This window comes from Ahaetulla prasina, chromosome 9, assembly GCF_028640845.1.
Source record: "Ahaetulla prasina isolate Xishuangbanna chromosome 9, ASM2864084v1, whole genome shotgun sequence".
NCBI lineage: Eukaryota > Metazoa > Chordata > Lepidosauria > Squamata > Colubridae > Ahaetulla > Ahaetulla prasina.
The window spans coordinates 4248913-4392664 of record NC_080547.1 but is presented as its reverse complement, the minus strand read 5'-3'; the positions used below and the strand labels follow the sequence as shown (position 1 = coordinate 4392664).

The 143752-nt window shown below is 43.9% G+C and overlaps 4 protein-coding genes across 5 annotated transcripts in view; 3 read left to right on the top strand and 1 right to left on the bottom strand.

The window, feature by feature from the left end:
• The window catches only part of LOC131203917 (outer mitochondrial transmembrane helix translocase-like), a 15930-nt gene extending 5401 nt beyond the window's left edge, over positions 1–10529 (top strand). Inside the window, exons 3-10 of the mRNA XM_058194644.1 lie at positions 914–1012; positions 2281–2401; positions 4470–4670; positions 5216–5322; positions 7157–7246; positions 8240–8290; positions 9461–9636; positions 10260–10529. Of these exons, the coding sequence (XP_058050627.1) occupies positions 914–1012; positions 2281–2401; positions 4470–4670; positions 5216–5322; positions 7157–7246; positions 8240–8290; positions 9461–9636; positions 10260–10380 (966 nt within the window). The 3' untranslated portion in view covers positions 10381–10529. The remainder of the gene's footprint in view (positions 1–913; positions 1013–2280; positions 2402–4469; positions 4671–5215; positions 5323–7156; positions 7247–8239; positions 8291–9460; positions 9637–10259) is intronic.
• A 4764-nt stretch (positions 10530–15293) lies between these two features.
• Positions 15294–15731, top strand: LOC131203916 (profilin-2-like). The gene has a single exon (XM_058194643.1). It carries the CDS (start codon positions 15294–15296, stop codon positions 15729–15731), a length of 438 nt encoding a protein of 145 aa, XP_058050626.1.
• Positions 15732–19269: 3538 nt separating this feature from the next.
• POLR3D (RNA polymerase III subunit D) lies at positions 19270–36800 on the bottom strand. Its single transcript, XM_058194853.1, has 9 exons — positions 36650–36800; positions 35877–36042; positions 32803–32846; positions 30525–30676; positions 28180–28304; positions 25020–25191; positions 23735–23997; positions 22556–22708; positions 19270–19916 (listed from the first exon to the last, which is right to left on the bottom strand). Exons 2-9 carry the CDS (start codon positions 36030–36032, stop codon positions 19794–19796), a joined length of 1188 nt encoding a protein of 395 aa, XP_058050836.1. The 5' UTR covers positions 36033–36042; positions 36650–36800; the 3' UTR covers positions 19270–19793.
• A 21380-nt stretch (positions 36801–58180) lies between these two features.
• PHYHIP (phytanoyl-CoA 2-hydroxylase interacting protein) lies at positions 58181–139813 on the top strand. Of its 2 annotated transcripts, XR_009156519.1 has the most exons (7): positions 58183–58613; positions 111807–111990; positions 123017–123191; positions 127174–127291; positions 130331–132682; positions 132811–138928; positions 139071–139813. XR_009156519.1 is itself a non-coding variant. In XM_058194855.1 (6 exons), exons 3-6 carry the CDS (start codon positions 111826–111828, stop codon positions 130863–130865), a joined length of 993 nt encoding a protein of 330 aa, XP_058050838.1. In that variant the 5' UTR covers positions 58181–58613; positions 104478–104568; positions 111807–111825; the 3' UTR covers positions 130866–131679. The 2 variants fall into 2 exon arrangements, 1 of the variants encoding a protein (XP_058050838.1); XM_058194855.1 differs by lacking the exons at positions 132811–138928; positions 139071–139813 and adding an exon at positions 104478–104568 and having other exon boundaries at positions 58181–58613; positions 130331–131679.
• Positions 139814–143752: the final 3939 nt, after the last annotated feature.

The window sequence follows — 143752 nt, the reverse complement described above, 5'->3', positions numbered from 1 at the left end:
AGGACCTCCGGGGGGGTGGGGAAGGCCGTTTTCACTCTCCTCAGACTCCTAGAAAGGCTCTGGAGCCAGGTGAGAGAGAAAAATGGGCCTTCCCCACCCCCCCCCCTACCCCCGAGGCCCCTCCGGGGCAGGGAACAACCTGTTTCCCTACTTCTGTAAGAAATAAAATAGGAAAAGAAAGAAAAATTAAACAAGAGGCTTCTGATTTTTTAGCAGCGGTTATGAGTACTATAAGTGGGATAATCTCAAAGTAATTGTGCTTGGATCTTATTGCCCGCTTGATGCTGCTTGAAAAAAGCCACTTGCTTCTCAGTGACCATGTAGAATTGATTAGACCAGTTTTAATTACTTCTGTTTGTACGCATTATTATGAAGACCCACAATCATTTTCTGTACCTGTACTGGGCACCTGTGCTAAATTTAGTAATAGTAAAAGGTAAAGGTTCCCCTCGCACATACATGCTAGTGGTTCCCAACTCTAGGGGGTGGTGCTCATCTCCGTTTCAAAGCCGAAGAGCCAGCGCTGTCTGAAGACATCTCCGTGCTCATGTAGCCGGTATGACTCAACACCAAAGGCGCAGAGAACACTGTTCCCTTCCCACCAAAGATGGTCCCTATTTGTCTACTTGCATTTTTTACCTGCTTTCAAACTGCTAGGTTGTCAGAAGCTGGGACAAGTCACAGGAGCTCACCCCGTTACGCGGCGCTAGGGATTCGAACCGCTGAACTGCTGACCTTTGGATCGACAAGCTCAGCATCTTACCCACTAAGCCCTTCAATAGTAATAGTAACAGTCAGCAATTCTAGCTCATTAAAATGAAAGTGCCCCGTCAAGCTAAACAGAAAGGTTTCAACCTTGAAATTATACCTGAATTTAGTCCACCCCCCCTTTTTTTTTAATCTCCTCGGACAGGCAGAAGACCTGATGAAGCAGATTGGAATAGAGAAGCTGAAGCTAACAGAGCACGAGATGAACATTGTTGCTCATTTGGTGGTTCCCAGGGACATAAAGGTAAGAGGGGGGAACCGCTGCTTCCTTTGTCCCAGCATCAACTGTGACTTGCGATTCTCTCTGCAGGTAGCTGGACAACAAGAAAGAGTTGCCAAATTTGGCCCTTGATTGGCTGCTCAGCAAACTTAAAAGAGATGGTGGCAACAGCATGAAAAATTGGCTTAAAATCAGTGGTGAAGTCCAATTTTTTTTACTACCGGTTCTGTGGGCGTGGCTTATTGGGCATGGCAGGGGAAGGATACTGCAAAATAAGGGCATGGTGGCTCAGGCTGTAAGGAGCCTGTTATTAAAACACAGTAGCCTGCAATTACTGCAGGTTCAAGCCCCACCAGGCCCAAGGTTGACTCAGCCTTCCATCCTTTATAAGGTAGGTAAAATGAGGACCCAGATTGTTGGGGGGGCAATAAGTTGACTTTGTAAATATACAAATTGAATGAGACTATTGCCTTACACACTGTAAGCCGCCCTGAGTCTTCGGAGAAGGGCGGGATATAAATGTAAAAACAAACAAACAAACAAACAAACAAAAACAAAATCTCCATTCCCACCCCACTCCTGGGGGAAGAATATTGCAAAATCTCCATTCCCTCCCCACTCCTGGGGGAAGGATATTGCAAAATCTCCATTCCCACCCCACTCCAGGAGAAGGATAGTGCAAAATTCCCATTCCCTCCCAACTCCTGGGGGAAGGATATTGCAAAATCCCCATTCCCACCCCACTCCAGGGGAAGCATAGTACAAAATCTCCATTCCCATCCCACTCCTGGGGGAAGGATACTGCAAAATCTCCATTCCCACCCCACTCCTGGGGGAAGGATACTGCAAAATCCCCATTCCCTCCCAACTCCAGGGGGAAGGATATTGCAAAATCCCCATTCCCACCCCACTCCAGGGGAAGGATAGTGCAAAATCCCCATTCCCTCCCACTCCTGGGGGAAGGATACTGCAAAATCTCCATTCCCTCCCCACTCCTGGGGGAAGGATACTGCAAAATCTCCATTCCCTCCCCACTCCTGGGGGAAGGATATTGCAAAATCCCCATTCCCTCCCCACTCCTGGGGCCAGCCAGAGGTGGTATTTGCCAGTTCTCCGAACTACTCAAAATTTCCGCTATCGGTTCTCCAGAACCTGTCAGAACCTGCTGGATTTCATCCGTGAGCCCACCCCTGGATTTGGCCCAGTGTGGAAACCAGCTGCTCTTACTAAATGGTTCAGAAAAGCACTTTCTCATTTTAGCCCTCCAACAAACAATCTTGTCCCATTTTCAGGTCACTTGGAAGGATATTGCAGGCTTAGATGAGCTGGTCGGCGAACTTCGAGACGCCGTGATCTTACCTTTGCAACAGACACGCCTGTTCGGGCACTCCAAGCTCTGCCAGCCCCCAAAAGGTATCTTCATTTTAGAGTCCTTCATAGGCAAATGAGACATTTCAGGCCCCGCCCTCCAGCTTCTCCTCAGTTCATCCCATGTCAATGTAATTTTTATTTTGTTCTCTATTGATGTCAATAGGCAAACCAAGGATACTGCAAAACCTCCATTCTCACCCACTCCTGGGGGAAGGATATTGCAAAATCCCCATTCCCTCCCTACTCCTGGGAGAAGGATATTGCAAAAACTCCATTCCCACTCCTCTCTAGAAGGATACCGCAAAATCCCCATTCCCACCCCACACCTAGGGGAAGGATATTGCAAACTCTCCATTCCCTCCCCAGTCCTGGGGGAAGGATATTGCAAACTCTCCATTCCCACCCCACTCTGGGGCCAGCCAGAGGTGGTATTTGCCTGTTTTCCAAACAACTCAAAATTTTCGCTACCGGTTCTCCAGAACCTGTCAGAACCTGCTGGATTTCACCCCTGGATTAGATCTCTCCTTGTTAAGCTTCCGTTCCTTCTTGTCCTAGTGGATTTCAGCTCCCAAAATTCTCTAGACAGCATGCAGGTGGTAGTAGAATCCATGCATCTTAAAGTTGCTGAGAATGAGAAAGCAAATGAGAATTAGTCTAGATTATACAGTAGGGGGTTAGATTTGCTTATTTAAAAGAGAGAAAGACAGACAGATGTCCTCAGGTGCTTTGGAGAATAACCTGACTCCTTCTTCTCTGTGACTTCTTCAAGTACTGGAAGGCTGCTATCAAGTCATCCCTAGTCCTTTTTTTCATTTGACCATTTCAAATGAAAATATCCAAATATCAAGTTTAGGACAATTGTTGCCCTGGACCAGGAAAATCTAAAGGCAGGGTCACACTTGTTGTGGTCCGTCAGCAGCCTACGGAGCTGGCAACGGAGTCGGACAGCGATGAGGCTGAGGTGAGGCCAGGGCCATCGGGGAGTGAGGTGCGGACTCCAGAGCCTCCAGAGACTGATAGTAGTGAGGCAGAGGAACAGGAGGAGCCTGTTCCTAATGCATGCATGAGAAGAGCTGCCAGAAGGCAAGAGCAGCTCAAGCAGAGAGGACAACTCGGGAGTAGGGCCAAGAGATGATTGGCCCCTCCCATAAGGCTTAAAACAGACCAGCACTGGTGTTTCAGCTTTGCTGGAAAACAACGTTGTAGCTGCGTCTTCTGCTTCGTGTACATCTTTGTTTTTGTGGCTTCTGGATGTTTGCCAGGAAGGGCCTTTGGCAGTTGCCTAATTCGACTAAGGTTTGTGAGACAACTGAGGAATTTGTGTTGGGAGGCATTTGTTTTACTTTGAGTTGAATGATTACTTCATTCCCAGCTGTTCGAATAAAGTTTGTTTTTCCATGGACTAAGTTTATTACTACCTACTTGGGCTTGGCTAACAACAACACTCTTTTCCAGAATCAGAATAAGTGCTCTTACCTTTAATTCATTAGGAGGTGGGTGGTAGGAATACCACCTCAATATGGGCTTATCACTTTCCACTTTTAGAATAGAATTTTTTATTGGCCCAGTGTGATTGGACACACAAGGAATTTGTCTTGGTGCATAGGCTCTCAGTGTGCATAAAAGAAAAGATACCTTCATCAAGGTACAACATTTACAACACAATTGATGGTCAATATATCAATATAAATCATAAGGATTGCCAGCAACAAGTTATAGTCATACAGTCATAAGTGGAAAGAGATTGGTGATGGGAACTATGAAACGATTAATAGTAGTGCAGATTCAGTAAATAGTCTGACAGTGTTGAGGGAATTATTTGTTTAGCAGAGTGATGGCCTTCGGGAATAAACTGTTCTTGTGTCTAGTTGTTCTGGTGTGCAGTGCTCTATAGCGTCGTTTTGAGGGTAGGAGTTGAAACAGTTTATGTCCTGGATGTGAAGGATCTGCAAATATTTTCACGGCCCTCTTCTTGATTCGTGCAGTATACAGGTCCTCAATGGAAGGCAGGTTGGTAGCAATTATTTTTTCTGCAGTTCTAATTATCCTCTGAAGTCTTTGTTTTTCTTGTTGGGTTAGGGTTAGGGTTTTATTTATTTATTTTATTTAGGTGTCCTATTGTATGGACCTCCGGGATGTGGCAAGACCCTTCTTGCCAAAGCAATGGCCCAGGCATCCAACTGCAGGTTCATCAACCTTCAAGCGCCCACCTTGATGGACAAATGGTACGGCGAGTCACAGAAACTCACCGCGGCCGTTTTTTCTCTGGCAATCAAAATCCAACCCTGCATCATTTTCATCGATGAAATAGGTAAGTTCCCCGTGTGTGTGGTTCTAGTGTATCACCTACTGCAGGAGTCTGCAAACTTGGCTCTTTTTTAAGACTTGTGGACTTCAACTCCCAGAGTTCCTCAGCCAGCTTCACTAACCCTAACCCTAACTATTTAGAGCAGGGGTCTCCAACCTTGGTAACTTTTAAGACTTGTGGATTTTGCTGGCTTTGCTGGCTGAGGAACTCTGGGAGTTGAAGTCCACAAGTCTTAAAGTTGCCAAGGTTGGAGACCCCTGCTCTAAAAGGATGCAAATGACCAGCTGTCTTCCATTCCCCACCATCCTGTCAGAGCTGAAGAAGCTTCTTGGATGAGAAGCGAAATGCCTTCAAATTAAAAAACAAGAAAGTCCAGTTGCCTCCTGAAAAAAGCATCTTTGGGACTAATTTCCCCTGCCTGTTGCTATTGATTTAGAATGAGACGAAAGAGAAAGCATGTTGCTAAACGAAACAGGCCAATAGCTGGAGAAAAGCAGTCATTCGACTTTGTCGAATGGTTATTTTAATGTTCTACCCATTTCTGGCAGATGCCTTCCTGAGGAACCGCTCTAGAACTGACCACGAAGCCACAGCTATGATGAAAGCAGAATTCATGAGCCTTTGGGATGGGCTGCAGACGGCGTCCGACTGCCAGGTGAGGCTTGGCGCTTGGATCCGTGAATGCAAATCGAGTCCAAGCCGGCCTTAAAAATATGGACCGTTCGTTCCTCCACCAGAGCCATAGTTCTGTGCATTTCCCTGGTTTGCACGTTATGCTCAACCAACATACTGAAAAAAGAAAATGTTAAAACGTCACAAATAAATTAAAACTACGTATAGTATATGAAAGGGGACACGGTGGCTCAGGGGCTATGACGCTGAGCTTGTTGATCGAAAGGTCAGCAGTTCAGCGGTTCGAATCCCTAGCGCCGCGTAACTTGTCCTGTGACTTGTCCCAGCTTCTGCCAACCTAGCAGTTCGAAAGCACGTAAGAAAGGCAAGTAGAAAAATAGGGACCACCTTTGGTGGGAAGGTTCTGTGCGCTTTTGGCGTTGAGTCATACCGGCCACATGACCACAGAGACGACTTTGGACAGCGCCGGCTCTTTGGCTTTGAAACGGAGATGAGCACCGCCCCCTAGAGTCGGGAACGACTAGCATGTATGTGCGAGGGGAACCTTTACCTTTACCTTATAGTATGTGAGGGAAATGACAAGAAAGAAATAGAAATCCAGATGTTGCCAGAATAAATAGAAAAGGCGGTTGGGGGAGGAAAGGAAAGAAGATTATAAATATAAATGTACAGTTATGAAATGATAGATTGGGTTAAAATGGAAAAGAAACAGGGGAAAAAAGAAAGTATATAATATTAGAAAATTGGAGTTGCTCGGTTACCAAACAAGGGAAATATTACACAACAAAGAAGAAAAAAAGAAGAGAGGGATGGAAGGAAGGGGAAGGAGAGGAGGATAGGATAGGGGATAAGAGCAGGGGAGAAGGTAAGAAAGGAAGGAAAGGAGAGAAGAGTGGGGGAAAGGGGAAGTAGGAAAGAGGAAGGAGAGGAGAAGGAAGAAGGTAGGAAAGGTGATGAGGAAGGGAGGGAAAAGAGAAGAAGGTTTGTTGTGAAACGAAGGGAAAGAAAGGGTAGAAGAGCAACCCCAAACAGAATTAAAGTGTTTTATTTTTGTGCTTTCTTTAGAAAAAATAGGTATGATTATGTATGGATAAGAGAATGTACATTAACAATATGTATATAAGAAGAGACAAAATAAAAAACTTAAAAAAAATAAAATAAATTAAAACTACGTGGTCACTTGACATTTAACACACACTGATGTGGTGACCAGTTTTGGTCACCACGCTATAAAAAAGATGTTGAGATTCTAGAGAGAGTGCAGAGAAGAGCAACCAAGAGGATTAGGGGACTGCAGGCTAAAACATACAATGAATAGCTGCAGGAACTGGGCATGGCTAGCCTAGTGAAGAGGACCAGGGGAGACAGGATAGCAACCTTCCAATATTTGAGGGGCTGCCACAGAGAGGAGGAAGGGGGTCAAGCTATTTTCCAAAGCACCTGAAGGCCAGACAAGGAACAATGGATGGAAACTGATCAAGGAGAGATTCAACCTGGAAATAAGGAGGGATTTTCTGACAGTGAGAGCAATCAACCCATGGAACTGAGGTTGCCTTCGGAAGTTGTGGGAGCTTCATCCCTGGAAGCTTTCAAAAAGAGCCTGGACTGCCATCTGTCAGAAATGGTGTAGGGTCTCCTGCTTGGGTGGGGGGTTGGACTAGATGACCTACAAAGGTCCCTTCCATGCTTATTCTGTTAAGCACCTTTAGCACTAGGAAGCTAGCCCAGCCCACAGATGATGAATTATCCTCCTGTCCTTGGATCCGTAACCTACTTTTCCTGGCCAACATAACGGACATTCTCCTTGGCTCAGGGTCCCTTCCAACTCTGTTATTGTCTTAATCTACCTGTTTCAGGTAATGGTGCTGGGAGCCACCAACAGGCCTCAAGATGTGGACCCAGCCATCCTGAGGAGAATGCCAACAACTTTTCATATTGCACTACCTGTGAGTAGACATGACTTCTCTTCCGACAAACCCTCTTCCCCACCCACCCATATTGCTGGAGAAGTAAGACCTCACATCCAATATGGACTTTGCAAGATCCAGTCAGTCAAACCATGGGTGAAATGCTCCCAGTTCGGACCAGATCGGCCAATCCGGTAGCAATGGCGGCGGGTGGTTCGGAGAACCGGTAGCAAAAATCCCTCCCCTCCCCCACCCAATCGCCCGGTCGCCCACTTGGTGCATCTTTTAAAAAATGCTTTTAAAAGGTTTTTATAAAAAGTCTCCGACGATCACAGCTGAGCCGCGCGATCGTCAGAGCCTTTTTTTTTTTACTTTTAAAAGCATTTTTTAACAACCTACTTGGCTGAATAGGTTGTTAAAAAAATGCTTTTAAAAGTTAAAAAAAAAAGATTGCATGTTACAGCCGATTAGCCCCCCCCCCACCGCGTACTGTTCTACTTATTCCATGCCTCCTTTTGGTGTGCAGTGTGCACACGCACATTGCATTTGGTGCATGGTGCGCAGTGCACATGCGCAGCTAGCGAACCGGTAGTAAACTGGTTCAGATTTCACCACTGAGTCAAGCCATTAGGTTCTTCGGGGAGAACGTACCGGAAATTAGAAAATTTGTGCAGGGAGGCCTAAATGGCCTCAAAAATAATTGCAGAAACGCAGAAAGCAACATATAGAACACTTCATATTTAAATGCCTCCAACGGAGATAGGAAGGGAGGAAAAAGAGGGAGGGAGGCATCCAGGTTAGCGCAGTGGTGGTTAGGCAACAAAGCCAGCTGGCTGACCTTGAGCCAGTAACTCTGTCTCAGCCCTAGGAAGGAGGTAACGGCAAATCACTTCTGAAATATTGCTAAGAAAACTGCAGGGATCTATCCAGTCAGTTACCAAGAGTCAAGACTGATTCAAAAGCATCATTTTTTCCCCTCTCTCTCTCTCATTTTTGGTATCATGTTTTCAATCCCATTCTCTGCTCCGACAGACCCAAAGGCAAAGACAAGATATCCTGAAGCTAATTCTTGCTGGAGAAAATGTAAGTTTCCTGCTTTCTTCCCATGTTTTCAACTTACCGTATTTTTCGGAGTATAAGACGCACCCTTTCCCCCCCCCCAAAAGAGGCTGAAAATTTGGGTGCGTCTTATACTCTGTATGTAGCTTTTTCAAACGAGGCGCTAACGAGGCAGTCTTCCGAGCTTTGCCTGCTTTCTGGACTCTCTGCTGTGCTTTAAAAGAAGCGCGAGCGAGTGAAGCGATCTCCCTGTGCTTTGCCTGCTTTTCTCTGCTTCCTATCATTCTGGCTCTGGACCAGGGGTGAAATGCTCCTGGTTGGAGCAGCTCTCCAAGCCTGATAAACGTCTGTAGTTGTGAAATCTCTTGCAAGATTGTTGGCTGGGGCTTTGCTGGAGAGGAATTCCCTTTAAATGAACTTTATTGGACTGAGGAGTCGGCTTTGTGCTTTTGGGAAGCCTAGGTCAGAACAGTTATTGCCAATCCATTGCAAGCAGAAGCCTAGACTGCCTGACGGGGAGGGGGCAGAGCAGGGGTGAAATGCTCCCGTTTCGGACTGGATTGTATGATCCGGTAGCGATGGGAGCGGGTAGTTCAGAGAACTGGTAGCAAAAATCCCCCCCACCACCGCTCATGCCTTGTTGTTCTTCTTCTCTGTCCCTGAAGCTCTTGGTTGCAAACGGCCTTAAATGACTGCCGCGGCACTTCAAAGGGCCGCACTACAGCTGATCAGCGCTGTAGGCGGCTAGTAGACCGGTGCCTCTATGTTTAAAGAAGGTAGACCAGTGCGCTCCCAGAAAAGACAATTAGTAGACCGGTGCCTCTATTTTTAAAGAAGGAAGACCAGTGCCTCCCAAAATAAGGCAATTAGTAGACCAGTGCCTCTATTTTTAAAGAAGGTAGACCGGTGCGCTCCCAAGTTTTGTATACTTTGTTTATTATTTTTATTATTTATTATTATTGGCCATGCCCATTCAGTCACCTGACCACCAAGCCACACCCACCAATTAAGCCACGCCCACAGAACCAGTAGGGAAAATTTTTAGATTTCACCCCTGGGGCAGAGGTAGAACATCCCACCAGGCAGTGCCCTCTCTTCAAGCAGAGCCATCTGTGGAGTTGCCCGAGGTGACAACGGGGACAAAATCGTTGAACAAACCCAGGTTTTCATTAACTGGGGATTTTTTTTCCTCAGATGAGCAACGCCGTTAGCTTGAAGGAGCTGGCAGAGAAAACACGTGGTTACTCGGGCAGTGACCTGTGGGAACTGTGCCGGGACGCAGCCACGTATCGCGTGCGTGATTATGTCCGAAAACAACAAATGAGACAGATCGCCCACTTGCTGCACCGCAGAGGGAGTGTGGAGGAGACGTAAGTCATCTTTTATTTCTGCCCCTTCGCCCCCGACTCTTCCTGGGTTTGGTTGCCGGAAGATGCTGCCTTCCAGCAACGTTAGAACATGTTATAGAACAGGGAACTGCAGCCTTGGCAACTTTAAGCCTGGCGGACTTCAACTCCCAGAATTCCCCAGCCAGCTTTGCTCTGCCCACTGTCAGCAGTTTGATCCTAGCTCAAGGTTGACTCAGCCTTCCATCCTTCCGAGGTGGGTAAAACGAGGAGCCAGATTGTTGGGCGGCAATACACTGACTCTGTAAACCGCTTAGAGAGGGCTGCAAAGCACTATGAAGTGGTATATAAGTCTAAATGCTATTGATATTGGTTGACTAGGGTGGTATTGCTGGATGGAGGGAGACTTTGCATCTATACACCTAACAGCTTGCTCTCGTCCTTCTTGGGGGGGAGAAGAAACAAACTTAATTTCATGCAACTGCCTGGTGTTTTTTTTTTAATCATCCCAACTCAGAACAAACTTGGTTAAGGAGTAAGAACAGTTTGACAGTTATGAATTAACGTTCAGGCATTGCAACGGGAACGAAGAGCAAAGCAGTTCTAGAGGCAAAGAAGTAACAGAACTTCCTTTCCTTCATGCCCAGGGACCTGGAAGAAAATCCTTTGAGGCCGCTTACTCAGCTTGACTTGCTGCTCGCCCTGGAAAAAATGAAGGAGTCCAGAGGAGCCACTTCGGCAACGCGGACGGAGCCAGCTTTGGACTGAGTTGGACGGGATTCCTCACCTGGAGAAGGAAGATTAACCTCACTGCAATTGCTCTACTGCAGGGGGTGTGCAACCTTGGCAACTTTTAAGACTTGTGGACTTCAACTCCCAGAATGCCTCAGCCAGCCATGGCTGGCTGGGGAATTCCGGGAGTTGAAGTCCACAGGTCTTACAAGTTGCCACGGTTGTTGGAGACCCCTGCTCTATTTTAATGTTAAAGAGAAAGCTAAAAAGAACGGGTAGAAATGAAGACAAGTGGTGGGATGGTTCAATAGGGGGGGTGGAAAATGAACATTATGCATGAAGGGTAGATTTTCACTACCTGAAGCAGTGGTGGGATTCAGCCAGTTCGCACGACTTCGGGAAAACCGGTTGTTAACTTTCTGAGCAGTTTGGTGAACTGGTTGTCGGAAGAAATCATTAGGGCAGAGAATCGGTTGTTAAATTACTTGAATCCCACCACTGACTTGCAGGGCACGCCAAAAGTGCTGGGGGTAGAAACTTCCAACATCTGGTGATGCTCCCTGAGAATTACGGGAGTTATTGGGGTGATGCCAAATTTTTTTTGTTTTGTTTACATTTATATCCCGCCCTTCTCCGAAGACTCAGGGCGGCTTACAGTGTGTAAGGCAATAGTCTCATTCTATTTGTATATTTACAAAGTCAACTTATTGCCCCCCCCAATAATCTGGGTCCTCATTTTACCTACCTTATAAAGGATGGAAGGCTGAGTCAACCTTGGACCTGGTGGGGCTTGAACCTGCAGTAATTGCAGGCAGCTGTGTTTAATAACAGGCTTCTTACAGCCTGAGCCACACCGCGGCCCAGTGAGGAACATCCCTATAAAGAAAGAAGTCATACGAATCAAGAGAGCCAAGAGTATCACTCATACAAAATATCAACCCATTATGTTGAGATGTTATAGTCCGATTGGCAAAGGCATTCTTTATGAAGCAGTGGAGCTACCAATTAAAGGTAGGGTTACAATGGGAATAAACAAGCTGGTTTGTTTTTAATCTAATCCCTTCCCCATTTTCTCTGCCTTTCCTCCAACAAAAGACCATGCAACAAAGCAAATTATGTCTCACAGCTGTCCCAACCACCCATTCAAGGTTTTGCACCAATGTAGAAGTAAAACATTTAAGAACTGAAAATATATCCTAGTTTTTTTTTTTAATTGGTTGTTATTTTATCTGTTTGCTCAATCTGTTACTTGAGAGGGCTTTTAAATTATTCCTGAAAAAAAATATTCTTGTTCTAGATCCCCGCATCTGAGAGATGGTATTCAGCTGGTTTAGACCGGTTCGCCCGAACTGGTAGCGGAAATCACTCCCACTTGCCCCGGTTCTATGCGATCCTATTTAGGCATGTTTTTGAGGCTTGGCGCATGCGCGGAAGGCAGGCGCGCGCAGCGAACTGGTAGTAACATAATTCGAAACCCACCGCTACCGAGAACCCATATTTAGTAGTAACTTGGTACTCAACTACTTTGAAACTTGTCGAATTTGGTACTCGACGCATTTGGATGCGAAAATTATGTCCTGGTATTCATTGTTTGGTACTAGACACACAAGCTGGAACCTGTTGGTGTCGGCTGCCTTGTGATTCACTGCATTATTCCTTATTTGTTAGGAATAATTATTCCTAAAATTTGTTTGGTTTTCATTGTTTCTAGTAGTCAGCATGCCTTCCAGGACCATTTAACAATGAATACCAATGTGCTACTTATCCGAATTTTATCTGGCAGCTTCTAAACTCAGTTCTATATTTCCTGAAGTTGCTCCTTAAAAATAAATAAATATGCTTCAAGTGTGTGGCCCCAAACTCAGGCAGTTCTAGGCCACACATTCAAAACACATTTATCATTTTCAGGCATAAAATAGATTTTATTTATTAAATTACTATCATCTGTCCTCTACAAGGTGACTCTGAATTAACTGGGTAATGGACTGGCAAACAGCGATACTGAAAGACTAAGATATAATAGAAACAGCAGGGGAGATAAATCCACTGGGAGGTTTTCTGATTTCTTCATATAAAAGCACTTGGAAAGTTCATAATTTTTTCTCCTCTTTTATGCTGGTATAAATCTTAGCACATTGTATTGTTTCCATACACCAATGTTTGTATAACGTGTGTAAAATTATTACATCTATTAAATAGCTTAGAGTGTTGAGGGCAAAAAGAAGAAAGAAAAATATATTCTCTCAATGTTAATTACAATTTAGGATAGAAATGTTACGAATGTATTTTTTTAAACTTAATCTGTAGTTGGGTGCAACATTAAAAAAGGACTGCTACAACTCACATCGAAATAATTAGAGGTTTTACTCTTAAGCTGATTACTTATTAAAGTTTCGTTCATCCTGTGACTTTGCGTGTACTTGTGTATGGGTACAAGGTTAATAATTTCAATTAGTCTTAGTTTTTTACAGTATTTTCTTATAGAATACCTCTTAAGTTTTGGACAGTCCACTAAGCCTCAGTTAAAAGTTCCAATCACTGTTTCTGCTTTTTTTCCAACCAGAATTCAACATAGTCAAAGTTCGTTTGTTTTTCTAAATTTGGAGAGTACATCTTACAATACAGTATTTGAAGATTTTTCCACTTCAAAATGCAGGAAATCAGGTGAAGGACTTTCTTAAAGAGTGGTCAGAGATGGCTCTGGAGAGCCCAGCCAAGAGGTTAAGTGGCGGGGCTGGTAACTTACTTCTTCTCAAGTGGGAGAAAATGAGAAGTTGTGGACACAAGGACGATGATAAGCCAGTTTTTCTTCCTTTCCTAAGTACTGGGTTTCAGCTTCGTTGGTTGTTATTTGCTGCCACCTCATGGTCAGAGGGCTTCTGATGTTTTTTAATTTAATTTTTAAAATTATTTTATATACAAGTAACACAGAAGATACGAACATAGGCATACACATCTAAATACAAAAAAAGAAAAAAAAATACAAATAATGCAGTGCACCCCCACCCCTGGAGACTATTCCTCCACCCCCCTTTATATTTCTTCTTCTTCTCAAACTGCCCAAGGAGCTGCTGATCTAGTTCTACAAAGGAATGATTGAGTCTGTCATCTGTACCTCTGTAACTGTCTGGTTTGGTTCTGCAACCCAACAAGACAGACACAGACTTCAGAGGATCATTAGAACGGCAGAAAAAACAATGGCTACCAACCTGCCTTCGATTGAGGACCTGTATACTGCACAAGTCAAAAAGAGGACTGTGAAAATATTTACAGACCCCTCACATCCTGGACATAAACTGTTTCAACTCCTACCCTCAAAACGATGCTACAGAGCACTGCACACCAGAACAACTAGACACAAGAACAGTTTTTCCCGAAGGCCATCACTCTGCTAAACAAATAATTCCCTCAATTCTGTCAAACTAGTTACTAAGTCTGCACTACTATTAATCTTCTCATCGTTCCCATCATCCATCTCCTTCCACTTATGACTATAACTGTTGCTTGTATCCTTACAATTTATACTGATAGTTTCCTGACTGCTTATTTGTACCCTATGAATATCATTAAGTGTTGTAAGTGTTGTACCTTGATGAAGGTATCTTTTCTTTTATGTACACTGAGAGCAGATGCACTAAGACAAATTCCTGTGTCTCCAATCACACTTGGCCAATAAAAAATTCTATTCTATTCTATTCTATTCTATTCTATTCTATTCTATTCTATTCTATTCTATTCTATTCTATTCTATTCTAGCTAAAAAATATACAATATATTCTAAATGTGCCCTTATCCCCTCCAAAACAGCATACATTCTCAAGTAGGTTTATTCCCTTTGCCTTCCACCAACACTGATTTTATAAAATCCCCCCATATTTCATTATAATTGTTTTGTTTTAATCATCCCTTTTTTAAATTTACTTTTTGTTGTCAATTTATCGTTTGTTGCCATGCTCCAAATTTCATTATACCATTCATTTCTTTGAATATCCCAATTTCGTCCCCAGTATTTAGCCATCACTAATCTAGCTGCCATTATCAAATTTACAATCATTTCTTTTTTGTTGTTGTTGTTTCATTTATATCTGACGTTGTAAGTGGAGTTCGGCCTGAACATTTGGGGGAAAAGGGGCTGCACAGTGCTGGCTCATATCTAAATGGTTGTCCACTAGGACTCCAAGATCCCTCTCAATAAATCAACTTCAGTTAAAATCTCAACAATAGCAATTAATAGGCAATTAGGAACCCAAGCGTATTTCATAGCCTTGTTGTGGGAACTGCAATAATCACGATTCCAATACCCATGTATTGTATTTTGAGGGACCCAGTCTTGATCCTAAGTCTTCTGATTCAAAAGGAGAATTTTGTTAACTTCTATACAGTATCAGCTGCAGACACAAAGACTAGGATTGTTAGTTAAAAGTATGATGGGATATGCACCCATCCGCATAAAACGAATTGAGCCGTTTTGATTCCTCCAGGAAAAGCTGCCCGATGATATCACAGGAAAACATAGGCAGCGCTGTCAGAATTCTAGAATGAACAGCTTGGAAGCCTGTAAAAGAACGCTAAATAGTTGTATCCAAGACAACACTGAGAAAGATCAAGTAACTGCTGAAAGGTTTGTGTCCTAAAACTTGACTGCAAGTTATTTTTGAGATCTGTCCATCAACAGTGCATGGAAGTAGCTTTCTGTGTCTACTAGAATACGGAACAAGCCATTATCTCGTTTTAGCCTCTAATATTTTGTCTTCTTAAGGCCAGGTATACTGAGTGACAAAGAGAAGTTTTTCAAACAACCAGCCAACCAATCAACCAACCAACCAACAAAACCTACCTTCAGGTTTCAGAAGAGCCAAATTGGCCTACTCTAAAAAGGAGAACTGGTGGTTGTTTTTTCCAAAGCAGCTACAAGGCGCCTTTCAACGCAACACTCCCCAAACCACCCAATGACTTCTTGGCAAGGGTGTATCAACAATTTCATGAGAGATGGGCTGTGCTGTGATGCTGCGGTTATCTCCGTAGCACAGCAGCAGGTCTTACGTGCCCACCAAGGTGGCATCCTGGCCAGAATGACCAAACCAGAAATCCAAGCGCTCCTTGGCAGGAACAGAAACACACTCCTCACTCAGGGTTTGACTCTGGGTGGCCACAAATGCCTGGTCATACGTGACAATTTGTATACCGATGCCCAACAGCATACAATGGACCTCCGGACCAAGGTCTACCACGAGGACAAGAAAGACAACTGCACCCATGCCATCGCTGTAGTCCTGGTTAATCCAATTTGCCTAATCCTCATTGGCATGCAGGGAATTCAGGGCGGGACCCTGAATCTGAAAGCTTTCCAGACAGCAAAGTACATCGAGGAGCATTTACGCCAATAAAAATGCAAACAAGCTTCTAATATCACGACGGCTGCAGGCTCCTTTTACCAGCCCAGCTTGCATTTTTCTTTCCATCCATTCCATGAAGAGCATGCAAAAGAGAGGTGGATCCTGGCAACTTCTAAGGAAGTCTAAGAAAGTGACTTGATGTTTCAGATCCGATGATCTAAAGCTTCATCTTTGAATGAGCCCTTCAGAATAAACTTCCATCTACAGTTCCTGGAGGCAGTCAGTAGCAGCTTCTCTGGAAGGTCCTACTCATGGCTGGTTCACATTTGAATCTTTCCAAGCATGTCTTGAATCTGCTCGCCTGTTATCCTCAGCAACCCCGTTTCCTAGAGGCCACCCTGGATTTACTCTTCTAGTAGTCCTACCCGTATACAGTACACGGAACACTTTTCAAATCCATTTCCTGACTTGCTTCCATTTCTATTTCTGTTGCCGGCAGCTGTTTGATTAGTAGGCTTTCTGAAAACATTTATAAAGAGATTTCCCCAAAAAATAACAGTTATTTTGCAGCCTGTAATCTCGCTTTGCAATTTGTTTACTTCTGTCTTGCTTTGTCATTTGTTTGCTTCCACTCTGGATATCTGCTAAGGCTTATTGATGATGGGCAATTTAAAATGCAATAAAATACCATATTTTTAGGAGTACGAGACGCACCCCCTAAAAGGGGGTAAAAATTTGGGAGCGTCTTATACACCAAATGTAGCCCCCACCCTTTGGCCTCTTGTCTCCCAGCAATTTACCTCCTTGCAGCAAGCAGCAAGAAGAAACAGCCCATTACAGCTTCAGCACAGCCTGATTAGCACAAGTTGATTGTCCCTCCCGACTCTCAGCTGTTTCAGGCTGCAGGGATTGCCATGGCCTATTGCTTGACGGGCCTCTGCTGCTTGCTGCAAGGAGGTAAATTGCTGGGAGCAGATTTTTTTTCTTGTGCTATCAAGCTACGCTGAAATCGCTGAAAACGAAAGTAAAGCAGGCTGTTTGCTGCAAAGAGGCAACATTGCTGGGAGGCAGATTTTTTTTCTTGTTTTGCTCACTAAAAAAGATAGGCGTGTCTTAGAGTCCGGAGTGTCTTATACTCCGAAAAATATGATAAATGGGACTTCATAAGGGGAAATGGCTTAATTCTACAACTATGCTGGCAGGAAAGCTCTTTATTGGATCGTTTCTCCTTGGTTTATAATAAAGCCAGTGTCCCTGGGCACTGACCCTTAAGGGGTCTTCGCTCAAGGAAACTTGGACAAAGTTCTCATTGCCAAATATCAGCAGAGGGGTAGAGGAACCCTGTAAAGGACATTGGTTTCTCCCTTAGCCATAATTGCTGAATTACCATACTTTTTGGATATAAGACGCACTTCTCCCCCCCCCCAGGGTGGAAATGTCAGTGGGTCTTATATACTGAATACAGCCATTTTTGGCCTCTCAAAACCCTGCCCCACCTGTCCCATTTTTCGCAAAAACAGGGCCTGCAGAGGGTTTGGGAAGCCTGCAGAGTGCTCCTGGGGCCCGGGGAGGGCAAAAATGTGACGCGTGGGGGATTTGGGAGGCCAAAAACAGGCCCATTTCCCCCCAAAACAGGGGCGTTTTTGCTCTCCCCAACCCCCAGGAGCATTCTGCAGGCCTCTCAAACTCTCTGCAGGCCCTGTTTTTGTCGCGTGCACATCCACAGGGGGAGTGTGGGGGACATGCACGCATGTGTGGGGAGGTCGCACGCACATGCGTGGGGGGGGGGTAGCACACACACAGGGACATTACATTATGGGTGTGGGTACACACGCACGCGACTCCCCCTCGCTCCCCCGGCTTTTGGCACACGACGGCAAAAAGGTTAGCCATAGCTGCAATAAACCTGTATACTCCTTTGAACTGCTTGAATCTCCTGATTTCCCAGATGCTTCTATCAAATCGTAGTGTCCTGCCTGGGTGTCCACTGACAGGTAAGATGAAAATGTCTTTCCTGTTTCCTTACCTCGTAGTGCTTCGAAGTGCAAACCTATTCAAATTCCTTGGACTGTAGACACAGAATCATTCTAGTCCACTTTTATTTACAGATATACAGATGATAAATAAATGCCAGCAACCTGACCACAAAGTTGTGGTCTAACCAAGAAGATCAAATAAAGGTACTCAGTGGGGAAAAAAAAAAGATGCCTCAACAGAGAACTGATCTTTGTAGTCAATGCTACCGTCAGCTTTCTCAGTTTTATGATTTCCCAATTGCTGTGAAGAACAAAAACCCAAGCAGCAGAAATACTTTTAGCTGCTGCTCTCTAAAAAATCTTTAAAGACTTAATGGTCCTGCTTAGCAAAGCATGATAGATAACAAAGGTAAGCAAACCACAGCTTTCTTGCCATCATGTCTGAAGTCCAAGGCAAGAGTGTGAAAGGAGAATCATTTTAAACCAGAGCACTGGATTCCTCAATAGGTTTGTGTGTGTGAGAGAGAGACAGAGACAGAGAGGGGAGAGAAGGAGGGAGGGAGAGGGGGGAGAGAGAGAGGGAGAGAGAGAGAGAAAGGGAGAGAGGAGAGAGGGGAAGGAGGAGAGAGGGAGAGGGGAGAGGGAGAGAAGGCAGGAGGGAGAGGAGAGAGAGAGAGAGAGAGAGGGAGGAGGGAGAGGAAGAGGGAGGGAGGGAGGGAGAGGAGAGGGAGAGAGGAGAGGAGAGAGAGGAGAGAAAGGGAGAAAGAGGAGGGGATAGAAGGAGGGAGAGGGAGGAGGGAGAGAGGAGAGAAGGCAGGAGGGAGAGGAGAGAGAGGGGAGAAAGAGAGAGGAGGAGGGAGAGGAAGAGGGAGGGAGAGGAGAGGAGAGGGAGAGGAGAGGAGAGAGAGGAGAGAGAGAGAAAGGGAGAAAGAGAGAGAGGAGAGAAGGAGGGAGGAGAGGAGAGAGAGAGGGGAGAAAGAGAGGAGGGAGGAGAGGGAGAGAGAGGAGAGGGAGGGAGAGAGAGGAGAGGAGAGAAAGGGAGGAGAGAGGAGAGAGAGAGGAGGGAGAGGAGAGAGGGAGGAGAGAGGAGAGAGAGAGAGAGAGAGAGAGACATGCAAGCTAGACCAAAGTGTGGGGAGAGAGATTTTGGCTATATGGTCAGAATATGCCATCCAGGACTTCCTGCCCCCTCTGCCACTGCAGGAATCTTTCACTGAGGACCATAGGTCTGGCGATGCTCGGCCGCTTCAAGTAGAGGGAAATGAAAGCCGGATTAAAAGCACGAGACGTTCCCTCTTTGCCGTCGCCATTGATAGAAGAAGCCCTGTTGCTGCTTTTGTCACAGCCCAGCATTATAAACACGAGAAACGGCAGAGCTTGCCAACTACATAATTTTTTTCCCACCCCTGGCTGTTCAGAGATGGGACGAAAGTAGCCTTAAGAAAAAAACCAAAAACCTCGCCAGGTTTCTGATGAGCTGGTCTAGACAACAAGAGATGTACGGGAGAAGACACAGTCTAATGCAGGGGTCTCCAACCTTGCCAACTTTAAGCCTGGTGGACTTCAACTCCCAGAACTTGAAGTCAGGAGTTGAAGTCCACCAGGCTTACCGCACTGGGTGGTAGTTAAGATCCAGAAGGCGAAAGAGAAAAGGCATCCCTGTATCACGATCTCCTGCAGGCGTTTGGAACGGTGACATCTTTGCTAAGCATCTGCGGGAAAACAGCTGGTTAAACAGGTAATCTCGGCTCCAGGGCTCACATCTTTCCAATCTCCCTTTGGGATAATATCACCGGGTAGTGCGCTCAATTAAGCCATTAAAAGTCGTTACAAGGGTGCAAGTCACATCCTGTATGGAACTGAGTGGAAGGATGCGGCAAGTCCTTGGCTTCGGACCCTTTCCCCTACCTCCAGAGATTCGACAGCTCCAGATAAAATCTCCGACCGCAAGATGTTTTTCAAGTCTCGTTCCCATGAAGGTTGCCACTTCTCTTCTAGCAGAGTCTTCCTGGAAACGCTTCTGTCTTCCTCAATTTAGGAAGAGGCACTTTGGGAGAGCCCAAATCATCGCTGTTTAGGCAGAACCACCAGCTACCCTGGCAAAAGAATGGGTTGTTGCTGTTGTTTTGCAGCAGTCCTATCGATGCTTGTACGCTAGCAAGGATTCAAAATCTGGAGCACAAACCAGCTTGTGCTTCACGTGGCCCAAGACGATCATCTCGCCGCTCCGATTGTCCCCAATGCTGACTGACACCAGCTCCTTTGCGAGACCGAGAGAAAAGAACGTCAGAGTTTGTTGCAGCACGCACAATCGGACACATAATTAAATAATGCTGCAGGATTCAACTACATAAGAAAATACTTTATGCGCAATACCATGGTAGGTTCTCCCACATTGTAGAGGAGAGAAATAGCCAGTACAAACACAGCACAAAATGGAAGCATAAAATGGAGAAGGCAAAAATGGAGGCGAGAGAAGCTAATGCTCTCAAGCTTACTGTTGTGGTCTGCCAGCAGCCTGCGGAGCTGGCAGCGGAGTCAGACAGTGAGGAGGCTGGGGAGGACAATGGTCAGTCTTGGAGTCAGAGGAAGGCCCAAACAAGAACTCTGCGTCAGAGGCAGAGATGGGGCCAGGGCCATCTGGGAGTGATGTGCGGACTCAGGAGCCTCCAGAAGCGGACAGCAGAGAGGCAGAGGAATAAGAGAAGCCTCTTCCTAGTGCACGCATGCGATGAGCTGCCAGAAGGCAAGAGCAGCTGAAGGAAAAAGGACGACTCAGGAGTAAGGCCAGGAGATGATTGGCCCCTCCCATAAGACTTAAAACAGCAGCAAAGGCTCTTGGACTTTTTGTAGGAAAGCAATGTTGCTACAATTGTTTCTTGTCTCCTGTTTCTGAACTTCGTGGGGCTTTGCCAAGAAAAACCCTTGGCAGGGTGCCAAAGACAAAGGTTTGGGATAAGGCCGAAGGACTTTTTCTGAAGGACTTTGTTTTGGAATTAATTTGGAGTAAGCTGAGAATGAAGTAATTCTCAGCTGTTCTAATAGAATAGGTTTGTTTAGGATTGATTGTGTCTGGGAATAACTACCTGGGCCTAGGTCACAATACTTATATACAGAACAGTTAAGCCACGCCCAGGCTCCAAACTGTCTCTTATGGCCCCATACAACAAATACTATGTTTCAGTTACCAAACAGACTTCATTGGCTGACCTGTTGTTATGCCCTATTCCAGTTCATGAATATACTGACAAAGAACAATTACTCCAAAGCTTCTCCAGAGTAAAAAAAAAAAAAGTAAGCAAGCATCAAGACCTAATCCAAGAAGCTTTGCAAGCCTGAGGAAGCAACGGATTTTGTGAAACAGTAGGAGGTCTCAGCCAGGTGCTCAATCTGCTTTAGAAATATAAACAATTTAAATTAGGCCAAAGCAAAATGAAAAAACAAAAACCTGCTCTATCCTGAAAGCTCGGGACTGATAATATCAGAGTATTTAGAAATAAATAAATAAACAAGACTACTTGTTTAACTCCTCACTCCTTTTCTGTGCCAGTTAAGACGTTACCGTAATTATTTCTCAACCTAGACCATCATCTCTCTATCTTGATTCTATTCTATTTTGATTCCTGGATGTTCCAGGAATTTTTTGCCGCTGATCCAAACCTAGTTTTGGCAACATGCTGACTTTGAGCAAGGAGCTGTCATCATTTTTCATCCTCAAGTACAGGGGTCAGCAACCTGCGGCTCTGGAGCCGCATGTGGCTCTTTCAGCCCTCTGCTGTGGCTCCCTGTCCAAAAAGACGAAGTCACAGAGAAGGCACCGAGATGTCACATGGAAGGAATGACTGATGCATTAAATGTTTGTTTGTGTATACAATAAAATAAAAATTTCAAAAAAAAAAAAGACGACGAATATTTCCAAATCACCTCAAGAAGCAGTTTGACTCAGTGGTGAAACTGTAAACTTTGGTGGTGTACAGTGGTGTAAAATTTGTTACTACCAGTTCTGCGGGCATGGCTTGATGGTGGGGGGGGAATGTGACTGGGTGGGCGTGGCTGATTTTTTTTTCTTTTAAAAGCGTTTTTTCTACAACCTCTTCGGCCGAAGAGGTTGTAGAAAAAACGCTTTTAAAAGGTTCTGACGATCCCAGCTGAGCCGGGCGATCATCAGAGGATTTTTTATTTATTTTTTTACTTTTAAAACCATTTTTTCGGTCAAAGAAAAAATGCTTTTAAAAGTAAAAAAAAAAAAAAAATCTCTGATGATCGTGCAGCTCAGCTGGGCATGGATGGGGGCAGGAATTTTTGCTACTGGTTCTCCGAACCACCCGCCACCATCATTACCGGATCGGGCGATTCGGTCTGAACCGGGAGCATTTCACCCTTGGTTTGACGGCAGCATTTTGGAGGAGGGGTCATATACCAACCCTTTCCAAGCTGTCTGTCAAGGTTCCAGAAAAACCTCCTCTGCATAAAGAAAAACCCAGAAGCCATTGTCCTCAAGAGATCCCCACTAGCGTGAGGAAACTGGCACACGATGAGTGAAATTCCAAAACTGAATTTCCGGATTCTTTTCCCCAGTTATACAAACCCCAAGAGTCCCACCCCCCTGACCCCTTTGATGGTCACATGGTCCCACGTTCTCCCAGTTCATTCGAATATCTTCTCGCCACTCTTCCTGCAGATGCGAACACCATCCGACCTTGACCGCTTGAAGAATGTTACCGTACCCCTCAGCCCCCCTTCCTCCCCTCAGGGGAAAAATGTGGCAGCGTCTGGAACCCTAAAGTCTAGTATGGTTTCCAGGCCTGACACTGTCTGTTTCCTGCAATTGCTATTCCCAGATACACAGCCTCTGAATGCTTCGCGTTTGAAATGGCGTCCCAGAAGAGCGAGGCGCACCTGAAGGAAGGAGCAGGGCGTTCCCGTGGTTATGTCTAGAGTCACCTGGCCGAGGACAAGTTGCACCTTTCCTGATTTCCGGATCAGCAGCTTCCCCACTTGCCCTTCAGAGAGGTCCCCCAGGGTGCAGGTATTCTCCGCTTCCTTGGTCTCCTGAAAAAAAGCAGAAGTGGACAAGTTGAGGGAGGAGCCAGGGAGAAACCAAGACTTAAGAAGATTTGGAAACTCCCTCTGTGCTCTCCCTTAAAACATAATTACAATCCTATTTTCTGTGCCTGGACAAGAGGAGTTGAATGCCAAGATGCCTATAGAAGCAAAACAGGAAAGTTCTTTTTTTTTTCTGGAACCTTCCTTACCTCCCACTATTAGAATAGTAATAGTAATAATAGTAATAGTAATAATAATAGTAATAATAATAAAAAAATAAAGTGGAAAAAGTTATAGAAAACGAGAATGTGAAGATCTTATGGGACTTTCGAATACAGATGGATTGTCATTTGGAACACAACACGCCAGATATCACAGTTGTCGAAAACCGAAACGTACAATTTATTGACATCGTGGTACCAGGAGATGCCAGAGTCAAAGAAATAGAACTGGAAAAAAAATCACAAAATAGAACTGCAAAAAACTGTGCTGCTTGGAACATGGTACATCTTAAGAAGGCACTTGGTTGATACCTAGGACACTGGCAGCAACCCGTATCAGCCACTAGCACCAGTCAATGGTATTTGTGATGCCTTTTTGAACGTTCAGTTGACTGAGTTCCATGTTTAATGAATAAAGATAATAATGTTATTATTAATAATAATGTGAATGTTCAGTTGACTGAGTTTCATGTCTGGTGAATAAAAGTTTATAATAATAATAATAATAATAAAAACAACAACTCCTGCCTGAAGGAGTGCTGAGGGGAGGATATTAAATCTGGCTCTTGGCCATTTGGCTAAGATCAAGCGTCATGTAAATTTTAGGATAATTATGCCAGTAAAACACTCAACTCTGGGAAAACATCTCGGTTCGAGCATTGCCATCCCATCTCAGAATACACATTTGTAACCAACGGTTAGACCGCCGTTGTTTTTCTACCAAAATGCCAACGTCCTGCCTTCCATCCGGCAGCTCTCTGTTTCCAGCCTACGTAAACGCCACCCGCGCTTGTTTCAGCAGGAGCAGTACCTGTGTTTTCTCCTGTTTTATCACCATCATCTGCCCATCCTCGTTCTGCACTTCTGTTTTGAGCGGCTTCGTGTCCTGCGTGGGCGGCTGTCCCGGGAGCGTGTCTGGCAGCTGCAAAAAGAGCAACTCTTCCTCCTTGGAGAGACTCAACCTTGGAAGTAGCTCCGCAAGGGAGACATCATGAGGGAAGGGAGGAGGGGTTTTTGTGGGTGCTGGAGCCTGGGCGCATGGCGTCTCCTCTTCATCGTGGGGTTCTTCTTTCACTGACAGAAAGAGAGAGAGAGAGAGAGAGAGAGGAGAGTCAGGATGAGATGTGGAGATAAAAGGGCTGCTGCGGTCCGCCAACAGCCTGCGGAGCTGGCAACAGAGTCGGACAGCGATGAGGCTGAGGCGAGGCCAGGGCCATCGGGGAGTGAGGTGCGGACTCCAGAGCCTCCAGAGGCTGACAGTAATGAGGCAGAGGAACAGGAGGAGCCTGTTCCTAGTGCACACATGAGAAGAGCTGCCGGAAGGCAAGAGCAGTTCAAGCAAAGAGGACAACTCAGGAGTAGGGCCCCTCCCTACTGATGATTGGCCCCTCCCATAAGGCTTAAAAGACCAGCAACGGCGTTTGGGCTTTGCCGGAAAACAACGTTGGTAGCTTCGTCTTCTGCTTTGTCTACGTCTTGCATTTATTTTTGTGACTTCTGAATGTTTGCCAAGAAAGGCCTTTGGCAGTTTGCCTAATTGGACCAAGGTTTGCGATAGGACTGAGGAATTTGTTTTGGGAGGAATTTGTTTTAATTTAGTTGAACTATGCTGGGAATGAAGTAATTCTCAACTGTTCGAATAAAGGTGTTTTTTTTTCCCACGGACTGAGTTTCCGACTACCTTCTATTCTATTCTATTCTATTCTATTCTATTCTATTCTATTCTATTCTATTCTATTCTATTCTATTCTATTCTAATCTAATCTAATCTAATCTAATCTAATCTAATCTGAAAGCTCCCGGGTTTTCCCCACCCAAAGGAAAGTCAAAGTCCCTTCCCCTGCACTCACATGTCCATCACATGGTCCAATCTATCTACTGTCCCAACTGGAGATGCCCCCCAGTCACGCCTCTCCAGGTGCAGTCTGAACATCCTTGACCCCCAGGGAAAAGAATGTTGTTATGGCTATATATCTCTACCCACTGCAGGTAACCCCCCTCCCATTTTCCCACAGCACTGAAGATCTAAAGAAAAAGATGGCCTCCAGGGGTGACACTACTCACTCATCTGTTCCAGGTCAACCTGAGCCACCTACCTTTCACTGAAGATACACCTGTTTCCAGCTCCTCCTCTTTATGGCTGGCGTTCAATAGTTTGCTGTCTTCCTGATCATCCCCTTCTTCCTTGAAAAGCCAACCAGAATGTGCCAGAGGCAGCTGAACTGGCTTGTTTCGAATGTCATTTTTCAAGCCTGGGTCATCCAGGAACTGGGACCAAAGAATGAGAGAGAAAACGGCAGGTTGAAAAAAGAGAAACCATTCCTGGAGACTATTTTGTATGCTATCCCATGAGTCTGTTTTGACTCCATGATGATATGGTGTTTTTTTTTTAATCGTTTCTATTTTTAAATGTACAGTACGGGCCAACATTGTGGAAACATTTTGGGAAAAGTGTATTTTTGAGGTTTGATGGTTAATAACACCACTTTTTGGGGGGAGTTTCAAGATAATCCTATTCCACTGCTGGAATGGCCTGAGAATAGCCCAGACCTTAACCCAGTTAAAAATATATGGAGTTGACTAAAGAAACTTATTTATCAGAAGCGACCCAGCAATAAAACCCAGTTAACAGAAGCCACCATTCAATCTTGGTTTCACATTATAATAGCTGCAGAACTAAAAGACTTGGTCGCTTCATGGGAAGACGTTGTAAGGCCATAATTCATGCTAAAGGTTACCCAACTAAGTATTAACTGATGTGGTGATAATTTTTGTATATATATTGTTTTTTCTATGATGATAATTTTTGAATCTCTCATTTTTTCTACATGTTTCATTTTTCTTCTTTATCCTATAACTGCTATTCTAATAGCAAATCCTTCATAAAAGTTATTGCAATACATTCTTGATTAAATTATCTTTCCATTGATATTTAATTTTATATGTCCTACTCTAACAAAAAAGTGGTATTATTGGCTAGTTTTAGAAAATACACTTTTCCCAAAAGGTTTCCACAATTTTGGCCGCTACTGTAAGCTGGCCAGTTTCAGCCTCTGAATTGAATGAACAAGCCAATTAACCAATAAAGAGGTAGTTTGTAATCCAATGTCAGGAGAGAATGTGCTTTTTTGAGAGAATACAGGAAGTCCTTGACTTACGAACCCAATGGGAGCCCAAAACTTCTGTTATTGAGATATTTGTTAAGTGAGTTTTGTCCCATTTTACAAACTTTCTTGCCGCCGTTGTTAAGCGAATCACTGCCGTTGATAAGTTAGCAATCTGGTTCGTAAATGAATCTAGTTTCCCCATTGATTCTGCTCATCACAAGGTCACAAAAATTAATCACACGACCTTGGGATGCAGCAACGGTTATAAAAATGAACCAATTGCCAAGTATCTGAATTCTGATCGCATGATTATGGGGATGCTGGAAAGGTAATGGTGAAAAATGGTCGTAAGTCGCTTTTTTTTCCAGCACTGCTGTAACTTTGAACGGGTCACTAAATGAACGGTTGTAAGTCGAGGATTCCCTGTAGCTCCCTTACTGCAAGCTACGTATGCTGTTCCCACCAGAGCTTTGCAAAATCTCTCGCATTATTTTACAATGAAGAGTGAAACACTTCATGAAATGTGGTGCTCAAACTGTTTTGAGACTAAATATTTTGCACGTTTCTGCTTCAAGCCCTAACAGTTCATTTGTTCGGGGAATATCATGTTATGTAAACAGAGGAAGTGCATGTGGTTATTCTTGTGTGCAGAGTTTAGCCTGGCAATGTATCAATGTGTGGAGAAATGTTTCCACAGGTACAAACTTCCTTAAACCTGCCCTTCATTCTTAGAGCTGAGATCAGAAAGGAGTAGAGAAAGTAACTATAGGTGGAAAAAAATTAACAGAAAAATGGCATCGTGTGCAGTGGTAAAATTTGTTACTACCAGTTCTGTGGGCTTGGCTTGGTGGGAGAGATAATGTGACTGGGTGGGCGTGGCCAACTTTTTTTTTAACTTTTAAAAGCATTTTTTCTACAACCTCTTTGGCCGAAGAAGTTGTAAAAAAATGCTTTTAAAAGGCTCCTCTGACAATCCCAGCTGAGTTGCCTGATCGTCAAAGGTTTTTCTTTTTTTAAAAAAGCATTTTTTTTTAACCTTTAAAAGAAAAAAAGCCTCTGATGATCAGGCAACTCAGCTGGGATCGTCAGAGGAGCCTTTTAAAAGCATTTTTGCTACAACCTCTTTGGCCGAAGAGGTTTTTAAAAGCCTCTGATGATCCCAGCTGAGCCGCGCGATCATCAGGCTTTTTTTTTTAACTTTTAAAAGCGTTTCTTCAGCCTAAGAAAAAATGCTTATAAAAGTAAAAACAAAAAACAAAAAAAAACCCTCTGATGATTGCGTGGCTCAGCTAGGCATGGGGGGCGGGCGGAGGGATTTTTGCTACCGGTTCTCCGAACCACCTGCCGCCATTGCTACCAGATCGGGCGATCCGGTCCGAACCGGGAGCATTTCACCCCTGATCCTGTGTTAAAATCGTATCAGATTACAATGAACTGAAACACTCCTATTTCCAGGAACATATTCAATATATACACCCTCAACTTCAGCTAGCAACAGTGCCCACCAATGTCTCAGAACAGGGATCCCCAACCTCTGATCCATGGACTGGCACCACGCCGCGGCCTGCCAGGAATCGGTCTGTGCAAGCAAGTGAAGCCCCAACCCTGCACGCGTGGATACAGGCAACACGTAAAACCATGCCCCCCACCGCCCCACTGTCCACACAAAACCCACTCTCCACAGAACTGGTCCACAGCACCCAAAAGTTTGAGGGCCACTGCCTTAGCGGCTGAGTCCTATGAGGATAAAGCAGGGGTGAAATCCAGCAGGTTCTGACAGGTTCTGGAGAAGCGGCAGCGGAAATTTTGAGTAGTTCGGAGAACTGGCAAATACCACCTCAGGAATGGGGTGGGAATGGAGATTTTACGGTATCCTTTCCCTGGAATGGGGTGGGAATGAAGATTTTGCAATATCCTTCCCCCAGGAGTGGGGTGGGAATGGGAATTTTGCAGTATCTTTCCCCTGGAGTGGGGTGGGAATGGAGATTTCGTAGTACACTTCCCCTGCCACGCCCACCAAGCCACGCCCACCAACCCACGCCCCCAGAACCGGTAGTAAAAAAAATTGGATTTCACCACTGGGATAAAGTCCATATTATTTCGGGAGTTTTTGGATGGTTCCTCCAAGCGTGGCCCTCCTCAAACTCACATCATCTTTTTGCAACATGCGCAAGATCTTCTTAGTCTCTTCATCCGTCTCCCTCTTCTCTTTCTTTATGTTGATGATGTGGGATGGGCCAAAGTCGGACATATCCACAGATTTATCCCAGGTACCTGCAGAGAAAGCAAGAACAGCATCAATTCAAGTAGCACCTCTCATAATGCAATTTTATGGTGCACAGCCAAGGAGATCCTGGATGGCCAAGTCACCTGCGCCAGATGTTTCATTAAACAACAAGTTTTAAAAAAGGCTTTATTAGAATCATAAATGGATACATCTGTGTTTATGCAAACAAAGAAAGAGTAGGAAACTCAAAGAGAAGGAATAAGGAAAAAGAGGATTCTGGAGAACACTGTGGTTAATTTACAGTAGTGGCCAAAATTGTGGAAACCTTTTGGGAAAAGTGTATTTTCTAAAACTAGCTAATGACACCACTTTTGTTTGGAGTAGTACCATAAAATCATATATCAATGGAAAGATAATTTAATCAAGAATGTAATGCAATAACTTTTATGAAGGATTTGCTATTAGAATAGCAGTTACAGGATAAAGAAGAAAAGTGCAACATGTAGAAAAAACGAGATATACAAAAATTATCACCATAGAAAAAACAAGATTTATAATGCCTTGGTAAGGCCACACTCGGAATACTGCATTCAGTTTTGGTCACCGCGATGTAAAAAAGATGCTGAGACTCTAGAAAGAATGCAGAGAAGAGCAACAAAGATGATTAGGGGACTGGAGGCTAAAACATATGAAGAACGGTTGCAGGAACTGGGTATGTCTAGTTTAATAAAAAGAAGGACTAGGGGAGACATGATAGCAGCGTTCCAATATCTCAGGGGTTGTCACAAAGAAGAGGGAGTCAAACTATTCTCCAAAGTACCTGAGGATAGAACAAGAAGCAATGGGTGGAAACTGATCAAGGAAAGAAGCAACTTAGAACTAAGGAGAAATTTCATGACAGTTAGAACAACTAATAAGTGGAACAACTTATCTGCAGAAGTTGTGAATGCTCCAACACTGGAAATTTTTAAGAAGATGTTGGATAACCATCTGTCTGAGATGGTGTAGGGTTTCCTGCCTCGGTAAGGGGTTGGACTAGAAGACCTCCAAGGTCCCTTCCAACTCTGTTGTTGTTGTTGTTGTTATTAGATATACAAAAATTATCACCATGTCAGTAAATACTTAGTTGGGTAATCTTTAGCATGAATTATGGCCTTACAACGTCTTCCCTTCGAGTGAACCAAGTCTTTTAGTTCCACAGTTGTTATAATGTGAAACCAAGATTGAATGATGGCTTCTATTAAGGTTTTTTTTTTTGGGGGGGGGGGTTATTGCTGGGTCGCTTCTGACTAACAAGTTTCTTTAGTCGGCTCCATAGATTTTCAGTTGGGTTAAGTTCTGGGCTATTCCTAGGCCATTCCAGCACTGGAATATGTTTATCTTGAAACTCCAAAAAAAAAAAGTGGTGTTATTAGCCATGAAACTTCAGAAATACACATTTCCCAAAAGGTTTCCACAATTTTGGCCACTACTTTATGATCAATGGATCTATTCAAGCAACATGCTGGAGACAGATTAATCGTTTTCTAGGATATCTGGTTTGACCAAGAGTTTTTGGGTAGGGGAGCATCACCTGTTCACCCAAGGAGGAATTAAATACCAAGTCTAACCCAGCTTCCTGTTACATTTTGGCAATCTTTAAACCAACCAGAAAAATAGGAACCCATTCTATAGGTGTCAGTTGATGTCACAGAGAATCTTGTCCGTATCAAATCTCCCGCACTGAATGCTGCCAAGATGGACTTGCCCAACCAGCTCTGATGCTGAGGATTTTTACGCCAACCCTCAAGATGCACTAATTACTTTATCATAGCTTACTTAAACAGCAATAGCACTTAGACTTATATACTGCTTCACAGTGCTTTACAGCCCTCTCTAAGCAGTTTACAGAGTCAGCCTCTTGCCCCCCAACAATCTGGGTCCTCATTTGATCCACCTCAGAAGGATGGAAGGCCGAGTCAACCTTGAGCCTGGTGAGATTCGAACTGCCAAACTGCTGGCAGCCGATGATCAACAGAAGTAGCCTGCAGTAAGGCACTCTAACCACTAAAGCGGCTCACTAAAAGCTTTCTATCAGATACAACACATTCCGATTTTACTAATTTATCTCATCCTATTTCACAAGTATACTGGGATCCACACTGTGTACCGTAATGGCTGAAGCTGGTAGGGTGGGAACCAACGGGTTAAGAGTCACAAGGAAAGCTTGATGAGTGAAAATTTAAAAGCCCAAACAGTGGACTTCCCCAAGTTAATCATTCTCAAACCTTTCTTCCTCATCATTTCTGCTGGGCCTTGCTCAAAGATGGAGTGAGACTGAATAACTTCTGGCCTCCCTCTGCCTCGTCCATGACTCTCCCGCTGCCGATCTCGATCGCGGTCCTTCTTCTCTTTCATCACAGAAAGGTCCTCCTTGGGTCTAAGGAGAAAAAAAACAAAACAAAACCAGGAGAAATGTATTCAATTGCTCAATGAGAGCTGCCAGACTTCTGTCTTTAGGACTTAGGTAAAGGTTCCCCTTGCATATATGTGCTAGTCGTTCCTGACTCTAGGGGGTGGTGCTCATCTCCGTTTCAAAGCCAAAAAGCCACAGCTGTCCGAAGACGTCTCCGTGGTCATGTGGCCGGCATGACAACGCTAAAGGCGCATGGAACGCTGTTACCTTCCAACCAAAGGTGGTCCCTATTTTGCTACTTGCATTTTTTACGTGCTTTCGAACTGCTAGATTGGCAGAATCTGGGACAAGTAACGGGAGCTCACCCCATTACGCGGCACTAGGGATTCGAACTGCTGACCTTTCGATCGACAAGCTCAGCATCTTAGCCCCTGAGCCACTGCATCCCTTTGTCTTTAGGACTTAAAAGATTCCAAAATATCCAGAAGGCCCTTTGCATTAGTAGCTTTATAAGGATTTGATGACTGAGCCTTTTTCAGACATGCAGGAAGAGTGCATGTCTTTCAGAAAGCCAGCAAAGCTCTGGGAGTTGAAGTCCATAAGTTTTAAAGTTGCCAAGGTTGGAGACCCCTGTTCTAAAGGTCTGTATCTTTCCATAAAATCACCACATAGTTTTAATTTGTTTATTAACAATTGGTTGCCTGGGCAAATGAGAAACACACTACAGTATAATACTCACCCCTCCCATCCACGTGTAAAAAGCTACAACTATATTATCCAAAGAGAGCAAATAAGACAGCCGATAAGCACAGTGCAGGAACTATGCTTCGGTAAGGGCAGTAAGATTTTAAACTGCTGTATGCTCATTTTTCCCCAAATAATAACTTAAGAAATTGACCAAATAAGCCCTTAGAGCAAAATTATAGGTTTGATTAACAGTCCAAGTGATGTTAAAACATAGCATCTCAGAAGGTAGCACACAAGGGAAGGCTTTAGAGTAACTGAGATCTAACTAGCGTTATAAACCTTTCTTTCTTTTTGAACAAAGTTTTTTATTTTATACACAGACATTTGATACATCAGTCATTCCTTCCATGTGACATCTCGTTTTCTCCTTGGCTTCATCTTTTTATTGTTTCTTCTATCTTTGTTTTCATTTAATCTGTTACCATTTTTCCCACAAATACAATATTCTAATTATACCATTTTCTTACATTGCTATTAGTTTGCTTATCTATATCTTTTTTCTAACCAATGGTAAAATTGATCCTGTATCTTAAAATATTCTGAATCCTCTTTCTTTAATCATTAAAGTTGATCTATTCATTTCTGCACAGTCTAATTTTTTTTAATAACTTCCCCTTCCAGAGGTATTTTCTCTGCTTTCCAATTTTGTGCAGAAACAATCCTTGCTGCTCTTATTACCTGTATAATCAAGTAAATATTTTCTTTACTAATTTTCTCTAGCATTATAAACCTGAACATGCGTTCATAGGATAACTTTAAGTTAAGGCTTAAACCAGAGTGGATACAAAAAAATCAATTTTTTTTTTAAAAAAAATCAGATATTTTTTATTTTTATCAAATTTATTTTAATGAAATGCTTTTGGAATAAAAAATCTATCTAAAGCTAGTTTTATATTTAAGGTACGTTAATAATTTAGTTTATTCAGCATGAAATGGAGCTTAGTTATGTAGCATATGAGGCTGTAGATTCTGCAATATTAGGACGGTCGGTGAGTCAACAGCAGGTCAGAGGAGGAGCTGCTGCGAGATAGAGGTGATGGTTGCTCTTTAAAAATTATGATTTAACAATATAATAACAGAGTTGGAAGGGACCTTGGAGGCCTTCTAGTCCAACCCCCTGCCCAGGCAGGAAACCCTACACCATCTCAGTGAGATAAATCGAGTTGATTTAAATCAAGCCTTTTTACTAGTGATTTAGATCGACTTGATTTAATTTAATTTAAATTGTGATTTAATCGTTTAATTTAAATAGTGATTTAAATCGACTTGATTTAAATCAAATCAAATCCACCCTGGCTGAAACCACATATTAAGACTGTTCTTCTAAGTGCTTTACTGATCATTAAGCAGTTCATTTATATTAATACATTCCATGAAAACAGCAAATTTGAAAGGGAACTTACTCTTCTTTGATTTTCCTGCTAATGATGTTAGGGGCAAAGGTTTTCTAAAAAAAAAAAAAGGAGACAAGAGAACAAGCATAGATTAAGCACAATGTTTTCTTTATGACATTCTTCAGAGTACAGAGTGTGCTAAAATTGAAACTCCAATATTTGTTTGATTTGATTTGTATAGCTACCCATTTCATTTGACGTGACATTAGGTAGCTTACAATAAAATATATAAATATACTTGAGATTCTCACATTTCTGAGGGAAGAAAAAAAAATTGTAGTATTCTTCACAGTTGCAATGCTTGGAGAAGAGAAAAATGTTTCAATATTTAGGGGCCACAAATATTTTGAATTCCTTAACATTACAGTACTAAGCTCTTGGCTTCAAGGTATGCTTTAAGCTTAATCAAAATTGACAAGTTCTCTTTGTTCTCTTTCCAAACAAATGCCAACATCTCAAAATATTTGAATACCGGCAATCAGAAGACATCAAGTAAAATTGACCACTCTGTATCATAAAAATGCGGTGTTTATATATAGAATCAAATATCCTTCACATAAACAGCAACTTCACAATCCTCCAGATAGCTTGGTTATTGCATAACCAAGTCATAGAAACAAAAGGAACATTTAGAATACAGAGAATAGCCTGTTTCTGTTTTTAAAAAGTTAATAGGTATCGCTGCAATTAAACTGAATGAGATAAAATGTTTAATGAAATAAAACTCCAAAATCAGCAATTTCCTCATGATTGTTAGCATTCCTCATGGATCTCTGCTCTTGTAACTTAATAATGACCAAAAGTGGGACAGGTTTTGCCAACTAGAGCAATCTATGTTCAGGCCGATAAGCATCTGTGCCAAATATTTAGAACTAAAGAGATCCTGCTTTTCTTGAAAAGAAGTGTCCTTATCTTGTAATTAAAAGTCAGCATGCTTAGCTTTAATATTCTAGGTTTTTTTTGTTGTTTTTTTACTAAATGGAGATTTGGTGATGAACTGTCTCTCTGAGCTAAAGAACTCATCCACTCTCATGTCACATGAGGCCTGGAAAAAGGAATGGTGCAGAAATTAGACTGTCTCAACTGATGCTGTTGCAGGAGAACCAAAACATTAGAAGAGTTCCACGTAATCAATATTTCACCCCTGCTGGGGACAAAACATGCAGTAAAAAGAGCAAAACTGGAGGGAATGGAACGGTTTTCAACAGAAATAAGCTTGGAAAAATATAGAAAACGTAAGATGTTCCTATCTCAAAGAAGGACACATGTAATCCATGCATTTTTCTCTTACACTTCTGGGAAAAAACAACGCAAATCAACACATTGTTTACCACTTTGAAAGAAAAAAATATGACCATTATAGTGCAGCCTCAAGTTTGCAATGGTTAGATAAAAGAAGAGGCTTCAAATTCTTCCCTCCAACCTGAGAGGGAAGAGAGGGGAGAAAACTTTGCTTGCGTATGTGATGTAACCCTACTTTTTTTTTTTTTTTTTGGTTTACATTTATACCCCGCCCTTCTCTGAAGACTCAGGGCGGCTTACAGTGTATAAGGCAATAGTCTCATTCTATTTGTATATTTTTACAAAGTCAACTTATTGCCCCCCCAACAATCTGGGTCCTCATTTTACCTACCTTATAAAGGATAGAAGGCTGAGTCAACCTTGGACTTTTCAACACTGTTCCACCCACTGCCCCTTTAATCCCCAATGTTCCATGTAGCTCCCACAATTGCCATCCTTACCCTGAGCCCATACTGGCAGCCCCCGACTTATCACCACAATTAAGCCCAAAACATCTTGTTGCTATTATTATGTTCATGTCGGAAGCGCCTACCAAGACACTTCCGGGTTGAAAGGACTAGCTGGTGACATCACCATTGTCTAGGGGATGCTCGAGAAAGCTTCTTTCATGTCCCCAGTATTTTCCCACCGAAGTGGTACCTATTTATCTACCTGCATTTGCATACTTTCGAACTGCTGGGCCCAAGCTGGGTCCAACTGATGAGAGCTCATTCCATCACACGGCTAGCTCTCTGGTTTTGAACTGCTGAGCCGTCTACCTCTCAATGGTCTTCTGACTCTGTTCTAAGCACATGAACCACCTCTGCACCTATTTCTGGTCCTAAGTAAGACAAGTGAGTTTTGTCCCATTTTACCACCTTTGCCACAGTTGTTAAGTGAACCACTGTAGGTGTTAATAACATAGTTGTTAAGTGAACCAGATTTCCCCAAGGATTTTGGTGGTCACATCCCCAGGACCCTGCAACCATCATAAATGCAAGCCAGCACCCAAATTTTGATCACATGACCATGGGAACTGCTGCAACAGTCGTGTGGGAAAAAAAAGGTCACGGGTCACTTTTTTTCTGTGCTGTTGTAACTTTGAATGGTCACTAAACAAATGATTGTAACCCCTACAATTTCTAAGGAGGCACAGTAATTCCAGTCCATGAATGACGCAGCCTTAACTTGTCCTATTGTGTGAATGTGTGTCTTTGGGTTAGTGTTTACTCCTGGCAATTGCTGCTGGTCCATGTAATTTTCTTGGCAAGGTTTTTCGAAGGGATTTGCTAGTGCCTTTTTCCTAAGACTGAGAGAGAGGGTCTGGCCCAAGATTATCCAGCTGGCTTTGTGCCCAAGCAAAACTAGAACTCACAGTCTCTGTTTTTGGTTTTGGTGCGTTCACCAAACAGACTAACTGTATCCCAGGCAGTGGTGGGATCAAGTAATTTAACAATACTTTAGAATTCTTGATGAACGTATCTTTTCTTTTATGTACACTGAGACCATATGCACCAAGACAAAATTCCTTGTGTGTCCAATCACACTTGGCCAATAAAAAATTCTGTTCTGTTCTGTTCTGTTCTGTTCTATTCTATTCTACTCTACTCTACTCCCTATTCCTAGTCTATTCTCTGCCCTAATGATTTCTTCCAACAACCAGTTCACCAAACTGCTCAGAAAGTTAACAACTGGTTCTCCCGAAGTGGTGCGAACTGGCTGAATCCCACCACCGATCCTAGGAATAAAAATAATAAAAAAAATACTGCTTGCAAGAGACTTCCTTAGCAAGAGACCCTTGCCTTTTTGACCCCACCAAGGGTAAGATCTCGGGAGCGGATGGAAGGCAGGCGGCCTGCCGAGATCGGCGCGGGAGTCCTTCTCCCTATTAATCCCCGAGCAGCAGGAAGCGAGGGCCGGCCGCTCTCCGGATCGCCACTCGAAGTTCCTTCGGACATCTTGCAGGACCTGCCAAAGAGAAGAAAAGTTAGCTGAGAAATTTTTTTAAAAAAAAACTCTTTAAACAAGATGAAACTTCTCCGTTGCCCCCCACGATGTGTAGGACGACAGGGGGGGTCCCATCCTCCGCAGTGTCATTCCCAGGTGTGGGACCATTGTGGATCCCACTGATACCCCATGGGGGCTGGGGATGATGGGGTTTTGTAGTCGTGGAACAGGACACACACCAAACTGGGCTGGCACCATTTCCAGGTGTGGAGCCAAACGCCGCACACATTTCCCTCAGACACCCCGCCCTCTGCTCTTTAGCCCAGGGACTACAGATCCCATCGTCCCCACCCCTCATAGGGTATCAATGGGGGCTGCAATGGCTCCCCGCCCCCACTCCTCGGGAAGGGCGCTGCGGAGAATGGGACCCGCCGTCCCGCACCTATCCGGCTAGCGCCGAGAAGAGAAGGTCCTTTCCTGAGCTAAAGAAAGGACTGGAGGCCACCAGGAGAAGCACCAGGGATGCCAGTCCACCCCCCCCCCACCCCCAATCATTGCAGGCTATCCGCAAGAGCTTCGGCAGTGTTTCTCCCCTCCCCCCCCCACTTCCCGTCCACGCCGCCCTTACGGAAAGCAGCCCCTCGCCTCGTCTCCTCTCCCGGCCAACCGAAAACGGTTTCAAGGCCTCGCCGGCCCAGTTCAGGTTTCTTTCTCCGGCGCCCCTGCAAACGCGACTCCTTCTCAGGGCGCATGCGCGCGCCGTTGAGCCGCCATCTTAAGTCTACGCTCCCACGTCTTACGCGTTCCCGAAAGGGGGGGGTAGTGGTGGTCGTCCGCCATATTTGTCGCGGGCATAGCTTCTTCTCCGCCCCTCCTCTCCGACAGGGGAAAACCAGTAGAGGGGGGGAGAGGGAAAATCGGCCATCTTTGTCGCGGGCGGATGTTGCGCTACGTTGCATTGAACGTGTGTTATCCCGTTGGGAGGAGGGATGCGAAAGTGGGAGCAAAGTCACATTCTTAAAAAAAAAAACACGATTGACTTTTACTATTCAAAGCATGCCTTTAGTGCAGTCCCCTACACCTAACCTCCTCCTTATTTGTACCCTATGACTATCATTAAGGGTTGTACCATAGAATTCTCAATGAACGTATCTTTTCTTTTATGTACACTGAGAGCTTATGCACCAAAACAAATTCCTTGTGTATCCAATCACACTTGGTCAATAAAAAAATTCTGTCTGTCTGTCTATAATTATTTATTTCTATCTATTTCTATCTCTATCTATCATCTATTTATTTCTATTTCTATCTATCTATCTATCTATCTATTTATTTTTATTTCTATCTATCTACAATCTATTTTTATATCTATCTATAATCTATTTCTATATCTATATCTATAATTATTTATTTCTATTTCTATATCATCTATTTATTTCTATTTTTATATATATTTATATCTATAATCTATTTATTTCTATCTATCTCTATGTATCTATAATCTATTTCTATTTCTATCTATATCTATCTATAATCTATTTATTTCTATATCTATATCTATATAATCTATTTATTTCTATATCTATCATCTATCTATCATCTATTTATTTCTATTTCTATCTACATCCATTTATCTATCTATCTATCAACTATCTATCTATCTATCTATCTATCTATCTATCTATCTATCTATCTATCTATCTATCTATCTATTTCTATTTATCTGTCCATCTCTATATCTTTATCTATCTATCTATCTATCTATCTATCTATCTATCTATCTATCTATCTATCTATCTATCTATCATCTATCTATCTACACCGATCTAATATTTGTTTTTGTTTACTTATTTATAGAGAATTTATACAGCGGCTTTCAAAAATTAAAAAAAAAATGCCATCAATATACAAAGAGTAAACACAATAACTCCTCACCCACCTAATAGTAAGTTTTTGCATTTTATGTCCTATTAAATTTAATAGGATGTACCTCCAAAGGAGCAATGCGTTCTGTTTCATTAGGGGTTTGAATAAAGTCAGGTAACGGGTTACAAACGGAGATCAATGCATTCATTTGTGGACTTCATCCAGGCGCCAGCAATCGTTCAGCACAGACTGGCTTAGAGAAATCTTACTTATATTTTTTTGTTCTCAAGACATATTCCGACTTTTAGAAATAACGGAGGAGCCCAAAAAAGCTTTTGTTTGTATGGATTGTTTTTTTAATCAATATTCAAAATTAAAACTGATGCATTCATAGACTATTTATTGACTCATACCAATAGCTCTTAGACTTATATACCGCTTCACAGTGCTATACAGCTATCTCTAAGTGGTGTAAGGAGTCAGCATTTTGCCCCCAAACAATCTGGGTCCTGATGTAAAAATAACAATATTAAACACATCAGATATTACCATACTGTATTTTTCATGAAAAAAATTATATATATTTTTAACAAAAAATGAGAAAAGTGAACATGTTTCTAAAATGCAAATATATTCAACATATGACAAATATTTTTGATTTTTGCTGGCCCCTGAGGGTCTGGGTGGGGGACCCCCGGGGTCCTTGGCCCATATTTTAAGAAACACTGGCTTAGAATGTGAACTTTCACAATTACCCACATTCAATATCAAACTATACACTAAAAAAAAAGACTAGTATTACGGACTATATATTAGAAAAAAACTTTGGAAAAAAATTAATAGGATAGGATAGGATAGGATAGGATAGGATAGGATTCTTTATTGGCCAAGTGTGATTGGACACACAAGGAATTTGTCGTGGTGCATAGGCTCTCAGTATACATAAAAGAAAAGATACGTTCATCAAGAATCATAAGGTACAACACTTGATGATAGTCATAGGGTACAAATAAGCAATCAGGAAACAATCAATATCAATATAAATTGTAAGGATACAAGCAACAAAGTTACAGTCATATAGTCATAAGTGGGAGGAGATGGGTGATGGGAACAATGAGGAGATTAATAGTAGTGCAGATTTAGTAAATAGTTTGACAGTGTTGAGGGAATTATTTGTTTAGCAGAGTGATGGGGTTCGAAAAGAAACTGTTCTTGTGTCTAGTTGTTCTGGTGTGCAGTGTTCTATAGCTTCGTTTTGAGGGTAGGAGTTGAAACAGTTTATGTCCAGGATGCGACGGGTCTGTAAATATTTTCACAGCCCTCTTTTTGACTCGTGCATTATACAGGTCCTCAATGGAAGGCAGGTTGGTAGCCATTGTTTTTTCTGCAGTTCTAATGATCCTCTAAAGTCTGCCTCTGTCTTGTTGGGTTGCAGAACCAAACCAAATATGGCATTTCTACAGCTTCTCTCCACAGGAACAAAGTCACAGAAGTGCTTTTGGAAAGATAACATTTGCAAGATTTTCACTGGATGATAGACTTAATCTTCAAAATTGTTTCGATACAGTTTATCCATTAGAATAATAATAATAATAATAATAATAATAATAATAATAATAATAATAATAATAATAATAATAATAATAATAATAATATCTAATCCAGGCATGTGGGATGCTTGAAATCAGGATGTGGCGGTATGACATGTGATTTACTATAAAATTATTTGGGTGTTTTTTTACTTGGAAGTCAGTCTTTAATTCTCGGTAGGTGACTTGAGGATGTTTGCTTTGAAAAGAATTTAATCGCATAATTGAAGAATGTGAAGAATGCCATACAAGCTCACTCACAATGCACGTGCTCATGTAGTCACCTGCAATGTTACACAACATTTTATTAATGAATGGTTGGAGTGAAGCTGCCAATTCCAAACCGTGTTCTCCACCTCATAATCAAGAGGTTGAAGGAAGGCTAAGCCTCAGGGAAAAATCGTCTCTGTCCTGTCAAAACGTGGTTTTCCAGCTGTTAGGAAACACGGAAGTTTTGGGGTTCCTTGGCATTTGTCCTGGGCTGTCTGACAGCTAGATTAACACTTGAGGACAATATACCACGAAGCAGCCATTCTGTGAGACTAGGAAAAATGGTGAAAGATAAAACTGCTTGTGACATAAAACCTTCCATGGGCCACATGCCCTGACTTAGTCCTGTGAAGGATTTATCCCATCACCAAGATTGCCCTTAGCCGCCAATCTAGATAGAATAGAATAGAATAGAATTTTTATTGGCCAAGTGTGATTGGACACAGAAGGAATTTGTCTTGGTGCATACGCTCTCAGTATACATAAAAGAAAAGATACCTTCATCAAGGTACAACACTTACAACACTTAATGATAGTCACAGGGTACAAATTTAACACTTAATGATACAACACTTAATGATAGTCATAGGCTACAAATAAGCAATCAGGAAACAATCAATATCAATATAAATCATAAGGATTACCAGTAACAGATGCTGCATTTGGAGGCAACACCATTTCACCATGCAGCTTTTATAGCTGAAAATTACAAAACATCTGTTCAAAAAGTGAATTAAACTTCTAAAGTTGTTTTAAAGTTGTTTTGTTTTAAAGTTTTAAAGTTATGTTAAAGTTTTAAAGTTGTTTTAAAATTTTAAAGTCGTTTTAAAGTAGTTTTAAAATAGTTTTACAGTATTTTAAAGTAGTTTCAAAGTCATTTTAAAGTAGTTTTAAAGTTTTAAAAAAAGGAATGCTGTGGCTCAATGGCTAAGATGCTGACCTTGTTGATTGAAAGGTCGGCAGCGGTTCGAATCCCTAATGCCGCGTAACGGGGTGAGCTCCCATTACTTGTCCCGGCTTCTGCCAACCTAGCAGTTCGAAAGCATGTAAAAAATGCAAATAGAAAAATAGGGACCACCTTTGGTGGGAAGGGAAAAGCGTTCCGTGCGCATTTGGCATTGAGTCATGCCAGCCACATGACCACGGAGACGTCTTTGGACAGCACTGGCTCTTCGGCTTTGAAACGGAGATGAACACCGCCCCCTAGAGTCAGAAACGACTAGCACATATGCGCAAAGGAAACCTTTACCTTTACCTAAAGTTTTAAAAGGTAAAGTAAAAAAGAAATAAAATAAAAATATATGTTCATGTTAGTCTAGAATTAAGAAATTGTTAAGAGCTGTCTATACAGGTAGTCCTTGACTTATAACCCACAACTGAGCCCAAAATTTCTGTTGCTGAGCCAGATAGTTGTTAAATGAGTTTTGTCCCATTTTACGACCATTCTTGCCACAGTTGTTAAATGACTGCGCCATCATAAATACATGCCAGTTGCCAAGCATCCGAATTTTGAACATGTGACCATGGAGATGCTGCAGCGGTTGTTAAGTGTGAAAAAGTGAGTGAGTTACCATCTGTACGCTGACGATACGCAGCTGTACTTTTCCACCCCGGGCCACCCCAACGAAGCTGTCGAAGTGCTGTCCCGGTGTCTGGAAGCCGTACGGGTCTGGATGGGGAGAAACAGACTCAAGCTCAATCCCTCCAAGACGGAGTGGCTGTGGATGCCGGCACCCCGGTACAGCCAGCTGCAGCCGCGGCTGGCTGTCAGGGGCGAGTTATTGGCCCCAATGGAAAGGGTGCGCAACTTGGGTGTCCTCTTGGATGGGCGGCTGTCGTTTGACGATCATTTAGCGGCCGTCTCCAGGAGGGCTTTTTACCAAGTACGCTTGGTTCGCCAGTTGCGCCCCTTCCTTGACCGGGATGCCTTATGCACGGTCACTCATGCTCTTGTCATTTCCCATTTGGATTATTGCAATGCTCTCTACATGGGGCTGCCCTTGAAGTGCACCCGGAGGCTGCAGCTAGTCCAGAATGCAGCTGCGCGGGTAATAGTGGGAGCAACTCGCTGCTCCCATGTAACACCGATCCTGCGCGGCTTGCACTGGCTTCCTGTGGTCTTTCGGGTGCGCTTTAAAATTTTGGTTACCACCTTCAAAGCGCTCCATGGCTTAGGGCCCGGGTACTTACAGGACCGCCTGCTATTACTTCATGCCTCCCACCGACCCGTACGCTCACACAGAGAGGGTCTTCTCAGGGTGCCGTCCGCCAAACAATGTTGGCTGGCGGCCCCCAGGGGCAGGGCCTCCTCTGTGGGAGCTCCTACGCTCTGGAACGAACTTCCCCCTGGATTACGTCAATTGCCTGATCTTCGGACCTTTCGCCGTGAGCTGAAAACGCATTTATTTATTCAAGCGGGACTGGCTTAATATTTTTAAATTTTTTAACCGGGGTTTTATTATTTTAGGGTTTGTAATTTTAAATTTTAAATCTTTTAATTGGCCATTTTTCTAATATGCTCGGTTTTAAATTGTTGTTTTAATTGTATATTTTTTATGTTTTTTATCTTTTGGCTGTACACCGCCCTGAGTCCCTTGGGAGAAGGGCGGTATAAAAATTTAATAAATAAATAAATAAATAAATAAATAAATAAATACCATTATAAAGTGGAAGGCCGCCTTCATCTCATATCCCAGTCATAGAAAACCCCTGTTGTGGTCCGCCAGCATCCTACAGAGCTGGCAACGGAGTCGGACAGCAATGAGGCTGAGGAAGATCGTGGACCAGTCCTGGAGGCTGGGGAGGGCCCGGATGAGGGCTCTGCGTCGGAGACATAACTTGAAGAACATAACTTGAAGAAATAATGAAATGGATACCATATCATTTTAGGCAGAAAGCCTTGTGTGGAAGGAGAAAATATTGGCTGCAATCACACACTCTAAATTAAAGTTAATGTTCACTTTGGCTAGTTTTTTTCGTGGCTAAACATCTTGCGTATACCAAGCCAATATGGGCAATCTAGAAGAGTCATGTTAGTCTTTTAACAGTTCCAAATCGGGAGTCTGGTACACCTTTCTTATTAATCCGTCTTATTAAAAGGCATAAACTTTTGTGAGGTGCAATTGGCTAGCCAATAAACAGTAGCTATCTCATAGTTCACAATGTTATCCAAATAGTGATGATTGAGTTAAAGCAACATTAACATGAATAATTTATAGAATATTTAATGAATGCCACCAGTGGTTGTTTGTTTGTTTGGTTTTTCATTTATTCTTAGTTCTTGCAGGTAATTGACAAATAGCTCAAGCATTTTTAAAAAAATTGGCTTGTGCTACCACTAGGTGATGCTAAATAAGTCCAAATTTTTACTAGCTGTATTTGGTGGGGAGAGAGAGAAAGGGAGGGAGAGAGAGAGAGAGAGAGAGAGAGAAGGAAAATAACTCTTTTCAGCCAATGAAAGCTGTCCAAAAACCAGGGGCAAACAATTTTAAGTTTCAAAAACTTTCAGTCGGGCAAGATGTTGAGAAGATAAAGCCAAGTAAATGTGGAAACTTGGAACCGCCAGAGTGTCTCCAGGCATGCAAATTAAGTCTTATCAAGGCAGAGGAGCCAAGATTCGTTCAGGGCTCTCTCCCACAATTGCAAAGAAGAAACAAATAAAACTTTTTGAGGTTCCTCATTTTTGGAAAACACGTTCTACCTTTTCGAGTCGTCGCTATTTTCAGGCATGTCCTTAGTATTTGATCAGATTAATTTTATTAGATTAGTATTTTCCTGCTGCAAAAGGGAAATGTTAACCAATTCCAGGGACAGGCTCCTGGGAGTTCTCAGTGTGGAAATGTTTTAACAGGTGATTTATTGGTTTATTCCCACTCCTGGCTGGCCCCACCTATCCCTCCCCTCCCCGGAGTCCCCACGTGGCCTGTTTTGGATGCCGGTAAATGCAGGCCGCGTGCGGAGGCTCAGGAAGGGCAAAAAATGGGCCTATCGGAAGTACCGGAAGTCCAGAAATGGGCCCGTTTCTGGCCTCCAGAGAGCCTCCAGAGCCTGGGGAGGCCGTTTTTGCCTTCCCAGAGGCTTGAGGAAAGCCTCTGAAGCCCCTTCCTGCCTTGGTGCAGGAGGCTGACTAGGCCCCGCCCACCATGGCCACACCCACCCCGCAACTGGGCAGAGAACCCCTTGCTAAAATTTCTGAAGCCCACCCCTGACCAATTCTCTCCAGGTTGCTCTTTGGAGGAATTCCAGGGACTGTCTTGGGGATGGGTTCTGGTGGCGCGTGATCAGGGGTGAGATCCAGCAGGTTCCAACAGGTTCTGCAGAACTGGTAGCGGAAATTTTGAGTACTTTGGAGAACCGGCAAATACCACCCTCTGGCTGGCCCCAAAGTGGGGAGGGAATGGAGATTTTGCAATATCCTTCCCCCGGGAATGGGGATTTTGCAGTATCCTTCCCCTGGAGTGGGGTGGGAAAGGAGATTTTGCAGTGTCCTTCCCCTGTCACGCCTACCAAGCCACGCCCACCAAGCCAAACCACACCCACCAAGCCACGCGCACAGAACCAGTAGTAAGAAAAAATGGATTTCACCACTGCTCTGGGTACTGATTTTTAACCTCGGGACTCAAGTATGAATCCCGCATGAACCGAGGAATCCAGAAGAATTTGGGTGAAATGATTCTATCCCCAAGAAGCTCCAGCCAACGTGTGTGTGTTTCGGTGAAAGGTGGCTGCATGCACCATCCATATTTAGAACCATACGTCTGAAAAGATTATTCCTGGAAGATAGCTACAGGTCTTCTCTCTCTTACTTGTGGGCTTTCTCAAGGATTTTAATTGGTGATAAGAGTTACAGAACAAACTGAACTCTTGGGATTGACTGCAGTAAAGCATAAAGGGCTTGTCTGGCTAAGGATTATTACTAGGATTGTACAGTAATATAGTATTCATTGAACCAATTTTTATTTTATATTATTTACTTAGATTTTTATCACGCCAATATTACTTTATATGTAACTGTGAGGTGGGTTGGGAAGAGAGAGTGGGGAGAGGGGAGGGAGGGAGAGACTGTCCCAAAGTCGGCCAGTCAGCTTTCGTGTCTAAGGCAGGACTAGAACTCATAGTCTCATGATTTCTAGCCTGATGATGATAGCCGTCTTCCAATATTCGAGGGACTGCCACAGAGAGGAGGGGGTCAAGCTATTTTCCAAAGCACATGAAGGCCAGACAAGGAATAATGGATGGAAACTGAACAAGGAGAGATTCAACCTGGAAATAAGAAGACATTTTCTGAAAGCGAGAACAATCAACCCATGGAACAGAAGTTGCCTTCAGAAGTTGTGGGAGCATCATCACTGGAAGCTTTTAAGAAGAGACTGGACTGCCATTTGTCAGAAATGGTGTAGGGTTTCCTGCTTGGGCAGGGGGTTGGACTAGATGGCCTACAAGGTCCCTTCCAACTCTGTTAATCGGTATCCGACCGTGGGAAATTGCATTATTTGAGAGTAAGGATTGCATTTTACAAGAGGTGGTTTTTAAAAAAAAAACAAAAAAAAAACCTGATTAATGAACAGTATTTATTTTTGGGGATTGTTGTTTCTTCTGCCTTTTGGAATCTTCATTAATTATTTAACGAATGAACGAATGTTATTGGCTAATTTTAAGGTATCTTTTGAGACATGTTGAAATGTTGTTGTAAAGTTGCGAGATGCTTTTTCGGTGGCTCCTTTGCTGTTGCCCCGAATCTGAGTTTCAGGGGGGGGGGTGCAGTGTATGTACGCCCTTGTGCAGTGGATTGCGCAATGAAGAGGGAGGTCAGTCTGAATAATCTATCTCAGGGTTTTGCAAATTTGGCTCTTTTAAGACTTGTGGACTTCAACTCCCAAGTTCCTCAGCTGGCTTTGTTGACTGAGGAATTCTGGGAGTTGAAGTCCACAAGTCTTAAAAGAGCCAAGTTTGCAGACCTCTGATCTATCTGATCCCTTAACTGCTAGACCAAACTGGCTATTTTATTGAACAACGTTAGATATTTGTAATACCTTTATTAAAGCACACCTTAGTTAAAACAAATCACAGTTTCACAGGAGATGCGAATTTAACTGGATCCAGGAAGGTTTTTTTTTTTTTTAAATTATATCATGCTAATCCTGTTCCTCAGAAAAGCATTTATAGCGTGTGTGTGTGTTTTTTCTTCTTCTTCAATTCCTAAGGGAGTGACAGACAATCAGGTCCAACAGGATCAGATAAGGCTTTGCAAATTCCTCCTCTGGCCTTCTGCCTTTCAATTCCCAGTTCTGCAGTGGCTGGCCAGGAAATCCTGGATCAAGTCCACAAATTTGGAGAGCTTCCCAACTAATGGAACTTTGCGGTAATCCCCTGTACTGTGCATGACTCTGGGCAGTCCTGCAAGGGGTTAGCCTGATTTTCAGCATCCTGAAACTTATTATCTCTTTTATGTCGTATCATTATGTTATTACTACCGGGGAGAAGGAAGAAAAATGTGGAATTTTCTGCTTCAGGTGTGCAAATAAGCTACTGGGCTGAGATAGCCATTCATTCTTTGACAGAAGAGTGAGAATAGTTCCCATTGTTTCTCTCTCTCTCTCTCTCTTTCTCTCTCTCTCTGTAGTCGTCTTAAAAGGTAAAGGTTCCCCTCGCACATACGTGCTAGTCGTTGCCGACTCTAGGGGGCGGTGCTCATCTCCGTTACAAAGCGGAAGAGCCAGCGCTGTCCGAAGACATCTCCGTGGTCATGTGGCCGGCATGACTCAACGCCAAAGGCGCACGGAACGCTGTTACCTTCCCACCAAAGGTGGTCCCTATTTTTTCTACTTGCATTTTTTACGTGCTTTCGAACTGCTAGGTTGGCAGAAGCTGGGACAAGTAATGGGAGCTCACCCCGTTACACGGCAGCACTAGGGATTCGAACCGCTGAGCTGCCAACCTTTTGATCGACAAGCTCAACGTCCTAGCCCCTGAACCACCGCGTCCCTGTAGTGTCTTAGGTTAGTTCTTTTCTGGTGGGAAGAAGACATTTCTTCAGCTGTCAAGACCATCCTGAAACGCATCATGTGCTGAGAATCTGCCAAATTCTGTTTTCTCCTAATTGTCAGTTTTTGTAGAACTATGTTGGTGGTAAGGTCAGATGAGATGACCTAGAAGCATAGAATGACAGATCTTGCAATGTTCAAATTATGAATCAGCTCCCTAAAAATAAAGTGACTATGGAAACCATGAGATCTGAGGTAGGCAGCGAATGTCTTAAATGCATGTATATAAGTCCATATTTCTCTACCAGAATACAGAGCCAAACACCGTCCTGCTTCACAGGGATAAATGGAATTGAAACAAAAACGTTATTTCTGGTGACCCACCCCAGCCCCCCCGGAAGCAAAAGTTGGACTTTGACGAAGTAGGACAGGAAGACGACTTTTGAACTCTGGAATTGGGGAAGACTCCTGAGATATATATACATGCTTATATATCGTATAGTTATTTTATGCTTATGCTTATATATAATGTTGTGACAAATAAAATAAATAAATAAATTAAAAATGCTGCGGCCAGCCAAGAAAACAAATCAATGGATCATTGAACCAATCAACCCAGTGGTCTCACTCAAGGCACAAATGACCCTGCGGTGGGATTCAAATTTTTTTTTACTATCTGTTCTGTGGGCGTGGCTTGGTGAACGTGACTTGGCTTGGCGGGCGTGGCTTGGCGTGGAAGGATACGGTAAAATCCCCATTCCCACCCCACTCCAGGGGAAGGTTACTGCAAAATCCCCATTTCCTCCCGATCAGCTGGGAATTGGGAGGCAGAGAACAGATGGGGGCAGGGCGAGTCAGAGGTGGTATTTACCGGTTCTCCGATTTTACAACCTCAGCCAAAGAGGTTGTAAAAAAATGCTTTTAAAAGGCTCTGACAATCCCAGCTGAGCCGCGCGATCATCAAAGGCTTTTTTAAAAAAAACTTTTAAGAGCATTTTTTTGGCCAAAGAAAAAAACTCTGCTTTTTCCAACTCTGTTAATCTGTATCTGGAAAATTGCATTATTTGAGAGTAAGGATTGCATTTTGCAGAGGTGTTTTTTTTTTTTTTTACCGATTAATGAACAGTATTTATTTTGGGGGATTGTTGTTTCTTCTGCCTTTTGGAATCTTCATTGCATTGGTTAATGTTATTGGCTAATTTTAAGGTACCTTTTGAGACATGTTGAAATTTTGTTGTAAAGTTGCGAGATGCTTTTTTTTGGTGGCTCCTTTGCTGTTGCACCTGAATCTGAGTTTCAGGAGGAGGGGGGCGTGCAGTGTATGTACGCCCGTGTGCAGTGGATTGCGCAATGAAGAGGGAGGTCAGTCTGCATGATCTCTCTCGTACGTCTCCAATCCTGCAGGTCTGGGGTTGTGAAAAAGAGATTGCTGGAATGGGCCAAACTGGTTATCCAAGTTTAACTTGCCACCCTCTAGATCTGGGTCTGGGAGGACCACACCCCTTTAAGGAATGTTCAGGTGGAGACTGAGGGGTAAGGAGCAATACAGGTGAGGAGCTACGGAACAGAGGTGAATCATCACCCAATCCAGCTGCGGATAGGAAAGAGCAACCTTAGAATTTGGAACTGAAGCAGGATTAGAAAAGTGTTGATCTTGAGAATCTATTAGCCTCCCTGTTGTGACCCAAGCCCAAGTAGGTAGTAGGAAACTCAGTCTGTATAAAAACAGACAAACTTTATTAGAGCAGCTGAGAATTAACTCATTCTCAGCGTAGTCCAACTAAATTAAAGCAAATTCCTCCCAACACAAATTCCTCAGTCCTATGACCAACCTTGGTCCAATTAGGCAAACTGCCAAAGGCCTTTCTTGGCAAAAGTTCAGAAAACACCGATACAAAACAAATGCAACAAGACAAAGCTATCAATGTTGTTTTCCAGCAAAGAGCCCAAACGCCGTTGCTGGTCTTTTAAGCCTTATGGGAGGGGCTAATCATCTCTTGGCCTTACTCCCGAGTCGTCCTCTTTGCTTGAGCTACTCTTGCCTTCTGGCAGCTCTTCTCATGCGTGCATTAGGAACAGGCTCCTCCTGTTCCTCTGCCTCACTACTGTCAGCCTCTGGAGGCTCTGGAGTCCGCGCATCACTCCCTGATGGCCCTGGCCCCACCTCTGCCTCCGACGCAGAGCCTTCATCCGGGCCTTCCCCAGCCTCCAGGACTGGCCCACGCTCTTCCTCAGCCTCATCATTGTCTGACTCTGTTGCTCGCTCCTCAGGTTGCTGGTGGACCACAACACTTCCTGACGGGGTATAGAGATCAGATTGCTGGGCTTTCAACATCACATTTTATGTTCAGCCTGTACAGGTAGTCAATCAATCAATAATACAGCTGGAAGGGATCTTGGAGCTCCTCTAGTCCAACTGTCGACAATAAAGCTGACCTGACTGAGGCCATTTTGAGGCTTCAGGGCTGCCACAACTAGAGCTAAGGGATAGGGAGGGGGGGAGTAGAGATAGCTGGGGTTTGTAGTCAAAACAAAATACTTTCTCTTGGGAACCAAGGACATTCCAGCAGGTGCTTGGAAGGAGGGGACTGAGGTCACCTAGCAACTGGACTGTATCCTGATTGGACCATGTGACTGATGGTTTTGAGAAAGTGAAAAACTTCTACTTTTAATGAGGTGAAAGCCACGGGAACATTTAGAGTCAGTTTTCACCAGCCTGTGCCAATATGGCATATCCAATAAAACTATTCTTTAAGGGATCTACCTGCCTCAGAGTTTTGTTTGTGGTGGGTATGTAACTTGGAACCCTGATACCAACCCTTTGCTCAAGCAGGAGACCCTATACGCATGATAGTGAACCTATGGTACGCGTGCCACAGGTGGCACACAGCGCCTTCTCTGTGGGCACATGAGCTGTCGCCCCAGTTCAACTCTGCCACGCAAAGTTATGCATCATTTTGAGGGTAGGAGTTGAAACAGTTTATGTCCAGGATGTGAGGGATCTGTAAATATTTTCACAGCCCTCTTTTTGACTCGTGCAGTATACAGGTCTTCAATGGAAGGCAAGTTGGTAGCCATTGTTTTTTCTGCAGTTCTAATTATCCTCTGAAGTCTGTGTCTGTCTTGTTGGGTTGCAAAACCAAACCAGACAGTTATAGAGGTGCATATATAATGTTGTTGGTGGTGTAGGCTTTCACAACTGATGTTTCTTGGGAGGGAGGTCTAGGCAAGATTCCCTGACGTTTCTTCTGCAAATGCAAAGTGGACATCTTCACTTTCGCTACACCGTCCCCTTGCACAAACACAAATATGCACCAGTTCTGCAAAGATTTGGTCCTCAAGATTCATGGCACAACAACTTCCCTCTGAAAATGCCAGCCACTTAGCAGCAACATGTCAGAAAACCTATTGTGTAGACCAGGGGTCTCCAAACTTGGCAACTTTTAAGAGTTGTGGATTTCAACTCCCAGAATCCCCCAACGTGGCTGGCTGAGGAACTCTGGGAGTTGAAGTCCACAACTCTTAAAAGCTGCAAAATTTGGAGACCCCTGGTGTAGATCACTGTCACCAAATCCCAAAACTGCCTCATGTAATTATTAATTTCCTTTCTAAAGTCCTACGATTTGCAGATATTTTCACCATCAAACACAACCTATAGCTTTTCAAAATTGAGTCTGTCATTTGCACCTCTATAACTGTCTGGTTCGGTTCTGCAACCCAACAAGAAAGACACAGACTTCAGAGGATAATTAGAACTGCAGAAAAAATAATTGCTACCAACCTGCCTTCCATTGAGGACCTGTATCCTGCACCAATCAAGAAGAGGGCCGTGAAAATATTTACAGATCCCTCACATCCAGGACATAAACTGTTTCAACTCCTACCCTCAAAACAACGCTATAGAGCACTGCACAACAGAACAACTAGACACAAGAACAGTTTTTCCCCGAAGGCCATCACTCTGCTAAACAAATAATTCCCTCTGTCAAACTATTTACTGAATCTGCACTACTATTAATCTTCTCATAGTTCCCATCACCAATCTCTTTCCACTTATGACTGTATGACTATAACTTTGTTGCTGGCAATCCTTATGATTTATATTGATATATTGACCATCAATTGTGTTGTAAATGTTGTACCTTGATGAACGTATCTTTTTTTTTATGTACACTGAGAGCATATGCACCAAGACAAATTCCTTGTGTGTCCAATCACACTTGGCCAATAACAATTCTATTCTATTCTATTCTATTCTATTCTATTCTATTCTATTCTATTCTATTCTATTCTATTCTATTCTATTCTATTTATTTTGTCATGTTTATGTAGTGTATATCAGAAGTGATCACCCTTTGAGAGCTGTATGCAGTGAAATTTCATTTTAATGTATGCTGATTAGTGTACATTCAAAGTGACAATAAAGTTATTCTAAGTCTAATTAAACCAAGTGTGGGCAACCTGTGGCTCCTGAAATCTCAGCTTTTTTTGCTGTTTTCTTACACTTTGGGAAAACTCCCACTTAGGAATGTAAAGTTAAAATCTAATGGCAACCAGCTACAGGATACATACAAAATTCCAAAATGCAGTTTTCCAGCATATTTTGGCGAAGCAAAACAGATGTGTTAAACCACAATAGACCAAATTAACAGAGTTCCTTGAAAACAACCCACATCTCAAACAACAAGGACAAAAATATCAACTTTGCCCTTCCCAGTCATGGCATTGTTTGTATTCCTACTAAACTGCCAAACTCAAGGCAGTCTTAACAGGATTATGAGCCCCGGGCAAAGCAGTGTACTGAGGCCCCTACGGCAACTACTCACAGGAATAAAAATGTAATTGGTTGATAAAATTAAACACATATTTATTTTATTGGCACTTCCAACAAAATTGGGGTTGAACCATTAAAAACATGCTGTGCAGTAGCAACAAATCAACATGATAAACATGTGAACAATACAGAAGGCTTGAAAAACACACTAAATACTCAGTAAACCATGCAGTTGCTGTATTTATATGATACAAGATGCATTGAAGGGTTAACATAGACAGATTAGTATGGGGCCCCTATGCTCGTGGGGCCCACGGGCAAGTGCCCATCAGACCCCTGCGGCAGCAAGAAACATACCAGCTACATGTGTATGGCATACTAATTAGGCTTAATTGGGAACCTTGGTTGGCTTGTTTTTGTGGGTTACCCGTATCGTGCAAACTTAGCCCAGAAAATGAGTTAATTCAGCGAACAGGTTAAGCACGTTATCTGAATGCAGCTATGGTAATCTTTCCACTCTGTCTGTGCTACTCCAGAGGCTACAGCAATCCACAGGAACAAAAGGACCGCATATCCCAGTTTAAAGTAGGTACGTTTGCTTTTCGACTTGGAAAGCACTGACCGGCTGGCTGATATCAGCAAGCCAGTCTTCCGCTCCAAAATGGCACAGTGAAAATGAAAAAAGGGGACTATTGCAGGAGGGATGTTTCATGTCTTTTCTGATCGAAGGTTGATATCAGTGGTGGAATTCAGCCGGCTCAGATGAACCGGTAGCGAAATTGATGGCTGGCTCTGCCTCTCCCCACCCCGCCCCTTCCAGGCCTATTTTGGCTTCCAGAGATCGAGGGGGTGGCTTCATTGGCTTCAGAGGAATATGGAGAGGAGCAGGCCGAGTCAGGCCAGGGCCTTTCAGGATTGGGACGGCTTGTAGGCAGGGAGGAAGTGGGGCAGGATGACCAAGCGAGGCTAAGCAGTGAACATGAGAGATAGAGCTCAGGTGATGAGCAGGGACCGCCCCCTCCTGATCCTCGAGCATGGAGACTGGAGAGAAGGCGAGAACAGAGCAGAGTGACTCGGCTACTTGGGAGGAAAGCACTCCATCCCTCTTCTCAAGGCACACCTGGGGACTGAGACTTAAGGAGACGCTGTGGGGAAGGGCATTTATCAGGAACAAACACTGCATTCCTGGTGTGTCGAATGCCGACATTTGAACTTTCCTCAATTCCTTGCATTCTTTCTGAATTTCTGGGTACTTGCCTTGCTTCCTGGACTCCTGGACTTGCTCTGCTGGATTTTTTGCTTTGCAGCCATGGTACTCACAGCATTGGGCTGGATTATTTGCAGCCAGAGGCTGCTTGAGGTGTGTGTGTTGTCACTTCGCTCTGGGACTTGCCAGAAATGTGGGAGCGTTTGGGGAAATTTGGAGCAATAAAGGGGTAGTTTGAACTGCCAACTGCCTATGTTGCCTCTGTGCCCTGGGTCATCACATACTATTGTTGTGACCAAGGCCCAAGTAGTGATTACTAAACACAAGTCAGTCCTCAACAAACTTATTTTACTAAAGCAGCTGAGAATTAATTCATTCGCAGCTTCGTCCAAAACAAAATTCTTCATAAACAGTCCGTTGGCCTTATCACCAACCTTTGTTGTCTTTGGCAACCTGCCAAAGGCTTTTTTGGCCCAAGGTTGACTCAGCCTTCCATCCTTTATAAGGTAGGTAAAATGAGGACCCAGATTGTTGGGGGGGCAATAAGTTGACTTTGTAAATATATACAAATAGAATGAGACTATTGCCTTACACACTGTAAGCCGCCCTGAGTCTTCGGAGAAGGGCGGGATATAAATGTTAAAAAAAAAAAAAAGTTCAAGAGAGGCTGACAAGAAGCAATGGAATCAACGTTGCTTTTCTACAAAGAATCTAACAGCTCGTTGCTGCTCTTTTAAGCCTTATGGGAGTGGCCAATCATCTTCTGGCCTTACTCCTGAGTTGTCCTTTTTTCTTCAGCTGCTCTTGCCTTCTGGCAGCTCTTCGCATGTGTGTATTAGGAACAGGTTCCTTCTGTACCTCTGCCTCTCTGCTGTCCACCTCTGGAGACTCTGGAGTCTGCGCATTGCTTCCAGATGGCCCTGGCCCCATCCCTGCCTTCGATACAGAGCCCTCGTCCGGGCCTTCCCCTGACTCAAGGACTGACCCATCATCCTCACCAGTCTCCTCACTGTCTGACTCTGCTGCCAGGTCCTCAGGCTGCTGGCGGACCACAACAACTGTTTTCTAACCCAACCTTTTCCATTGTGGTATCTTCCAAATCAGTGGTGGGTCCTGCTGGTTTAACAACCGGTTTGGTGATCGTGCACCTCACGTGCGCCCACACCTCATTTGCGCTATGCTCGCAGTTTTAACAAAACTAAACTTCCGCATTACTTCTGAGGACTAAGACAGCTGAGGCACGGCAGTCCACTCTGCCATGTGAAGCAGCTGAGAAGATAAAGGTAAGTGAAGCGCGCAGGGGTGGGCGGGCGGCCCCAACTGATTATCGGAGCGAACCAATTTGCTCCCAGCTGATTGTTGGAACTACTGGTATGCCCGAACCGGATGAATCCCACCAAATGTGTCTAGGTAACAGATAAGCTACCTTGCAGTTGCAAAACATCTAGAGGGGATTCAAGGTAGAGAATCTTCATCTGAAATGGTATAGGGCAAGGGTCCACAAACCCTGGGCTGCAGCCCACTACCGGTGGGTTCAGAACCAGGCTGCGGAAGTATCCTCACTTGTGTGTGTGCACACGCTCCATTATTTATTTGTTTGTTTGTTTGTTTGTTTATTTATTTATTTATTTATTTATTTATTTGTCATAACATACATACATACACATACAATATATATAAGCATCACACAAAAGATTATATAGTATATAAACATATATATGAGGAAATATAAGGAGGTATAAGCATATATATATGTATGTATGTATGTATGTATGTATGTATATATATATATATATATATATATATATATATATATATATATATATATATATATATGTATGTATGTATGTATGTATGTATATATATATATATATATGTATGTATGTATGTATGTATGTATGTATATATATATATATATATATAAAGAAAAACGAAAAACAATAGGACAGGAACAGTAGGCACGTTTGTGCTCTTATGCACGCCCCTTATGGTCCTCTTAGGAATGGGGTTTTTGGTTAAAGCTTTTGGGATTATGGGGAGAGACCACAGAGTCAGGTAAAATGTTCCAAGCACTGATGATTCTGTTACAGAAGTCATATTTTCTGCAATCTAGATTAAAGCGGTTAACATTGATTTTAAATCTATTGGTTGCTCTTGTATTATTGCAATTGAAGCCGAAGTAGTCTTTAACAGGAAGGACATTACAATAGATGATTCTATGAGTTAAACTCAGGTCTTGTCGAAGGCGACGGAGTTCTCAGTTTTCTAAGCCTAGGATTTCAAGTCTGGTGGGGTAAGGTATTTTGTTGTTTTCAGAGGAGTGGAGAACTCTTCTTGTAAAATATTTCTGGACATGTTCAATTGTATTGTGAAATGTGGTGAGGGTTCCAGACAGGCGAGCTGTATTCTAGAATTGATCTAGCAAATGTTTTATATGCTCTGGTTAGTAGTGTGGTGTTTTGGAAAAGAAGCTACACAAGATTAGGTTTACAACTCTTAGAGCCTTTTTTGCTATGTAGTTGCAGTGGGCTTTGGCACTTAGATCATTTGATATGCATGAAAGGTTTGTGTGTGTGCCTCCCACTTGCATGAAACAATCCCCTCCCCATCTCCCGGTCTGCAAAGCCAAAAAGGTTGGGGAACTCTGGTTTAGGGTTTCCTGCCTGAGCAGGTACTTGGACTAGAACAGGGGTCTCCAACCTTGGCAACTTTAAGACTTGTGGACTTCAACTCCCAGAGTTCCTCAGCCAGCTTTGCTGGCTGAGGGACCCTGGGAGTTGAAGTCCACAAGTCTTAAAGTTGCCAAGGTTGGAGATCCCTGGACTAGAAGACCTCCAAGGTCCCTCCCAACACTGTTATCCTGTATTCTTTTCTAACTGGGGAATCAAGCAGGAAAAACTCAAATATTTGACGCCGCCGATTTGAATATTGCTGCAAAAATTCAAACCCAGGAGTTCCACACTGGCCTTTTGTTAAAAGAAGAACCACACTTGGAGCAGCCAGGTAGCATTTCAGAAGACTAACCCGTTTCCCTTCTAGTTTTTCAGTGTCAAGAATGTTGTCTATTTATCCTCTTGAAGTGGATGCGGCTGCGCTTCTCCATTAATTGCGTTGACTGGCTCTTCTGCGATCCTTAATTGAAGCATCGTTTTAACGAGGCACCCAAACTGGATTGCCTTCCTTCCTTCCTTCCTTCCCTCCACGGATCCCGGACGAGTGTGAAAACATAATGGGCCACTTCACACATGTAAATCCACCTTATATATTGGCACATGTCATTTGTGGACATGAATGATGGAGCGTGGAAATAGAGGAGAGGGCAAATATTACATGAAACATGTCTCGCCTAAGGGACATTACGTTCAGTGGTGAAATGTACAATTTGTTACTACTGGTTCTGTGGGAGTGGCTTGGTGTGTGTGTGGGGTAATGTGACTACGTGACCATGGCCAACTTGTTTTTTTTTACTTTTAAAAGCATTTTTTCTACAACCCCTTTGGCTGAAGAGATTGTAAAAAAATGCTTTTAAAAGGTTCTCACAATCCCAGCTGAGTTGCCTGATTGTCAGAACCTTTTAAAAGCATTTTTTCTACAACCTCTTCGGCCAAAGAGGTTGTAAAAAAAATGCCTTTAAAAGGTTCTCATGATCCCAGCTGAGTTGCCTGATTGTCAGAACCTTTTAAAAGCATTTTTTCTACAACCTCTTCGGCTGAAGAGGTTGTAAAAAAATGCTTCTAAAAGGTTCTGACTATTCCAGCTGAGTTGCCTGATTGTCAGAACCCCTTAAAAATATTTTTTTACACCTCTTCAGCCAAAGAGGTTGTAAAAAAATGCCTTTAACAGGTTCTGACGATCCCAGCTGAGCCGTGTGATCATCAGAGCCTTTTTTAAAAAACTTTTAAAAGCATTTTTTCTACAACTGGATCAGTTCAAATTGGATTTAACTGAGAAGAAGGCTCAGCAGAAGCAGCTCACTGAGGACTAGGAGCATAGGCTTTCCAAGCAGAGGGAAGACCTGCAGGAGGGCAAGGCCAGGTACCAGCACCTAAAGGCTCAGCAGGCTGAGATGGTCAGCCAGTTCCAGGCCATGATGCAGTCCCAGTGGAACAAGACCCTCCAGCTCTTTGCCACCGGCAGCACTTCCCTCCAGCCTTCGGCCACCAGGAGGCCAAAGCAGACCCCAAGTCAGAATTTCTGCCCCCCTCCGACCCATACAAAAAAACCTCGAAGGGGGAGACCAGGGACCGTAGTCTGAGGACCCCTGATTTAGTGCAATATAAAAAATGCAAATAATTTTTCTGCGGACCACCAAAATTTTCTCGCGGACCACCAGTAGCCCATGGACCACTAGTTGGTGACCACTGCTTTAGGATATGCGCTACCATAGCCAAGAAGCATGACCAGGCTCATGAGAAGGCAACCTTCGCGCATTCATCGCCCTCTTTTTTCCTAAATTACTTGCCCCCCCCTCTCTCTCTCTTTAGGATATGCGCCAAATAGCATGTTGTAGGGGCTTATGGGAAGGCGACCTTCCCAAATTACTCGCCCTCTTGTCTCTCTCTCTCTCTCTCTTTTTTTTTTTGAATTTATATCCCGCCCTTCTCCGAAGACTCAGGGCGGCTTACAATGTATTAAGCAATAGTCTTCATCCATTTCTATATTTACATACAAAGTCAACTTTTTTATTGCCCCCAACAATCTGGGTCCTCATTTTACCTACCTTATAAAGGATGGAAGGCTGAGTCAACCTTGGGCCTGGTGGGACTTGAACTTGCAGTAATTGCAAGCAGCTGTGTTAATAACAGACAGACTTAGTCCGTTGAGCCACTAGTAGGATATGCGCTACCATAGGCCAAATAGCGCGTTGTCGGGGCTTATGGGAAAGCGACCTTCCCAAATTACTTGCCCTCTTTCTCCCCCCCCCCCTTTTGTTTAGGATACGCGCTACCGTAGCCAAGTAGCAGGATGAGGCTTCTGGGAGGGCGACCTTCCCAAATTACTCTCTCTCTCTCTCTCTTTAGGATACGCGACGATCGCGCCGGGGCTTCCTCGCCTCGGAGGCCGCTCTGCAGAGCTCTGCAGGTCGCTCTGCGGAGACGGCGAGCTGCAGATCCGCGCCGCTTCTTGGGCAACCGGTCGCTAGTCCCGTTCCAGCACCACCAACAGCAGCAGCAGCCGCCTGTCTTGGGCGCTTCCCCGGCGGGGCAGCTCTCTCTCTCTCTCTCCTCCGGGGCTTGCGCGATCCCGGCCACACCGGGAGAAGCGCAGCGACTGCAGCCTGGCGCACACAAGAAGTTGGGGGGGGGGGGCTGGAGAGAGAGAGAGAGATGGAGGGAGGGAGGGAGGGAGGGAGGAAGGATGCAAAAACCTTGCCTCCTCCCCGATGCTCGGCAAGTCGGCCGGCGATTGGTCGAGGGGGAGTCGGCATCCTCTAGCTTTGCCCGCCCCGCTCTGCCCTCCTCCCCTTCTCCGCATGCCGCGCCGGAGCTTGGCTTGGCTTGAGTTGACTTGGCTTGGCTTGGCTTTGCAGGTTGCCGGCGAGGTTTGCGCGGCTTTCCGGATCGGGATCCTGAGCGGGGCGGCGCAGCGGCTCGGGCTAAGCTCGGGCTAAGCCGGGCTTCTTCTCCATCCCCCTCCCCCTTGGTGGGCTTCTGGCATGGGAAGCAGCCGCAGCAGCAACAGCAGCAGCCGCCGGGATCGTCGCAAGGGCTCGCCGGCGTGGTGACTTCTTGCGCGGATCGGGGAAAAATAAAATAAAATAAAATAAAGGCTTGCGCGCGTTTGGGGAGCGAGCGCTGCTCTTCTTCAGCCCGGGATCTGCCTTGCCCGGTTTCTGGCTTCCCCAACACCGCAGCCGCAGCCACGTTCACTTCGCAGCGGTCCGGCGCTTCCTGCGGAGCCAGGTAAGGCGGCGTTGCGAAGCCCCGAGCGAGCCGAGCCTCCTGCGCCAGAGGTGTGGCGGGTCCGCGGGTGATGGGGGAGGTAGCGCGATCGCGGCGCGTTTTGGAGCGAGCTTCCATCCTTCCTGATACCCCCAAATCCCATCCATCCTCCTCCTCAGCCGGGTCTCGAACCGACCGGGAGAGATCCCGTTTTACAGGAGGGCAGTGGATCGCCCAAATCCTCCAAGGGTGACCTTGGAGGCTCGCCTTCGAGCCCGAGACGGGGTGGGTGGGAGGAACTTGCAATCCTCAGGCTTCATCCCCTGAGTGATGGATGATGATGGTGTGTGTGTGTGGGGGGGATTGAAGGAAGACCCTCCGGCTTTGGGCGCTGTGGGTCTACCCACCTCACAGGGTTGTTGTGTGGCCAAAGGAGTGGAGGAAATAAGCTGGTCTGTGGGGGGAAAAAACAAGCTCGGATGTGGATGGAATAAATAGATATAAGGACCCCCCCCCCCGGGGGAAACTGGTTGAAATGTGCCGTAAACAAGCAAGGAGAAATGGGACACGAAGGGCAAGGATGGACGCCTTCTCCCTAATCTATCCCAGTCCTTCCACACAACCCTCCCCAGCTTCCTTCTTTAGGACACGGGATCCGGTTCAAGCAATTTTGCAGCGGCCCTTTTTATTTCTTATCGGAAAGTGGAGTCACGTTTTCCCAGGATGGGTGGTTTAATGGTGCCATGGTGGAGAAGGGCCGAAGGAGGGAAGCGATTTGTTGCTGCAGCGTAGAAGGGGCCTGTTCTCTGCCCACCGGACAGGAGGGGTGATTTGGGTCTCCGTCGGATTCGAACCCAGCTCCCGGAACCTCTTTGCCTGCTGCCTTTCCATCTCGACAACTCGAAGACGTGTGGACCTTCCAACTCCCAGAATTCTGGGGATTGAAGTCTGCACATCTTCAAGTTGCCAAGTTTTACCAACTGCTTAATGACGGCTATTAAACCTGTCAGGTTGAATTCCTCATGGCCCCAGGAAGGAGTCATCTTCCTGGCTTCTTGCAAAAAGACAAACATTGAGAACTACGCTGGGGCTTTGCCAAATTTGGACAGGCGGGAGTCCTGAAATCCAAACAGTTACACCTGGGTGTCCTTTTTATGAACATGGAAGGGCATACGTATGCATGTACTGTACAGAATGTTGGCATGGGCCAACGATGGGCACGTGAGCACATGTCTGTGGCATAGGACGAGAGCTTGGCAAGGACCTGTGTGTGCGTCTTTGTACCCGGGAATAACATGTGTCATCCATCGCAAGGAAGGGAAACAAAATTCTTCGCTGCGCAGTCAGGTTACCGCTGCGTGACACGTCGATGTAGCTGTTTTATAACTGCGTGTTTATTTGTGCGGAGGTTTTAGAAGTCAAGGCATTGTGGTTTGCGTTCAGAAGACCTCGTGTCATATCCTGGCTGGGTTAACCAAGAAGCCTTCCGAGGGATTTTTTTGTTTTTCTCAACGCTTATATCGCAGTGTTATAGGAAGGTTGCTTTGATTATTGGGGCTTAAGCCTGTTATGCAAAATGCTTCTCTGGTAGTTTATCCAGCAAACTTAGGTATAAAACACGTGGTTCTACATGTGCCTCTTTTCAGCTGAGCAAAGCCCGCTGGGGGTGTTGAGCAAGGGAGTGAGAGAAGAGCAAACTCGTTTTGCTACTCTTAGCAACTTGAGAAAGAAAGAAAGAAAAAAGAATAATGTGATGCAGGTAATCCTTGACTTGTTAGATGTTAGATTAACAGAGTTGGAAGGGACCTTGTAGGTCATCCAGTCCAACCCCCTCTACTGGTGACCCTACACCATCCCCGACAAATGGCAGTCCAGTCTTTTCTTCAAAGCTTCCAGTGATGAAGCTCCCACACCTTCCGAAGGCAATTTCTGTTCCATCGGTTGATTTTTCTCACTATCAGAAAATTCCTCCTTATTTCTAGGTTGAATCTCTCCTTGATCAGTTTCCATCCATTATTCCTTGCCTGGCCTTCGGGTGCTTTGGAAAATAGCTTGGCCCCGCTCCTCTCTGTGGCAGCCCCTCAAATATTGGAAGACTGCTATCATGTCTCCCCTGGTCCTTCTTTTCACTAGACTAGTCATGCCCAGTTCCTGCAACCGTTCTTCATATGTTTTAGCCTCCAGTCCCCTCATCAAGCTGGTTGCTCTTCTCTGCACTTTTTCTAGAGTCTCCACATCTTTTTGATAGTGTGGTGACCAAAACAGTATTCTAGGTGTGGTCTTACTAAGGCTTTATAGAGTGGTATTAGTGCTTAATTGTATCCCTCTCTTAGAGCCACGGTTGAGGCTAGATAGAACCTCTGTCGCTAAGCAATTCATTAAATGAGTCCTGGCCAATTTTGCAATCTTTTTGCCCATTGTTGTTAAGCAAATCCCATGGTTGTTGAAACCTTGCCTCCCACGTTGGCTCTGTTTGTGGGAAATCCCTTGGGAAAGGTCGCAAATTATTATTTTATTATTTATTATTTATTATTTGTCACAACAGTATATACAATCATCAACATAAACAATAAGCCATCATGAGAGAAAAAAGTATATATAAGTAAAAGTAAAAGTAAAAGTAAAAGTATGCATATAATACTATAGAATAGAATAGAATAGAATAGAATAGAATTTTTATTGGCCAAGTGTGATTGGACACACAAGGAATTTGTTTTGGTGCATATGCTCTCAGTGTACATAAAAGAAAAGATACGTTCATCAAGGTACAACATTTACAACACAATTGATGGTCAATATATCAATATAAATCATACGGATTGCCAGCAACAAGTTATAGTCATATAGTCATAAATGGAAAGAGATTGGTGATGGGAATGATGAGAAGATTAATAGTAGTGCAGATTCAGTAAATAGTTTGACAGTGTTGATGGAATTATTTGTTTAGCAGAGTGATGGCCTTCGGGAAAAAACTGTTCTTGTGTCTAGTTGTTCTGGTGTGCAGTGCTCTATAGCGTCGTTTTGAGGGTAGGAGTTGAAACAGTTTATGTCCAGGATGCGAGGGGTCTGTAGATATTTTCACAGCCCTCTTCTTGATTCGTGCAGTATACAGGTCCTCAATGGAAGGCAGGTTGGTAGCAATTATTTTTTCTGCAGTTCTAATTATCCTCTGAAGTCTGTGTTTTTCTTGTTGGGTTGCAGAACCGAACCAGACAGTTATAGAGGTGCAAATGACAGACTATAATGAAGGGAACAATAGGACAGGAACGGTAGGCACTTTTGTGCTCTTATGCATGCCCCTTATAGTCCTCTTAGGAATGGAGTGAGGTCAATAGTAGAGAGTTTTTGGTTGAAGATTTTGGGGTTTTGAGTAGAGACTATGGAGTCAGATAATCAGTTCCAAGCATTAACAACTCTGTTACAGAAGTCATATTTTCTGCAATCAAGTTTGAAGCGGTTGACATTAAGTTTGAATCTATTGTTTGCTCTTGTATTGTTGCGATTGAAGCTGAAGTCGTCTTTGGCAAACACGTGTTTCTGGAAGGCTTCCACCTTGGTAAATACCTGCTAGTTTTTTAACTGCCTGAATTTTGATCAGGTCACTTTGGAGCTCCTGCAATGGTCGTAAGTGCGAGGATTCGTTTCAGTGCTGTTGCGGCTTTGAATGGTTGTTAAATATATGGTCAGAATGCAAGCATTAACCTATAATGGAACAAGAAGTGCCATTTGTCAGAAATGGGTTAGGATCTCTTGCTTGGGTAGATGTGGGGGTTGGACTAGATGACCTACAAGGTCCCTTCCAACTCTGTTAATCTGTTAAAGGAAGGTAGAGTATGAACACAGCGAAGGGGTAGTTCAGTCAGTATTCCGAAATGATGGGAAATAATAAGAACCTGAATGATTCATTCGGTCAAAAACCTCAGGCTGGTATAATTGAATTACAAGTGAAAGGGTTAGGGTTAGCCTATGTAAATGTGTATTAAATGATGCTCTTGATCTGAGCTGATTGCATTTCGTACATAGCCCTGTTTGTATTGGGATATTTGGCGTGCATAAGTGCACCAGTGTGCCTACCGTCTCTGTCCTAATGTTTTCTTTTATTCATATCCTTTACATGCATTTATAATTAGGTTTACACTTGTATCTGTCATAAAATACATGCTTGACAAAATAAATAAAATAAATAAAATAAAAAATAAATAAAATAAAAGTAAAGGTTCCCCTTGCACATATGTGCTAGTCGTTCCTGACTCTAGGGGGCGGTGCTCATCACTGTTCCTAAGCCGAAGAACCAGCGCTGTTCGAAGACGTCTCCGTGGTCATGTGGCCGGCATGACTAAACGCCAAAGACGCACAGAACTCTGTTACCTTCCCACCAAAGGTGATCCCTGTTTTTCTACTTGCATTTTTTAGGTGCTTTCAAACTGCTAGGTTGGCAGAAGCTGGGACAAATCACGGGAGCTCACCCCGTTATGCGGCGTTAGGGATTAGAACCGCTGAACTGCCGACCTTTCGATCGACAAGCTCATATTTCTAATGTATGTTCTGGGTTTCTAGTGATCCTACAGTAGTCATGTACTTTTTCAGTAAAGTAATAAAGAGGAAAAAGCAACAGGCTATGATGTTAAAAGAAGAGTATAAAAAATTGGAGTCAGAGCTCCAAAGAGATCCACAAAAAGAAAAGGCTTAAAAGACAAATGGAGATTATTAAACATAAATGAACCTAATAGTTTCAGAAGAAATAACTCATCAAAGCAAATAGGGCAAAACAAAACTTTTTTTTTCGAGAATGCAAAGTATTCATGTACTTATTTTGCCATTTCTGAGAGTTTGAAATTGTCTTAACTTCCGAATGTCTGACATCAAGTAAAAACAATAAAGAAAACAATGGAAAACAGCAAGAAAATCCTGTGTGGCTGGACATACTCACTTTCTTTAATAACAAACACATCACCTATAGGGCTCTACAAACACCCCACCCCAAGGCCTGTAGAACTGATGAGTCTTTAAGATCTTCCAGAATTTAGAAAATTTAGAACTACGCCGCCTTTGACATGACCTGAGTCAACTCATAGAATCATCTATTACAATGTCCTTCCTGTCAAAGACTACTTCAGCTTCAATTGCAACAATACACGAGCAAACAATAGATTTAAGCTTAATGTGAACTGCTCCAATCTTGATTGCAGAAAATATGACTTCAGTAACAGAGTTGTTAATGCTTGGAATACACTACCTGACTCTGTGGTCTCTTCCCAAAATCCCCAAAGCTTCAATCAAAAACTGTCTACTATTGACCTCACCCCATTTCTAAGAGGTCTGTAAGGGGCGTTCATAAGAGCACAAGCGTGCCTACCGTTCCTGTCCTATTGTTTCCTTTTGTTATATCCAATTAATATAGTTATTACATACTCATACTTATATATATACTTAAATATTGTATAGTTATTTCATGCTTATGCTTATATATACTGTGTGACAAAATAAAAAATAAATAAATAAATACCATCAGGATGAGGGCGACACAAATCTCTGGGGGATATAATTCCAGAAGGCAGATGCTGAGACCTAGAAGGCCCCCTTCTTGGCTCCTGATAGTCAGTATTTGTCTGGTGGGATATGCTTTGGACCGACTCTGTCCAGATTTTTCTGGTTAGGCAGAAACCATCAGAAATAAACTGACAAGATTAGAATTCAGGAGGCATGGAGTATTGAGGGTATACAAGTTCAACTAAGAGTAAAGGTGAAGGTAAAGGTAAAGGTTCCCCTTGCACATATGTGCTAGTCCTGACTCTAGGGGGCGGTGCTCATCTCCGTTTCAAAGCCGAAGAGCCAGCGCTGTCCAAAGACGTCTCCGTGGTCATGTGGCCGGCATGACTCAATGCCAAAGGCGCACGGAACACTGTTATCTTCCCACCAATGGTGGCTCCTATTTTTCTACTTGCATTTTTTTCGTGCTTTCGAACTGCTAGGTTGGCAGAAGCTGGGACGAGGAACGGGAGCTCACCCCGTTACGCAGCACTAGGGATTCGAACCGCCGAACTGCCGACCTTTCGATTGACAAGCTCAGCATCTTAGCCACTGAGCCACTGCATCCCTTTAGTTCTACTCAACTAAGAGTAGAAGTATCCAAATCAGAGGTGCCCAACTTTGGCAATTTTAAGACCTGTGGGACTTCCATTCCCAGAATTCCCCAGCCAAGATGGGGAATTCTGGGAGTTGAAGTCCACCATCTTAAAGTTGCCAAGTTTGGATGCCCATGCAATAGATATATGATCTTCTCCAAGTATATGATTGAGAGCAGGTATACGAGATGCCCAGAACTATTAATCTGAAGATAGGCTCTTTTGAATTTAGCTAGACTCCACATGATTGAACAGAAGACAAAAAGAATATGAGCTCTATCTACTTCATCAATAGATCTGTATGGTTTTATTGGCAAGGAGCGGAAGTACTTGGATATTCCCTTCTTCTAGAATAGTAGGAAAGGCAGTGGTCCAATCTATAGATGTGCAGTTTTCTGGTGGTCTCCCATCCCAAATTCTAACTAAGTTCCATCCCGTTTAGCTCATTGTCACCAGCCGCTGCCATCTAGATAGACCCTGATGAATTTGCAGGTGGAGGGCAAAAGAAGAAGGGGACGACAGAGAACAAGGTGGCTGGATGGAGTCACTGAAGCAGTTGGCGTGAGCTTCAATGGACTCCAGAGGATGATAGAGGACAGGAAGGCCTGAAGGAACGTTGTCCATGGGGCCGCGATGGGTCGGACACGACTTCGCAACTAACAACAAAAAAGCACATAAGCCAGCTCAGAATGGCAGGTTTTGTATTTCTTGTGCTGAAGAGGATTTTGCTTCAGTGGTTTTAAACAGCCTCCAAAGACTTCTGCAGATTCTCTGGCTTGGCCCAGGGTAGAGACTTACGGGACCACCTGCTGTTACCCTATGCCTCCCACCGACCCGTACGCTCTCACAGAGAGGGCCTTCTCAGGGTGCCGTCCGCCAGACAATGTCGGCTGGCGGCCCCCAGGGGCAGGGCCTTCTCTGTGGGAGCTCCTACGCTTTGGAACGAACTTCCCCCTGGTTTACGTCAAGTGCCTGATCTTCGGACTTTTCGCCCTGAGCTGAAAACGCATCTATTTATTCAAGCGGGACTGGCCTAATTAAATTTTAATTCGGGGTTATTTATATTTTAGGGTTTTTAAACTATTTTAAATGTTTTAAATTTTTTAAATTTTTGGCCATTTTGTAATATGTTTGTTTTAGTCTTGTTTTAATGTATATATTGCGCTTTTTTATTTGGCTGTACACCGCCCTGAGTCCTTCGGGAGAAGGGCGGTATAAAAATCGAATAAATAAAATAAATAAATAAGATGTGCAAATCAACACCACCAGTAAATTTGTCAACATACATTTTATAATAAGATGAAAGCATCAAGAAGACATCCAAATAATGTCAATTAGTGAAAAACTGTATACTATGAGTCAGCAGTGTGTAGCTGCAGCCCAAAAATGGCTAATACAATCCTGGTTTGTATAAACAGAAGCATAGAATCAAGATCACGTGAAGCATTAGCACCGCTTTGTAAAAACCCTAGTAAGGCCACACCTGGAATACTGCAACCAGTTTTGGACACCGTACTGCAAAAATGATGTTGGAACTGCAGAAAAAGTTCAGAGGAGAGCAACTAAAATGATCAAAGGCCTGGAGACTAAACCGTATGAAGAACTGAAGGATTTGGATCTGGCTAGTCCAGGAGTCAGCAACCCGCTGCTCTGGAGCTGCATGTGGCTCTTTCATCGCTCTGCTGTGGCTCCCTGTCGCCAGCTGACTCCACAATTGATAGGGCTTTTGATTAGGACAAGTAGAAGGAAAAGGACGCCGCGCTAGGAGAAGACTCTATGGTGGGGGAACAAGACTTCCGGTCAGCTCCAGACTTGAACGGGGGCTTCCGGTTAGGACCTTTGTGGCTCTTTGAGTGTTTAAGGTTGCCGACCCCTGGGCTAGTCTAAAGAAAAGAAGAATTAGGGGTGACATGATAGCAGTATTCCAGTATTTGAAGGGCTGCCACAAAGAAGAGGGGGATCAAATTATTCTACAAAGCACCTGAGGGCAGGACAAGAAACAATGGTTGGGAACTGATCAAAGAGAGAAGCAACCTGGAATTAAAGAGCAACTTCCTAACAGTGAGGACAATTAACCAGTGGAACAGCTTGCCACCAGAAATCGTGGGTGCTCCATCTGTGGAGATTTTTAAGAAGAGACTAGACCCATGATGGCGAACCTATGGCATGCGTGCCGGAAGTGGCACACAGAGCCATCTCTCTGGGCACACCTATTGCTCTTCTGGGTTCCGGTGCGGTCTTTGCACACGCATGTGCGCCAGAAACCGGAAGACCAGGTGACCGGCTCGCTGAAAACTGGAAGCTCAGCACACGCGCGCTGGGGAGCTGCTCTTCCGGTCTCCAACGCTCCTCTGCATGTGTAGGCGCACTCATTTCGGCACTTGGTGCCGAAAAGTTTCGCCAACACTGGAGTAGACAGTCACGTATCTGCTTGAGCAGGGGGCTGGAGTAGAAAACCTCCAAGGTTCTGTTGTTCTGTTCTGTTCTGTTCTGTTCTGTTCCATTTGTTCCATTTGTTCCATTTGTTCCGTTCTGTTTCGTTCTGCTCTACTCTATTCTACTCTACTCTGCTCTGCTCTTCTCTGCTCTACTGTACTCTGTACTCCGTACTCTCTACTCCCTACACTCTACTCTCTATTCCTCTTTGCTATTTGGGATGATGGGCAAAGGCCAGCTCCTTTTCTTCCAGCACCTGCCAATCAGCCATTCAGAATAGTCCCATTTTAACCATTGAATCAAGCTGCATGCCGTACTAACAATCAGACTTGCAATAAAATAAAATAAAATACATTAAGTTGGAATACCCAGATTGGCTCTGTTATTTGATCTCGGGCAAAGAACATACAAAGGAGTATAGGTGCATGGGGCAAAAAATAGAAGGGGTTTGCAGAGGATGAGATGGTTAGATAGTGTCGTCAACACAACAAACATGGATTTGGACAAACTCCTGGAAAGAGTGGAGGACGGGGTGGGGATGAGGGGGGCTGGCATGTTGTGGTCCATGGGGTCATGAGAAGTCAGGCACGACTTAGCAACTGAATCACAACGACGTGTGTGCGCTCGCGCACATAGGTTCAACAGTGGTTAAATGTTCACTTTTGAATACGTTTCAGATTTCTTCTGGTGTATTTCAAGAGCATCTGTCGGGTTCGCTTTTGTACTTCTGAATGTATATTTTATAGCATGGACAAGACTTTGCCAGAAGAGATCATGATGGAGATAATTTAGAGCAGCCAATTGTGTACAGTTTTGCTCCAGGGCTTATAATCCACAATTTGTTTAAGGAGAAAGAAAAGGACAGGGCCAACATATATTCTACAGTCCTTTGCATCTGGAACAGGAAATAGATCCAGCTTCTTTTCCCCCTGCCCCCCCCCCAAGGCATTCTTGCTTTCACTTTAAACCAGTGGTCCCCAACCTTTCCACCTTTGTGGGTCTGTGGATGTGTGTGACCGGCAGGCACATGCAGCTCCATTGGTGTGAGTGGCAGGTGTGCACACACCCTCCACTCATGCGAGTGGAGCTTTGTGTGTCAGCAGGGAGCGCTTGTGCTCACACGCAAAGCTCCACTCGCACAAGCAAGAGAGTGCTGCTGCATGACGCTCCAGTTGCGTGAACGGAGTTTTGCAGGCGAGTGTTCTCTGTTCAGGTGAGTGGAGCTTCGCACGCGAGTGCAAGGGCCCACCGTTTGCGCAAGTAGAGCTTTGCTCATGCACTCTTGCTTATTGCTCACGCAGCCCAGTTTCAAACAGGCCGCGGCCCGGTAGTGGGTTGCAGCCCAGGGGCCTGGGACCTCTGCTTTAAACCATCATAGAATAGAATAGAATAGAATAGAATAGAATAGAATATAATAGAATAGAATAGAATAGAATAGAATAGAATAGAATAGAATAGAATAACAGAGTTGGGAGGGACCTTAGAGGTCTTCTAGTCCAACCGCCTGCCTAGGCAGGAAACCCTACACCACTTCAGACAAACGGTTATCCAACATCTTCTTAAAAACTTCCAGTGTTGGAGCATTCACAACTTCTGGTGGAAAGTTGTTCCACTGATTAATTGTTCTGACTGTCAGGAAATTTCTCCTTAGTTCTAAATTGCTTCTTTCCTTGCTTAGTTTCCACTCGTTGCTTCTTGTCCTGCCCTCAGGTGTTTTGGAGAACAGCCCGACTCCCTCTTCTTTGTGGCAACCCCTGAGATATCGGAACACTGCTATCATGTCTCCCCTAGTCCTTCTTTTTGTTAAACTAGACATACCGAGTTCCTGCAACCGTTCTTCATATGTTTTAGCCTCCAGTCCCCTAATCATCTTTGTTGCTCTTCTCTGCACTCTTTCTAGAGTCTCAGCATCTTTTTTACATCATAGCCACATTCCAAGTGTGGCCTTGATCATTACCATTTTCTATTTTTTCCTTTCTTGCTCTACTACAATATATCATTGTGCTTCCATCTCTTTTGTCCTTTCACACATACTCCACTAACAAATAAATACACACTCCGTCTAACCACTGCAGTACACAAGCAGATGTTATGGCTCATCATCAAAACATTTGAAAATCTGGCCAAAACTGACACATGTTCGGGCAGAGAGGAATCTCATTGCAAGTCCTCCGAGCTCCATAGCATTCCTGAAATGCTTCTGGAATAGAGATCAGCAGCCCAGATTTAAAGCTTATCAAAAGAGATCCAAGGTAGAACTAAGGAGAAATTTATTTATTTATTTATTTATTTATTTATTTATTTATTTAATCATATTTATATACCGCCCTATCTCCCGAAGGACTCAGGGCGGTTTACAGGCACTTAAAAAACACATAAACACATAAATACAATATAAAAACAATTAAAAAACTTATTCTATAAGCCCGTTAATTAAAATATAAAAATAAAACCCAATTAAAACCCATAAATTTAAAATCTAGCTCAGTCAATTTCCCGTCAGTGAGAACAATTAATCAGTGGAACAGTTTGCCTTCAGAAATTGTAGGTGCTCCATCACTGGAGGTTTTTAAGAAGAGATAGTCCAGAATGGTGTAAGGTCTCTTGCTTGGGCAGGGGGTTGGACTAGAAGACCTCCAGGATCCCTCCCCAACTCTGTTATTCTGTAATTCTGGACTTTCTCCAGTTTGCCAACTTGGCGATGTGTTGGATTTAATCCATACCAATTCCTGCCATAGGCATGCTGTCTGGGAGTCCTAGAAAGTGAAGTGGGGGGGATCCTCCCGTTCAATCTCTTTAAACAGGTGATCTGCTTCTTTCCAAATTTCTTTGGTGTTGTTTTTTTTAAACCGTCGCTTCTGAGAATGAGATCAGAACATTCAAATTGCACTATGTAGGTGGACCTGAAAAAGCAGTCATTACGCGAACCACGTTCTCTCCAAAAGGAACAGAGAAATCTCTTTTATATTTCGTAGTTTATATTTTTGTCTCTTGTGCGTTTACCAAAATGTGATGTGAATGTGCCATATGATAGACAGAGAGTTAGAGATAGGGAGATAGAGATAGATAGATAGATAGATAGATAGATAGATAGATAGATAGATAGATAGATAGATAGATGATAGAGAGAGATAGAAAGAAAGAAAGATAGGTAGGTAGAGAGGGGGTGGATAGATGTATGTATGTATGTACGTATGTATGTATCAGTGGTGGGTTGTCCCCGGTTCAGACCAGTTCGCACGAACTGGTAGTAAAACTGGCGGGAGCTTCTGCGCCTGCACAGAAGCGTGCGCAATCCCATTGCAAACCGGGAGTAAAGGTAAGTAGAACCCACCCCTGGTATGTATGTATGTATAGATAGATGACTATAGATATAGAAAGAAAGAAAAAAAGAAAAAGAAAGAAAGAAAGAAAGAAAGAAAGAAAGAAAGAAAGAAAGAAAGAAAGAAAGAAAAAGGGAGAGAGGGGGATAGATAGATAGATAGATAGATAGATAGATAGATAGATAGATGACTATAGATACAGAAAGAAAGAAAGAAAGAAAGAAAGAAAGAAAGAAAGAAAGAAAGAAAGAGGGAAGATAGATAGATAGATAGATAGATAGATAGATGATTATAGATAAGAAAGAAAGAAAGAAAGAAAGAGAAAGGAGAGGAAGATAGATAGATAGATGATTATAGATATAGAAAGAAAGAAAGAAGAAAGAAAGAAAAAGAAAGAAAGAAAGAAAGAAAGAAGGAAGGAAGGAAGGAAGGAAGGAAGGAAAAAGAAAGGGAGAGGGGGGATAGAAAGATAGATAGAAAAAAGAAAGAGAAAGAAAGATTATTATAGTTATAGAAAGGAAGAAAGAAAAAGAAAGGGAGAGAGAGAGAGGAGGATAGATAGATAGATAGACAGACAGACAGACAGACAGACAGACAGATCCTCATCTGGCAGGCTCTGGGGAGAATTTGAGATCTTCTCGGGGAGGGGACAGGTATGCCAATGTCCTGGTGTTGCACTCTGGTCTTTGCAAAAGACACTTTCTTGAGGGAGCAACCCCTCAGGAGGGGCAGTCGGAGATCCAGATGTTTCTGCCCGCGACTCGGGAGAAAACCCTTGAGGACATCTGGACGAGCTTGCACGCACACATACAAAGTGTGTTTGTGTGTGTGTGCATGCCTTCCTGGTTTTGATACCTAAAGGGAAGCCTGCCTGCCTTCAGGAGGTGGGGGCGCTGTGCCACTCCACGTGACAGGCAGGAATGCCAGGCCTTTGGGGCCCACGTGAGCGAGTGCAAGCAGGCGGCTGCGTGGGCTTGCCGGTGGGTTGCCTGCTGCCGAGGATCTGAATCAGTCTGTTTTGTTTTGGCAGCATCTCTTGGCAGGGACATGTCAACCTGCTTTTCCTGACCATCCAGGGAGGTGGTACTGAATACAACAGCTTGCTGTGGCAGAAGCTTGCTTTTTTTGCTTCTCTCTCTCTCTTCCCCCCCCCGCCCCCCCCAGTTTGTGCCTTTCTCGTTTGGCTTGGCACCCTGGCAAGGGAGCGGCTTACCTGCTGTGCAAACATGTTGGAGGGGAAGGGCAGGAATGTCATTTGGGAGGGGCCCTGGGCAGGACTCCAGTGACATGAACAATAACCACCACCACCACCCCAAAAAAACACAAAACAAAGGAGGAAAAAGTCCGTCCCATCAACCAGAGCTGCCTTTGTGCCCAGTTTCCAATTTTCTCACCTTGAGTTCCCTTTGCAATAGTTCTCGGAGTCTTTTTTTTTTTTTAAAATTCCTCTTCAAATAGCCTTCCCCGTGAATTCTGTTGATCCTCATGTTCGGCGTGCTAATTTGGGGCATCCGATTGACGCTTTTGGGAGTATCTCTGAGCTTTGTTTGTCAAGCTATCAAAGAGGCGGATGGGAAGCCCCAGAGGCTGAATTGCTTTGCAGAACGTCAATTCTGACCCAAGGTTTTCCTTCCTTCAGATATGTAGAACCAGAAAGTCTCAACATTCCTAGGAAGCATGGGTTTTGGGGACAGGGGAGATGGAATTCGAAGCATCTGGATGATGTCCAACTGGGAAGGTTTTCTGGGTGGAAAAGAGATGATGGACACACGGTAGAGGTTTCAGAACATCTGGAAGATGTCCAACTGGGATGGTTTTCTGGGTGGAAAAGAGATAAAGAAGAGGGACAGATGGTAGAGGTTTCAGAACATCTGGAAAACATCCAATTGGGAAGGTTTTCTGCATGGAAAAGAGATGACGGAGCAGGACAGATGGTAGAGGTTTCAGAACATCTGGAAGACATCCAACTGGGAAGGTTTTCTGGGTAGAAAAGAGATGATGAAGAGAGACAGATGATAAGAGGTTTCAAAACATCTGGAAGATATCCAGCTGGGACGGTTTTCTGGATGGAAAAGAGATAAAGAAGAGGGACAGATGGTGGAGGTTTCAGAACATCTGGAAGACATCCAACTGGGAAGGTTTTCTGGGTAGAAAAGAGATGATGAAGAGGGACAGATGATAAGAGGTTTCAAAACATCTGGAAGATACCAACTGGAAAAGTTTTCTGGGTGGAAAAGAGAGGATGAAGAGGGAAATATGATAGAGGTTTCAAGAAAATATAGACAGCAGAGAGGATCAAAAGTATGAGCTTTCCTCTCTGATAAAAACGAGTTTTGAAATTAGGAGTTTTGGGACACTGGATGATAACTCTTGGCAGTTCCATGGGCCAGGTCTCTCCATGTCTTCCCATCTTGCACTACTTTGAGTTGTTCTATACTCTGGCCAGTGTCAGCTTTGATGGTGTGACCGAAAGGATCACACAAATATTTGATAGCATTCGTTGCTACGGGTTTTTGTGTGGCATCCGAAGGAAAAAGATACAAATTGTAATTTAAATCAGTTCTGACTAACCATTAGGGAGAATTTTTCAAGGGTAAACATCAGCTATTTGATTACGGTGGGCTGATAAAGATGTGATAGAAGTCAAAACATTCACAGCATTGGAACTCAAGAAATATCGCAGCTGTGGAATGAGGTCAACGGAGGTTTTTATCTCAGAAACTCTGGATGTCCTACTCAAGTTCAGCTGATGTTCCTCAGGCAGGGATACACTGCTTCCATCACCACACTATAAAAAAGATGTTGAGACTCTAGAAAAAGTGCAGAGAAGAGCAATCAAGTTGATGAGGGGACTGGAGACTAAAACATATGATGGAACAGTTGCAGGAACTGGGCCTGGCTAGTCTAGAGAAGAGAAGGACCAGGGGAGACATGATAGCAGTCTTCCAATATTTGAGGGGCTGCCACAGAGAGGAGGTCAAGGTATTTTCCAAGGCACCCAAAAGCCAGACAAGGAATAATGGATGGAAAGTGACCAAAGAGAGATTCAACCTGGAAATAAGGAGGAATTTTCTGACAGTGAGAACAATCAAACCAATGGAACAGAAGTTGCCTTCGGAAGTTGTGGGAACTTCATCCCTGAAGGCTTTCAAGAAGAAACTGGACTGCCATTTGTCAGAAATGGTGTAGGGTCTCCTGCTTGGGTAGGGGGATTGGACTAAATGACCTACAAGGTCCCTTCCAACTCTGATAATCTGTTAAGTAAGAGTCTATTCTGCAGGCCACTCTTGTGAAGGTACTTCACCAAGCAACATGGGCGTCTCCACCTTCTGACGCTCATTTCAGAGATGACTGTACTTTTATGGCCCATGGCAGTCACAGATCTAACTCCAAAGATGCTTGGTCAGGAGAAGACAACTCTGCCAAGATCTCAGGGCTGGTTCCTGGTGCCTCAGGATTGGCTTTGCTAGGTTTTCATTTAGCCTAATTAATTGCTTCTGAGGAAATTGTATTTCAAAGACGAGTCGTTTTGGAGGGGCTTGTAAGCCAAGAACTGTCTACTGCACTAGTCACAAAGAGGGCTGTTAAAATATTTACAGACCCCTCACATCCTGGACATAAACTGTTTCAACTCCTACCCTCAAAACGACGATATAGAGCACTGCACACCAGAACAACTAGACACAAGGACAGTTTTCCCCCGAAAACCATCACTCTGCTAAACAAATAATTCCCTCAACACTGTCAAACTATTTACTAAGTCTGTGCTACTATTACTATTAATCATCTCATCGTTCCTATCACCCATCTCCTCCCACTTATGACTGTATGACTGTAACTTCTTGCTGTATCCTTACGATTTATATTGTTTGTTTCCTAGTATGATTTGATGGCTTATTGGTACCCTATGACTACCATTAAGTGTTATACCTTATGATTCTTAGTGAAGGTATCTTTACTTTTTATGTACACTAAGAGCATATGCACCAAAGACAAATTCCTTGGGTGTCCAATCACACTTGGCCAATAAAGAATTTTATCTATCTATCTAAGATCTCAGGACTTGTTCCTGGTGCCTGAGGATTGGCTTTCCTAGGTTTTTAAGTTCTCATTTAGCCTAATTAATTGCTTCTGAGGAACTTGTCTTTCAAAAACGAGTTTTTGAGGGGGCTTGTAAACCAAGAATTGAAGCTCTGACATTGTTAAAAGAGGCACAAATATTATTGTTCCTGCTTATATCCATTTTTGTTCTATTTACTCTCCCTATCATACACTGAACTAGAATCAGCCGGTCATAAACTTTACCAAAGTCTGATTTTGTAAAATGTAAAGGTTCCCCTCGCATATATGTGCTTGTCGTTCCCGACTCTAGGGGGCGATGCTCATCTCCGTTTCAAAGCCAAAGAGCCAGCGCTGTCCGAAGACGTCTCCGTGGTCATGTGGCCACATTGGACTAAATGCCAAAGGCGCATGGAACGCTGTTAGCTTCCCACCAAAGGTGGTACCTATTTTTCTACTTGCATTTTTACGTGCTTTCGAACTGCTAGGTTGGCAGAAACTGGGACAAGTAAGGGGAGCTCACTCCGTTACGTGGCACTAGGGATTTGAACCGCTGAACTGCCGACCTTTCGATCAACAAGCTCAGCGTAAGGTGCAATCTTTTACCTGGGAAGGCACCTTGTTTACTATAATGGTGCCTGTATTGTAGACTCCCCTCCCCTTCAAAGGCCCAATTAGGTATTTTCATTTTTGGCTTTCAATCAGACTGTTAAAATCTCTCCATTCTTGTTGCAGCCACAAAATCTACCTGCTGTTTATGCCCCTGTGTTCCCTTGCAATTGCTGTTTATATTTATTTGTTGTGTTAATTTAGACTGTAGATCAGTGGTTCCCAACCTTTTCTTGTTTGAGGCACAACCTTTTCTTGTTTGAGGCACCCTTGGAAAGCCTTTCAAAAGTTCCCGGCACCCTTATAAGGAAATAGATATTTAAAATCTCCGTAGCTCAAAAGTTCCCGGCACCCTCAAAAGATCTCACGGCACCCCTTAGTGCCGCGGCACACTGGTTGGGAACCACTGCTGTAGATACTGTTTTCCAGTTTAGGCCAGTGTTGGATTGGACCATTTTCTGTAATTTCCGGGCAGGATAGTAATAAGGCAGGATACTGCCTTGCACTGAATGAGAACCAGAGGTGGGTTTCAGCCGGTTCTGACCAGTTCTGGACAACCGGTAGTGCAATGGTGAAATGTAAAATTTGTTACTACTGGTTCTGTGGGCGTGGCTTGGTGGTGGGGGTAATGTGACCGGGGTGTGTGGCCAACTTTTTTTTTTTAACTTTTAAAAGCGGCCGAAGAAGTTGTAAAAAATGCTTTTAAAAGGCTGTGTGACGATCCCAGCTGAGTTGCCTGATCGTCAGAGGCTTTTGTTTTCTTTTAAAAGCATTTTTTTTGCTTTTAAAAGAAAAAGCATCTGACGATCAGGCAACTCAGCTGGAATTGTCAGAGCAGCCTTTTAAAAGCATTTTTAGAAAAAATGCTTTTAAAAGCCTCTGACGATCCCAGCTGAGTCAAGAATCATCAGAGGTTTTTTACTTTAAAAGCGGCCGAAGAAGTTGTAAAAAATGCTTTTAAAAGGCTGTGTGATCAGCTGAGTTGCCTGATCGTCAGAGGCTTTTGTTTTCTTTTAAAAGCATTTTTTTTTGCTTTTAAAAGAAAAAGCATCTGACGATCAGGCAACTCAGCTGGAATTGTCAGAGCAGCCTTTTAAAAGCATTTTTAGAAAAAATGCTTTTAAAAGCCTCTGACGATCCCAGCTGAGCCGCACAATCATCAGAGGGTTTTTTTTTTACTTTTAAAAGCATTCTTTTGCCCAAAGAAAAAATGCTTTTAAAAGAAAAAAAAACCCTCTGGTATTCGTGCGGCTCAGCTGGGCATGGGGAGGGGCAGGGAGTTTTGCTACCGGTTCTCCGAACCACCCACCACCATTGCTACCAGATTGGGCGATCTGGTCCAAACCGGGAACATTTCACCCCTGCGGTAGTGGAAATTTTGAATAGTTCGGAGAACCAGTAGTAAAAATTCTGACTGGCCCCACCTCCAACTATTCTCTTCCTCCTGAGTCCCAGCTGATCAGGAGGAAATGGGGATTTTGCAGCAACCTTCCCCTGGACTGGGGAGGGAATGAAGATTTTACAGTATCCTTCCCCCGAAATGGGGTGGGAATGGAGATTTTACAGTATCCTTCCGATACCACACCCACCAAGCGATGCCATGCCATGCCCACCAAGCTACACCCACAGAACGGGTATTAAATTTTTTTTGAAACCCAACACTGATGAGAACCTTTGATTCATCTATATAACCGTTGTTAACCCAGTCTGCAGTGGCTTTCTAGAAATTCAGGCAGATTGCACACAATTAGATGACGAACCAACACCCCAACATTCAGAATTACAATTCAAAGGGAATTTGCAAAGGTCGAAGAGGTGAAGCTATAACTCAATGGAATTGTACAGAGACAAATTCCTAATTCTTCAGTTAGATGGCAGAAAGAAAAGGTATGTGTAGAGGAGCGCCTAGAATTCCCGTGGCGGCTGTGACGCAATTGAGTCAGGAAGCCCATTTCCGGAACCTGCACCATATGAAATATTATAAGACAGCTGTCGGCTTGGCATTGAGTTGGATGGATCTAGAGCAGTGGTTCTCAACCTTTATAGTGCTGCGACCCCTTTAATACAATTCCCCACGATGTGGCGACCCCTTTAATACAATTCCCCACGATGTGGCGACCCCAACCGTAAAATTATTTTTGTTTTGAATTTATCGCGCCTGAAGCCGTATTGGCAAGTGATCTGAACTGCTTGCGATTGCCTTGAGGACGGAGGCATTAAAGCGGAGACTCCTCCCCTATTAAGTTTATCTGAAGCCAGATTAGGCTAGCGATTGGGAGTGATTGCAGCTGGCTTGAGAGGGAGACATCAGAGCAAAGATTTCTCTCTTTTTTAATTCATCGCCCCTGAAGCCGAATTCGGCTAGCGATTTGAAGAGCCTGCAGCTGACTTGTGGAGTCAACCATTGGAGTGCGATTCTTCGACTCACAAGTATACTTCCCATATTTCCGATGGTCTTAGGCGACCTCTGGCAAATCGTCATTCGACCCCCAACGGGGTCCCGACCCACAGGTTGAGAACCACTGATCTAGAGAAAGTGAACTTTGTTTACATTACAGAACTTTCTGTCAGGTTCAAAGAATCGGAACCATCTGTTAGATTGCAGCATAGAAGAGTTTTTCGAACCTCTGCAAGAATCTGGACAATTACGTTTCGACACTAAATTGGCACCAGATAAGGGTCAAAAGAATTCATAAGGAGTTGGACTAGGGGTGAAATCTACTTACCTTCCTTACTGGTTCTGAAGTGCACACACCACACGCTTGCTTCACTCATTCGCGCACACACCCTCTGCACAGGTGCAAAACCTTTCTGCGCATGCGCAGAGGGTGTAAAACACATTACTTCCAGGTTAAAACCAGGAAGTAACGACAGCCGGGCAGGTGGACAGAGTCTCACACCGCGATTGCTACCGGTTCTCCGAGCCACCAGCCAAGATCGCTACCGGATCGGGCGATCTGGTCCAAACCGGGTGCATTTCATCCCTGAGTTGGACCATTTGTGGTAACTTAATGACTCTGAGCTGATGACACACTTAACTCTGCCCCCACCTCTGCCTGCTGTTCTCCTACACTTTCCCTTCAATGTGTTTTGGGGGAGAAAGGAGCCAGCTCATTGTACTTGCCAGTATTCACACATTGCTGATCAATTTTCTTCTATGTCAAGAATCCCACCTTGGCTACCAAACTCACTTTTCCTCAAGGGCACATTTGACACATACCCATTCACCCAACCGTGCACTTGCTGTGCTCCTGTGAGCCAGACTGGAATCTGAAACATCTCTTGCACATGTGTATCATCCCATCCATGTGCAACTATCATTCTTGAAATCCGGGGTGTGTGTGTGTGTGTGTTTTAGGACAGGAACTTGGTCAGGGTGGAATTTGGGGAGGGGAGGCCACCACAATTTCTTCACCTACTCATCTGGCCATTGCATCAGAAAACACTTCCTTTCTTATCTTATTGAGACTGTGATTGCAATTCCTAGCAGCTTGGTGGTATTCACTTATAAACATGAACGATTTGTGCAGCCTGTGATATTTTACCTGGATGTGTTGATTTAACACATTTTGTGAAATCACATCATATTTTTTATTATCCACAGAGGGAATACCGCTGTACATTTTAGTTCAAAAAGAGATTGCGAGGTAACTTAGAGATTACAGATTTAAAACCAAGCTTCTATCCAGGCAGTCCTTGACTTAGGACTAGAATAGAATAGAATAGAATAGAATTTTTTATTGGCCAAGTGTGATTGGACGCACAAGGAATTTGTCTTGGTGCATATGCTCTCAGTGTACATATATTGTATATATGACTATATATATTATATATATATATGTTTTCTGAAGTTTTCACGGGTGTTTGTATGTAGGTCTTTGGTTGTTCGGGTTTTCTCCCGTGTAAAATTGGAAGTATCTTGCCGACGTTTCGACGAAGTCTCATTCGTCATCTTCAGGCTTCAGCTTCGTGCTTCTGGGAGCAATGTGTGATCGCAGCTGGAGTCAGACCTAATTTTACATCAATAAGGTGGATGTTAAAACAAATCCAGTTTCCCTATCAAGCCTTTCTTGCCAGAAGTTGGGAGAAAAGATTGTAGATTGTGATCACTCAACCTCAGGAATCTGCAACTGATCGTAAATGTGATGTGGTTGCCAAGCACCCAAAGTGCAATCACATCCAATACAGGGAAATATGCAAAAGAATTGCCCGAAATCACTAATTTATTAGCTGTAGAGCAAGGCAAGCCAAAAAAAGTTCAGCTATGGGGCAGCATCTAGTTGAGTTGTCTGATTTTGAAAAGCTAAATTAGGTTGGAGCTCTTGAACTTGGATTGGAGACCACTTCAAAAAAGGGAAAAAAATAGATCCAGGAAACTACAGACCTATCAGCCTGACCTGAATACCAGGGAAGATTCTAGAAAAGATAATCAAGCAAGGAATCAGCAAACAGCGAAGCAAACATAGTAATAACCAAAAGCCAACATGGGTTTGTCAAAAACAACTCATGCCAGACTAATCTTATTGCATTCTTTGACAAAGTGACAAAATTAGGAATACTGTCGATATAATTTACTTGGACTTCAGTAAGGCACTTGATAAAGTAGACCATAACCTACTACTAGATAAAGTAGAAAAATTCTAGAATATCTGTCTGGAATTATCAAAGCTTTTTTCGCATTGTCTTTCTTTTAATCCAATTTACGTTGCTTCTGCAGCAGCAGCCTTGTGTATATAAGTTCATTTAACCTCTGTGATATTCTTAAATTCTCTTTAAATTGGTTGCTTTATTATGTAGCATTTTATTTGAGTTGGAGGGATTTTAGAATTGTTTTTTTTTAATTCTCCACACAGTCATTAACTATGCATTGTCCTATCTTTCTTTTAAAGCATAGCAATTAAAGTATTGAAGCGGGCAAGAGATGATGGATGGATGATTTCTCTTCTTTGTTGTTGTTCTGAGTTGCTTTTCCTTTTCTCTCTCTCTCTCTTTTCCTCCTCCCCCCCCCCTTTTTTAGGTAGGTGACATGATTAGAAGTTAGATAGAATAGAATAGAATAGAATTTTGTATTGGCCAAGTGTGATTGGACACACAAGGAATTTGTCTTGGTGCATAGGCTCTCAGTGCACATAAAAGCAAAGATACCTTCATCAAGGTAAAACACTTACAACACTTAATGATAGTCATAGGGTACAAATGTAACACTTAATGATACAACACTTAATGATAGTCATAGGCTACAAATAAGCAATCAGGAAACAATCAATATTAGTATAAATTGTAAGGATACAAGCAACATAGTTACAGTCATAAGTGGAAGGAGATGGGTGATGGGAACGATGAGAAGATTAATTGTAGTGCAGGTATTAATAGTAGTGCAGATGCACATTTAGTAGTGCACATTTTTATTTCATAAAATGAAAGTAATAACAAAAGAAAACGGGGACTAATTGAACAATGATAGACTATAACTTAATACAAGTGTGCATTATTATTAAAAATACATAAGTATTATGTACACAATGTACACAATGATTATGGTTAACCTGATTAGTTTTATATGTATTAGAATGTATAACACCCAGGTGTCACCCTGTTCATGCATTGATTTGATATTTTTATAAAATACTTTAAAAACAATAACTATGCATTGTCCTGTCTTTCTTTTAAAGCATAGCAATTAAATATTGAAGTGGGCAAGAGATGATGGATGGATGATTTATCTTTTTTGTTGTTGTTCTGAGTTGCTTTTCCTTTTCTCTCTCTCTCTCTTTTCCTCCTCCCCCCCCCCTTTTTTAGGTAGGTGACATGATTAGAAGTTAGATAGAAAAGAATAGAATAGAATTTTGTTTTGGTCAAGTGTGATTGGACACACAAGGAATTTGTCTTGGTGCATAGGCTCTCAGTGCACATAAAAGCAAAGATACCTTCATCAAGGTAAAACACTTACAACACTTAATGATAGTCATAGGGTACAAATGTAACACTTAATGATACAACACTTAATGATAGTCATAGGCTACAAATAAGCAATCAGGAAACAATCAATATTAGTATAAATTGTAAGGATACAAGCAACATAGTTACAGTCATAAGTGGAAGGAGATGGGTGATGGGAACGATGAGAAGATTAATTGTAGTGCAGGTATTAATAGTAGTGCAGATGCACATTTAGTAGTGCACATTTTTATTTCATAAAATGAAAGTAATAACAAAAGAAAACGGGGACTAATTGAACAATGATAGACTATAACTTAATACAAGTGTGCATTATTATTAAAAATACATAAGTATTATGTACACAATGTACACAATGATTATGGTTAACCTGATTAGTTTTATATGTATTAGAATGTATAACACCCAGGTGTCACCCTGTTCATGCATTGATTTGATATTTTTATAAAATACTTTAAAAACAATAACTATGCATTGTCTGACAAAGTTTAGGAATAATTAATAAATGCCACTTTGCTTATGGACAAGCAACAATACTTGTGGCTCCTCAGAGAGTCTAAGAAATATGAAATGGCAAGCCTTTTTTGACAAGACTTTGCAAGAAATGTACATGACAAATTTCTCCTAAAACTAAAATCCTACAGCATCTCTGGACCCCTCCATAATTGGATAACAACGTTCCTGTCAAACAGACAACAAGTGGTCAAAATAGGCAGTGCCCTATCAAATCCCGCTCCTGTCAATAGTGGCGTCCCCCAAGGCAGCTTTCTAGGACCAACTCTCTTCATATTATACATTAATGACCTCTGTGACCATATTATAAGTAATTGTGTTCTCTTCGCTGATGATGTTAAACTATTTAACACTATCAACAATACGGCTACCCTTCAAAAAGACCTTTGTATCTAAATGGTCTAAAACTTGGCAACTCCAAATCTCAACCAGCAAATGCTCTGTCTTACACATTGGAAAAAAGAATCAGAACACTAAATACAAACTTGATGGACATTACATTATAGATGACCCCCAGCCCATTAAAGACCTTGGAGTTTTCATATCAAATGATCTAAGTGCCAAAGCCCACTGCAACTACATCGCAAAAAAGGCTTTAAGAGTTGTAAACTTAATCTTGCGTAGCCTCTTCTCCAGAAACATTACACTACTAACCAGAGCATATAAAACATTTGCTAGACCAATTCTAGAATACAGCTCACCTGTCTGGAACCCATACCACATCTCTGACACTAATACAAGTGAACGCGTCCAGAAATATTTTACAAGAAGAGTTCTCCGCTCCTCTGAATACAACAAAATACTTTATGTGCCACCAGACTAGAAATACTGGGTTTAGAAAATTTAGAACTACGCCGCCTTCGGCATGACCTGAGTTTAACTCATAGAATAATCTGTTACAATGTCCTTCCTGTTGAAGACTACTTCAGTTTCAGTCACAACATTACACGAGCACACAACAGATTTAAGCTTAATGTGAACCGCTCCAATCTTGACTGCAGAAAATATGACTTCAGTAACAGAGCTGTTAATGCCTGGAATGCACTACCTGACTCTGTGGTTTCTTCCCAAAATCCCCAAAGCTTTAACCAAAAACTATCTACTATTGACCTCACCCCAGTCCTAAGAGGTCTGTAAGGGGCGTGCATAAGAGCACCAGCGTGCCTACCGTTCCTGTCCCAATGTCCTTTGATTGTATCCAATTCGTATAGTTTTTTTTATACTTATGCTTATATATATGCTTATATATCGTATAGTTATTTCATGCTTATGCTTACATATACTGTTGTGACAAATAAATAAATAAATAAATAAATAAATAAATAAATAAATAAATAAATAAATAAATAAATAAATAAATAAATAAATAAATAAAAAGAAGCATGCTGGTATTGGCATTCTGCTAGCCAGACACGTCCCTTTTCAAATTATTCTGCTCCTCTTGTTTTTCTGCTTCCCCTTCAACAGATACTCAGGATTTAATGTCCGGGAACATTCCGTTCTCATTAAACAGATTTTTTTCTTCTTCTCTCTTACACCGATTTCTTTTTCCCCCTCCTGAAAGGTATGAGATTTGTTTGTTTTGTTTTGGGGCAGGTACATTTGCGCACTTGGGATAACCTGCAAGCTTTTCAAAACTCTTTGGAATTACCTAATTCAAACCTTTGCTAAAAACGGTCTCGGTTGCAGAGAGGGAGAGGGAAGGGGGAGAGGGAGGGGGGAAGAGAGAGCGCGCCAAAAGGAAGGAAAGAGAAAAAATTGGTGGGCTCATTGCTTCATGGGGTTTGTGGAGAGGAGGAGGAGGAGGGAGAAGAGGAGGAGAAGGCGGAGGAGGATGACTGGGGTCCTTAGTTCTCCCTGAGCTTGGTTCTTTTCTTGCAGATGTCTCATGGCCCAACTAGGTAACATCATCAGTGCTAAAAGGAGTGGGGTTTATGGAGGAGGAGGAGGAGGAGGAGGAGGAGCAGGACTGGGGAGGTCCTTGGTGCTCTCTGAGCTTGCTTGTTTTCTTGCAGATGTTTCATTAGCCAAACCAGGTAACATTATCAATGCTTCTCTAGATTGGGGTCTCCAACCTTGGTAACTTTAAGCCCGGAGAACTTCAACTCCCAGAATTCCCAGCCAGCAAAGCTGGCTGGGGAATTCTGGGAGTTGATGTCCACCAGGCTTAAAGTTGCCAAGGTTGGAGACCCTGCTCTAGATGATGTTACCTAAGTTTGGGTAATGAAACATCTGCAAGAAAACAACCAAGCCCAGGGAACACCAAGGACCTCCCCCGTCCTCCTCCTCCTCCTCCTCCTCCTCCTCCTCCTCCTCCTCCTCCTCCTCCTCCTCCTCCATAAACCCAACTCCTTTTAGCACTGATGCAACCGAGACCATTTTTAGAAAAGGTTTGAATTAGGTAATTCCAAAGAGTTTTGAAAAGCTTGCAGGTTATCCCAAGTGCGCAAATGTACCTGTCCCAAAACAAAACAAACAAATCTCATACTTTTCAGGAGGGGGAAAAAGAAATCGGTGTAAGAGAGAAGAAGAAAAAAATCTGTTTAATGAGAACGGAGTGTTCCCGGACATTAAATGACTCTTTATTTCAACCCTGAGCTACAAATTTTCTCTTTTAATGGAACCGGCCTGTATTTGCAATGGTTGGAGCATCCCAGGATCATATGATCGCCATTTGCGACTTTCCCAGCTGGTTTCTGACTAATATATCAATGGAGGGGGGGGGGGGAAGCCAGCTTAACGAAGCCAGTGTGAGTCACTTAACACCTGCAGTGCTTTGCTTAACAACCATGGCCTGACAAAAAGGTCGTAAAATTGGATGCAACTCATCTAACAACCCCCTTTGCTTAGCAACAGAAATTCTAGCCCACTTTTGATGGTAAGTCGAAGGCTATTCGCATGGACTTTTGCTTTCTCCAGCTGCTATTTCCTTCTCTCCTTCCATTTGGCTCAAACAGTGAAATGGCGGCGGATGGGAGATTTTCCTGCTAAGCTGCCCTCTTCATACCACACTATCAGCCAGCTAAGACGCAAGAGATGCCGGCTCTAAGTTTTTGCGGAACCTGCTTTTTTAGGCTATTGCCTTGGACAACTTGTCAACAAACATTATATAACACATTTTCAGTGAAAAATGCATAGCTGGGCACTGAAGCATGTATTGAACAAAGCTTAGGGAATTCAAGCTTATTAAAAAAAATCTTTTCAATGATTTAGAATAGAATAGAACAGAACAGAACAGAACAGAATAGAAAATATGGAATGGAATGGAATAGAATAGAATAGAATAGAATAGAATAGAATAGAATAGAATAGAAAATATGGAATGGAATGGAATGGAATAGAATAGAACAGAATAGAATAGAATAGAATAGAACAGAACAGAATAGAAAATATGGAATGGAATGGAATGGAATGGAATAGAATAGAATAGAATGGAATGGAATAGAATAGAATAGAATAGAAAATATGGAATGGAATGGAATGGAATGGAATGGAATAGAATAGAATAGAATAGAATAGAATAGAATAGAATTCTTTATTGGCCAAGTGTGATTGGACACACAAGGAACTTGTCTTTGGTGTATATGCTTTCAGTGTACATAAAAAGACAAGATGCATTCGTCGAGAATCATAATGTACAACACTCAATGATAGTCATAGGGTACCAGACTCCATCAAGCACCTGAAAAATTTCAAGGAGAGAAGAAATTTAGAACTAAGGATAAATTTCCTGACAGTGAGAAAGTGGAACAACTTGCCTCCAGAAATTGCCTCCAGAAGTTGTGAATGCTCCAACACTGGAAGTTTTTAAGAAGATGTTGGATAACCATTTGTCTGAAGTGGTGTAGGGTTTCTTGCCCAGGCAGGGGGTTGGACTAGAAGACCTCCAAGGTCCCTTCCAACTCTGTTATTCTATATTCTATAAATAAGCAATCAAATCATACTAGGAAACAATATCAATATCAATTGTAAGGATACAAGCAACGAAGTTACAGTCATGCAGTCATAAGTGGGAGGAGATCGGTGATGGGAACGATGAGAACACTATTAGTAATAGTAATGCCACCTAATGTGAATAGTTTGACAGTGTTGAGGGAATTATTTGCTTAGCAGAGTGATGACGTTCGGGGAAAAAAATGTTCTTGTGTCTTGTTGTTCTGGTGTGCAGTGCTCTGTAGCGTCATTTTGAGGGTAGGAGTTGAGGTACTGTAGGGATACAATTTGCCATTATCTTTCCTCCAGGATATGTTCTCAATTTCCCAGTTCTAGTCTACAGCCTGTTTTTTTTGTTATGGTCTCCCACTGAAATACTAAGCAGACTTGATTCAGATTTTTCTGAAATCAGCCAATTTTGGTGCAGTTCTGCCGCAACTGGCTAAGATACTGCATTGTTGCTTTCCTGCGTATAGAAATAACCCGGATTTTGAAGTTGTTCACCAAAGAGGATTGTTTGGCAAGGTTGGCCCTTCAGAAACTGTTGGACTACAGATTCCATCAGCCCCAGCATCATGATTGACAATAAGGGATGGAAGCCACAATCTGTCCCTCGTGCATTCTGTTTATGATAAGAGTGGGTAGTTTAGTTCCAGAGATATCTCTTATGGAGTAAAGACTCATATTGGTAGAACCAGAGGATGAGGTTAAATCACCAAGAGTACAGGATGCACTACAAATGCAGTAAGAATTATTACATTTCATTTGTTAGCAAGGCAATCCTGAGCTTACTTGAATGAGCCTTGGTAGTTGCTGGCTGCTGGCTATTGATCACAGTCTGCACAATTTGGAGAAGACATGTGGGATAGGACAAAACCATTAAAAAGGTGGACTGTAAAAAAGGACATAGAAATTGGTTTCTAAAAGGACCTTGTGGGGTGTAAAGACAAGATACTCCTTGGGAAACTAATGGAGAATCTAGATGTTTAATCTAGAAACTAGATTAAGCATATGAAGAATGGTTGCAGGAACTGGGCATGGCTAATCTAGTGAAGAGAAGGACCAGGGGAGACATGACAATAGTCTTCCAATATTTGAGGGGCTGGCACAGAGAGGAGGTAAAGGTATTTTCCAAGGCACCCAAAAGCCAGACAAGGAATAATGGATGGAAACTGATCAAGAAGAGATTCAATTTAGAAATGAGGAATTTTCTGACAGTGAGAACAATCAACCAGTGGAACAGAAGTTGCCTTCGGAAGTTGTGGGAGCTTCATCACTGGAAGCTTTCAAGAAGAGACTGGACTGCCATCTGTCGGAAATGGTGTAGGGTCTCCTGCTTTGGTGGGGCGTTGGGTTAGGTCCCTTCCAACTCTGTTATTCTGTACGTTTGCTACAGATTGATATAAAATCTTTCTACAATTCAAGGAAACGAGGAATGAAAAAACAGAACAAGAAATGTTTGTTTCTGATTCTGCCAACTTGTGGCCAGATGTGAGATCAGTTTACTTGTAAAAGGCAACCACAACAAATACCAGCATGAACTGTAACGGAAAGAAGTAGCAGCCATTGGTTACTTGAGCCCCTACTTAACTTGAGTAGGTTTCAACTGAGCCAAATATATCTAGTTTTCCAACAACATCAGTAAGCAAAATGTATGCGGTGAAGATAGCAATTCACAAACACAAAGTGGTTCTCCTGTAGCTTGTGAATTATGCGGGCAGCTTCTAGAGGCTTGTTTGACAGAATTCCCCGGGGAATTCTGGGAGTTGAAGTCCACAAGTCTTAAAGTTGCCAAGACCGGACACTCCCGTTCTAGAGCAGGGGTCTCCAATTCTGGGAGTTGAAGTCCATACTTCGTAAAGTTGCCAAGGTTGGAGACCCCTGCTCTAGAGGATGGTCAAGGATAAGTCTTCCAATCCAGAATTGCTTGGCTTCAGCAAGGTCCTAAAACAACATTGCTTCTTTTTAACTGTATTTTCAGATAAAAAGTAGCCACTTTCCATTTCCTTTTATATTTTGATTTATATGGATTTTTTAACCTCCCTGGTGTTTCAACAGCTGTAGGGCTTGCTGCAACTGGAAGACTGTGATTATGGAAAGTTGCTGACAAATTATTATTGCCCTTTTGCTCTTCAAGCAATCCCTTTCTTGCTGATTATCTGATCCATCCAGTCGTTCCATCCTTTTCATTAGACACAGGGAGCGCCGGAATGTTTTTGTTTAAAGATGGGCCTGGAAGAGCCCAGATAAAGACTTTGTCTAGCTCTCTGCTGAAGGCTGATGGTTTTCCTCTTTCCAGCTTAGCTGCTATCACAAAGGGAGAAATCCTCTGATGGATTTATTAGGCCAGCGGAGGGTTAAGTTCCAATCAGCTGAATTCTCTCAGAAAAAAAAAAAAATAAGCATGGAGCTGCCGGCAAGATAACTATTAAATACAAAAGGAGCCCTCAAAAGGAGAAGGCATTTGACAGGAAAGAGCTGTAATCCTCCTGCAGAAGCTGCTATTCATGAGAGGAGAAGAAAGGAGAGGAAAAAGTTGAAAGAGGAAAATGGACTCTTTAAGGAAGCAACGGAGGATGTTTTGACTCAGGAATATGAGACGGCAAACACAATGAAGTCACAGAATCAACTAGATGCAACTAGAGCAGGGATGAAATGCTCCCGGTTCGGACTGGATCGCCCGATCCGGTAGCGATAGCAGTGGGTGGTTCGGAGAATTGGTAGCAAAAATCCCTGCTCCCCCCCCCGCCCAGCTGAGCCGCGCGATCATCTGTTACAACGTCATGAATACGTTACATGAATATGTTACATGAATCATCTGTTACAACGTCCTTCCTGTTGAAGACTACTTCAGCTTTAATCACAACAATACACGAGCACACAATAGATTTAAGCTTAATGTGAACCGCTCCAATCTCGATTGCAGAAAATATGACTTCAGTAACAGAGTTGTTAACGCTTGGAATGTACTACCTGACTCTGTGGTCTCTTCCCCAAATCCCCAAAGCTTTAACCAAAAACTATCTACTGTTGACCTCACCCCATTCCTAAGAGGTCTGTAAGGGGTGTGCATAAGAGCACCTACGTACCTACCGTTCCTGTCCTAATGTTCCCTTTGATTGTATCCAATTTCATATAGTTATTGCATACTTATGATTATATATATGCTTATATATCGTATAGTTATTTCATGCTTATGCTTATATATACTGTTGTGACAAATAAATAAATCAATAAAATAAATCAGAGTGTTTTTTTAAAAATTATTTTTAAAAGCATTTTTTCTTCGGCCGAAAAAATGCTTTTAAAAGTTAAAAAAAAAAGCCTCTGATGATCACACAGCTCAGCTGGGCAAAGAGGTTGTAGAAAAAATGATTTTAAAAGGCTCCTCTGACGATCCCAGCTGAACCGCGTGATCGTCAGAGGCTTTTTTTTTTAAAGGCAAAAAAAAGAAAATGCTTTTAAAAGAAAAGAAAAGCCTCTGACGGTCAGGCAACTCATCTGGGATCGTCAGAGGGGCCTTTTAAAAGCAAAGTGAATCTTGCTTCCCCATTGGCTTTGGTTGTCAGAAGGTTGGGACATTGCAACCGTCAGAAATATGAGTCAGTTGCCAAGCATCTGAATTTCAATCTTGTGAATGAATGCTGTAATGGTCGTAAGTGTGAAAAATGGTCGTAAGTTCTCTTTCCGATGATATTGTAACTTTGAACGGTCACTAAACAGACGATTGTAAGTCCAGGACTACCTGTAATTGAGCAATCCGGCTATAGCTTTTTTCAGCAATCATAATCGACATCCAGCGGTGAAATCCATTTTTTTTTACTATCGGTTCTGTGGGTGTGGCTTGGTGGGTGTGGTGTGACTTGGTGGGCGTGGCAAGGGAAGGATATTGCAAAATCTCCATTCCCACCCCACTCTGGGGCCAGCCAGGGGTGGCATTTGCCGATCCTCTGAACTACTTAAAATTTTGCTACCGATTCTCCGAACTGCTCAAAATTTCTGCTACCGGTTCTCCAGAACCTGTCAGAACCCGCTGGATCTCACCCCTGCCAACATCATAATCCAATTATAATTTCCAGGATTCCTTTCGTGATAAACAGACCAATTACGTCCCTGCAATATTCGTGGGAATATGGGCAAAGACAATCCAGTTATCGGGCTTTCGGATGTCTCATTGCAATTTTCCTTTCCTGCGCTCATCAAATAAATTATCTGGGACGGGATGCCAGGAATGTGGTCCAAACTGCACCACATCGACAACCACACAGTTAAGCCAGAAAAGCAAAGAAAAGGGAGCAGGAACTTCGCCCTGGGAAATTACTCACCGAAAGCCTCTCCCCTTAAAGGCAAGGGGTGGACAGGGTTGTCTTCTTCAAATAGGAGCCTCACCCTATCAGATGAGTCCCTCTGCTTAAAATAAGGTTGTTTTTAAAGCCAGCGTAACCAAATAGCCATCTTCCTGTTGCGATGGATGGTGGCCGAATGCTCCCTTCATTGATGTGATTTTAATTTTTTTTTGTAATTTTTTTTTATTTTTAAAAAAAACAAACACACACAAAACCATCTTCAATCCAAGTACATTGCATCGGTGGGTTGATCACCAATCGTTTGTGCAACTCACTATATTTATTCCAATTAATTTATCTAATCTTGTATTTTATCAGTCTGATATGTATCTATAATCGATTAATCTTTTAATTAACTATAACAATTCATTCTCTCTCTTCAAATCAGCTTTTCCACATTAATATTATACATCTTCAATTCCACTCCCTAAACTCAATTATATAATTTAACATTTTCCTTTGTTCAACCTTTCTTAAATCTCATATTTTCCCTTCTAATCATTGATAAAAGAGATCCCATTTCTTGTAAAATTGTTTCTCTTCCTGCTCTCTAATTTCTAATGTTAGTTTACTCATTTCTGCACACTCCATCATTTTCCTAATAATTTCATCTTGCAACGGTAATTTTTCATTTTTCCAATTTTTAGCAAGCACAATCCTAGCCGCTGTCAAAACATTTACAATCAAATATCTCAATTCTCTATTACATGTTTCAGATATAATTCCCAGTAGAAAAACTTCTGGCTTGAAATCAGTGTGTTTCTTTATCATCTTTACCAACCATGTGTGGATTTTAGACCAATATCTTTTAGCTTCTACACATGTCTACCACATATGGTAGTATGAACCAGGTATCTGATGACACTGTGATTTTAATTTTGAAGTCACTTCCCTGAACTCAATGTGTCTCTTTCTTTCCTCCAACCCACACCCTGGGCCCATGGCTTTAGTCCCATTCAGCTGGAATGAAAAGGGGCCTACTTCTGTCTTCATTTTTGTTGAGAAACAAGGGCACAATATTGAGTTTATCTTTCCATTTCCTTAAGGTCTCTAATCAACACACGAAACTGCTCTGGGTCCATAAAACCATTATTTATTCCAGCATTGTCAGCTCTGACCAGCAGGAGTTCTCCAGGTTCTTGAATAGCCACAGAAACCAGGCTCGTTGACCTGATCTAGCAGGATTTTCCTTATTATGCAATATTTGTCCCAACACTTGAACTTCAAATGAACATCCTACAAGATCAGGCTGATATTTAGTGGACTGATCAGGTTCCAGCATCATACATTGGGCAACTAGATAGTTTAAGTCCATCAAGGATCAGAGGCCTTCTTAGAATAGACTAGAATGAGCTGGAAGGGACCTTGGAGGTCTTCTAGTCCAGGCCCTTGCTCAGCAGGAGAACCATTTCAGATAAGTGACTGTCTACTCCAGGGGTGTCCAAACTTGGCCCCTTGAAGAGTGGTGGACTTCAACTCTTAGAATTCCCCAGCCAGCAACTTGCTCGTATTTATAGCTCATGCTGGCTGGGGAATTCTAAGAGTTGAAGTCCACCACTCTTCAAGGGGCCAAGTTTGGACATCCCTGGTCTAGACATTCCATGATGGAACGCCCACAATTTCTGAAGGCAAAGCTGTTCCACTGGTTAACTTTCCTCACTGTTAGGAAGCTTCTCCTTAATTCCATGTTGCTTCTGTCATAGAAGAAGGATGCTTGGAAACTAATCAAAGAAGAGGTGGGTTTCAGCAGGTTCTGACCAGTTCTGGAGAACCGGTAGCAGAAATTTTGAGTAGTTCGGAGAACCGGTAGTAAAAATTCTGACTGGCTCCACCCCCATGTATTCTCTGCCTCCCAATTCCCAGCTGATCAGGAGGGAATGGGGATTTTTGCAGTAACCTTCCCCTGGAGTGGGGTGGGAATGGAGATTTTACAGTATACTTCCCCTGCCATGCCCACCAAGCCACACCCACCAAGCCATGCCCACAGAACCGGTAGTAAAAAATTTTTAAAACCCACCACTGAATCAAAGAGAGAAGCAACCTCTGCTGGGCCTCTGTGGCTCAAACTGGTAAGACAGTCTGTTATTAACAGCAGCTGCTTGCAATTACTGCAGGTTCAAGCCCCACCAGGCCCAAGGTTGACTCAGCCTTCCATCCTTTATAAGGTAGGTAAAATGAGGACCCAGATTGTTGGGGGCAATAAGTTGACTTTGTATATAATATACAAATGGATGAAGACTATTGCTTGACATAGTGTAAGCCGCCCTGAGTCTTCGGAGAAGGGCAGGATATAAATGCAAATTAAAAAAAACAAACAAACAAAACCCTGGAATTAAGGAGAAACTTCCTAACAGTGAGGACAATTAACCAGTGGAACAGCTTCATTAGCAGGGATTGTAGATGGGGGAAACTATGCATGAATATAAAGATTCTAATTATTATGGCAGATGAGTATTGTACTCTTAGGCTTGCAAGAGTCTGCTAATGTAACTTTACAATAAATATAATTAGCGTATCTTGTATGTTTCCTCTCTGGTCTACCCTGAAGGCTGAAATCAGTCTTGCAAGTCTGAAACTACTACGTTTTTCCCGCCATCTCTCTCCTGTCCCAGCCCAAGGAACCAGGGAGGGTCCCTTCGGAGTTCTTGCCCCACCCACTATCCTGCTGCAGGCTATGCTGTCTCTTATCTGACAGTTCCCTAGGGAGCATCTCTTCACCCCATCTCCCAAGGTCTTTCCCACATATAATTACAGCACGAAGAGGAAGAGTCGGAAAACGGTGGTTTCCACCCATCCCACTGGTTCATCAGGAAGATGTGGCGGACAAGAACACACATTATAGTGACCAGACGTCCCGCTTTTGGTGGGACAGTCCCGCATTTTAATAATTTGTCCCGCGTCCCGCGGCAATTCCAAAAAGTCCCGATTTTTTGTTTTGTTTCACTCCCATTTCTGAAAATGGGAGGCGGCAACGCAAGAGGAGGAGGCGGAGAAGGGGGAGTGGCGGAGAAGGGAGCGCGAGAGGGAGGAGAGACGCCGCTTGACTTCACCCGAGAGGAAGAAAAGAGCCGAGAGGAGAGCCGAGGAGAGCTGAGCCTGCCTGGAAGAGCGGAGAAGCAGCAGCCGCTCCTCCTCCTTCAGGCAGGTGGCAAGACTCAGCGCGCATGTGCAGCCCCCCCCCCCGTCTCCCCCCCGTCAATGGTGTCCCGCTTTGCCATCGCTGAAATCTGGTCACTTTACACAAGGTGTCAAACTGGGTCAACGGAGGGGTGCTCGTACGAAGGCCATCCCACCAAATAGAACGTGAAGGGCTCGTGGGAGGGGATAAGGAAGCAAGGCATTTACCAGGCAGAGCCCATGGTGATCACCAGAGGAGGAAATTTAGCCGGTTCGAAGCCGGTTCAGGCGAACCAGTAGTGGCGACCTGCAGGTGGGCCCACCGCCGCCTACCCGCCTGGGTGCAATCCCGTCCTATATCGCTGTTTTTTTTTTTAAAAAAAGATTTTTTATTTATAATACAAACAAAGATAAAAACATCTTCCATCCAAATACAGTGTGTCGGTGTGTTGATTACAAATCTTTCGCGGGATTTCAACATATATATATATATATATATATCATTAACTGATCTGATCTTACAATTTATCATCCAATATATATCCAAATGTTTTAATCAACCGATCCTTTAATTGACTATCATATTTTCATATAAATTATTCTAAGTCAATATTTTATCTTATTACATCGTTTATCATCATCTTAAATCAATTGTATCGTTCAATAATTCTTGTAAGAAACTCCAATCTTTTTTAACATATTTTCCCTTCTAACCATTGATAAAATAAATCCAGTATCTTATAATACTCCCTCCAGGACTTCGTCAACTTCTGGACCTCCGAACCTTTCGTCGCGAGCTCAAAACACACCTATTTATTTGCGCGGGGCTGGGTTAGTTTTTAAATTTATTGGTTTTAATGGGGTTCTTAGTATTTATATTGTTTTTTATCAATCTGGCTATTGAATAAGTTTTTTATGTCTGATTTTAAATTGTATTTATATGTTTGTTTTTAATTGCCTGTGAACCGCCCTGAGTCCCTAGGGAGATAGGGCGGTATATAAATCTGAAAAATAAATAAATAAATAAATAAATAAATATTGCTTAACTTCCTGTTCTCTAATTTCAAATGTCAATTTACTCATTTCTGCACATTCCATTATTTTCTTAATAATTTCATCTTGCAATGGTAATTCCCCATTACATTGAAGGTGTCCAGAAATATTTTACAAGAAGAGTACTCCACTCCTCCGAATACAACAAAATACCTTATGCTACCAGACTTGAAATCCTGGGTATAGAAAATTTAGAACTACGCCGCCTTCGACATGACCTGAGTTTAACTCATAGAATCATCTATTACAATGTCCTTCCTGTCAAAGACTCCTTCAGCATCAATCACAACAATACATGAGCACACAATAGATTTAAGCTCAATGTTAACCGCTCCAATCTTGATTGCAGAAAATATGACTTCAGTAACAGAGTTGTTAATGCTTGGAATACACTACCTAATTCTGTGGTCTCTTCCCAAAATCCCCAAAGCTTCAACCAAAAACTATCTACTATTGATCTCACCCCATTCCTAAGAGATCTGTAAGGGGCGTGCATAAGAGCACAAGCGTGCCTGCCATTCCTGTCCTATTGTTTCCTTTATATCCAATTAATATAGTTATTACACACTCATATTTATATATATATGCTTATATATTGTATAATTATTTCATGCTTATGCTTATATATACTGTGTGACGAAATAAACATATTTATTATTCATTTATTATTCATATTTGTATTTCATATATAAATAATTTTTTCCAGTTCTTAGCAAATACAGTCCTAGCTGCTGTTAATACATTCACAATCAAATCTCTCAATTCTCTATTATAGGTTTCAGCTATAATCCCCAATAGAAAAACCTCTGGTATAAAGCTATATCGTTGTGTTTTTGACACTGCACAGATGTGCGGATGGCGTGCGTGAGCTAATTGCCGGTTTGATTGACGTCGCACGCACGTGTGGACAGCGCACGAGTGAATTGCCGTGTTTTGTGATGCTGCACGCATGCGCAGATGGTGTATGAATGTATATGCAGGCGTGCTCACACTTCCAGTGCTGGGCGAACTGGTAGCTAGGATATGTGAAGCTCACCTCTGGTGATCACAATCTGAAACCTGACCAACATCGGCCAGGCTGCCAAAGCTGAAGAATGGGTTGAAATCCAGAAAGGGCAGGGGTGAAATGTAAAATTTATTACTACCGGTTCTGTGGGCGTGGCTTGGTAGTGGGGGGAATAATGTGACTGGGTGGGCATGGCCAACTTTTTTTTTTTTACTTTTAAAAGCATTTTTTCTACAACCTCTTCGGCCGAAGAGGTTGTTAAAAATGCTTTTCAAAGCCTCTGATGATCCCAGCTGAGCTGCGATATCATCAGAGCCTTTTTTTTTACTTTTAAAAGCATTTTTTCAGCCGAAAAACCCTCTGATGAGCATGGCTCAGTTGGGCATGGGGGAGGGGCAGGCAGGGATTTTTGCTACCGATTCTCCGAACCACCCACCGCCATCGCTACCAGATCAGGCGATCCGGTCCAAACAGGAAGCATTTCACCTCGAGACAGGGATTTCTTAAGACCGTTTCCTTCCAGTCAATTTCAACACAGGCAGCCAGCAGTTTAAGGTGATTTGTGAAAGAGCCCTTCATCGGTGCGCCGAATGTCATCTTCACAAGAAACGCAGCTTCATTTTTATTTTTATTTTTTTGTGGAACAGTTTGATAAACTTGGCTATCAGGTGTTGAGTGTTGTGGTGGAGAATCCAGCTGGGGAAGCAAGATAAGATGCTACAGAAGCTGTAGAACCTCGACTTACGACCACAATTGAGCCCAACATTTCTGTTGCTAAGGGAGACGGTTGTTAAGTGAGTTTTGCCCCGTTTTATGACCTTCCTTCCCACATTCCTTGTTAAGTGAATCACTGCAGTTGATAAGTTAGCAACCCGGTTGTTAGGTGAATCTGCCATTGACTTTGTTGGCCAGAAGTTTGCAAAAGAGGATTACATAACCTTAGGACACAGCAACCATCCGAAATATGACTCAGTTGCCAAGTGGTCTGAATTTTGATTATGGGATCATGGGGATGCTTGAAAGGTCGTATCTGTGGAAAACAATCCTAAGTCACTTTTTTCGGTGCTGTCGTAACTTTGAACGGTCACTAAACGAACTGTCGTAAGTTGGCGATTACCTGTACAGTGTCCTTTCTCGGAGCATTCATGGTAGAGATCTGATCACATCTTGCCTTCTTCAACTGTTATTCAGTTTCTTCAGCTTCCAAGATCTGGCTGGATATTAACACAGCGCTTGTGAATGGTGGTGTTGTGACCCAGGTTCCTGGACCCGGACTCCTGGACTCGGATGATTCAGAAAGTGAGGGAGAAGACCTGGCAAGCCCTGCTTCTCTTGGGCCCTCTCCCTCCCTGGCACCCACTCAAAGGGAGGAGGAGGGGCCGGCAAGGCCTGATTCGCTCGAGCCTTCTTCTGATTTGGCAACGCCCCAAGAACAGTTTTGGAGTGATGCAAGACTGCGCAGACGTGACCGGCGCGCGCAGCAGAAGAAGCGTTGGGATACAGCCAAGGAATGATGGTCATGCAGTGACATCTGCAGAGACTATAAATAGGAGGCGGGACTTCCTGGTTTTTTGTCTTGGACAAAGCAATGAATTTGCGCGGGCAAACTGTATCAATGGAGGGAAGAATATATTCGTGAGTAATTCTGGCCTTATCTATAATTTCCTCATTATCTCCAGAAACTTGGCAGGCCCGTGGGTAGACGTGGCCAGGACATTTATCTATGTAAATAAAATAGAAGAAGAGGCCTCTGACTGACTCTTTGTTGGGAGTATTGGGGGAGGGAAACAGAACAGGTGGAAGGTTTTTTAAATATATGTATGTATGTGTGTATGTATGTGTGTATATACAGACACACATACACACGCTGGATCTTGGGATTCAGACAAGTTCACAAAGCAACCTTGGGCAGATATGTTTGAGATGCAACCCATGTAGTTCTTGACCTAACATTTCTGTTGCTAAGCAAGACAGTTGTTAAGTGAGTTTTGCCCCACACCTTACAACTCTTCTGGCCACCGTTGTTAAGTGAATTCCTGAAGTTGTTAAGTTAGTAACAGGTTTGTTAAGTGAACCATGGCCTTTGCTTGTCAGAAGGTCACAAAAGGAGATCATGGGAATACCTGGAATACCGCAAACATGTCGTAAACCTGAGACAGTCGCCAAGTGTCTGAATTTTGATTATGTGACCATGTGGATGCTGCAACGGTCATCAGTCTGAAAAACGGTCCTAAGTCACATTTTTCAGCACCATTATAACTTCAAAGGAACTGTTGTAAGTTGAGAACTAACTACCGGTATGTTGAGCTATATAATCAAGCCATACCCCTCCAGGTAGCTCATTGGCTAAGACGCTGAGCTTGTTGATCGAAAGGTCGGCAGTTCAGCGGTTCGAATCCCTAGTGCCGCCTAACAGGGTGAGCTCCCGTTACTTGTCCCAGCTTCTTCCAACCTAGCAGTTCAAAAGCAGGTAAAAAATGCAAGTAGAAAAATAGGGACCACCTTTGGTGGGAAGGGAACAGCGTTCCGTGCGCCTTTGGCGTTGAGTCATGCCGGCCACATGACCATGGAGACATCTTCGGATAGCGCTGGCTCTTTGGCTTTGAAACGGAGATGACCACCGCCCACTACAGTCGGGAACGACTAGCACGTATGTGCGAGGAGAACCTTTGCCTTTACGTTGCAGCAAACTTAGGAGTTTGGAACGTAACAGTCCCTTAACGGACATAAACCAATAAAGTGGCAGCATTTCTCACCCACTGAATTTTCATGGCAGGATTAGCTGGCTTCACTAGCTAATTTCTGCCTGTCGCAGTGCTGCTAATGGCACAGGAATCCCGTTGGGCTTGCTAGGCATCCATCATGCCAACAGCTGTTAATCCTCCTCACAGAATACTCTATAGATGTTAAGCGAAGTAATCCCATTAGTCCGGAGGCAAGGCTTAACAGGGGAAAAGCTACCAAAAAGAAGTAAACAACAGAAGCCTCCTATATTATATGAGAGCTTAGGAGCAGAGGTGGGTTTCAGCAGGTTCTGGCCAGTTCTGGACAACCGGTAGGGGAAACTTTGAGTAGTTCAGAGAACCGGTAAACACCACCTCTGACTGGCCCCACCCCCATCTATTCTCTGCCTCCCGAGTCCCAGCTGATTGGGAGGAAATGGGGATTTTGCAGTAACCTTCCCCTGGAGTGGGGTGGAAATGGAGATTTTACGGTATCCTTCCCCTGCAGTGGGGAGGGAATGGAGATTTTACAGTATCCTTCCCCTGAAGTGGGGAGGGAATGGAGATTTTACAGTATCCTTCCTCTGGAGTAGGGTGGGAATGGAGATTTTACAATATCCTTCCCCTGAAGTGGGGAGGGAATGGAGATTTTACAGTATCCTTCCTCTGGAGTAGGGTGGGAATGGAGATTTTACTATTATTATTATTATTATTATTATTATTATTATTATTATTATTATTATTATTATTATTATTATTATTATTATTATTATTATTAATTCGATTTTTATACCGCCCTTCTCCCGAAGGACTCAGGGCGGAGATTTTACAATATCCTTCCCCTGGAGTGGGGTGGGAATGGAGATTTTACAGTATCCTTCCCGTGGATTGGGGAGGGAATGGAGGTTTTACAGTATCCTTCCCGTACCATGCCCACCAAGCCACACGCACAGAACCGGTAGAAATTTTTTTTGAAACCCACCACTGCCATGGTCACGTGATCGAAATTTGGGTGCTTGGCAACCAAGCTTGATTAGCAATATCTCAAGGTCATGTGATCACCATTTGTGACCTTCCTAACTGACTTTTGACAAGCAAAGTCCCACAGCAGGGTTCTCTTAATCTTCTTGCTGATATTAGATGTGTGTTAAATTAGATGTCTCCAACCTTGGTCCCTTTAAGACTTGTGGACTTCAACTCCCAGAGTCCCTCAGCCACTCTGGGAGTTGAAGTCCATAAGACTTAAAGGGACCAAGGTTGGAGACCTCTGTGTTAAATCGTGTTTGGATAATAGTCGGTATCTGATTTTGGTTTCCTTGCTTTCTTCACGCTGCTAATTTGGGAGATTTTGCTTTTCCAGTTCTGTTACTCCTTTAAGATTGGCCAGACTTGGAAACCAAAGTTGTGAATGCTAAAATTAAAGAGGCTTATAGGAATAGAATTTTGCAATTTTGAACTGGAGAGGGTCAAGTCTGCAACGTTTTCCCAAATTACATTTCTGCTCTTGGATTAGATTCCCCTTATCTGACCATGGCCTTGCTTGTAGCTCTTCCTCCTGTTCCTCAAGATTATTCCTACAGGAATCTCTTAACAAGATTCATACATCTCTTACAATAATTCTTACAAGATTATTCTCCTAGGAATCTCTGCCTCTATTCCATCTCCGCCATTTTATTTATTTGTTTTTTTAAAAAAGAACAACCAACCGAACAAATCCAAAGTATGTTGGTGGGAAATGTTGTGGTCCGCCAGCAGCCTATGGAGCTGGCAATGGAGTCGGACAGCAATAAGGCTGAAGAAGAGCGTGGGCCAGTCCTGGAGGCTGGGGAAGGCCCGGATGAGGGCTCTGCATCGGAGGCTGAGGTGGGGCCAGGGCCACCGGGGAGTGAGGTGCGGACTCCAGAGCCTCCAGAGACTGACAGTAGTGAGGCAGAGGAACAGGAGGAGCCTGTTCCTAGTGCACGCATGAGAAGAGCTGCCAGAAGGCAAGAACAGCTAAAGCAAAGAGGACGACTCGGGAGTAGGGCCAAGAGATGATTGGCCCCTCCCATAAGGCTTAAAAGACCAGCAAACGGCCTTTGGGCTCTTTGCCGAAAAACAACGTTGATAGCTTCGTCTTGTTGCATTTGTTTTGTATCGGTGTCTTCTGAACTTTTGCCAAGAAAGGCCTTTGGCAGTTTGCCTAATTGGACCAAGGTTTGCGATAGGACTGAGAAATTTGTGTTGGGAGGAATTTGCTTTAATTTAGTTGAACTACACTGAGAATGAAGTAATTCTCAGTTGTTCGAATAAAATGTGTTTGTTTTTACACTGACTGAGTTTCCTACTACCTACTTGGGCCTGGGTCACAACAGGAAAGAGCTGCAGATGGCATTATTTAAGAAGCAGCACTGTCTGCATTTTCCCGCTTGCTTGGCAGTTGTAGCAGTCAATGTGACAGCGTCAACTCTACGAGGTTAAAACCTAGCCCTCTCTACTCCTTTCCCCACCCCGAAAACAGTCTTACTAAGACTCCATTTCATTGGGCAAGGTTGGGAATGTGGGTGGACTCGCACACACCAGCTACCATCCATACATGTTGCTAATCAAGTTCCACCCTTGGCAAGTTATTAAAATAAATCATAAAGCAATCCATTTGTAAGCACATAGAAGACAATTGGATAATTACAAGCAGCCGAGGGAGATTACTTCAGGCAAATCACGCTGAACCCGATTTCCTTCTTTGAGAAAGCAGCTGGTTCGGTTGGTAATTAAGCTGCAGGAGTTGCCTCTCTCTTTTTGTTATAAAATCATCAAAAGGCAGAGATTAAAAATAGAATGTAAGCAATAAGGCTAGGTGGAATTTCAGGTGTTTAGAACCATAAGTCTGTGTACAAAAAGCAAGGTGACAACACAACTTGAGAGACTACGTAAAAACACAGATTCTACTAAAACCTGGAAGTAGACTTCCTCTGGAGAGCAAAAATTAGAGGTCAAACTATAATTGTGCAGAGAAATAATTCCAGAATTTAAACACCTATATCAGTGATGGCTTTTGCCATCACGTGCCATGAGGGGAGTGCAGGGGTTTGGCGCTGCGTGCCCACAGCCATAATTCTATGCCCCCGTGCATGCACGTGACCCACCCACACTCCCCACGCTTTTGGCACGTAATGGCACAGTGGGTCCATTTTTTGCTCTCCCGAGGCTCCAGAGCCTCTCTGGGAGCCTGGGGAGGGCAAAAAATGGGCCTTCCCCACTCCACCCCAGGCCTTGCGGAGGCAGGAAGCAGCCTGTTTCCCTACTTCCGGTGGGCCCAGAAGGCCTGAAAATCAACTGGACGACTCGGGAGTAGGGCCAAGAGATGATTGGCCCTTCCCATAAGGCTTAAAAGACCAGCAAACGGCCTTTGGGCTCTTTGCCGGAAAACAACGTTGATAGCTTCGTCTTGTTGCATTTGTTTTGTATTGGTGTCTTCTGAACTTTTCCCAAGAAAGGCCTTTGGCAGTTTGCCTAATTGGACCAAGGTTTGCGATAGGACTGAGAAATTTGTGTTGGGAGGAATTTGCTTTAATTTAGTTGAACTACGCTGAGAATGAAGTAATTCTCAGTTGTTCGAACAAAATGTGTTTGTTTTTACACTGACTGAGTTTCCTACTACCTACTTGGGCCTGGGTCACAACAGGAAAGAGCTGCAGATGGCATTATTTAAGAAGCAGCACTGTCTGCATTTTCCCGCTTGCTTGGCAGTTGTAGCAGTCAATGTGACAGCGTCAACTCTACGAGGTTAAAACCTAGCCCTCTCGAGAGACGACTTCCGGTGTCCGGTGGCAACGGACGTCTGGAAGGCTTCTCCTGCCTCCAGTGTCCGAATCCGGCCGCCGCCGAGGCCCTTAGGGGCCAGGTGTTCCGAAAAGGACACCTGCCGCACGGACGGCTCGCCAGGGGTCCCCCAGCCGATATACAGGACTGGGGGGACCGATGCTGGCGCGTCCTAGGCTCGGCGGGGTTCGGAGGCTACAGGCCGCGGCCATTACTTTGGTCGTCGCCTGGGCCGCTGTGCCCGGTGACACCGGGGCTTTGGATTTATAATTGCAGCAGCCTGGTGGTGAACAGGGAACGGAGAAGAATTGAGGAATGAAGAAGGGAAGGGAATATCGGCAAACGTGGTGGAGTATTCCGGAGTGCGGGGGTTTTTCTCCCTGCGACTGGAAGGAGTACGAATCACTTTGGAGAGAGGAGAACTTAAAATAACAAGATTACGGTTTTGTGGAGCTCTGGAGAGAAGAGGTGATGGAGAAATTTAGGAGGGAGGTTTGAGGCCCCCTCCTCTGGGGAACAATGGTGGCGTCCAGCTTCCGCCTTCACTATGAGAATCTTGATGACATCACTTCCCTTGACTTCCTGGTTGATTAACTGTACTCTGGACTCGTTGCTCCTGTGAGTGCCCCTGGTGGATCCGGAGGAAATTATAAGGATACTGTGCTTGCCTGAGGATTTTGAAAATTTTTTTTAAATGGCAAAGGTCAGAGACCAACTGCTGGAGAAATGGAGAATTCTGGAAAAGTTATCTAATATGGACAAGAAACTGGATGAAATAAGAGCAGAAATTGTGACTATCCAAAAGGATTTAAAGGATACTCAACAAGTCTCAGCAGAAAATAAGCAGAAAGTGGAAGGTCTGGAGGGTGAGATGCGGGCAGTGCAGAAAAGAGGGAGGCGACAAGCAATGCTGTGCTTGGACTACAGATGGATAAAATGTCTTATTTCCTTAGGTTTCAAAATTTGGAAGAAGTGGACCAAGAAGACTTGAGAGATGTTGTGACTAAACTGTTGGGAGAATTTCTTGGGAGAGGTGTTGATTTTATGAATTGGGATGTGGATCGAGTTTATAGAGTTAATTCACAATATGCACGCATGCAGTTCCTAGAGAGGTTCATGTCAAATTTGTGAAAAGAGGCGAGAGATGAAATTCTTAGAAAACATAGGAGTGGGGCACTGACTTATAGGGGCAGGAGATAGCCATTCTGAGGCAGATTCCCAGACAGGTACGTGAAATGAGAAAGAAATATTACTTTTATCAAGCAAATTGTACCAGAAGGAGTGGGCTTCAGATGGCTGATGCCAGAGGATTGATGATTTTCCGGGAGGGCATTACGAAAAAAATTAGTACAATTGCGGAGGCTGCGGCCTACGTGGAGGAACACAAAGCCCTCCTGGATTTAGATGACCCAGGAATTGAAGAAGGGGAGGTTATAGACCATGGGGCGGAGGCGGCTGCCGCTGTTGCGGCCCTGGAATTGGGTCAGGCTGAGCCCAGAGTTCTGAGATCCAAAACTAGGAAGTGACAAAGATATTTGGTATTGTGTTGGTTTTCCTTATTCTCTTTCGTATGATATTCTGATTATTCTTGACCCTTCCTTATTGTGTATGTAAGATTGAAACTTAGCTACTTCGTATCACCTGCTTGCCATATGGCTGTTGTATGTGTTTAAAATTTTGAGTAAAATTCTTATCATGTATAAGAAAAATGAAAATTTACCATACCTGATATGTATTTGCATAAATCTTTTTTGACCAATAAAAACTTTTTATATAAAAAAAAAAAAAAAAAACCTAGCCCTCTCTACTCCTTTCCCCACCCCGAAAACAGTCTTACTAAGACTCCATTTCATTGGGCAAGGTTGGGAATGTGGGTGGACTCGCACACACAGCTACCATCCATCCATGTTGCTAATCAAGTTCCACCCTTGGCAAGTTATTAAAATAAATCATAAAGCAATCCATTTGTAAGCACATAGAAGACAATTGGATAATTACAAGCAGCCGAGGGAGATTACTTCAGGCAAATCACGCTGAACCCGATTTCCTTCTTTGAGAAAGCAGCTGGTTCGGTTGGTAATTAAGCTGCAGGAGTTGCCTCTCTCTTTTTGTTATAAAATCATCAAAAGGCAGAGATTAAAAATAGAATGTAAGCAATAAGGCTAGGTGGAATTTCAGGTGTTTAGAACCATAAGTCTGTGTACAAAAAAGCAAGGTGACAACACAACTTGAGAGACTACGTAAAAAACACAGATTCTACTAAAAACCTGGAAGTAGACTTCCTCTGGAGAGCAAAAAATTAGAGGTCAAACTATAATTGTGCAGAGAGGAAATAATTCCAGAATTTAAACACCTATATCAGTGATGGCTTTTTGCCATCACGTGCCAAAAGCGGGGGGAGTGCAGGGGGGTTTGCGCGCACGTGCCCACAGCCATAATTCTATGCCCCCCGTGCATGCACGCGCGACCCCACCCACACTCCCCACGCTTTTGGCACGTAATGGCACAGTGGGTCCATTTTTTGCTCTCTCCAGGCTCCAGAGCCTCTCTGGGAGCCTGGGGAGGGCAAAAACAGCCTTCCCCACCTCCCCTGGAGACTCTCCAGAGGCAAGAAACAGCCTGTTTCCCTACTTCCGGTGGGCCCAGAAGGCCTGAAAATCAACTGGCCACCGTGTGCATGCGCGCCAGAGCTGAGCTTGTATGCCCACTGATATGGCTCCATGTGCCACCTGTGGCACGCTTGCCATAGGTTCGCCATCATGGGCCTATATGAAGAATAAAAGTTAAAGATTTCCACTGTTCAGTTGTCTCTTACTCTAGGGCGCTAGGCACCAAAGTGGTACCTATTTACTTACTTGCGTTTACATGCTTTCAAACTCCTAGGTGGGCAGGAGCTGGGGCAAGTAACGGGAACTCACCCTGTTGCACGGAGCTCGGGACTCGAACAGAGGGCGTCAGGTCTCCAACTGACCAGGTTTGTGTCTTTAACTGCTGAGCCATGTGTGCCCCTGTATGAAGAATACCCTCCTTTAAATTGCTGCTTTCTCAAACCCATTCTTGCCCCAAAGACCTTCTTACCAAGTTCTTGCCAAAAACAGTTCAAGAGGATTAACATATAATAGCTTGTCTTGCACAAATTCTTACTAAATATTTCATCTGACTAACAAGTATAAATCATTGCAACAACCAAGTGTGCGATAAGGTGAAGAGCAAAATGAACATCCGCAACAAAAAAAGACTTCTATGCATGAAATAATCATTTGGATAGTCCTTTTTTGGTGTTTTTTTTTTTTTTACTGAAAACACTGTTGTGTCTGCACCCCCTGAGCCGGGCCCCCTGCCAGAAAGTGACTTGGAAAGTGAGGGGGAAGGGCCATCAGGATTTACCTCTGGAGCACCAGCTTCCCTGGCTCAGCTCCAGGAGCCAGAGGCAGGCCTGGTGGAAGAGATAATGAGGCCTCCATCCCCTGACTCTTTCCTCCCCTAGGCCACGCCTCCAGACCCAGCTGATGGCAATCAGGCCTGGCTGGACCCTAGGTTTCGTAGGCAGGAGAGGCGGGAACAACAGAAGCAGGGGTGGGGCAGGCCTAGGAAGTGCTGAGTCATGGAGCCACACCCCACAGGATATAAAAGCAGCGAGGGCTGCTATGCCTCTTCGTAGCAGGCAAATCAACTGCTTAACTAGAGCTGAAGTACTGTTTGTTCCTGGGTGACTCATCGGCATCAAGGGAGATAACAGAGTCACTTGGCAGATGCTTGCTAGTTTGCTGCCAGAGCTGATAGTGCCGGCTAATTAAGCCATCGCTCGGACGGAGGTGAGGGGGGACAGAACAACTGTCTAAGTCAACACAAACTTAGATATTTCACCCTCAAGACCTCTTGGGCTTCAAATATCAATATTGATGTAGACATGGATTCTGGCAGCCTATGTAGGTCCTATAGCAGGGATGAAATCCAACAGGTTCTAGAGAACCTGTAGCGGAAATTTTGAGTAGTTTGGAGAACCAGCAAATACCACTTCTGGCTGGCCCCAGAATGGGATGGGAATGGAGATTTTGCAATATCCTTCCCTCAGGAGTAGGGTGGAAATGGAGATTTTGCAGTATTCTTCCCCTGCCACACCCACCAAGCCACGCTTACCAAGCCACATCACGCCCACCAAGCCACGCCCACAGAACTGGTAGTAAAAAAAAATTTGAATTTCATCCCTGTCCTATAGTATGTTCTTGGCAGGGATTAATCATATGACTAAATCATTACTAACAAAATAAATCCATTTTGCAGAACTGGACAAACTAACGCTGAGTTTAAAAGATAAAGAGACATCGGTATTTTATAATATATGGGAACAGTGGTATAAATGGATAGAAAGGAGATAGACAAGGTAATTTAGTTACTAAGTATAAACAATAGATAAAACAAGAACACAAATACATACAATTTAATGTTTGTAATCATTGCACGGACTATTGTTATAAGAAAAACACCACAAATAGCTGTTAAGTGATATAACCGTTTATTTTTTTTTCTATGTTTTTAATATAAAAAAAGTTTAATAAAGTATAATTTAAAAAAATAAATACATTTTGCACTGATGGCAACTTCCATGTTGGCTTGAACATTTCTGGTGCTCACGATAGCGTCAAATGTATATAATATTCAGATGGATGAAGACTATTGCTTAACACTGTGTAAGCCGCCCTGAGTCTTCGGAGAAGGGCGGGATATAAATTCAAATTAAAAAAAAAAGTGTCCAACCTCAGCTAGAGCAGTTTTCTAGATCAAGTTGAAAACTATTCTTGGCTCCACAGGCCCCTAATCAGGGGTGGGCTTCAGATCCTTTAGCAATGAGTTCGCTGCCCCGTTGCTGGGTGGGCGTGGCCATGGTAGGCATGGCCTAGTCAGCCGCCTGCAGCACGGCGGGGTGGGTGGGCATTTTTCACCCTCCCCAGGCTCTGGAGGCTTTTCTTGAGCCTCCAGATGGGCGAAAACAACTTCCCCCGGAGTCCAGAGGCCCTCTGGAGGCCAGAAACAGGCCCATTTCCAGACTTCGGAAACCTCCAGTAGGGCCATTTTTTGCCCTCCCGGACCCGCCGTGCGGCCTCTGCACTTACCTGGAATGATGAACGGGCCACATAGAGACTCCTGAGCGGGAGAGGCGTGGCCAGCCAGGGGTAGCATTTGGGGGTTTGCCGAACCCCGGCGATCCTTGGCTAGAGGTTTGCCGTACCCCCAGGAGCCTACCCCTGCCCCTAATCCTCCTGGTTGCGTTTCTCTGCACTCTTTTCTAGAGTCTCAACATCTTTTTTTATAGCGTGGTAGCCAAAACTGGTCTAGGTGTGGTCTTACTAAGGCTTTATAGAGTGGTATTAGTACCTCACTTTCTTCATCATTCGATGCTTCTCATCTAAGTTTAGAAAATTCAAACTATCAACAGTTATGTTTTAGTACGTAGTAGTTGTCAGTAGTAGTTACTTACTGTAAGTAGTACTTACACAGCTTTTCAGTGTTAATGATCTTCTTGCCATCAGTATTGTACGTCAAAATACTATAAGATGATGTCTTATATCAGTGATGGCTAACCATTTTGCCATCGCGTGCCAAAAGCGGGGGGAGTGCGGGTGTGTGTGTCATGCGTGCATGCCCACACCCATAATTCTATGCGCCCTACCCCCTGTGCATGCGCACATGACCCTCCCCCATTCTCCCCACGCTTTTGGCATGTGATGGCCCGGTGGACCCGGTAGGCCCGTTTTTTGCTCTCCCCAGGCTCTAGAGCCTTTCTAGGAGCCTGGGGAGGGCAAAAACAGGCTTCCCCACCTCCTTGAAGGCCCTCCAGAAGCCGGAAATGGCCCATTTGCTGACTTCCTGTGGGCCCAGAAGGCCCAAAAATCAGCTGGCAGAGCTGAGCTCGCGTGCCGATCGATATGGCTCTGCGTGCCACCTGTGGCATGCGTGCCATAGCTTCACCATGACGGTCTTATATCATACAAAGCTTTGGTGGCTATAAGAACTTCATGTTGGGTCTGCGACACATAGAAGGTGCAAATGTCACATTCTCTCCCTTCCGTATATCCTTTGCAGCAGGCATTACAAACTTCCAAACTAACTCCTTGCTTCTACTGTTTCACTCCCGTACAATATGCATGGGTGAGATTTATTTCACCCAGTCGTATAAATGTTACCTGCAGGCCGCCCGCAGCTTTCGTAGGTGCAATATTTTGTTGTTGTTAGTTGTGAAGTCGTGTCCGACCCATCGCGACCTCATGGACAACATTCCTCCAGGCCTTCCTGTCCTCTACCATCCTCTGGAGTCCATTTAAACTCATGCTGACTGCTTCAGTGACTCCATCCAGCCACCTCGTTCTCTGTCGTCCCCTTCTTCTTTTGCCCTCAATCTTTCCCTGCATGAGGCTCTTCTCTAGTGAGTCCTTCCTTCTCATCAGGTGGTCAAAGTATTTGAGTTTCATCTTCAGGATCTGGCCTTCTAAAGAGCAGTCAGGGTTGATCTCCTCTAGAACTGACTTGTTTGTTCGCCTTGCAGTCCAAGGGACTCACAGGATATATACACATATAAAAATATTTTTAACCACAGCTGTGGCATCTGGCAAAATGTTATTATTGTTGGTGCTTTTGCACAGCGATAGCCGTCCAACTGCTATCTACGTGATAGAAACAGAGTTCCCGTTTTGCTTTCCTAAGAATGTTACAAAAAAACCCGGTTAATTCAGCCTTCACAGAAATCTAGATAGGATTCTGTAGCTTACTTCACAGGTTTGAAATGTGAAGGCAAAATAATCAAGAGATGGTTTGCAGCTAAACCATCTCTTGATTATTTTGCTTAGGCTTCAAACTGAAAATATTCCTCTTCCTATCAAGCCTCTGTTTGCTGTCAGTTGTTCTCAAAACATCTGCTGTGTCACGGTATGGAGGGGTGGGTGGGGGTGGCACCTGTTTTTTAGGTGACTCTGAGTCTCAGATTGGGTTGATTCAGCCGAGGAGCAAACAGATAGCAGCTATGGACTGGTATCCTTGCAAAGCTGGCTTAGTGGATTAAATTTGAATGCCTTCAATACAATACAATAGAATTCTTTATTGGCCAGGTGTGATTGGACACACACAAGGAATTTGTCTTTGGTGCATACGCTCTCGGTGTACATAAAAAGAAAAGATACGTTTGTTAACTATGATGAGGTACAACACTTAATGATAGTCATAGGGTACAAATAAGCCATCAAATCATACTAGGAAACAATCAATATAAATCGTAAGGATACAGCAACAAGTAAGTGCGAGGAGATGGGTGATGGGAATGATGAGAAGATTAATAGTAATAGGAATGCAGACTTAGTGAATAGTTTGACAGTGTTGAGGGAATTATTTGTTTAGCAGAGTGATGGCCTTCGGGAAAAAACTGTCCTTGTGTCTAGTTGTTCTGGTGTGCAGTGCTCTGTAGCGTCGTTTTGAGGGTAGGAGTTGAAGCAGTTTATGTCCAGGATGCGAGGGGTCTGTAAATATTTTCACAGCCCTCTTTTTGACTCGTGCAGTATACAGGTCCTCAATGCAAGGCAGGTTGGTAGCCATTGTTTTTTCTGCAGTTCTAATGATTCTCTGAAGTCTGTGTCTGTCTTGTTGGGTTGCAGAACCAAACCAGATAGAAGCAGTGGTTGAAGTCCAGGGATGCAGAATTACAGGCAGTTGTGCCTTCATATCTCTCCTGCTTCCCCATCACTCCAGTCTACAAGAACTTAATGCGCTGAGTTACTGTCTTTTTGAATTTAACTTCTTAACTGAATTAGAATTATTTTTATTTTTTTATTTTATTTATTTGGTCAAGCATTATTTTATGACAGGTACAAGTGTAAACATAATTATAAATACAGGTTAAAGGATACAAATAAAAGGGGACATTAGGACAGGGACGGTAGGCATGTAGGTGCGCTTATGCACGCCCCTTACAGACCACTTAGGAATGGGGTGAGGTCTACAGTAGCTAGTCTAAGGTTAAAGTTTTGGGGGTTTGGGGAAGAAACTACAGAGTTAGGTAGTGCATTCTAGGCGTTGACCACTCTGTTACTGAAGTCGGATTTTCTGCAGTCTAGTTTGGATCAGTTTACCATGAGTTTTGTATCTATTTTGTGGTCTTGTATTGTTTTGGTTGAAGCTGAAGTATTCATTGGCTGGTAGGACGATTTTAAGTGTATGTACTATGCTTAGATCAGACCGAAGACGGCGAAGTTCTAAGTTGTATAAGCCCAAAATTTCAAGTCTGGTGGCATAAGGCATTTTGTTGTGAGCAGAGGAGTGGAGGACTCTTCCGGTGAAATATCTCTGGCCTCGTTCAATTGTATTAATGTCCGATACGCAATGCGGGGTCCAGACAGATGAGCTGTATTCAAGAATTGAATACAGAATCTTTCAAGTTCAATCAAAGAAACTCTCCCGGTTCATCAGCGCCTTTGAATTTTCCAGGGAGGAAAAAGCACTCACGTTGGAGAAAGGGTGACTCCTATATTCACCTGTGCACAATTCCCAAGCTGCAATGCAAATGTGCGTTGGGAATTTGTTAAAAGGTTTCCCGTTTCTCTAGCCGTTAACTCGTCTATGCAATAACCTCCAACGGAAAGCATGCAATCCCAAAAGGAAAAAAAAAAACCCGACAGATTGGGAAGGAGGAAGGAGAGACGTATGAGAAGGAAGTTGCTTTCTTTATTTTAGTGGTGACATGAGTCAAGACCACCACATGTAGACTTCCCCCTCACCATGCTCTTGATTTCAGAGTTGCCCCAAGAAGGAGAAAGAGCAAAAAAATAATAATTGGTGTCAGGAATACTGTTTTCTTCACACATAAATATGTGTGAAGCTTCAGCATCGGCTTGTCAAAAAGGATGTGTCAACTCTGAATCGAACCTGGCTGAAGCCAACTCCACAGTTGCCACACACTATGCCTATGGGGGGGGAACGCGGTAGCTCAGGGGCTAGGACGTTGAGCTTGTCGATCGAAAGGTCGGCAGCTCGGCAGTTCGAATCCCTAGTGCTGCCGTGTAATGGGGTGAGCTCCCGTTACTTGTCCCAGCTTCTGCCAACCTAGTGGTTTCGAAAGCACGTAAAAATGCAAGTAGAAAAATAGGGACCACCTTTGGTGGGAAGGTAACAGCGTTCCGTGTGCCTTTGGCCAGTCACATGACCACGGTCATGCCAGTCACATGACCACGGAGACGTCTTTGGACAGCGCTGGCTCTTCGGCTTTGAAACGGAGGTGAGCACCGCCCCCTAGAGTCAGGAACGACTAGCACATATGTGCAAGGGGAACCTTTACTTTACCTTTATACCTATGGGGAGAGGAGGAGGGGGAAATAGCTAGAACATCTTGTAGACAAGAATGAGCTCCCCTGTGGGAACCAAGGTCATCCCAACAAGTGACAGTTGGAGGAGGAGCAGAAGTGATCAAGGGAGCCCGCCACCTGCTTTGATTGGACAATGTGACCTGTGACACCCGGGGAGGGAAACTTTTGCTCTTTTAATTACGCGGCAACTGCAGGAAAATTTTAGAGTTGGTTTTCACTAGCTGTGCCGATATGATGCGTCCAATAAACATGTTCTTTGAGGAATGGTCCTGCCTTGGAGTTCTGATTTCTTTGGATGCCTTCAGAAGCTGTGGGAGTTTCATCACTGGAAGCTTTCAAGAAGAGACTGGGAAACAATCTGTTAGAAATGGTGTAGGGTCTCCTGCTTGGGCGGTGGTGGGGGCGGTTGGACTAGATGTCCTACAAGGTCTCTTCCAACTCTGTTAATCTGTTAAATACAATCTCCTGGTTTCTTGGCCAGCATCTTCACCACTATATCTAACAGATATAGATTTAAGCTAGCCAGTCCCTAAAATCTCCCAAGGTATATCCATCAGGGATACAGTAGTACAGGCTTAATCTGGCAAGATTCTGTTTATATGGTTTCAGCAAAGAAAGAACTGAACTTTTTGGATTGTTCTAGGTCACGGGTGTCAAACTCGTTGCGTCATGTTGCTGTCATGTGATGTTTTGTGACGTTTCCCCCATTCGCAGAGCTGGGGTGGGCGTGGCCTGTGTGTGACATATCCGGCCCGCGGGCCGCCAGTTTGACATCCCTGTTCTAGGTTGTTTTGAGGGCTAGGCTTGACATATTGCTGCAAACCTAACTTTTTGGATAACCCTCTCTTCACTGCCTCAACTGTAGGAGCCAAATTGGTCGGATCATGGAGCTGTTGTCCACCCCGCACAGCATCGAGATCAACAATATCACCTGTGACTCCTTCCGAATTTCGTGGTCCATGGATGTTGGAGACCTGGATAGGGTTACCCACTACTTCATCGATTTGAACAAGAAGGAAAATAAAAGCTCCAACAAGTTCAAACACCGGGTAAGCTACTAGATGTTGGTGTGAAATGTTGGCGTGCGGAGTAGGGTAGAAATCGTTACAGCATCTTGTCTCTCCTTGATCATTCCTTTGCTTCATAACTTCTTTTTTTTTTTTTACTCCTTTTGGATCACGCTGGTGGAAGTCCTTCTTAGAAAAAGTACTCTCCAGTTAGGAGCCTTCCAACTTGGTCTATGTTGGACTGCAACTCTGGTGGACAAAGCTGTCTTCATTTCCCTAAAATTGTCATTGTTGCATTTTCAGCCCCGCATGCGTGCAACACAACCTTTTCCTCCACAATCTGATGCAAATGTGTTGAATGTGTCTTCATATCTCACCAACCTGGCTATTCTGGGGATGCTAAAAGTTTATTTATTATTGTGATTTAGGTGCTTACTGTTCCGAAAAATCTTTAAATTGTACACCCAAAATATCTGAATATTATTCGGATGAAGAGTAAACAATATAATCTAATTCCTCTTTGGAAGCGCCCATGACAGTGGTGGGTTTCAGCAGGTTCTGACCAGTTCTGGAGAACTGGTAGCAGAAATTTGGATTAGTTCAGAAAACCGGTAGTAAAAATTCTGACTGGCCCCGCCCCGTCTATTCTCTGCCTCCTAAATCCCAGCTGATCGGGAGGAAATGGGGATTTTGCAGTATCCTTCCCCCAGAGTGGGGTGGAAATTGAGATTTTACAGTATTTTTCCCTTGCCATACCTACCAAGCCATGCCACTTGCCACCAAACCACACACACAGAACCGGTAATAAAAAAATTTGAAACCCACCACTGGGCCCCATGAGCATGTCTGTACTATGTCCTTAAGGTAGTTAATTAGCCATTCTTCCAGCCCAGACAACGATGGGAATTGTGATTTCTAAACCAGAGTTTCATGAGATAGATGGAATGCCACATTTGTATTGCACAGGTTGCTTGAAAATAAATCTAGTTAAAAAAAACCATTTATTGTTCATAATGTTCTTTGGAAATTTACCAACAACTCTTAAAATGGAGGGGGAAGAGAAAAATGAGATCTGTTAAACTTTGACTTGTTGGAAATTTGTGTTTGAAATCTGCTTCTCGTGGTCAAGGCTGCATCTGATTTCCAGAACGATTCATTCAATTCACGAAGGATAAGATCCAATCCTTAGCCTGAACTACTGTTGGAAGAAATGTCCTTCTGGGTTCAGTTCCAAGTGGGGAGAAAGACATTGGAAACATGGTGGCCGCTTGGAAAGATGGTTTTTAATGGTGGACCGGATTACATGCCTTGATGTTGTTGGGCGGAGAACAAAAGGGCAGAGATGCTGAGAGTGCCTGAGTTGTATACCCTCTCTGGCTTTTGAATTTGAGCTTGTGTTCTGATTGGTTGTCAGACTCCCATGGGGCCATGCAGGGAGAACTTTGTAGGTTGTGTTTTTAAGTCCCAAGTTTGGTTGATTCTGGCTGAGATGATGATGTAATGAAAGGGCTTTGGGCAGTTCCTATTATGGCTCTGCCTGAAGGAGGTAGATCTTTGTTATGTAGAATAGAATGGTCCAGGCCTTAATAGCCCATTGACAAAAATGGGGGTGGGGGTTCTGCCTCCCTTTTAGGGGAAATATTTTAATATTTCCCAAGATATCTCATTTTCCTCGGAAAGGGGTGAGCGCTAAATTCCTACACTACATTTCCCAGAGTCTAGGGCAGTGGTAGTCAACCTGGTCCCTACCGCCCACTAGTGGGTGTTCCAGCTTTCATGGTGGGCGGTAGGGGTTTTCTCCAATACTGAAGCACTTTCCTTTTTTTTAATTTAATTGACTTTTTAAAAATTTTTCATAGCATTATTTAAAAACATTTTCATTAGGTTTTCATAAAATTCCCCGTGACAATTTAAATTTCTGAAAATATACTGTTTGTATCGCCCACGCATAAGTTTAGTTCACGTTACGTAAGTGAAACTAAATGGCGCTATAGTGTGACCGCAAACAAAAGAGCCTCATCCCAGAATAGCTGGCGCAACTCCTCCCACACCACCCAGCTGTAACAGACAATCAGAGCTGGTAGCCAGTGCCCCTCTCAAACTCAATCCACGATGTGCGAGAGGCATGCGCAGACAACGATACACGGCGCATTACTGTGGAACCGGTGAGCGGTTAGAAAATTTTACTACTAACAGAGATACAAAAGTGGGCGGTAGGTATAAAAAGGTTGACTACCCTGGTCTAGGGTGTTAGGAATGACAGCTGTACATCATTTGGGAATTCTTAGATCTCTTACCCCAATTGATGTCATGCATAAAAGAAAATAAAATTTCTTTCCCTGACTGAAGTTGACTGATCCAGGAGGCTAACTTTGGTTACAGTTACCAGCTGGAAAAGGAAATCTCAACTTTCTCTGATCCTGAATTAAGGATGTAGAATTATACCGGTGGTGGGTTCCTACAGGTTCGTACGAACTGGTAGCGGCGGGAGGCTCCGCCCACCCACCTGGACGTCATTGCAGACCATCTGCGCATGAACAGAAGGTTCTGTACATGCGCAGAAGCGCTGCATGGGTGTGCTCCCATTTGCGAACCAGTAGCAACGGTAGGTGGAACCCTCCACTGTCCGCAACTTAACACCATTCATTTAGTAACTCTTCAAACTTATAAAGACGTTCAAAAAAGTGATCAGAATTTGGGCACTCGGCAACTGGGATGTATCGACGATATTTGAAACATTCTGGGATCAGGGGATGACCATTTGTGACTTGAGCAAAGTCAAGGTGGTGGTGGGAGCCGCTTTGCTTAATGACCCTTGAGTTTCACTTAACAACTGCAGCAATTTCTTTTTCCAACCATGACAAAACTTTGGTTGCTTTACTACAGGGGTGAAATTTACTTACCTTCCTTACTGGTTCGGAACTGCACGCACCCCATGCGTGTATCACATGCATGCACAAACCCTCTGCACATGCGCAAAACCTTCTGTGCATGCGCAGAGGGTAAAAAACGCATTACTTCCTGATTAAAACCAGGAAGTAACGACACCCAATCGGGTGGCCGGAGCCTCGCGCCACCATCGCTACTGATTCTCCGAATCACCTGCTACGATCGCTACCGGATTGCCCGATCCGGTCCAAACCGGGAGCATTTCACCTTTGCTTTACCACCACCTTGTTTAGCGATGGAAATTTTCATCCCAATAATGGTGATTAAAGGACATCTTTTAAAAGCGATTTCAAAACATAGGCAAAGGATCAGTCAACTAGCTCCATTCTGAACCATTGTAGAAAAGTCACTTTGCTCACATTTTCTCCCTTCGAAATGGAGTCACTAATTTTGATGCTTCTTAGCGGGATTAGTTGCTATGGAAATTCTGCTTCACATTTAACAATTTTTTTGCCCCTTCCTGCAGTTAGTTTCCTCTGCTTTTTTTTTTCCTGGGCTCCTTCTGTGTATGCCGTTGCCACAGAAACAACGCGGCAGAGGAATATTAAAGCCCGTTGGGGAGGCCTTGTTCTCTTTTAAAAGCAGCGTTCTCTCAAGTGTTCCTTCTCGTGTTTGATCCACGAGAAGGAACACTTGAGCCCACCTACTTTAGAAAAGTTCATTTTTCAAAAACAAATCATAGTAGAGCACGGGCGTCAAACTCAAGGCCTGCGGGCTGAATCCGGCCCATGGGGTGCTCAAACCTGGCCCGCGGTGCTGGCTTGAAAATAGCAAAGGACTGGCCCACGGTCCTTTGGTCTGGCAGCCAAACCGGGGCACCGTTTTAGGCCTGGATGTCCTCCTGCAGCACTTTGCTTGCCAAACCAGGGTGCAGAGGGGCCTGGTGCGGCCCCGGTGCCCCATTTTGGCTGGCAGGGTGCTGCAGGAGGCCTCTGTCCCATCCCGTCTCCTCTCCTCGCCTTCCCCCCTGTCCCCCTCCCGGAGGAGAACTACAATGCTGATCCAGCCCTCAAAGAAATCTAGTTTGACACCCGTGTAGTAAGGGCTAATTTTTCCTGACGTGATCAACCTACACTTGGTATTTATTTATTTATTTATTTATTTTTCGCATTTTTATACCGCCCTATCTCCCTAGAGACTCAGGGCGGTTTACAGCCAGAATAAAACATATATAAATACAGGATAAAACAACAATTAAAAAACTTATTAAATAAGGCCGAATATTTAAAATAGAAATACAAATAATAAAACCCCATTAAAACCAAATTCAAAATTTAAAAATTCTAGTCCAGTCCTGCGCAAATAAATAGATGTGTCTTAAGCTCGCGGCGGAAGGTTCGAAGGTCAGGAAGTTGGCGAAGTCCTGGGGGAAGTTCGTTCCAGAGGGTGGGAGCCCCCACAGAAAAGGCCCTTCCCCTGGGTGTCGCCAGTCGGCACTGCCTGGCTGACGGCACCCTGAGGAGTCCCTCCCTGTGAGAGCGCACGGGTCGGTGAGAGGCAATCGGTGGCAGCAGACGGTCCCGTAAGTAACCCGGCCCTATGCCATGGAGCGCTTTGAAGATAATTACCAAAACCTTGAAGCGCACCCGGAAGGCCACAGGTAGCCAGTGCAGTCTGCGCAGGAGAGGTGTCACATGGGAGCCACGAGGGGCTCCCTCTATCACCCGCGCAGCCGCATTCTGACCTGTATGTGACCTGTATGCATAAATGGCACGTTACATGTACACTTCCCTTAATATATATATCTATATCTATATATATTTAGAAGACGTCTAAGCGGACCATTTCCCGTTGGTCCTCTAGTTAACTATTTGCAGGAAATCGTTTTTCTCTCATATGGATGTGCATTTAAACTTTTGCACATAGAGGTTTACCTCTTCAGCAGAATCTATGGGATTTAGGTTAGATCCTGTGAACAGGTGAGGATTAAATAATAAATCAGTAAGAATTGGGGGATGGGCATTTGGAAGTTAATGATTTGAAGAAATCGCTGAATATAGCCCTCATATCTGATATCAAATGTTCATGATATCTTCTAACAGTTCACCATAAAACCTGAACTTATCACTTATTTTTTAACCTCATCCAAACTGGTGGTAAGTGGGGTGTAGAAAATATAACGCCATAAAAAATATTTCCATTATTTTACGGGAACATGTTATCTTATTCATGAAAAATAATGGATGGCAATCAATATTGCTGTGCTCTCCAGTCACGAAGTTCACTTAGCTAGTATGGTAATCCTCCAATTCTTTTAATTTCTCCGCTGCTTTCAATCTGTCAGTAAGTCAAACAAAAGTCCCTGCTAACAATTCTCAAACAAAAACAATAATGTTCTACAGGTAGCCCTCAATTTACATCCGTTTGTTTAGTGACCATTCAAAGTTACGACGGCACTGGAAAAAGCGACTTATGACCATTTTTTCACACTTAACGACCGTTGCAACATCCCTGTGGTCATGTGCTTTACATTCAGGTCAGAGATGGGTTTCAGCAGGTTCTGACCAGTTCTGGAGAACTGGTAGCGGAAATTTTGAGTAGTTCGGAGAACCTGTAGTAAAAATTCTGACTGGCCCCGCCCACTGGTGGGATTCAAATAATTTAACAACCACTTCTCTGCCCTAATGACCAGCTGGGTAGGCGTGGCTTGGTGGTCATGTGACTATGTGGGCGTGGCCAACTCAACGCCACTCACATCGATGGGTGCTTCGCCTTAACTGTTACAATGTAATAAGGGTTAACCAGAGAGGCAGTTTCTGTAAGCAGGGCAATAAAGATGAGGCTAGAAACACCACCAGAACATTTCCTTCCTGCCTTCCTTACAGGATTAGCCCTGTAAAGTGGGGAAAAAAAACAAAATAAGATTTCCTCCAACAACCGGTTCTCCGAGCTGCTTAGAAAGTTAACAACCGGTTCTCCCGAATAGGTGCAAACTGGCCCCACCCCCATCTATTCTCTGCCTCCCAAGTCCCAGCTGATTGGGAGGAAATGGGGATTTTGCAGTAACCTTCTCCTGGATCAGGCAGGGAATGGAGATTTTACAGTATCTGTCCCATGCCACGCCCACCAAGCCACGCCCACCAAGCCACGCCCACAGAACTGGTAGTAAGAGTTTTTGAAACCCACCACTGATTCAGATGCTTGACAACTGACTCACACTTATGACGATTTGCAGTGTCCCAGAGCCACATAATCCCCTTTTGACACACGCCAAGTCAACGGGGAAGCTTCACTTAACAACCGTGTGACTAATTTAACAACTTGCAGCGATTCACTTAACAAACTGTGGCACGGAAAGCCGTAACGTGGGGCAGCACTCACTTAACAAAGGTCTCACTTAGCAACATAAATTTTGGGCTCAGTTGTGGTCGTAAGTCGAGGAGTACCTTCATTTACATCCTGTGAGAGAGGCAGTTCCCAAAAATTTTGAAAAATCTTTTTAAATTAAATATTTGCACCACCAAATAGCTGTACACATTTTGATTAATGTAGGGCAGCAATATATAATTTATCTGGTTCCCTTAGATGTGTATCAGGGTGAAATCCAGCAGGTTCTGACAGGTTCTGGAGAACCGGTAGTGGAAATTTTGAGCAGTCCGGAGATCCGGCAAATGCCACCTCCGGCTGGCCCCAGAGTGGGGTGGGAATGGAGATTTTGCAATATCCTTCTCCCAGAAGTGGGGAGGGAATGAGGAAATTTGCAGTATCTTTCCCCTGGAGCGGGGTGGGAATGGAGATTTTGCAGTATCCTTCCCCTGCCATGCCCACCAAGCCACGTCCAAAGAACCGGTAGGAAAAAAAATTGGATTTCACCACTGATGTGTAACTTACTGAGAACTGTTGTAGCAGTTGATGCCTGATTGGTGCAGTTGAGTGAAGGCACTTAACCAGTCAAAATCATCTAATAAAAGAAATGCAATACTAATACAGCGTTTTCAGAAGGACCGACCTAAACAGAATGTTTTTTTCTTTCTTCCAAAAAGGAGGAAGATGTCAGGACAATGTTTGTTAAGCCCCACGTCCGTATAACTTTAAAAGCAAACTTTGCTTTTAGAGAAATTTAAGAGATGCTTAGATTGAACTGAAGGTAATGGAACTTGGCTTATGAGTCAGCTTCCTACTAAATGGAATATACTTTCAACCAACTAATTTTTAAGTACCCTTCGTATGGCTAACCTTTTGCAATACCCCCAACTGATGGATACTTCAAATGGAAGGGTGTTGTCGTTGTTTTTTTTGTTTTTTTGATGGAACAATTCGTCTGGGAGCAAAAAAGCATTGGAAAGGTATGGCGTGTTGGTAAGAGCTCCTTAAATATTTACAAAGGCATACATAATATAGTCACAAAACAAAGTGGGAGAACTTACTTTCTCCAGTATCTGGAAGTTTATTTTCCTTTTGGGGGGAAGAGGACATTTCATTGAAATGGAAGAATGGGAAAAATAAGATAGGAAAGCTGGTTGGCTCTCTAACACTATGTTTATGCACTGGGTATACATCAGGAACTCAAATTCTACGGAATAGAACAGTGATGGCTAACCTTTTCGGCACCAAATGCCAAAAGTGCGTGCACACACCCACCCACCCATAATGCAATGCACGTGCAACCCCCCACATGCCCCCACCCCCCTGCATGTGTGTGCGACCCCCATGGGTGCGCCCCACTCCCCTGTGCATGCGCCCCTGTCTCCCGCATGTGCCCCACACCCCATGTGTGCACGGCAGAGAACCGAAAACAAGCTGGCCAGTGGGCGGCGCACACGCATGCACGGCGAAGTTGAGCTGGGGCGATGGCTTGTGTGCCCACTGAGAAGGCTCTGCATGCCACATGCCATAGGTTTGCCATCATGGGTATAGAATATGTTTGGACAATTTGCGCCAACTCACTGGATCCATTTTGGTAGGATTTTTTTTTTAGTAGTAACCAAGAGTTCCTAATTAGATTCTTTCTAAGCTAGACTCTTTGAAGCCATGATCTGTAGTAATTCAGATGTTGATTTGCACTTGTACATGGAAGTCATCCTGACTCATAGAATGCAGTGCCAACTGGTTCCAGAGTCAGTTTGCATTTAATTTAAACCATCGCTCTTGGAGCCACCAGGTTCATTGCCATTTAGCTGAATGTTCCTCAAAACAGTTATCAGGGGCCGTGATAGCTCAGGCTGGAAGAAGCCTGTTATTAGAACACAGCAGCCTGCAATTACTGCAGGTTCAAGCCCGGCCCAAGGTTGACTCAGCCTTCCATCCTTTATAAGGTAGGTAAAATGAGGACCCAGATTGTTGGGGGGGCAATAAGTTGACTTTGTAAAAATATACAAATAGAATGAGACTATTGCCTTATACACTGTAAGCCGCCCTGAGTCTTCGGAGAAGGGCGGGATATAAATGTAAATAAATTTTTTAAAAAAAGACATCTGAATTAATAAGAAGAGATGCTTTTCTGGTCATTCTCTTCAACCAGTTTCCAAGTGCTCTTTAATCGATTGCGATTGCATGAAAACATGCAAGAGCCCAAGACTTATAACGGCGGATGAGTTTCTTTGTAAGATGGCGCATTATTCATTCTAATGCACAACCCCTAAGGACAAGGGATGGAATGCGTGAGCATAGTTTTGCTCAATCTCTCAAGCCTGTCAACTCTGAAGCTGGGCTGACTGAGGCCATCTTGGAGGCTTCAGTGTTGCCACAACAGCGCTGAGGGATAGGGAGTCGGAGGGGGGGGGATAGCTGGGGTTTTTTAGCCAAAACAAAATAATTTCCCCCAGGGGTGGGCTTCAAAAATTGTAGCAAGGGGTTCTCTGGGTAGATGTGGCCATGGTGGGCCATGGTTGCTGGGTAGACGTGGCCATGGTGGGCCCTGGTGCATCATGGCGGGAGGGGGGCATTTTTGCCCTCCCCAGCCTCTGAAGGCTTTCCTCAAACCTCTGGGAGGGCAAAAACGGCCTCCCCAGGCTCCAGAAGCTCTCTGGAGGCTGGAAATGGGCAGAACGTCTGGTAGGCCCATTTTTTGCCCTCCCCAAGTCTCCGTGCACATCCTCTACTTACCTGCATCCAAAACGGGCCGCGTGGGGACTCCTGGGAGGGGCAGGGTGGGGTGGGCAGGTCCAGCCAGGAGTGGGATTTGGGGGTTCTCCAAACTGCACAGAATCTTAGTTACAGGTTCTCCCGAACCCCCAGCAGACCAGCCCTGTTTTCCCCTGAGAACCAAGGACATTCCCACAGGTGGCTGGAAGGAGGAGGTTATAGGTGTATTACTTGGAATCCTAACACCTGCATCTTCAGTTGTCTAGGGGAGGGGGGCACAAGGCAAGTGATAAAACTTCATATCTGTAGATTTTATAGTAAATTATAATGATCACAGAAGGCCTACTAACAAACAGGTATCCTTGGAAAAAATTGTTGCTATCATGGGATCCAGGTCACAAACAAAGTGACAGAGGGATGTAAACCACAAGAGGTTGAAAATTGCTATTTTAGGTGAGGCTGTCAGTTCCTATGGCAAGTTTTTATTATTATTTTATTATTATTATCATTCTTCACAACTTTAAGATGTGTGGCTGGGTAATTCTAGGAGTTGAAGTCCACGCATCATCAAGTTGCCAAGGTTGATAAAGACTGTGCTGGAGACGGTGGAGATTATGAGGGAATCTGGGTCAGTGGTGGGTTTCAACATTTTTTACTACCGGTTCTGTGCGTGTGGCTTGGTGGGCATGGCATGGGACGGATACTGTAAAAACTCTATTACCAGCCCACTGCAGGGGAAGGATACTGCAAAATCTCCATTCTCTCCCCACTTCAGGGGAAGGATACTGCAAAATCCCCATTCCCTCCCCACTCCAGGGGAAGGATACTGCAAAATACTCCATTTCCTCCCCCATCCAGGGGAAGGATACTGTAAAATCTCCATTCCCTCTCCACTCCAGGGAAAGGATACTGTAAAATCTCCATTCCCTCCCCACTCCAGGGGAAGGATACTGTAAAATCCCCATTCCCTTCCCAATCCAGGGGAAGGATACTGCAAAATCCCCATTTCCTCCCAATCAGCTGGGACTTGGGAGGCAGAGAATAGACGGGGGCAGGGCCAATCAGAATTTTTACTACTGGTTCTCCGAACTACTCAAAATTTCCGCTACCGGTTCTTCAAAACTGGTCAGAACCTGCTGAAACCCACCTCTGATCTGGGTCATAGTTGTTCTTAAAGGTGCTTTTCTTTACTTCAAATGATAGTGTGTGTGTTTTCAAAAATAGTGGATTCAAAGATCAGTTTTAATTGGACCTTCATGTGTGGACCTGATCTTTCGCCCCTGACAGAAAGGGAGCCACTGAATGACAGATTGTACAATTGTACATGATGCGAGTTATTTCATTCTGGTCACAATGTGATGGTATCATGACACTTGCGGATGTCATTGTGGCTTGTCACCAGTGATGGATTGCCCCCAGTTCAGAGCGGTTCTATAGAACTGGTAGTAAAACCGGCAGGAGGCTTCGCCCACTGACCCAAACGTCATCAATACTCTTCTGAGCATGTGTGCGGGCACGATGCAAACAGGTAGTAAAGATAAGTAGAACCCACCCCTGGTTTCTCTAGATTCTAGAACAGTGGTTCTCAACCTTTATAGTGCTGTGACCCCTTTAATACAATTCCCCACGATGTGGTGACCCCTTTAATACAATTCCCCACGATGTGGCGATCCCCAACCGTAAAATTATTTTCGTTTTGAATTTATCACACCTGAAGCCATATTGGCTAGCAATCTGAACTGCTTGCGATTGCCTTGAGGACGGAGGCATTAAAGCGGAGACTCCTCCCCTATTAAGTTTATCACGCCTGAAGCCAGATTAGGCTAGTGATTAGGAGTGATTGCTTGTGGAGTCAACCATTGGAGCGCGATTCTTCAACTCGCAAGTATACTTCCCATATTTCCAATGGTCTTATGCGACCCCTGGCAAATCGTCCTTCGACCCCCAATGGGGTCGTGACCCACAGGTTGAGAACCGCTGTTCTAGAACCTCTTCCCCTTGTCTGTCATGAGAACATCAACATCTTGGCCCAGCAAAGTCCATGGCCCAAATATCGTTGGCTTCCTGACATGGCTTGCCTCTTTTCTTTCTGCAGGATGTCCCTACCAAGCTAGTAGCTAAGGCAGTGGCCCTGCCAATGACGGTGAGGGGCCACTGGTTTCTGAGTCCCAGGACAGAGTATAGTGTGGCTGTGCAGACTGCAGTGAAGCAAACAGATGGAGAGTATCTTGTCTCCGGATGGAGTGAAACCGTCGAATTCTGCACAGGAGGTGAGTGGGCAAGAAAAAGGACCAATGCAAAAGGAGATTTCCATGCCTATCCACCCATCCCCCCTATTTCCCTATTAACTATCTTACTAAGCAAAATTCTACAGAGGAATGATTGAGTCTGTCATCTGCACCTCTATAAATGCCTGGTTTGGCTCTGCAACCCAACAAGGCAGACACAGACTTCAGAGGATAATTAGAACTGCAGAAAAAACAATGGCTACCAACCTGCCTTCCATTGAGGACCTGTATACTGCACGAGTCAAAAAGAGGGCTGTGAAAATATCTAAAGACCCCTCATATCCTGTACATAAATTGTTTCAACTTCTACCCTCAAAACGACACTATACAGCACTGCACACCAGAACAACTAGACACAAGAACAGTTTTTTCTTGAATGCCACCACTCTTGTAAACAACTAATTCCCACAAATTATCTACTAAGACTGTATTACTATTCTTCTCATCCGTACTAGTACCTATCTCTTCCCACTTATGGCTATATCCATGTTGCTTGTATCTTTACAACTTATATTGTTCTTATTGTTTCCTAGTAAAATTTGATTGCTTATTAGTATCCTATGACTATCACAAAGTGTTGTATCTTATGATTCTTGACGAATATATTTTATTTTTTTCTTTAAGTACACTAAGAGCACATGCACCAAAGACAAATTCCTTGTGTGTCCAATCACATTTGGCCAATAAAGAATTTTATTCTATTCTATTCTAAAAACAAAGGCTATCATTCATGCATCCCCTTACACAATTTCCAGTTTTAAACCCTCACTGTTCTTTCTTTTTTTTAAAAAAAAAAATTATTAAAGATTTTTTTAAAAAGAAAGATAAAAATTAATGCACAGTAAGACAAAGAAGAAAAAAGAAACAAATCAAAGAGGAAGCTAAAAGTGCAAGAAAGGAGAAAAAAGGTAAAAGAAGACTAGAAAGAAAGATACAAAGAAATGGCTTTTGACTTCTTTAGAATAGAATAGAATAGAATTTTTTATTGGCCAAGTGTGATTGGACACACAAGGAATTTGTCTTGGTGCATATGCTCTCAGTGTACATAAAAGAAAAGATACGTTCATCAAGGTACAACATTTACAACACAATTGATGATCAGTATATCAATATAAATCATAAGGATTGCCAGCAACAAGTTATAGTCATACAGTCATAAGTGGAAAGAGGTTGGTGATGGGAACGATGAGAAGATTAATAGTAGTGCAGATTCAGTAAATAGTCTGACAGTGTTGAGGGAATTATTTGTTTAGCAGAGTGATGGCCTTGAGCAATTGCCTTGAGGACGGAGGCATTTACAGCTTAGATTTGCGTATTGCCGCACAATACTTTACAGCACTCTTTGGGATATTGTCCCCAACAATCTGGTTCCCCATTTTACCGACCTTGAAAAGATGCAAGGTGAGTCAACCTTGAGCCGGTCAGGATCGAACTCCTGGCAGTGAGCAGAGTTTGCCTGCAATACTGCATTCTAACCACTGCGCCACCAGGGCTCCTATTAGGGCAGTTAAAATTCCAATCATACATCTAACTCTTACTCTAGGGCAATGGTTCTCAACCTTTATAGTGCTGCGACCCCTTTAATACAATTCCCCACGATGTGGCGACCCCAACCGTAAAATTATTTTTGTTTTGAATTTATCGCGCCTGAAGCCGTATTGGCTAGCGATCTGAACTGCTTGCGATTGCCTTGAGGACGGAGGCATTAAAGCGGAGACTCCTCCCCTATTAAGTTTATGGCGCCTGAAGCCAGATTAGGCTAGAGATTGGGAGTGATTGCAGCTGGCTTGAGAGGGAGACATCAGAGCAAAGATTTCTCTCTTTTTTAATTCATCGCGCCTGAAGCCGAATTTGGCTAGCGATTTGAAGAGCCTGCAGCTGGCTTGTGGAGTCAACCATTGGAACGCGATTCTTCGACTCGCAAATATACTTCCCATATTTCCGATGGTCTTAGGCGACCCCTGGCAAATCGTCATTTGACCCCCAACGGGGTCCCGACCCACAGGTTGAGAACCGCTGCTCTAGGGTTACAGCAACAGCCTCCTTTTTCTGTCATCTATTCTGCCTAATCATCAAAACCGCCAATTCACTTTTTTTCCTATTTTGTGCAAAAAGTTCACAAGCGCTTTCCCAACTAGCAATAAAGTCAGATACTATCTTTTGCGTGATCAAAGAAGTCAATTGAGCCATTTCATCATCTTCACTAATTATTCCTCCATCGTGGTTAGTGCTGAATCTTTCCATCTTTCGGCATACGATAATCCTGCTGCATTTATATAAAGAACAAAGTTCCATGACTTTCCCCCCCCCCTCCACTGTTTCTCCCACCAAGAAAATTTTATTTAAGTGTTAAAATCCTCCAAATCGATGTGTGTATTTGAATCCAGACTCTTCTAGCTTTCTTACACATCCCCCAAAACAGGGGTCCCCAAACTAGGCAGCTTTAAGACTTATGGACTTCAACTCCCAGAATTCTCCAGCCAGCTGGAGAATTCTGGGAGTTGAAGTCCACAAGTCTTAAAGCTGCCAAGTTTGAAAACCTCTGTCCCAAAATGATAAAATGTCCCTTTGTGTTGCACATTTCCAACATAAATCGGAAGTATCACTACTTGTCCTTCTTCTCTCAGCGTTCTACAGAATACAGAACAACAGAGTGGGAAAGGACCTTGGAGGTCTTCTAGTCCAACCCTCTGCTTAAGCAGGAGACGGTAAAACATTCTAGACCAGGGATGTCAAACTCAAGGCTTGCGGGCCAGATGCAGCCCACAGGGTGCTTAGATCTGGCTGGCAGGCCCACCCTGGAAACAATAAAGGACCAGCCCGTGGTGCCTCTGCCAGCGAAAACGGAGCTCGGGATGGCTTCATGCAGCCGTCCAAGGCTTGTTTTCAGCTGTGACGGCCTCCTGCAGCCGTCTGCTGGTGAAAACAAAACTCGGTTTGCGCTAGCAGAGGGCTGCAGGAGGCCGTCGCGGCCCAAAAGCCCATTTTTGCTGACAGAGCACTCGGGCCGCCACAAATCATGTCATGCTGGCCAGGCCCACCCCACTGAGGTCAAACACAACCCTGATGCGGCCTTCAATGAAATCAAGTTTGACACCCCTGTTCTAGACCAACCTTAAACACTCAAAGAGCCATTTGGACCTGTTTCCCACAGAAAAGAAAACACCGGGAGCCACAAAACCCTTTCCGTGCCTGACTATTCCTTGAGCAGCCACAAAACTAGCATATGTAGTTGAATGAAACGATCTGTTTTCTTCTGAAACTTTTATTTTCTTGAATTTATCTATGGTTGGCCTACCGGGGGTTGAAAAGCTCAATAAATCGTGTGCCGGTGGGTGTCGCACATTGGCGCTTGTGATGCATATTTTGAGTGACAGGGAGCCGCAGCAGAGGGGTGAAAGAGCCACCTGCGGCTCCAGAGCCACATGCAGCTCCAGAGCCACAGGCTGCTGACTCCTCTTCTAGACAAATGGCTTTTCCAGTCTCTTCATTCATTCCCTGGGACAGAGAGCGATTTCTCTCCATTTATCTGCCGAACTGGAGCTCTGCCTTTTAAGGATGTGCGCAATCGAGTTTGGAATGCCCTTACTGCATGCAAAAGCAAGCCACGTACGCAGCTCTTGGAAGTACGTTTTCAAAGTCAAGGAGTTGAGGAGAGAAAAACCACTTCTTTGAGCTGTCTGGGAGACAAAGCCCAAGCCGATGGGAACTGGAACAGGCGGAAGGGTGCTGAAAAGTGGTAAATCCAGATTTTGCCATGCAGCAAGCCTGGCTGTGTAGGAGGGAAAGGGTGTGCCACCCAGGAGGGAGAAGTGATAGGGAGGCAGGAGAAACCCGCTTGAGGCAAGAAGAAGCGACGAGAAGATGACACGGGGGGGTGGGGAGGGGAAATTTGCCACGGAGAGATGTCGCACGAAAAACCTGCTTTAAAATACCTGAACCTGTGAATATTTGTTTCTTGCAGACTATGCTAAAGAACATCTGGCCCAGCTGCAAGAGAAAGCTGAGCTCATTTCGGGGAGGATGCTGAGGTTCACTGTTTTCTATCGGAATCACACTAAAGAGTATTTCCAGTATGTCAGGTAAGCGTTGGCAAAGCCCCCCCAAACCCATGAAGGCATGAGAGAACCCAGGTGTGGGTGAGGGGTGTGTGTGTGTGTATCAATGTCAATGACATCCACCACGCACGTTTGCCAAGCGCTTGTCTTCTTCATCCACATTCTTTCCCTCCTGATCAGGGCTCCCCAACCTTGGCAACTTTATGACTTGTGGACTTCAACTCCCAGAGTTTTTTGCCACTTTGTTGGCTGAGGGAATTCTGGGAGTTGAAGTCCACAAGTCTTAAAGCTGGAGACCCCTGCTCCTGATAAGTTATGATTAAAACATGGCTGGGAAGAAGCCATGTTGGAGACCCCTAATAGTTATGATTAAAACATGGTTAGGAGGTAGCCATGTTGGAGACCCCTAATAGTTATGATTAAAACATGGTTAGGAGGTAGCCATGTTGGAGACCCCTGCTCCTGATAAGTTATGATTAAAACATGGCTGGGAGGAAGCCATGTTGGAGACCCCTGTTCCTGACAGTTATGATTAAAACATGGCTGGGAAGAAGCCATGTTGGAGACCCCTAATAGTTATGATTAAAACATGGTTAGGAGGTAGCCATGTTGGAGACCCCTGCTCCTGATAAGTTATGATTAAAACATGGCTGGGAGGTAGCCATGTTGGAGACCCCTAATAGTTACGATTAAAACATGGCTGGGAGGAAGCCATGTTGGAGACCCCTGTTCCTGACAGTTATGATTAAAACATGGCTGGGAAGAAGCCATGTTGGAGACCCCTAATAGTTATGATTAAAACATGGTTAGGAGGTAGCCATGTTGGAGACCCCTGCTCCTGATAAGTTATGATTAAAACATGGCTGGGAGGTAGCCATGTTGGAGACCCCTAATAGTTACGATTAAAACATGGCTGGGAGGAAGCTATGTTGGAGACCCCTGTTCCTGATAGTTATGATTAAAACATGGCTGGAAAGAAGCCATGTTGGAGACCCCTAATAGTTATGATTAAAACATGGTTAGGAGGTAGCCATGTTGGAGACCCCTGTTCCTGATAAGTTATGATTAAAACATGGCTGGGAGGTAGAGATGAAGAGAAGTGACTTCATTCCAAGAGCTAGGTTTGGCCTAGATGCTTTCAGCTGCCATTTCTGTAGTCTAAGACCTAGTGTTTGCATCTTTCAAATGTATGGACTTCAACTCCCAGAATTCCCCACTTATGGGGAAATTGACTGGGGAATCCTGGGAATTGAAGTCCACACATCTGAAAGATGCCGAGGTAGAGAACAGCAGCCCAGATTATACTCTTCTGACCTGTTGTCATGGCTTGGAGCAGGAAGAAGAAAACCTCATTAAGAAAATGCTCATCATAGCCTCCATATTTTTATATCCACCCATCGTCCTGTTTTTTTAAAAAAATGTACTAACAGTATCTTATCTTTTACAGTTAAAGCTTGTTTCAAATTCTCTCTGAGAAATGAATTTTGAGGCATATTTAGGCACGTTTTTGAGGCTGGGTGCATATGCAGAAGGCACGCACGCCAGCAAAGCAAATGTGCCACATGCACATTTGCGAATCGTTACGGCAGGGGTTTGTAAACTTGGCTCTTTTAAGACTTGTGGACTTCAACTCCCAGAGTTCCTCAGCCAGCTTTGCTGGCTGAGGAACTCTAGGAGTTGAAGTCCACAAGTCTTAAAAGAGCCAAGTTTGCAGACCCCTGCGTTAGGGAAAGTAAGTGAATACCACACGTGCTTCGGTTGCTTCACAAAAACTTCCTGCAGATGTTCTTTTGAAGTTCAGAGGTTATGTTCATTCTTTCCTGCTCCTAGCCTAACATTCAGAACCAGCACATATCATGTTATAATCACTACCCAATGTGATCTTACTTTATCCTTCCTCCAAGACTTAAAGTCATGTCTAGACAATTCTTGCCACCTTCGGTTATCGTTTCAGGGATATTTCCTTACCAAATCTCTCAGTGTTTTCAATGGTGGCAGGGCTTCTAACGGGCTTGAAAAGTTCTTAAAATTTCAGGGGGATATTCAGAGACGTATCTGCCTCGAAAACAGTCCGCGTTCAACTCTATAGCCCAAGTCAAACATCAGCCGCGGCTGACCACCGGCAACGATTTATGACAAATTGTATTGCATTGTAAAACGTTTATGCTTTTATGCTGTAAAACGGTTCATAAAATTTTGCCGCGTTTTAATTCTAAGGAGTCGTGGGACCTGGATTTTGGATGCATTCTGAAATTTAGTCCGTTTTGAGGTACCTTGGTTCAAAACGTTTTGCCTTACCAGTTTGCCCAGTTAAAAGGTTTCCGATAGGAGAGTTTTCGTAGTGTTTGAGTTAGTTTCAAAATGCATTTGCTTCCTGTTTATCCTTGCAGCAAAGGTAAGCTATGACATCCGCCTGGCTGAGAGTCACCTGGCAAACTACATAGCTGAGACAGGGTTTAGATGTAGGTCTTCTAAACTGAAACCTTAATTCTTTAATTACCATGCTAACTCCGACTTCTCCTCCGTGAGCTAGGAAAACGGAGGATATCCGAGGCCATAAGCCACCTAACCCGCTCTTAGCTACTGTTTAATGAACAATCTCTAGTATTCACTTCCTGAAAAATGGAAGGTCTCGGTAGACATGTAGCTATGAAGGCCTACCACCAGGGGTGAAATCCAGCAGGTAGCGGAAATTTTGAGCAGTTCAGAGAATTGGTAGCGGAAACTTTGAGTACTTCGGAGAACCGGCAAATACCACCTCTGGCTGGCCCCAGAGTGGGGTGGGAATGAAGATTTTGCAATATCCTTCCCCCAGGAGTGGGGAGGAATGAGGATTTTGCAGTATCCTTCCCCTGGAGTGGGGTGGAAATGGAGATTTTGCAATATCCTTCCCTTGCCACACCCACCAAGCCACACCCACAGAACTGGTTGTACAAAAATTTGGATTTCACCACTGCCTACCACTGTATCATAATGCCTACCTGGTTTCCTCCCGAATGTAAGGTTGACCTGACTCCTAGCCTCATCCCTTTCCTAACTATCCGTGTCTCCCCTTCTGGCCAGAATGCACTGTGGAGACGTCATGAAGCCGTACTTGAAGGACAACAGCGGCAGCCATGGTTCACCCACCAGCGGTATGCTCCACGGCATCTTTTTCAGCTGTAATACCGAGTTCAACAATGGGCAGCCTCCCCAGGACTCCCCTTATGGCCGCTATCGTTTCCAGGTGCCGGCGCAGCGCCTGTTCGGTCCCAACACCAACCTCTACTTCGCGGATTTCTACTGTATGTACACTGCCTACCATTACGTCATTCTGGTGCTGGCACCGAAAGGCTCTGCTGGAGACCACTTTTGTCGGGAGCGACTGCCCCAGTTGGACATTTCCTGCAACAAGTTCCTGACCTGCAGCGTGGAAGACGGCGAGCTCATCTACCGCCACGCCCAGGATGTCATTCTGGAGATCATTTATACGGAGCCGGTTGACCTCAGTCTAGGAGTCCTGGGGGAGATCAGTGGCCACCAGCTCATGAGCCTTTCGACGGCCGACGCCAAAAAGGATCCGAGCTGCAAGACCTGTAACATCAGCGTGGGGCGCTAGAGAGAGGGAAGGGTGGGAAGGGAGAGGGGACAAACACCAATATGAGAGATCTTGGTGAGCCCCATGGCCCTTCAACGTACGTGTGAGACTATCTGAGAATGGGGTCCACCTTGGGTGAAGGGGATGCTGGAGAAGTCCCCCTTTTTTGCTGTCCCTTGCCTCCCTTCTCTCCCCACCCCCTCTCTTCCTGCATGTTTCCTTGCCACTGTAAATAAGATTTCGGACTTGGGAAGTGAGAAGGAGAGAGAGGGCATACAAGCAGGTCAACGTTGAAGGACCTGCATTTCCAGGTTTACTAAGGACAGCCCTCAGTTTTTTTGAGGTCCCGTTCTCTCCCGTTCTCTATCCCATTCTCTTCCGTTTCCCAACCCAAGCTCAAATGGACATTTCACTTTGCCCACACAGCAGGGAGTCTGGCCAGTCTGACGAACACGCAGTTTCCTAAGCAAAATATACTAACTAGTAGTGCGTCTCCTTCTTGCAACTTGCTCCTTTTGGCCCGTTTCTCCATACCAGGTACATAGTATTTCCCCACCACCACCACGGGTTCTCTTCATCCGTAGCACCATTTACGTTTTTTTTATAAGAAGTAAGTTGAAGGTTGGAAGAAAACGTCTCCCCACCACTTTCAGGAAGGGTCCTCCAGGGTTAAAAACTCAGCTGGCACAAAGACCAGCTCGACTAACAGTGGGTAAAATAAGCTTAAAGATGGGATGGGCATATAGGCGAGAGAAGGAAAACGAAGAAGGGATTCTTACGTAGAGATTCTTTCTATCTTTTTTGCTCATTTCCCTGGGGTGTGACACCTTATTATTTATGTCCTTTATTTATTTTGACTGGGGAAAAAAAAGGAGGAGGAGGAGGAGGGGAGAGGGAACAACAGGTTCGAACAGGTGTGCTAGAAACTGGAATGCCGATGGGCGATGTTGCTATGCAAACATACCCAGCTTGGCTTCCCTGTTTTCCCACGAATAACCGGTTACAGATCCGGACTGGCAAAACTCATACCCACATCTCATTCTGAGTTGGGGGTGTTCTGAAGACGGGGAAGCTCCATGGTGCCGGCAGGAGAGTAAGGGAGAAAGACAAATCACTCGTGGTTGGATGCTTCCCCCCCCCGCGCATTCCTGCTGTGGCTGCGATTTGTTTTTCTTTCCCACAATGCAGAACAACTCATAAGCTGATAGTTCCAGCTTTCGTACCTTAAGTTCGCAGCGCTCATTAACCTGGAATGCGATTTGTGACTTCGTGGGTTTGTGTGAACCTAGCTGTCGCGGTTTGCAACCCGTGGTTGATGTACCTAGGAATGATGACTCATCCCTGATAATGGCTTAGGGAAGAACAACCGGCTTATAGCATCATACCTGAAATAAGCCACAAGCGTAATACAGGGAGTCCCTGACGTACGACTATTTGTTCAGCAACTCGGGGTCTCCCCTCCTCCCTGAGGCACCCCTGCTCTTTATAATGACTGCAATGGGGAGAGCCAGGATTTCATGGGTGCCTTGCTTAAAAAAAACAGCAACAACTTAATGACCACAATTCTGGGCTCACACGTAGTCATAAGTCGAGGATGACCTGTCTCTCTGCCTTACATAGCCTTGTCTCCTTCCCTTCAGTTTCCTTCTTTTTCTGAAAGTTTCTCCCTTCTTTGCTACTAACTTCAGATTTTGATCTTAGCAGCCAGGAGGTGCTGTAAACATCTGGCGTCCCAAGGACAATGGCAGCTGCACAATTTAAACCTCCTTGTTTAAAAACCTAATGTGCCATTCAGTGAGCTGAGCTTACGGCTTCAAGCTTGTAACCCTGGCAAGCAGGTTGGGGCATCGTCCGGAGCAGGAGTCTCCAACCTTGGCAACTTTAAGCCTGGAGGACTTCAACTCCCAGAATTCCCCCAGCCAGGAATTCTGGGAGTTGAAGTCCTCCAGGCTTAAAGTTTGCCAAGGTTGGAGACCCCTGCTCCAGAAGAAAAGTGAGAACTTCTCTTGGCCTGTTAAGGAGAAAGATTCATTTGCAGCCACTCCCCACATCTCTGTGAAGTCTCGACGTGCCCATGCCTTCAGTCCATCGCCGGGAACCGGCTTCCTGGGACAGGTTAGACCTGCTCTTGACAGCTGCTCCTCACATCTGCCAGCCACCCTTTTTACGCTGAAGGCTTGGCCTCCATCAGAAGGATTTTTTGTTCCGATGGGGTTTCTTGGGTTGTGTGAGCGATTGCTTCCTTTACCAGGGCAAAGCTGCCGATAGCATCCTTTCTTTCCGCAGGGGACTTTGAGAAGGCTTCTCTAACTTCTAACAAGAAATCCTGGGCCTTCCTTCTTTATTACCCCACTGGCCGGTTAAGATGTGGGCTTGAGATCTTAAAGAGAATTCATTTCGTAGCAGCAAGTTAGAAGCCCAAGGCCTAGAAGAAAGCCAGCTCCACATTTAAAAGGCCTTTCCCATTCCAGAGGTGACTTGAAGGGAAAGCACACACACACAGAGCCAACTTTCATGTGATGACCCAGGGCGGGACACAAAGGCAACACAACCAGAGAACTGATATGAGTCCCTTTATTATCACCAACTGTTTCCCCAATGTCCCTTTCAATTCTCCAGCCTGGAGAGAGAACTCTTCCACCAACCTGTACTAGTCTTTGGCTGGCAATACTTCAGTCCCAAACGTTGTAAGCAGAAAACTTCTAACAAAAAATCCAACAAGACAAGACTAGGTAATTAACCCGGCAGGGCAAGCAAAATAAGGAATTCCACAAGTAAAGTAGCATGGCAGTAAATGAAGCCAGTTGGGAGAATGCCAGGATTCAAAGAAGCACCAGATAAGCTCAGTGTTTGTTCCCGACAACTGCCCCTCCCATTTGCCTCTCCTTTAAACTCCAGCAGCAGCTGTGCCTTGTAAAGAGGATCAGTTTCCTTTCCTCCCTCGTAAGCCACGCAACCCATGTTGCTCTCTTCTCCGTTACTCCCTGCACTGCCTGCGATGAGGAGGGGGTGGGCCTTGGTCTTCATCTGAACCCCCTCTCCCTTGTTCCGCCTCTCCCCTGCTCTATCCAGCCTGACTTTGCCCTTCCCCAGTTTCTTCCACAGCCAACAGATCCACTCTCTCACTCTCTGTCAGCTGTTCCTCTTCCCCTTCAAATTCAGATTCCAACAGGGGCATGACATTTCATAAGATATTCTTGTTACCTCGAGAAGGTCATCTACCGAGAACCCAAAGAGAAATAAAAAGGGTCACAAGAGGCAGAGGAGTCAGGTTTTTATTTTTATTTTGGCTAGGTCTTTGGAGCCTCCAACAAAGCCGGCTTCCAAATCTATCAAGGCAAATACAGCCCAAGATTGTGCAAACCAGTTGTTGTGTCTGCGCCCCCCGAGCCGGGCCCCCTGCCAGAAAGTGACTTGGAAAGTGAGGGGGAAGGGCCATCAGGACTTACCTCGGGAGCACTGGCTTTCCTGGCTCAGCTCTAGGAGCCAGAGACAGGCCAGGTGGAGGAGATAACGAGGCCTCCATCCCCTGACTCTTTCCCCCCCAGGCCACGCCTCCAGACCCAGCTGATGGCAATCAGGCCTGGCTGGACCCTAGGTTTCGTAGGGAGGAGAGGCGGGAACAACAGAAGCAGGGGTGGGGCAGGCCTAGGAAGTGCTGAGTCATGGAGCCACCCCCCATGGGATATAAAAGCAGCAAGGGCTGCTATGCCTCTTTGTAGCAGGCAAACCAACTGCTTGACTAGAGCTGAAGTACTGTTGATTCATCGGCATCAAGGGAGATAACAGAGACACTTGGCAGATGCTCGCTAGTTTGCTGCCAGAGCTGATAGTGCCAGCTAATTAAGCCATCGCTTGGACTGAGGCGAAGGGGACAGAGCACCAGCGTTCCAAAGTGCAAAACCCCACCCATTCCTATTCTGTTCTGGCAGTCTAGCAAGCAGCTCAACTAGGGGGGAGGGCTTTATCAAGCCTCGGGTGAGCTGACCTACGTGACTGGTGGGCAACATTCAACTCTGTGAGATCAACATTCCTAGATGTCTGCCTGCAACGTGTTCTTCACAATTCTGGTTTTGGTTTTGGTTTCCAGACTGTATCCCTCATTAAGCTTGGGAGGTGTTGACTGTCAACTGACCAATTATGGTGGAAAGGTTTTCACTGATAGCTTGCCTGCAATTAGTGGTCGCATTTCCCTGCAGTTCGGCTGTCTGCAGGAGAAACCTGGTTGCATTCCTGTGGCGCAGAGATGATGAGCAGGAGGACTGTAGATTAGATTAACAAGAGTTGGAAGGGATCTTGTAGGTCATCTAGTCCAGCCCCCTTCCCAAGCAGGAGACCCTACACCATTTCTGATAAATGGCAGTCCAATCCCTTCTTGAAAGCTTCCAGGGATGAAGCTCCCACAACTTCCGAAGGCAACTTCTGTTCCATTGTTTGATTTTTCTCACTGTCAGAAAATTCCTCCTTATTTCCAAGTTGAATCTCCCCTTGATCAGTTTCCATCCATTATACCTTGTCTGGCCTTCAGGTGCTTTGGAGAATAGCTTGACACCCCCCTCCTCTCTGTGGCAGCCCCTCAAATATTGGAAGACTGCTATCATGTCTCCCCTGGTCCTTCTCTTCTCTTCACTAGACCATCCACGCCCGGTTCCTGCAATCATTCTTCATATGTTTTAGCCTCTAGTCTCTTAATCATCTTGGTTGCTCTTCTCTGCACTTTTTCTAGAGTCTCAACGTCTTTTCTTATAGTGTAGTGACCAAAACCGGATGCTCCAAAGTTTCTGAAATTTAAGTGGTTCCAAAGCAAAATGTGCAGTTGTGGTTGTGTGGGCAAATCAAACGCAGAAAGGGATTCTGATGGAAGAAGGCTGAACCTGTCACAGAAGGAATTCCAACGGCAAGCTCCATAACGTAGATTGATGGTTGTTTGATGAGGCTGGCTCCCTTCAACCCCGTGTTAAATTACTGGCGTATTCCCAGAATCCCAGCCTCCCAAATTTGAAGTATATAAGAACCAATAAAGTCGGGTCTTCAGGTGGAGAAGTACCTCCATGGAGATGATGGGGGAAACTTCAGGACCCTAGGTGGTTTTTACTATTATTATTATTAATTATTATTCTTGGCACAACCTTTTGAACTTTCCAAGTGCCCAGCTGTGAGGCCAACTGTGTAGTGTTTGCTGTGTGCTGTAGCAGTACTGTGCCACAAACGCTGCTGGCATTAATAATAAGGATTTGGCTTTTTCTCTGCTAGCTTTTTGATTTTTCTCTTCTCCGCGTCGCCCTGCCTATTGCAATTTCTAGCCAACTGTTAAGGGTCACTTGCTCCAGGAAACGCTGTTGGTATTTAGAGGCCACCCTTAAATCTTTCCCGGCTTTGTATGTGTACGCTAAGAACCCCTCGTGTCATTTGAGGCTGGATTTGTATCACGCTTTCTCCAGCTGGAATGTGAGAACACAAGCAGCAGGAGGAGCGGTGAGATTGTCAATCAATTTATTTCAATCCGGAAAAATTGTTTCTCCATTTCGTACCCAAAGTGACCGGAGAATGTTCTCTGCTACCTAAAAAAAACGTGACAAGACTACGTGACAAGCGGCTAAAAGCTACTACAACTTTTGTTGCAGTACTGCTACCCCCCAAAAAAAAAAGTTCCGGCCACAACTACAATAATAAAGGTGCAAAAACATGGAGAGAAATTTCTTTGTTTTTCTGAGCAGAGGCTGTGAAGTGTACCCCAATCAAGTGGCTCATAAGGTATGGAATGATTTGATTGTGCTATAAGTACTGGATGATGGGGACTCTCCTTCAGCCAGTCCTCAACCCCATTCAGGAAGTCTATTCCGAGTGCAATTTTGTAAATATTTATTCAAAAACTAGAGCTTCGTTCAAGGGTGCTTATTCTCAAATCAAAGGAATCTGGGCTGTGTCCCGACTTAAGAGAGGGAGCGCGAGAGCGCGATCGTTCGTGATCAACTATCTAAAATGAAATCTATTTAATTTTATACAGCAAAGCTAGACAGAAGCGAGAATTTTGTTTTAATCTTTTTCCCCCACCTTTCTTTCAGTACTGGAAATGTAAGACGGAGGTCTTGTATAATTGGGTCAAGGTATTTTATTTGATGAGGCTAATCAGGTGATGGGTGAACATGGGCCAACTTTTATGGGGAAAAAAAGAGAGGGAAAAAAAACATTTTAGGGAGGTTGTTTTTTTTTTTTAACCATCTGGAGGAATGTTCTAACAGATCGGCATGTTATGTCACCTCCCTGGCTGGCAGCTGTTCTCCAAGCATTGTCAACAGCCATCTCCTCAATTCTTCTGCTAATTACATGCAAATCAGGTGCTACCCTACAAATTTGAGAGATCATTTTATTCACGCTGTTCCTCTCTGTCCATTCTCAAATAGGAGCAGAAGAACTTTGTCAATGCGCCAACGCGCTTCTAAACCTCAACGTAACTCAACCGTTGGAAGGAAAAGTGATGGAGATAGATAAAAAGTCTTTCTTTTAAAAGCATAAAACGGGGAAAGCTATCCCAGTGAATATTCCGAATACAGCCGTTATCACTAGAATTAGTATTGCTGGAATGCACATCTGGGACAACCGAACAGGGAATTTCTTTAGAATACGTTAAGCTAGGGGAGAGAATGGAAGCATCCCCTGAGCCTGCAAAAGTTTCCAAATATTAGCATATTGTAATTTTTTTTATATATGAAGGTATAGTAAACCAGTTAAGTCCTTGAAAGGAGAATAAGCTTATTTACTATATTAAACTATACATTTAGATGGAATTATATTAAGTGCAGGTTTTGGTAGGTCCTTGGTCCTGGTACAGGTAATCCTCAATTTATGACCACAATCGAGTCCAAATTTTTTGTGGCTAAGCGAGACAGTTGTGAGTTTCGCACCCTTTTAGTGAGTTTTGCACCTTGCCACCGTTATTAAGTGAATCACTGCTGTTTTTAAGTGAGTCACACTGTTATTAAATGAATCTGGCTTCCCGATTGAGCTTTGCTTGTCCCAAAAGGTGATCGCATGAGCTTGGGACACTGCAACCATCATAAATAAACCACCAGTTGCCAAACTTCCAAATTTTGATCATGTGACCACCAGGGATGCTGTAACTGCCGTGTGAAAAAGGGCCATAAGTCACTTTTTGTCAACACCGTTGTAACGTCGAAAGGTCACGGAATGAACTGTTGTAAATTGAGGATTCCCTGTAGAACCTTCTTGAGTTTTGACTCCAGAAAACAGGCAACTATTCATGTTGTGTTCTAGGCCCAGGACAGGTGAAAGGTCAACACCTCTTAGAATAGGGGTGTCCCAACTTGGCAACTTTAAGACTTGTGGACTTGAACTCCCAGAATTCCTCAGCCAGCAAAGCTTGACAGCCCTGCTGTAGACCAGTAGTGGGCTGCCCCCGGTTTGGTCTGGTTCTACAGAACCGGTAGTAAAACTAGTGGGAGGCTCCGCCCACCCGCCACGACATCATCACGGGTGATCTGTGCAGAAGCGCGCGGGCTCCCATTGCAAACCGGTAAGTAGAACCCAGCCCTGCTATAGATGTCTTCTCTAGATGAACAGTGGCTTGATCCAAGTTTGCCTATGGTGCTAACCCATTATAGTAAAACTGTAGGATGGCCTTCACCGAAGAGTGAGCTATTAAATAGGGGACCTCAAAACTACCACCATTGATGTATCTCTTTCATAGTTTTCAAACTGTGTGATCAGAAATCCCTCAATGAGATCAGTTCTGGAGAGCAAGTCTTTCTGATGGGCGTCTGCCCTAATCCCATCACTTTTCCTACCGAGCACCAAGAAATGGGAGAATGATCCCATATAAAAGACAAGTATGCCTTAAAACAGGGCCTCCAAATTTAGCAACTTTAAGACTTGTGGACTTCAACTCCCAGAATTCCTCAGCTAGCCAGCTGGGGAATTCTGAAAGTTGAAGTCCGTAAGTCTTAAAAGTTGCCAAGTTTGGAGATCCCTGCCTTAAAACCACTCAAGTTTTTTGAGGCATGTTTTGACTTCAGACGGGATCATTTGAAAATATATAGCTAATTTCATATATGAGCTATATGTATGTCGCAAACCATGCTCTAGAGCAGGGGTCTCCAACCCTGGCCACTTTAAGACTTGTGGACTTCCACTCCCAGAATCCCTCAGCCAGCAAAGCTGGCTGAGGAATTCTGGGAGTGGAAGTCCACAAGTCTTAAAGTGGCCAAGGTTGGAGACCCCTGCTCTAGATAGTTTGCCAACATATTGGAGGTTTTTTGGTCTCATAGGCACTGACTGTTGTGTGTAGGAACTTTCCCCAAAGACTTAGGAATATCATTTTTTTTCTTCTGGTGTTAATACATTATTTCCTTCTTTCTAAGGCAATTTGGGAAAGTAGAATTTTAATTAAGATTGCAAAACAGCGAAAAAGAGACAATCCCTTCTCAAATATCAAGATCCTAGCTTGAACTAAAAGTCTCTTGCTGTTGGCTATGTTGGCCGAGGACGATGGGAGTGGGTGCAAGGAATGGAGCATCTGCTCCTGCCCTAAATGACTTCAGAAATATATTTGGACATTTCAGGAATTGTCTGAATCTTCAGCAATTCCTGTGATGCGTGGAACCCGCCTAAGGCTCGAGATCTTTGGCTGCGTTCCAGGCAGAAAGCATCAAGTCTTAGATTAGAAGGAGGAAATATTTGCCCTGACTTCCGGGTTGCCAAGCAGCCTCACAGGTTGGCCATTTGATGATCACAGCCTCTTCCTCGTCACTCTCCGAATCCTTGCATGTGGCTGAGAAAATGTCAGCATGGCAGTCACGCAACAACCCAAAAACTGGATTCAAAAAATGATGCTTTTCCAGACTGTATGTAGGATGCACGCTGTAAAACCATACCTGAAGCAACAACAACAAAAAAATCCGTGCCGTGCTTACAGTGTGTATTAATAAACAAGAACCTGTGTTGAAACGCAACTTTTTGTGGGTTTTATTTCTTTTTACCCTGCCTTTCTTATTTTTTTTAAAATAAATAACTCAAGGTGGCAAAGTACCTCCTCTTTGTTTTTCATTTATTTTCCTCCTGCCTTTATCGTTTTTATCAATAAGGCGGTGAACCTACCTAAATATGCCTTATTTTCCTAACAACAACAATAACACTGGGAGGTGGGTTGGGTTGAAAAAAGACTTGGTTCCGCATCACACATCTGGCGTTTATCCCTAAGGCCTGATTAGAACTCACACTTTCTTGCTTTCTAGCCTGGTGCCTTAACCACTAGACCAAACCGGCTCCCAATAATAATAATAATATCACTGTCCATCCCAGCCCTTAAAACATCCACAATTCATGTGCCTTAATAAGCTGGCAGATTCTGAGCTCAGCACAAATGCATAATTACACCAATCAGGAAGATGCGCAGCAATAATCCATGTTTTTACTCTCCCCCCCCGCCCCCAATGCCATTACTGAGAGGATAAACAGGATTAATCCTTGCATGGGAGGCCACCAAAACTGTAAACAAGAGTGGAAATGAAAGGAAATGAAAAAATCTTGGGAGAAGAGAACTTCTGCCAGACAGAGACGTGTCTGTGAAGTCATAAAACCAGAGGTGGTTTTCAACAAGTTCTGACCACTTCTGGAGAATCGGTTGCGGAAATTTTGAGTAGTTCAGAGAATCGGTAGTAAAAATGCTGACTGGCCCCGCCCGCATTTATTCTCTGCCTCCCGAGTCCCTGCTGATCGGGAAGAAATGGGGATTTTGCAGTAACCTTCCCCTGGAGTTGGGTGGGAATGAGATTTTACAGTATCCTTCCCCTGCCACGCCCACCAAGCCACGTCCACAGAACCAGTAGTAAAAAAATTTGAAACCCACCACTGCACAAAACCCCATATTGAAAAAAATATCTCCTTTAGTAGTTCCAGCCCAGGTTGGACAACTCCTCTGTTTTCATCTCGTAACCTTTTATGGATCCAAAAACAAAACTTGGGGCACCTTTTATCATTCTCAAGTGCAGCTCTCTTGTTTCACCCAGCTTGCTCACCTGACATTCTTAATTTGGGAGAATGTATTCTGTTTAAAGGGACACGGTGGCTCCGAGGCTAAGACTGAGCTTGTCGATCGAAAGGTCGGCAGTTCAGCGATTTGAATCCCTAGTGCCTCCTAACGAGGTGAGTTCCTGTGACTTGTCCCAGCTTCTTCCAACCTAGCAGTTTGAAAGCACATAAAAAATGTAAGTAGGAAAATAGGGACCACCTTTGGTGGGAAGGGAACAGCGTTCCATGCGCCTTTGGCATTGAGTCATGCCAGCCACATGACCATGGAGATGTCTTTGGACAGCACTGGCTCTTCAGCTTTGAAACGGAGATGAGCACCGCCCCCTAGAGTCAGGAACGACTAGCACATCTGTGCGAGGGGAACCTTTATCTTTACTATTCTGTTTAAAACACAGTTTTCCATTTATGCACATATGTTAGCTTACATGACGCAATTTATACAAATACCTTATTTTGTCCTTGGTTCTTTGACAATACATGTTCTCATTTCTTTGGAGTGTGTGTGTGTAAGTAGCCACATATATGCTGAAAAAAATATTTATGATGGTACATATATAATAGATGTTTACACAACCAATCCCACAAATTCTGAAACTATTGCATAGGAAGAAAAACAGCAAAGCAGTATATTAAGGTATCCTCTTTCCTGAAAGTCTACAAAGAAAAACATGCTAGCAATAATCAAGCCTATAAATCTTGAGAAAACATCACCAACTGACATGATTGTTACTTTTACCATTTCATATCCTCCCTTCCTGTCCTAAGGTATCCAATCTATAATAAAATGTACGCAAAACCCAGTAAATAGCTAACATTATTAACACTATTCAAAGTCTTGAAACCTTTCCTAATGTGGAAAATGAAATGAAAGGAATAAAACCCAGTTCTCAAATTCATGCATTTCTTGGCTTCGGCAGAAGAGTTATAAAAATATAAAACGGAGAGTCATTCCCCTGGAGACATCACTTGCCAGGAGTGAAATCGAGCAGGTTCTGACAGGTTCTGGAGAACTGATAGCGGAAATTTTGAATAGTTCGGAGAACCGGCAAATACCACATTTGACTGGCCCCAGAGTGGGGTGGGAATGGAGATTTTATATTATCCTTCCCCTGGAGTGGGGAGGAAACGGGGATTTTGCAGTATCCTTCCCCTGGAGTAGGGTGGGAATGGGGATTTTGCAGTATCCTTCCCCTGGAGTAGGGTGGGAATGGGGATTTTGCAGTATCCTTCCCCTGGAGTAGGGTGGGAATGGGGATTTTGCAGTATCCTTCCCCTGGAGTAGGGTGGGAATGGGGATTTTGCAGTATTGTTCCCCTGGAGTGGGGTGGGAATGGGGATTTTGCAATATCTTTCCCCCTGGAGTGGGGAGGGAATGGGGATTTTGCAGTATCCTTCCCCTGGAGTGGGGTGGGAATGGGGATTTTGCAGTATCCATCCCCTGACACGCCCACCAAGCCACGCCCACCAAGCCATGCCATGCCCACCAAGCCACGTCCAAAGAACCGGTAGTAAAAAAAAAATGAATTTCACCTCTCCCCCTTGCCCATAGGTATACCAATACTAGTGCTAATCCTGACCCTACCAAATTACTAGAATTTAGACACTGTAATTCCAAAGAACCTAAGATGTTAATTACAATTGGTTATACACAGAGTGTACACGTGAATTAGGATTTGTATTCCCAAGAAAAAGAAGAAAAGCTCTTTTTACAGCCTTCATCAGATTTTGTAACATCCCCATTTACTACAGCAGAAGCTGAAGAGCTCAAGATCTCACATCACAACTTTAAAAGTCTATTTAGGCCCATGTCTATTAGAGCAGGGCTCTCCAACCTTGGCAGCTTTAAGCCTTGCTGGCTGGGGGAATTCTGGGAGTTGAAGTCTGCCAGGCTTAAAGTTCCCAAGGTTGGAGACCCCTGTGTTAGAGAGAATACAGCAGTAAGAGTCTTTTAATTTATTATTATTTTCTAATCTCCAGCATTTTCAAGCTGTTAAGAATTCAACTGATCACAGAGTTAGCCAAGAAACGAGGGAATTTAAATTCACCCTCTGCAATATAAAATGCCACTTTATAATGCCTTGGTAAGGCCACCCTTGGAATATTGCATTCAGTTTTGGTCGCCGCCATGTATAAATGATGCTGAGACTCTAGAAAGAGTGCAGAGAAGAGCAACAAAGATGATTAGGGGATTGGAGGCTAAAACATATGAAGAACGGTTGCCGGAACTCGGTATGCCTAGTTTAATGAAAAGAAGGACTAGGGGAGACATGATAGCAGTGTTCCAATATCTCAGGGGTTGCCACAAAGAAGAGGGAGTCAAACTATTCTCCAAAGCACCTGAGGGCAGGACAAGAAGCAATGGGTGGAAACTAATCAAGGAGAGAAGCAACTTAGAACTAAGGAGAAATTTCCTGACAGTTAGAACAATTACTCAGTGGAACAACTTGTCTGCAGAAGTTGTGAATGCTCCAACACTGGAAATTTTTAAGAAAATGTTGGATAACCATCTGACTGAGATGGTGTAGGGTTTCCTGCCTGGGCAGGGGGTTGGACTAGAAGGCCTCCAAGGTCCCTTCCAACTCTGTTGTTATTATATTATATTATATTATATTATATTATATTATATTATATTATATTATATTATATTATATTATATTATATTATATTATATTATATTATATTATATTATATTATATTATATTATATTATATTATATTATATTATATTATATTATATTATATTATATTATATTATAAATACTACAATTCAGTGTTACCCAAAGAACAATGATCCCATCAAAGTTTGGACGTATCTCTGGGTGAAGTGCGTGAAGGACGGGGCCAAAACGGAGGTGGAGTCTC

Bases quoted from the DNA above. Each gene is read 5' to 3' on its own strand.
- POLR3D (XM_058194853.1), bottom strand. From the start codon at position 36,032: ATGTCCGAAGGAACTTCGAGTGGCGATCCGGAGAGCGGCCGGCCCTCG. The intron at 30,677-32,802 runs GTAAGTTCCCTT...TTTTCTCCTTAG, and splicing joins AGCAGGAAAATCAAAGAAGA to ACCCAAGGAGGACCTTTCTG. The intron at 19,917-22,555 runs GTGCGCCTCGCT...GGTCTCGCAAAG, and splicing joins CGCCCTGCTCCTTCCTTCAG to GAGCTGGTGTCAGTCAGCAT.
- PHYHIP (XM_058194855.1), top strand. From the start codon at position 111,826: ATGGAGCTGTTGTCCACCCCGCACAGCATCGAGATCAACAATATCACC. The intron at 111,991-123,016 runs GTAAGCTACTAG...TTCTTTCTGCAG, and splicing joins CCAACAAGTTCAAACACCGG to GATGTCCCTACCAAGCTAGT. The intron at 123,192-127,173 runs GTGAGTGGGCAA...TGTTTCTTGCAG, and splicing joins CGTCGAATTCTGCACAGGAG to ACTATGCTAAAGAACATCTG.
- LOC131203916 (XM_058194643.1), top strand. From the start codon at position 15,294: ATGACTTCTTGGCAAGGGTGTATCAACAATTTCATGAGAGATGGGCTG.